This window comes from Megalobrama amblycephala, linkage group LG23, assembly GCF_018812025.1.
Source record: "Megalobrama amblycephala isolate DHTTF-2021 linkage group LG23, ASM1881202v1, whole genome shotgun sequence".
NCBI classification, from domain to species: Eukaryota; Metazoa; Chordata; class Actinopteri; order Cypriniformes; family Xenocyprididae; genus Megalobrama; species Megalobrama amblycephala.
Genome location: NC_063066.1, coordinates 14,636,792 through 14,780,970, shown reverse-complemented (window position 1 = coordinate 14,780,970; position 144,179 = coordinate 14,636,792). Strand labels below are relative to the sequence as shown.

The 144,179-nt window shown below is 38.3% G+C and overlaps 1 protein-coding gene across 4 annotated transcripts; it reads left to right on the top strand.

Moving 5' to 3' along the window:
* The first annotated feature begins 45,063 nt into the window (after positions 1 to 45,063).
* On the top strand, positions 45,064 to 102,966 carry pcdh19 (protocadherin 19). 4 transcript variants are annotated; one of them, XM_048175960.1, is made up of 5 exons: positions 45,064 to 48,273; positions 51,582 to 51,696; positions 75,553 to 75,611; positions 78,719 to 78,891; positions 100,342 to 102,966. In XM_048175960.1, the coding sequence occupies exons 1-5, from the start codon at positions 46,127 to 46,129 to the stop codon at positions 100,899 to 100,901; spliced, it is 3,054 nt and encodes a 1,017-aa protein (XP_048031917.1). In that variant the 5' UTR covers positions 45,064 to 46,126; the 3' UTR covers positions 100,902 to 102,966. The 4 variants fall into 4 exon arrangements, with proteins under 4 accessions (XP_048031917.1, XP_048031916.1, XP_048031915.1 ...); XM_048175959.1 differs by having other exon boundaries at positions 51,564 to 51,696; XM_048175958.1 differs by having other exon boundaries at positions 45,066 to 48,273; positions 51,582 to 51,909.
* Positions 102,967 to 144,179: the final 41,213 nt, after the last annotated feature.

Sequence of the window (144,179 nt, the reverse complement as noted above, 5' to 3'; positions counted from 1 at the left end):
CAGGCTTAACCAATGAGTTTGCTAATGTAATATAATATAAGATTCATATCCAGGTTATTTTAGTATTATTTATGTACTATTATAACATTTTGAATGAGCTGTTATTTTTAATTTCAGTTTTCATTTTAATTTTAGCAATTTTTGTTATTTTTCAATCCCCATAAATCATAAGCACTGTCTCAGAACAAGCCCGCCCATGACTGTTGACAGACACTGCCTTATTAGCATAGACCCTGCCCTGAGCGAGTTGTACACAGTCCGCCATTGTCTCGACGCCAGAGAAGCTGTAGCAACAAGAATGTCTCATAAGCGAATGAGGTGTTTTGTTGTTGGATGTAAGAAACAGTCTTCATTTACTCCCGACATCTGAGCCACTGAAGATGCAGTGGATTAGTTTTATTTTTGAAGGGAATGTGCCACAGATCTAATATACACATGCTATTTCTGTCCCTGCTGTTTATGTTCACAGACATAACCTACTGTTTATGTGAACTTTGTGTGCATTTGACAGTTTAAGCACAATAAAATGTGAAAGAGAAGTTAGTTTAACACTCACTAGACGTGCCGTCTGACAGCCAGTTTTCTGTGTGTGTGCATCAGATGTGTGTGCTCAGAAAACGGTGTGGGTAGCTGTGGCCTAATGGTTAGAGAGTCGAACTTGTAACCTGAAGATTGCAGGTTTGAGTCTCAGTATCGGCAGGGAATGTAGGTGGGGGAAGCGAATGAACAGAGCTCACTTCCACTCTCATTACCCACAACTGAGGTGCCCTTGAGCAAGGCACCTAACCCCTAACCCCCCAATCACTCCCCGGTTGCCACAACAAAAAAATGGCTGCCCACTACTCTGGGTTTGTGTTCACGGTGTGTGTGTTCAATACTCACTGCTGTGTGTTTGCACTTGGATGGGTAAAATGCTGAGCACAAATTCTGAGTATGGGACACCATTGGCCCTATCCCAATTGGCATTCTAAACACTCGCAGTCTTCCTACGACTGTCGGGAAGAAGTCACCAGTGTGGGCTCGGCAAAAGTGTGCTTTGAGGGCGCATATCGACCGCAAAGGGGGCGTTTGCGAGCACCCTTCTGAAACCTAAAATTGACAAATGGGTTAACCTACGGTCTCGTGGACTTAACGGACATGCGCGCACGGCAGCCACTGTAAGTCCAAAAGACCGAAAGTGCATATGAAGTGTACCATTTGAGACAGGGCCATACTTGGCCACACATTACGTCACTTTCACATAGCTTTAAAACGCATGCAGATAATAAACTTTCATGATGAAGAAGAACTGCACTGTCCCTTAGCATGGTCGTGATATGATGATAATCAAAACCAAGCAGATGTCTTGTTAGTATTTGGTAGAGTATCCGATGCATGCAGGAGCTGTGAATGAAGGAAGAGCTATTCTGAAGCGCTATTCTGAGCAGCAGCTCATTTGCATTTAAAGACACATGCAAGAAAAGAGCATGCTTTTTCTAGCACTCAAAAAAGGGTGTTTAAAATGGTCTGTAAGGTATTTTGAGCTGAAACTTCACAGGCACATACACTTAAATTACATCTTGTAAAAAGAGGCATAATATGTCCCCTTTATTATTTATTTTTTCATTATTTATTCAACCTCATGATGTCCCAAACCTGTTTGAGTTTCTTTCTTCGGCTGAACACAAAAGAAGATATTTTAAAGAATGTTGGTAACCAGATATTTGATGGTAGCCATTGACTTCCATAGTATTTTTTTTTTTTCATACCATGGAACTCAATGGCTACTGTCCATTGTTTGATTCTTTAAAATATCTTCTTTTGTGCTCAACAGAAGAAAGAAACTCATACAGGTTTGGAACAACTTGAGGGTGAGTAAATGATAACAAAATTTTCTTTTCTTTTTTTCTTTTTCTTTTTTCCCCTTTAATACCCTTTAATACTTAGGCAACATTTCTAATTTTAAGATTTTTTTTAAGAATCTTAAGTTTTTCGTCTAATTTTAATTTAACAAAAACTGAAAAAAAATTGAAAAATTGAAAATTCAAAAATTGAATTTACCTTGGCATAGTTACCTTGGCATAACAAGAGTTCAGTACATGGAAATGACATACAGTGAGTCTCAAACTCTCCATTGTTTCCTCCTTCTTATGTAAATCTCATTTGTTTAAAAGACCTCCGAAGAACAGGCGAATCTCAACATAACACAGACTGTTACGTAACAGTCGGGGTGTACGCCCCCAATATTTGCATATGCCAGCCCATGTTCAAGCCATTAGACAAGGGCAGAACGTCTGGATGTGCACAGCAGAATCATCAGACTAGGTAAGCAAGCAAGAACAATAGCAAAAAAATGGCAGATGGAGCAATAATAACTGACATGATCCATGATATCATGATATTTTTAGTGATATTTGTGAATTGTCTTTCTAAATGTTTCGTTAGCATGTTGCTAATGTACTGTTAAATGTGGTTAAAGTTACCATCGTTTCTTACTGTATTCACGGAGACAAGAGAGCCGTTGCTATTTTCATTTTTAAACACTTGCAGTCTGTATAATGCATAAACACAACTTCATTCTTTATAAATCTCTCCAACAGTGTGTAATGTTAGCTTTAGCCACAAAGCATAGCCTCAAACTCATTCAGAATCAAATTTAAACATCCAAAATAAATACTATACTCACATGATCCGACACATGCATGCAGTATGCATGACGAACATCTTGTAAAGATCCATTTGAGGGTTATATTAGCTGTGTGAACTTTGTAAATGCACTGTATTATAGTTGAGAGCTCGGGGGGCAGGGAGCGCAATTTACAGGGGCCGCAGCCTGAATCGCTGCATAGTTAATGATGCCCCAAAATAGGCAGTTAAAAAAATTAACTAAAAAAAATCTATGGGGTATTCTGAAACTTCACAGACACATTCAGGGGACACCTTAGACTTATATTACATCTTGTAAAAACTGGTTCTAGGGCACCTTTAATAGCTTTGGTTAACAATAACATTTATTCATGTTATATTTAGATTAATCTTCCAAAGAATACCATGGTGCTTTTTGTAGGTAAAGCAACATATATTTTACAGAAACTATAGCTTCCACTTAGAAGTACAGTCATACACGTTTACTAAGCTACCCCTATGGCTCCCTTACACACCATCATCATGCACATGTTCAATCTGAAGTTAGATGGCAGCATCACTGTAATTACAGTTGATGTTCTTGGACCATGTCCCACAAACCCCCCCCCCCCCCCCATCGTTCTTCTATCCCCTCTTGTTCTCCTCTCCTCATTTGTGTCGCTGACGTTGTTAATGCCTTGCCGCTAATGGGAATGGCGTCTATTCCGGCTGGCCTTAAAACTTCTGTCTGCCTCCTGTATCCTCTTACTTATCCAATAATGAGACCACATAAGGCGGTGTCTCTATTCATAATGGAGTCAGCGGAACTGTCTTGTGCTGTGTACACATCATAGGAGACAGTGGTAATATTAAGAGATAGATCTAATTGAGAGATGATTAAGGCCTTGTAGCTGACGGACTTCAGAAGCCATGGAGTTCTGTCTCTCTCTCAATAACATGGCAGTTAAGGAGTCTTCGAGGACATCTGAGGCTCCAGACAAGTTATGTATACTCCAAATGCACACCCAGATCCAGTTATTTAAAGCACTGGCTTTAGGGCAGTTAATAGTTTTGGTCTTCTGTTTTTTTTCTCTTTTTTTTTTTCTGAGTGCTTTGTCTCAGATAGTAGTTGGCTCCATCCTGCCATTATCTTTCTTTCAGAGTCAATCATGCAGCAGACATTTGAGTTGCTTATTTGAGAATGCCTCTAATTTCAGGAACAGATACATCAGCACTTTGAGCTTGTAATAATTGAGCTCATGCGATAATTGGTGATCATGCGGCCAAACATGCAAAAGGATCAGTGACATATAAGGGTGTCCATGATAACAAAACAACACATTTTTAAAAGGAAGAAAAAATTAAAACACATATGCTGAGTACTTAGAAATGTACTCATTGGAAAATGTTTGTTTCATGATTAGTTTACATGTTGGAAAATATTGGTTAAAATGGGTCATAAACTTGTGCAATGCACACACCTACCGACTTTGATCTACCTTTTAGGCTCTACCGACTGAGTTAAATCACTGAATATATTTCCTGTCACCTAGAGGCCCTGATTTGCATTATACTTGACAAACACTAGGCTCCAAATATCTGCTATATCTCTGCTATTAATCAAAAGGCACAAGAGGTTCCATGAAAGGTTTATTTGCATTCAACTAAAGCTCCCTCAGTACAGCCTGTGCACCAGGTCCTTCAGTGAATTAGTCCGTGATATCATATGAAGGAGGAAGGCAGGAGTTGTTAAGTGGACTGACTCATCTCTTTATAAAGGAGATGTTAAGGGTCTTTTTAAGAAGGTGGAGGAAGGCCAGTGCCTGGCCGTGGGGACACAAACCATCTCTCGGCTTTGGACCATTTGAAATTGACCTCCAGCCCACATCTGCGAGAGCAGAGCAGGCATTTAGCAAACAGGCGATCAATTACAGCTTTTTAATTGGGCAGTTTTTTTAATGAGGCTGCTGAATGCGGGAGCTACACCTCTGTCAACGCGGGTCTCACATAAGGGTGGACCCCATCAAAGCCATAGCGACTTACTGGACTTACATAACAAGACACAGTGGAGCTTAAAGAAGCCGTTGTCCTTAAGAATGCATCCTCTATCCTCTATAAAGCTATGTTCTCATCCCCTTAGGGATTTTAGATTGCTTCAGTACATTTATGGCAAAATCCCTATGATGGAGACTAGGTAAAATCCAAGGCCATAATTTTTACATTTATTGCTGCTCTGAACTTTGCAAAGTTTAAAAATTTAGCTTAAGGTGTCTTTCAAAAAATGTCCTCAGTGGTCGTGTCTTCATGATTATCCTTGTTCTGCTGTTAATGCTTTGAAAACTCACTAAAGTTAACCTGAGGACAATGCATCTCTTAAAGCAGTGGTTCTCAAACCTGCCCTGGAAAACCCCCAACCCTGCACATTTTGTATGTCTCCCTCATCTATCACACCTGATTCAACTCATGAGCTCATTAGTTGAGACAGCAAGACCTGAAATTGGGTGTGTTAGATAGGGAGACTTACAAAATGTGCAGGGCTGGGGGTCCTCCAGGACAGGTTTGAGAACCACTGTCTTAAAGGGTTAGTTCACCCAAAAATAAAAATTCTGTCATTAATTGCTCGCCCTCATGTCGCTCCACACCCGTAAGACCTTTGTTCATCTTCGGAACACAAATTAAGTGACTCTGGCCAATACTGAGCCGGCATTCTGATGTAAACATGAAAGACTGCTTAAGGATAATGACAGGGAAGAGATTGTTGACTAAAATTGTTGAATTGCCATCTATGGAGGAGTCATATACCTCTTGGATTTCATCAAAAATATCTTAATTTGTGTTCCAAAGATGAACGAAGGTCTTACAGGTAAGGAATGACATGAGGGTGAGTAATTAATGACAGAAATTTAATTTTTGGGTGAACTAACCTTCTAAAGGTTTTCAATGTAGGCTATGAAAGTATGAAGAGGACACAAAAATACTCACATTTTTGAATGTGTAGCATTCATTCATGATAATAGAATGTACAAAGGGAAAAAAAGAGGAAGCAGAAGAAAAACATTAAACATTTAGTACTGAATTATAATAATAATAATAAAAAAATAATAGTAAATAATAGTCACTTTGTCAGTAAAATATGCCTGTTAACTCAAATATCTAATAATTATAATAAATATAACTAAAAAAAACTGTACTATAAGACTGTCTTTATGAGTGTGTCAGTCAGTAGTGAAGACTTTAACATTGAAAAGACTGGATTGTTGTGAACACGGTACAAGACGCAACTGACAAATGCTTTGACTAGCGCTGTCAGTCAAGGGAAAACCTCTTAACTATTAAAAGGACAGGATAATACATCGGACATTCAAACATATTTTTTTATTATGAACATAGGACTGACCTGAAGGAACATGCTAAATCTGAATGCAGGTAATAAACTCGCTCACTCTTTTTATCACAGTACTCTTCTACATAATACAGTAAGCTTCAATGAACAATATCAATTGAGACTATACAGTTTACGTTGCTAAGAGTGGTTGCTAAGGGTGTTGTGTAGTGATACACAGAACCGTAGGGTGAAGCAGTCATAGCCGTGTTTTATTGTGAATAAAACACAGCTATTAACCAATCAGAATCAAGGACAGGAACTAACAGTCTTATAATATCTAATAATAATAATAATAATAATAATAAAGTTAACAGTCTTATGATAATAAAAACACAGTGTGCTAGTGATTTAACTGTCTAACATGACATCAGGAGATAACAAGGTGCATCTATGAGTCTCAGTTGTTTTACCAGATCTACAGATACAGACAGATCCTAGTTGGTTAGGCATAAAAAATTCCTGGGATGCACTGCAGATATGTCTTTCCAGGTCAACACACAACAAGATTTTAAAACTGAAATAACTCCATATACACCATTGTCCAAGTTCAGTCCAGCATTGGTTTTTCAATGAAAAATGAGGATAATTACATACAAGGCCATAAAAGTAGGCAATGTAATTAAAAGTCACTGGCCAGTGTCTGTCTCCTCATTCATTTGAACAAAGTATGCTGGTCTCCATCACACCAAACAGTAATGGATATGGACAGGCATATTTGCATAGTTTGACAAAGAGACTCAGACAAAGCAGATGAACAAAGAGAAAAAATGTAAATGTGCCACACTTAAACCAACTCTTCAGACCGCCAAAGTTAAAGCTCCGGCCTCATCTGCGCTTGACCAAAAGAGCTTGAGCATTTATTTATTTAAAATCAACCTGAATAAGTGGTGCTGTCGCTTCATGTCTACTGAGCCAAAAAGTTAAAACCATGGAATTTCTTTGAAACCGTCTACACACCGGATGTTTTATGGAAGGTTTAACAGTAAAATGTAAAAGGCTCATTAGGTGCTTCTTGGTGCCATTCTGCTCTTATGGGGCATATGCAATTCATATCTGAAGTGCCATGCGCCGTTCAAATAAGACAGAGGGAATTATGCCAGGGACTCAGTCAGCAGTGTTATTAAGCTGGTTCCAGAAAACTTTTTTTTAAGTAGCAGAAGAGTCGAATACTAAAGAAGTCTCGCTAGCTAGAGACGAAGGAGGCTCAGCTCGCTCTCATGCCTTCAGCCCCAGGGCATACTGGGATGCCGAGGGTGACTGCAGGTAAACTGATAGGGCACATCATTACTGTCCCCACACACACCCCTATGGAAACCGAACCAAAGCATGAGAAAAGGAGAGATTCAACATCCCATCTGCAATTCAGATGACCCTGCTGCTGCCTGGTTTGTGGGCACAGAGGGTTTGTGTTCAGCCCGTCATGTCTGTATCCCTCGCCCGTGTGCCGCGAAGGTGAGTGACAGCAGGTGGGGATGTGGACCAATTAAAAGCGGGCTGTTTGGTTTGATGAATGTCCCAGTCTGGTGGGCTTGGCGAGAAGCACAGGTGAGCAGAGGCAATGTGCTGCCCACAGCTGTCGCAGTGAATAAGAGCAAACATACTGAGGAGAGATCAGCCGTGCCGCAACACTCTGGAGAGGCGGTCTGCCTCTGTCCTGTCTTAAAAACTCTCCAGCTCCCTCACCTGTCTCTCCCTCTCTCCATTCCTTCAACAGCCTTATAAACATTGACAGTTATGCTCCAGTGTTAATGAGTACGGCGTAACCGACTGGCTGGGAGCTCCACGTTCCTTCCCTCGACTTTGCATGGCAACCGGGGGAAATGAAACCGCTGCCAAGCGTAAGAAAATAAACTCCTACTTTGATGCTTTTTCAACAAGTGTGAATTACATGCTAGTCACCGCCCTCTTTAGCCTGTGACTCAATGAGAAAAGGAGATGAACACACTAAATATGCAGTCATTAAAGGGATAGTTTACCCAAAAATAAATTATCCCATGATTTACTCACCCTCAGGTCATCCTATATGACTATCTTCTTTCAGACAAACACAAACTGAGATTTATTTTAAAAATATCCTGGATCTTCCAAGCTATATAATGGTAGTGAAGGGAGGGGGGCAGATTTTGAAGCCCAAAAAATGCATCCATCCATTATAAAAAAATAATCCATACGGCTCCAGGGGGTTAATAAATCCCGTTTGAAGCGAAGCGATGCGTTTTTGTGAGAAAAATATCCATATTTAATACTTTATAAATTCAAATAACTACCTTCTGGTGGACAACCATATGCATACTGCGCAAGTCGACTTGCGCCAAATGAGTAGCTCCCCGACGCAATGTATGACGTGCGATGTAGGAGTAGCATAAGCTTAGGCGCCTCTTGCGATTTACACAAATTTGGATGGGCAGCAAACTCAAGCTCCTCTTCCATTATATTGAAAAATTATTGTTTTAGACTTCTAATTCGTGACCACTGTTTTGTTTTACTCTCTGCGCTTCCATGTTCGTCATTATATCATGCATTGGGTCAGGGGTCAGGGGTTAGGGTTAGGGTTAGGGTTCTGCCACAGATCAATGCATACGGCTGTCTGCCGGAAGCTAGTTATTTTAGTTAATAAAATATAAAATAAAGTTTAAAATTTAAAGTCTAAAAGTTTTAAATTATAAAGGTTGAAGAAGCAAATATATTTTAAATATATCTCCGACTGTGTTTATCTGAAAGAAGATAGCCATATACAGCTAGGATGGCTTGAGGGTGAGTAAATCATGGGATCATTTTCATTTTCACTTTTATGGTGTCTATGGCACAGCGGAGATCAGATCATATAGTGTTTGCTCTGAAAACGGGTTCGCTTTTTTCAGTTTTGCCAAGCTCAACTGCTACGTATCTCAGCACTGCCTAAAATAAAATTTCAGAAAATCGATTTTCATGTAAATGCAAGACATTAAAGCAAGCAAACAAAGTACTCTGGGAGATCTACTGCCAAAAAAAATCTTGTCAAGGTAACAAAAAACTTTGTGACGCTTTTGTACTGAATTAATGTCAGATCTTGCAGTTAAAGATTCAGACATTGAAGTGCTATGAAAGCCTAAAAACCAGAGTCTTGACAACAGAGACTGAAATCTATAACAAATCTATCTATTAAACACAGAGAGATAGGCACTGTAGTTCAGTTTCATCACTGGATTTTCTGACACCATCAGTCACTTACTGTCTAGTTTTGTGCCATTACTTCAATTCACACTTGAGGAACCCCTCCCCCTCCCCCCTCCCAGTCATGTATCTGTTGCATTATAAATGAAATAATCTGGCTGCATTGACTGATGTTATTGACTTACCTCATGCACAATGAAGGCTTAATTATATCTACACCCCATACATGCATACTGAGGTGTTATATGCTTTTTAATGTAATGCAGCCATGTGCTGTGTAGATCACTAATCATTATGAGGTGAGAAGGTAAGAGTAACATGCTAATTTTGCACTTCCCACTAACAACAAATGTTGAAAATAACACCATGTGGTTGATTTGTGGTCATGTATCCCACACACGCTGATACGTTCTTTACAAACAAACCATTATTTTTAAGCTCTGCATTCTTGGAGCAAAAAAACTAAGCTTTCACATAGCATGCTACTGAATACTGTGCAGTATACTGTATATCAAGCATTTTAAAAAAAAAAAAAAAAAATAGTATGTTCAATAAAACGCAAACCTGAACCACCCCATTATACTATAAAATAAAAATAGAGTATGCACTACTTTACAGAATTTACAGAATAAAAAAATATTATTAACAAAAAAATCAGCCATGAAACGCATCGCTCATCAGACTATATATTTATGTAATTAAATCGCAGCCTTTTTGATTTGATAACTGAAGCAACTGGTGAAAATTACTGTTTCATATCCTACTCGCCGACGTAGATTGTTACTCGCATTTGGTGCTTGGCGAGTGTTCATTTTAGACCCTGGTTGAGTTTCTAGACACCACATTAGCTCTTGAGTGCATAAAAACAATGCAGAATTTTGCATTATTTGCAATTTTGCAAACACATCCCCCACTATGCACAGTATACATACTGCAGAAATAGCAAGTACATACAGTAGAATGCTATTCTGAATACAGGCAAGTGCTTATACCTAATGCAGTGAATCGAATTGGATTTCAGGGATGTACAGTGTTCTCCCTCACCTGCAACTCGACCCTGAGGTGAAGGTCGTTGGCCAGCCAGGGCTGACAAGCCAAATCCCCTTTTCTGAGTGTTTGTGTCTACACACTAATCAGCATCCATTAGCGAATGCAGGGAGCAAAGACCGGCTGGCCTAATTTATGTGAACAGCAACAACAAAGCTTAACACAATCCCAAGGTGTCATCAAAGTGATCCATCTCTCTGGCTAAACACCTGCTGTCTGAATGAAGTCTCTCAGGTCCCATGGCGCGGCTTTCGAAAGCAGGAAGCCGTGTCAGTGGGAGTGAAGGCACTCAATGCGCATCACCTACACCGCATCTGTCAGGAGTCTCTGTACCAGTCACAACCATCCCTCGCCAGGCTCTCAGAGCTCTAAACATTATTTAATAGAGGAGATATTGATGTAAGAGGAAAACAGCAGTTTCACCTTTCAAGGAAGGTAGTTTGTTTGCATGCAGCCAGGCGTGGGCAGGAACAAGAGTGTAGAATTTTAATATGAGGTCTAGTTTATCGGTTGTTTTACTCTCATTTGCTTTGACCTGAGTTTGCAGAACACAGTTGTGTTGGTAACAATCTGAGACACTGATTGCTAATTACAGTACTTGCTCGGTTTGTATGGTAACATGTAGAGGGGACTTTGCTGGCGTTGATTACCCTGGGGAAGTGTTACATGTATACTGCCCCCTGGTGGTTCAATTCAAAATCTATGGACACTGCATTTGTATTTAACTGCTGATTGTTGCAACAAGGGAGACAAACTGTTGACTTCAAAAACACTGATACTTGATTTCTTAACATGAGCTATAAAATGAGAAATGAGGTAAAAAGAGATAAAAGAAAAGATTGATTTCATCATGGCTTTTGTGAGATTACAGCTTGAACACCATGTGCCAGGTGACCGTAATAGCTGTCGAGAGGAGACGATAAAAGCTTTATTATGATATAGACAACAAACAAAATAAGATGTTAGGGTTTAAAATATATTCACCAGTCACAAAAAAAGCCCATATTTGTTTCAGATTTGTTTCAGCGCACACAGCATGGTATTTGTTGCTCTCTCCTGCTGCTCAAATGCTGTTGACAGCAACCACGCTTTAATCCAAAAGAGTAAATCTCCTTCTATTCCCCATTCATGCTCCTTCACACATGGGTGACTGGCAGCTGCTTTTGTAAATAATTATAAAGTTCCTGGCAGAAAGCGATCATGTGTTGGAGACATGTGTGTTCGGCCACGTATTAGACCCTCCCCTTTACCCAGCAGCCCCTTCAATAACAGGTCTCTAAGAGCACTGCAGCCTGCAATATGCAATTAATGCTTGTGAGACGGCTTTTGGATGGTCACAGAAAGGCTCATATCAAAGACTTCAAATGCAAAAGCCTCTAAGTGGCATCTGAAATTTTCTTCTAAAATCAGCATTTTTATCAGGCTCCTATGTGTTTAGGTTCAGTAATTTCACTTTAATGGCAATCAATAAGTCCTTTTCATTGCCATTAAAGTGAAATAACTGAAACAAACATAGGTGTCTGATAAAAATGATCATTTTAGAAGAAAATTTCAGATGGCACTAAGAGGTTTTTGCAATGGAACTCTTCAACTACACAGGAAAACATAAACTGACAAAGCACGAATATGCATGATGTTCTCAGTGAGGTCTGACTGTACGTGTCTAGCTAAAAACTAAATTATTTATAACAGTGATCTCTCGACACAGCACTAAACGATGCACAATGTTGACATGCACGCAGACAAAATGTCCTAAAAGCAACAGCTGATATGTCATAATTCTGCATCAGTGGGATAAATGGATTTAATAAATGATTAAATAAAGAATTAATGTTGAAAATGTAGCTGCATGACCTGCCTTGAATAATATATTAAAATGTGTGTGAGTACAGATGCCATTAACATGACTTTTTTTTGCTATTAACATGACTTTTTTCCACATGATGCATTGCAAGAAAAAAAATTGTGCATGGAGTCACAGATTAATGTTGTCACACCTGTTACGGTTGTGGTATGCTAGTCACAACAACTGTCACTCTCCCGTGAGACATCCACGGGTGTCAAAATATCATGACAAATACTTGTCAACAAAAAAAAACAAGTTTCCATCTCCCTTCCTCTCCATCTAGCATATATATATATATATATATATATATATATATATATATATATATATATATATATATATATATATATATATATATATATATATATAATATTTAAAGGCATAGTTCACCAAAAATTTAAAATGGTTGTCATTTACTCACTCTCATGTTCCAAACCTGTGAGAGTTTCTTCAGTATAATGCAAAATAGATGTTTAGCAGAACGTTCGTGCAGTTCTTTTCAATACATTGGAAGTGAATGGTAAGCAAGGGCTGTCAAGCTCCAAATATAATTAAAAGTAGTTGACTTCGGTAAAGTTGGTTTTATATTCGCACATTCGGACATCCGTATTCAATAGCCTTGTCAATCACACTACATTGGACATTCAGTGGACATTCACAAGTAAATATGCCATTAAAACAATACTTGCCTAATTTGATCGACTGTGAAAAATGTTGTAAGTTGACAATCGTTGGTTGTCAATATCATGTCGCTGCTTAAAATTCACAAACATTAATTTATTGCACATTTATTGGAAAGTCTGAATTTATCAGAAGTCCGAATGTGTGAATAACTTTACCGAAGTAAGTAGATACAACAAAAATCAAACCATTCAACAGCTATGAGAAACAAGCCCAAACATAAGTCATATTCACTCTGACAGCTCTGACACAGCTATCAACTCTCATTCAAGTGAATTCAAATATGACACATTTGTTTTTGTAATGCCAAGTTTGATGTCAGTGATGCAAAACATCATTGGTTCTTGTGTCTTGTAACTAATGTGATGTGCGCAATTTGAATATGCACATATTCAAATCAGACAAATGAGTTTCGAGAGCTATAACAAAGGCGGAGAGAGAATAATAATAACTTTGTGTCAGTCTGTTTGTCTGAATAGTCTCATTTCTGTTTGTTTAACAGAAGAAAGATCATATGGGTTTCTTAGGGTAAGTAAATACCCAGCAAACAAGGATTTGGACATTTAATGACCATTGAAAAGACGTCCCACTGACACTTCCTGTCATGATTGAAAAACAGTTTCAAAATGAAATTTGAACGGACGGTTTTTTTTAAGTAATTAATTATTATATATTGAACCACACGTTGCTAAAAGTCAAAGTAACAATTATACATGCAACCCTAAAGAATTGTAGACATGTACAAACGTATATGAATGCATTTTTTTGGAAATGTTTACATATTTTAACCGATTTATGCCGTCCTACCGTGACTATTTTTGGCCAGGGACACAACGTTGCCGTCGGACCAATGTTTGCTGGCTAATGACAACATTTTCATTTTTGGGTAAAGTATCCCTTTAAATCTCACTCCTAAAATGTATTTTTAAATATAGGCTGCATATTTCGGTTTAAACATTTCTCACCTCACCTTCTCTGCAAAGAACAAACTCTTCCAGCTTCCAGCAGCTACGCAGGAACCACATTCACATTCCGACGAGACGAAGCACATGCTTCCTCTCATCGGAACCGCAGCACACACCTGTGCGTCTCATTGTGTGCATCCACGAGAGAGAGAGAGAGAGAGAGAGAGAGCAGCTATCTTCAGGCAGTCTCAGTTCACCTGACGCCTCGCAGGAATTAAATTACCACTTGGCCAAGGAGCCGGAGCCATACAGTAATGAACTGTACTCGTGCCATATGTACCAGTTATGAAGTCAAGATTAGCCGGACGAAAACAGGGGCCGTGGTGATTCGCGGCAGAATTAATAAGCAGAGCTCTAATAGCCCAGCGGTAGCAACATCTGAGCCGTGACTGGCTCTGACAGGCCTCCCCGTGTCGCTTCATAGATGTGTAGCCCTGTTTCACAGCGGAGCAAGTCTCATTTAGAGCGCATTTCAATAAGCCAGCTTTAAAAAGACGTGACACCCCTGCTTTTTAATTCACATCTGTGGACAACGCTGTTTGGAATTTGGGTGCATTTCATTCTCACCCTTGGAAAACAAAGGCCCTGTTTCTGCAAATACAAGCAGAAGCATTTTCACATTGAAAATTGGGAATACATTACCGCAGAAATGTGTCAAAGCCAAATATGGTTAAACTGGAACATTTACATGTTCTCACCAAGAGCACAAGCAGATGGTCGATAATTTGATTGGGTAAAAATACACTGACCTTCAAGAATCGCCTTTTCTGACCACCACTGATTCTAATGATGTCAAAATGCTGTCTTTTGGTTTAGCACTGATCTTAAAGCAGCTGAATATTTTGTACTATTTTATTAGAGATTTATTTATGCACACAATCACTGGAGGAGACATTATAATAACTGGAATGTCGTAGCTGTTCTGTACAACAGATATATCATATCTGCCTGAGTCATGATGTGTTATTAAACTTTGAAGGAGACGAGGGTAACTTTTAGCACAAACACATAACTTGACATCTAGCATCCTACGGTTTACTCCATTGTGCCAAATCAACAGCATGCTGAGGGATTTCTGCTACACTCTGTGTGGTGTTCCTGTGTTACTTTAATAACTCTTTCATAAATCCACAGGGTCTATAGCTTTGTTTAACAGGAGTTGATCAAACAATGCCTTCCTTTGACTTTGTATCTCTGTTAGCTTCTTCTTAAAAGTATAAATTTAAGCATTTGTTACGTATCTGGGTTGTGCCTTCATGTTAAGTCACACAACGCAAAAACTGTGAGTGTGACAACCACATTTATTTGCAGTAGTAAATCCATATGTGCTATTTTATTTATAGCTATTATTCATCTATTTTAAATCAAACACTAGAGACCTTCTTGGCTAGATATTGCTAGTGATACAATTGGTGATAGAGGCACCATGTTTTTGAGAAAAAATGTGGAATAGCTTGTTTGCAATCAAGTGATTCTGATGACGCACAAAATTCAGATGGAAGGCATGAAGTGAAAATTAGAATGGATGAGAAGGAGGAAAGTCCGAACTGTGCTGGTTTGGAAAGGTATAAACAGAAAATCCCAACATATGTTGGATGTGATCCTTATGTTATGAAGGGGATCAATTTTTCTACTGAATTTAAAGACTTGCCTGACATTGAGGCGGTAGATATAGAGAATGTCAAGCTCCCATCACACCGTGTTGAGTTCTAGTCTGGTTTGTTTATATCGTGCTGCCTTTTTGCTAATGAGTTTAGGGCAGTATTTTGATTTTCTGTCGTGATTGTGAAAAATATTGCATGAACTTATATCTTTTTACACTGGTAAGTTGTCATGTGTCAACCCAAAACAGGTAATTTACCTTAGTGAATGCTTAAAATACCAAGAGGTGTCCGATTTAATTTGCCTAGGCTGTAATTTAGCCTTTGAATGTTTTCAGTTAAATACTAAAAAGACATATTCTGTTTAATGTCTGTAGTGGTGTAGGCTGTAGGGCATATGGCATGTGAAAGTAGTCTTCTCCCTTTTCTTATCACAAATCAGGAAATGCATTTATATTTAATAAAAATGAAGAAAATATTTGAAAAGTTGAAATAAAGTGCCTAACAAGTGTTTATAATAAAGTATTTATTGGGTTGTCAATAGATATGCTCCTCTCTGATTGGTTGCTGCCAACTGTCCGTTGCCCTGATTTGTGGTCCCATGTATCACCACCCTAAGGCAGGGGTGGGGAACGTTGATCCTGGAGGGCCATTGTCCTGCAGAGTTTAGCTCCAACCCTGAAAAAAACACTCACCTGCCTGTAACTTTAGTAATCCTGAAGACTGTAATGCTGAATGTAGGCTCAGAGATGCACTAGTCTTGAGAGACATACCAGTGAAAATAAGAAACAATTGATTTGTAAGATGAGAAATCAAGTTTATTTTCTAAAATCAAAATAAAACTGAACACCTCAATGTTGCATTAAATCAAGGTGGACACAACAACATTGTAAATGTCTACAAACTCTCAAGTCTCAGTTGAGCTCAAGTGCTCAGAAAGGCCATAACCAATATCCTTCAAAACGGTCTTGTAAATATAGTGGATAAATAAAACAATGTTAAAGCAGAACTAAGTAACGTTTTTTACCTTCATAAATAGTTTTCTAAGTCCTTACGATGGTTAATTGTCTTGTAGTGGTGTGTTTGAGGCGAGCACTAACCCCCTCTGGCACGTCTACGCCAAAAAACAGCACTTGAATGTTTAGCTTTGCCGACCCGACACAATCTCGCCTCATGTTCACGTTCACGCGAGAGTGACAAAATGCTTTACGGTAATTCAAAAACAATGTATATATTATGACTTTATAAGACCATTTCGAAAATTACCCACCTCCATCGAGATTTCTTGTACTGTATTTGCAAAACTGCTGCGCTGGTGAGCGTTGTAAGCGTTGGATTCCAGAGCTGCGCTTGGAGTCTTTACGACAGTGTGATTCACTGAAGGAACCTGTAGGGGGAGCTTCGCAAATCTTACTGAGCTCCGCTTTAAGTAAAATTAAATAGTCAAAGTCTACTGTATGTGCTGGTTTGAGCCTCATCACTAGATGCAGTCATTTCCTTAGCTAATAAATAAAACATCTGCGATCAGCAACTACCTGCTAATCCACTCACATTCACCTAAAGTATCCTTGTTGACAAGTTTTGGGTGAGTAAAGGCAAAATGCACAAGATATAGTACCTTCAGTGCCTTTAGATGGTGTTATCGCTTCTTTATAGCAGAAATAAACTGCTGCAGAAAAAGTTAGCTGCCACGAAAAATGTAATTTGTAATTGCGTTACTCATCACAAATGTAGTGGAGTAAAAAGTACATTTACTTGCTCAAAAATGTAGTCAAGTAGAGAGTAAAAGTTGCCAATATCTTTGATACTCAGTACAACTACAAAGTAGCCAAAAAGACACTTAAGTACAGTAACTAATTACATTTACTCAATAAAATAATCACATTGCTGAATGTTTTTGTATTTTGTTTGGTTTAATAATTAACATTACATTTGATTTGCGACTATGACTCTCACTCGACATGTGAATGAGCATAACTTGCACACAGCCACTTCAAAACTGTTCACAACCTTCTATGGGTTTGATTTTGGTTGTCATTTGTTGAAATAAATACAAAAAATACAGTGTGTCGGTGTCTGTCCACTGAATGTGACCCCCCAATTCTCCGTGGCCATGTGGAGAAAGTGAATATTTACAAAGACAACATTAAAACTAGTTACATTTACACCCTTCCAACAAAGAAATGGATCGAATTCTGTCAGCTTGGTGAATATTTTTTATTTGGACATTTTCGACCATATGATGGCTGAAGCAGCAGCATGTGACACTGTTTTCACGGGAACCAGATCAACATTGTGAACGGAATTCTACAAAACTGATCATGCAGTGGGATAAAATTGCTTCTCTTCCCTGCAAACGATACCATAAAGAATGTGAATATTTAACCAAGTCAAAAACAAAAAGGGTAAACAGGTATCCATATTAATTTCAGTATCATCAGATGCAAAATGCTATTAAATGCGACAACTTTTAAAGTAAAAAAACAATAAAAGTTACGTAAGCTATAAAAGCTACTTGTGGTTTCTTCGTTTGATCGATTTGAGAAACCATAAATGATGCAAAGCATTGGAATTTTGAGTTTGTGATAGTGATTCCTATATAGAAAAATCACTTCCCACCCTCCAGCTGCAGTTCACAACCTACAAGACAGACTGGCATCAAAATTTAGAATTAAAATAGACTCCATCTCTGATTTGCTAAATAACCTAGTCGTGTGTACAGAACAGGATTAAGCATTCAAAGGAGACGTGACAACCGTAATTAGCTGTTTGTGGCCTTGGAGGCCACATTGACCTTCTCATCCTTGGTAGAGGAAAAAGATTGGTTGCTTTCTCTTTCCAGTGACTATTAGGTAGACATTGAGACTACAAATGGACTCGGTGAATTAGGAAGACCAGAATTAACTGCATGCATCTACATCAATATGTTCTTCTGAGACAGTAATGAGTTGTATGCCATAGGTCTATTAAAAAAACTATTTATTGATTAGTGAGCTCATGGGGACAAGACATTAAGAGAAAATGCTTTGTAAACTGTCTCTGTAAGCTGACTTCCTTTATACCAGACATATATATTGGAATGACATTTAGTAAATCCACATATAAACAATGTGCATGGTATTTTCATCATTTCCAGTAAGAAGCTACCACAGCTGTCACAGAACTTGTGTTTACCTTCTGTTGTACTATTTTATTACACCACATTCATTATTTGATAGGTGTAAATTAGCCTGTTACGAGCACAAGCGAATTACCCAAAATGTTCAGCCAAATGTTATTTAAATTTAGTCTTTTAAACAACACATTGAGTCCTCTTGAGAGGGCATAAAATGCTTTCATGATTGTCATGTTTGTGTTCAACAAATTCATCAGCTAGAACTATTATACTGTCTGAAAACAAGAACATATTTGTCTAAATACAAGTTCCAGATGATACTAATGGTTTGCAATAGCATTTGTGTCTATTTGATGTTGAGCGTCTTTGTTTGCAACATCGCATGACATATTGCATCATTTAGCTATGCTCAAGTGCAAGTAATTTCTGTCAAATGCATAAAATGAAATGTTAATAACATTGCATAACATCCCTGCTCAAAAAAGAGCATTGCTGTTTTGGATACTGGTGCACTGGATCTCAACAAGACTTGTTTCTTATCTTAAGCATCTTCGTTATAAGGATTCCTTGTCAAAGTTTTCTGGCAACAACTTGTTCACAAGCCAGACCAAGCCATAATTCATACTAGACAATGAAATTGTATGATAGATAGATTTTTCCATTACAGTCATGAATAGGTTTAGGCTTGGGTTGTATGTTTTTCTGATTTCTTCATATCATACTGTACGAATTATTACAAATATACACTACTGTTCAAAAGTTTGAGGTAGGTCAGTTTTTTGTTTTTGAAAGAAGTATCTTGTGTTCACCATGGCTGCATATATAGTAAAAATTAATATTGTGAAATATTATCACAATTTAAAATAACCGTTTTATATTTAAATATACTTTAAAGGTACAATATGTAACTCTAGTGATTAAAAAAACATGTATGCATTTTGCAGAAGAAAAATGTTTTGGTTGTGCATCGACTGCATAACTGTGCAGATGAATATGGTTCTTTCTCAAAACTAAAAGAGAGAGGGAGATTATCCCACTCAGTGTTGCCAAGTCCACAGTTTTCCCGCGGTATTGGGCTACTTTAACACTGTTGCCGAGGGTTGTTTTTCATGTCCGTGGTTTGAAGCGAGTCAAGCGCCCCCAAATAACATGCTATTTAGCCCCTGGAATTTTACCAGGGTTACCCTGCCAAAAACACAGATTTTAACCCTCAGAATGGGATGTTTAAACCCCCCCTACCACCCAAAGAATTTGGGCTAGTTTTGGGCTAGTTTTAAGTTGCAGTTTTAGTGGGTTTAGTGGGTTTTGTTGTGAATACCTGGCAATCCCACCGCTCATAAAACATTCAGTAATCAATACTATGCTTTAGAGATATAACCAGCTTAGATGGAAAGGAGCTCAAGTTTTTTTAAATAGGTGATTCCCGAAGGTTCGTGATTTAGCATGACCCATGTCATTTCTTGCATGTTGTGACAACTAACCTGCTACCTTTATACCTATATAAAATTAAGCTGAATTTTGAGCAACCATTACTCCAGTTTTTCAGTGTCACATATCCTTAAGAAATTATTCTAATATACTGATTTAGGGCTCAAGAAACATTTCTTATTATCATCATTGAAAAATTATAATTTTTTACAAGAATTTTGGTGGCAATGGTTCTATGATCTAGGCTTACAATACTTTTAGGAAATGCAGCCCAGGAAATTTGTGATGACTTTTAGGAGGTATACTATAATACAAATACCTATACAAATATAACATTTGGATTTTGTAGTGCACATATGTGTAGGTGGAACAGGTGGTAGAAAACATTAGAAATGATGAAATAACAAAATATGCTTTCCAAAGAAAAAAAAAAAACCTCTAAAAAGGTCTGTGCCCTTCTTTTGAATGGTAATCAGATGTGCAAGTGTGACAGAAATGTTCAAGCCCCATGTAAAATCAGGGCAGGCTTAAATTATTCCACTTGAACATATTTAAGAATAAAAGCTTGTATTAGCTTAGATGTGAGCTGGAAAGACATGTTTAGAAACCAGCACACCACCTGATACCTACAACAAGGCTCCAAGCCAACACAGCTCATCCCCTCCGCATGAGGAATATAAAGACATCATTACAGAGTCAGAGAAATAGAGAGACAGATGCAGCCTTCATCCATTCCCTTTCGAATCAAAGCCAATTTCTATTCCTCCTTCACAGTGGCTTGTTGCAGAGTGGGCCATTACTCCAGGAAAAGATGTGCAACACCTCCATATCGCACTGTCACTCTCTCTCCCAGCATAAAAACTCCTAGGCCTGACAACCGCCTTTCTACTAAGTTACAGCAGCGTGTTTATACACTGTTTCGGGTTGCAGCTGTCACTTGAAATGCAATATTCAATTTGATTCAATCTATCCGAGTACTTGACAACTGTCTGCCTTCACTTTAACTTAAAGCTCTATTTAGGTATTGATTTATCGTCCTTTTAATGGGCCCCAGACGGGCCCTTAGCATTGATTAATGCTGCAAACACCGCAGGTGAAAATTTGAACTTTGTGCAGCGTAAAATAGGATCTTTGATGTACGCTTTGGGACAAATTAATTCTGTCAAACGAACAAAAATGTTATCCGCTGAAATATTTTAAGGTTGTAATTTACTCCGATGCGCCCCCACAGACGGAGGGAGAACAGTCCTCGCGCCATTCCAGACAGAACGCGAGTTTGACTGATGACCCTGTGTGATTTAGTGGAGGGGGAAAAAGTGACAGCAAGGCTTCACAGTAACTGGGTAAGAAGTAACAGGCCTTACCTGCAGATAATACATTATCGGAGACATCACAGCCCTGACTGGCAGAGAAAAGTCAGTCTTTTTCTCTCTCTCTCTGGTGGAAGATTCTGGAGGGGAAGGATGCAGTGATACGGCACTTCTAAGTGAGCTCTCTGAGGCAGGCCGTGATTGGATCTTTAAGTGACTCTGTGGTTGAGAGTCTGCTCGCAGTCAAACATTACGCGCTATCCTATTTGAAATGCCATGGAGGATATTGCGAGAGGGTGCGTGCCTGCCAAGATTTGAGAGAGAAAGGTGATGATGCTTAATTATCATTTTGTTCCCATGCAACGACGCTGACTAAAATACACACGTTTGCACATGCATTCACAGGCTTTTCAGCTAAACTGTGACAGTAATGCAACGCCAAATATTCTTAAGTATTTCGTGACTAATCATCACGGTAAATGAAATTGTACTCCTCTTTGATCATCTCAGAGCAAAATAAAACTTCCTACTTGAATTACTTTCCAGCCATGGAAATGAATCACAAGAAGGCTATATTTTGAATGAACATCATCTTGTTTTTTTTTAGCAGGAGGCAGCCGGCTTTGAGCTCATATTTTCAGTTTTGGATTTTGATGTGGGTGAGTGTGCTTTCGAACACAGTGAGGGAGAGGAAAGGAATACTCCATTACAAATGGGTTGATTAAGTGCCCTCTGCAGAGCGGCGTAAGTGGCCTTGTGCTAATACAGATCCTAAAGCTCCATCTCTCCCTCCGCCACCCATTCTCTGAATGCTCCCAAAGACATTTGTCTCTACTCTCATTTTCAGAGAAATGATTTCTTTCTCTCACTCCCTCCGTCCTTTATTCGTATCTTGGGCCGTTAAGTAGTGAATTTGCTGGAATTTAGCGAAGCCATTTTGTATTCACTCTGGCTGGCTTATGTTCGGCTGAATGCAGATCTCTGCCTTCACTTCTCAAAGTCGGATACATTCATATTCTTAATAGAAATGATTACGGATTCAGCGGGAATCGGGGCTGTTTGAATAGGCCGAGCTGTAGGCCGATTTTGCCGTCAAAGAGAACAGAGGAGATCAGGCTTCATTGTCAAGACTGACAAGATTAAGCCGTCTCAAAACGCTGATGAAGCCCAGACTGGCTCAGCGGGCTGCAGGCTGCATGGAGAATCAAAACCATAAACAAGAGGCTGATGTTGATGAGGACAGACTGGGGGGAAAGGTGGGTTATGATAAATGCATCAAAATAATCATTGTTGCAATAAAACATATAGGGAAGAACTATTCATTTAGTTCTAGGAGGTCTGGTTTGTACATTTCCTTGCCAGCAAAAAGCCCCCAAAAATTAAATAAATAAATAACATAAAATGAAAAAAATAAATAAAATGCATGTCTCTATTCAAAAAAATAAGGGGTGTGCAATTATGTATTTACAATTATGTAAATAACATAATATTTACTATAAAACAGTTAGTTCCTGTCCTTGATTCTGATTGGTTAATAGCTGTGTTTTATTCACGATAAACCCTACGGTTCTGTGTATCACTACACAACACCCTCAGCAACCACTCTTAGCAATGTAAACTGTTTGCTCTCAATTGATATTGTTCATTGAAGCTTACTGTATTATGTAGAAGAGTATTGTGAGAAAGAGATAGAGTGAGCGAGTTTATTACCTGCATTCAGATTCAGCATTTTCCTTCAGGTCAGTCCTATGTTCATAATAAAAGATATGTTTTAATGTCCGATGTATTATCTTGTCCTTTTAACAGTTAGGGGTTTTCCCGTTACTGACAGCACTAGTCAAAGCATTTGTCAGTTGCGTCTTGTACCGTGTTCGCAACAATTCAGTCTTTCAATATAAAAGTCTTTGCTACTGACTGACACACTCATAAAGACAGTCTTTGCCGCCATCTAATGGCGTAATAATGTAACTTCTGTTGCTGTTCACGGTCAGGGACTATTTTTTCCGGCAGAAGGAAGGCTTTTAGTGAAAGTTCGCTTCATGAAAGTTGCACTGATACATATTTTTGGCTTTAATATTTGTATTGTGTGGTAACCGTTTTATAAAAGCAATAAGGTACTCAAGGCTAGTGCTGTATCGTGAATAAGTCACGGCTGAAGGGGATGCAGGCACTCTGCTTCACCTCATGCCTAACAACGGCCTTCAGCTGTGACTTATTCACGATACAGCACAGCCTCAAGTACCTTTTTCTTTTATTTTATTCATGAATAAACTAATTCTCTTTGCATTTGGTAATTAAGTGTAAATCAAAATATGAAACAAACACTACTGTTCAAAACAATTTTAATAAATAAAGTTTTAGAGAAAAAAGTCTTTTATGCTCACCAAGGCTGCATTTATTGTCAGGTTTTTGTCACAGCAGTCTAATAGAGAAATAGGATGACCAGGGGAGTTAAATGTATTGACAAGACACAGCACAAGGGTGAGGGTAATGAATGAAGATGATCCAAACAGTAGAAAAGGGCACACAACAGGAGAACAGGGGAAGGCAGTCAAGATCGGATTGGGCAATAATAGGCAGGAGAACTGAGGAGATGGAGCAGCACTAGACAGAATAACACTGGAGATCAGACAGTGGCCTGAGGAACCCGAGGCTTGACACTTGGAGCTGCAACTGAAGCTGCACCAGTCTAACTGCCAGGTCAGGAGAATCAGCCACCAGGGATCACACTGGAAGCAGGGCAGGGCAGGAACCAACACAACACACACAAAACTCAAGACAAAACAATAGGACAGAGAACAAGAGCAAAATGAAAACTGACAAGAACTATGACTAGAGAAAACACAATAGAGTAACTAGAGCTACCAAAAACTAAAAGAAAAAAAAAGAAATAAATTCAGGAAATAACTGGAATAAAGGACTAGTTAGCAATAAAATGGAAATCAAAACCAAAAATACAAAACCAAAAATAAGGCTTGGCAGAACTAAAAAAAAAAATATATATATATATATATATATATATATATATATATATATATATATATATATATATATATATATATATATATTTACTAGAAATAGACAAGAGCAAAACTTGAGCAGAACTCAAAATTAATTAAATACAAAGCTAGAACTATCTAATAAGACCTATACAACAAATGCTCAACACAAAGATTGTATGCAATGAACCAGCAGAGACATGAGGGAAAGGAGCACAATATAAAGGGACACGATATAAAGAGTGGCCCATTTTATCTGAATTCACGCTACAGTCTTTGACAAGTGCTTGTTAAACAAGACCTTTTTTCCCAAATGTCATCAGGTCTCAATAATGAAACATGAGCAGAACGAATGTCTGAGTAAACGCTTCTTATAAAAAGAAAAAAAAGAAAGAAAAAAACTCCAAATGTCAAATTGTCAGAATGAGGTCCATTGCTTTTTTGACTGTTTTGAAATAGAAATCAGTCTATACATCTCTAAAATAAGTTATCAATGAAGTTGATGTCAGTGCTTATGTTAAATTATGATTGTGTGCCTATGCATTTAACAAAGTCTAAATTCTCTGCTTAAGTACAAACATTTTTATAAGTATTTGAGAGCGCAGATATTTACAGGCTGCAGTTGTTTCAGAACCCTCCACTTAATTTCAGCACATCATTGAGATTTCCAGCAAAAAGAAAAACTCTCATTTCAATCCAAGAGCTTAGTTGCTCTGTTAATAGCTGTCACTTTTAAATTAATGTGGATATTAGTGCAACAGCTGTGAGGCTGCAGCAGAATGGAAGTTGGAATTACAACAGAGCCAGACAATGACCTAATAAATACACAGCATCACCAAAAAGTCCCCAATAAAATCCCCTCCAATCCCAAAGTGTTTACATCTCCAGGCTTCAACGATCTCCCTCCCCCTTGTGTTTGTGCGTTCTTTCGATGAAAGCCAAGTCATAGATTATGACATTAGTCGAGAATCTCTTGTGCAGTCACATATATTACGTTTCAACGATGCAGTCATGAATCTTGTTCAACATTTTCATCTCCAATGCAAATACAGCCCTGTGATCGTTCATCAGGCGAGCGTCTCCAAATGCTTACTGCTTCCGTCCGCAAGCATTAATATTTCATCTCGTGAACAAGTCTCGCTTATGAGGCAACACATTTTCATTCTGCTGGTTATCTCACACTGTGCTGGAATCAGGACAAACGCTTCCTCCATCACATACACAGTTCTTTAAACTAGACCTGAATTGTGTTCTTTATTCATTTGGCGAGTCAAAGCTTTTTTGCAATAATCCACACTTCACTTTTTAATGGTGGTTGGATGTCTTCACTCGGCATGTCTTCATATTCCTGCAGGCATTTGCATTTAAAATGTTTCAAAAACTTTTTTTGAATCTGATAGAGACTGTAAATCCCAAGTCACCTTTATTTATATAGCGCTTTTTAAACTACAGATGATCTAATTCCTGTCTATGTCTGCATTAACGTATATCTGAACTTTCTTCTGCACTTGAAGCTCCTGTCACCAAGATAAATTCCTTGTGTGTGTAAACATACTTTGCAATAAAGCTCACTCTGATTCTGATCTATCTATCTATCTATCTATCTATCTATCTATCTATCTATCTATCTATCTATCTATCTATCTATCTATCTATCTATCTATCTATATAATGTTGTTGAGAATAGTAGGTGTATAAGGGGGCCAGTCCCCTTTGGCCAACAAACCAACACTGTAAGATTCAGGCGGCATCACAATTCAGAAGTCAGACTGGGATCGGAGTGTCTTGGAGCATTCAAAATATTTGATTCTGTTCCATCTGGATAAAGATCGGATTCATCACACCGGTGTGGAGACTGGTTTTGCTGAGGATCTGTGCCGATGGCTGTTGTGTCTATGAGGTCTTCACAGGGGTTAGTCTAGTTGACACAATCTCTGCTGACACTTCAGGGATGTGTTGTGCTTGTGTTCAGGCACAGGTCCTCCATCTGATCTGGATACGGCCTCTGATCTGCCTGACTACAGTAACCTTGGGATAAAATGAGAGACTAATATTAGTTTAGATATGATGTATAGTGCATCGGGCGTTATAGGAAGTGTTCCCAGTTCCGGTTGACCTAATTCATGCAGCCTAACATCATTTAACTGATTTGAAAATGGAAATTGATAATGTGTTAGAGAGATGTGCTTTAAAGGTCCCGTTTTTCGTGGTTTTTTGAAGCTTTGATTGTGTTTATAGTGTGCAATATAACATGTGCTCATGTTTCGCGTGTAAAAAAACACAGTATTTTTCACATAATTTACTTATCTGTATACCGCTGTTTCCACTGTCATAAAACGGGCTGATGACTTCCTTGTTCTATGAAGTCCCTCCTTCAGAAATACGTAACAAGTTCTGATTGTGCCAGCGGTTCCTGTGTTGTGATTCGACAGCAGCTCTGAGCGCACCGTGTCCGGAAAAGTCACGCCTCTTACCATAACGTGGAGATGCATGTGCTCAGTGTTATTGTAAACATGTCTTTAATTTTATCCTATCAATTTGAGCCGGAATCAGAACCGGTGATTGGACTGCGGGATGAAAATAACAGAGTTTCGACGACATGGCGACAAACACACTCTACAAACGCAACTCTTGTGTATTCCTGTGGGCGGAGGTTAGTCAAAAAACTGTTTTAGTGACGTCATTAAAGAAGGAAGTAGAGGGATGTAGAGTTCTAGTAAGAACTATAGCTGCTGTGTTTTGGACCAGCTGAAGTTTGTTTATTAAGCATTCACGGCAACCACCCAGTAGAGCATTACAGTAATCTAGCCTTGAGGTCATGAACGGTTGAACTAACTTTTCTGCATTTGTCATTGAGAGCATATGTCGTAGTTTTGACATATTTTAAGGTTGGAAGAATGCGGTTTTACAGATGCTAGAAATGTGGATTTCAAATGATACACCCACTGTTTATTGTCCAAAAACAAGATACCAGAATTTAATCCTTAAAATAAATAGAACATTTTAGAATTTTGATTTGTAAAGTCAGTCAGTTATTATCGCAATATAAACACCGGTGTGATCAAAACTCAGACCATAAATAAATAAAGATGTGGAAATACCAATTTGAGTTCAAATATTTTATAATGCTGCCTGTATGTTATCTTAAAGTTTCAGCTAAGAGTAAAATAGTCCACTAAAATGTACAAAATGCAACAAGATGTTTTTCAAAAAGTTCTCTGAGGTCAGTGTACTACAATCAAACTGAGAAGCTAGATGATGTTTGTATTAAATGAGAGAATGAGTCCGCAGTCAGATACTGAGACATGAAATTAGTGCCAGTTTCAATTACCAAATTTCAAATTTCAATATTTTAAAATATCTGACCTCTGAATGCTGCAGTTGACCAGAATCAGATCAGAATCAAGTATTCCAGAAAGCCATGTAATATAATGTTACTTAAAGTTGTCACATAAAGATCACTAACCAAATAAGCAAAATTTGTGACATTGATCAACTGCTGTACAAAAGGTCATATATTCTTGCTTCCACTGAAGTATACATGACCACGAATTAGAAAGTGAAAGTAAAAAGCAAGAATGCATTCCAAAGTGATTTCAATACCCTGCATTCCCTGATTCTCTGCAAATTATATACAATTACCCAACTATATAATTAAGAGAGAATGCAAAAGCATTGAAATATAATTCCACCTTGCCCCAAAAAAAAACAAAAAAACAAAAAAACACCAACCTGTACAACAAACATCAAAAGACATACTCACCTATTGCACATTTGCATTGTGCTGTCTCAGACAAACGCCTCAGTATAATAAATGAAATGTAATTAAATTCCTGCTCTTAATCTTGAAGTGCCAAACACTCTCTGGTGGTTTTAGCATCGCTTGTAAAGAACCTAGAGTAATTGAATGCACCTGCATTTATTGACAGACTACACTGTTACCATCTGATCATCTTAAAGTGACAGAGCTTTAGCTACAATAACACTCGCAACCTCTCAAGGCGTTTACATGAGTCCTGACCCGAGAGACGTCTTCTGTCTCTGAAGCAGGTGTTTGGTTGTTGAGTTATTTAGTGTGTTACATGCCGACACGGTTTTGGCTGGCTGTCATCGCACTGATCGGAGCGGCATTACTGGCCCTGCATTAACACGGGGTAGAAACTGCCAATGGCGCACTTTGTCGAGCCCCCCCTTAGGGCCCATAACTCACTTAGCAAGTTGGCTGACAATTCGCTAAGAAGCCGTGCACCATGGAGATGGGATAGCCTGTGAATGAAAGTGAATTAAAACATCAAAAGCCCACCTGATCAATGGAAAGGACTGGGTGTTTTGTATGAAATCCATGAAGGCTGAATTTTCACAGCACTTGAGTGCGTACAGTTTAATATTACTGCTTCTTTTTTCAATACATGGATTGCCAACCAAAAGCCAACAGTAGAAGTACAAGCTTTACAATACTTTTCTGTATATAGAGTAAAGAGAATCCGAAAATGAATGGTACTGCCTAACTCTCTTTCTAGGGAACCCAGAGTCAATGAGCTCACTTCAGAATGCAGACACCTGGCCCAGTAATGAACCGCAGCCCAGAAGGGATGAGCTTAACTGGAGCAGAGACTTACGGTGGAGCCGAGCGAGGAACTGTGTCATCCATTGTGTTACTATAGTGAGGAAGCACTGTTATATCTGTATCTGTGTCTGTATTTCAAGTGTTGCTCACTGGGAAGCCTTTTTCCATCACTTGATTATTCTACATCTATTCTCTGAGTGAATAATCACTAATCAGCCGGTAAAAATGGTCGATAGCGATATTGCATTTCAGCAATGCATGAAGTTTGAGGGTCAACTAAATATTCAAATGACATGTCTTTTAATTCTCCTCATCTAATCTGATAATGGAACTCCGATTGTGATTTCACAGCACCGCTGCATTACATCCTTTTGCCAGAGTCTATTAACGAAGCAGAATAAACCACATTATTTCACACATATCATGCATACAAATTCACAAAGATTTAAACTCATTACAATTCACTGCCACTTACGTATTATCTCACGTACGTATTCTGTACCGTCCGACAGAGGCTTGTTTAATGCACCGGAACCTTACGTTACACTCCCGCTAATTACGGAACAGTCCAAGGTGACACAGAGGATTTGATAGGAAGGGTGGGGGTGTCAATTCCTCATTCGAGCTGCAATTAATTAGGATGTCACATACTACAAGTGTCCTCAGTTTCATTTCTCTTAATTGATGATTGATAAGGAATTATGAAAGGAAGCAGATCCTGTTTAATGAAGACTGGCAGCTGTTATTTTAGGCCCGTAACTGATCCCCACGGCCTTCCTGAAGGTCACGCAGCTCTAATATGTGGTAATTAGGGGAGGTGACATAAGGTCAGTGCCTCAAGCCTGGAGCTTTAACTTCTGAAGAACGCCCTGCAGGGGTAAAACGACTATCACCTCTATGTAATTTTCAAGTCTTAAGCTTTACAGCCACTACTATAATGGCGGCTATGTCAAGCAACAGGCTTTGAACTGTGGGTTAAGCCAATGAGAGCAGCAGTGGCTTGTTTGAGAGCATCTGATCTCCAGTCATGGTGAAGACAAAGATTATGTGTGCTATGCAGTGCAAATGAGACTACTGAGCTCACACATGCACAAACCAGCATAAATACAAAGCACACACATGTTCGCTCCACTGCAAATATACCAGCAGCCAGACGTAAAACCCTACTAAACTCCTAATGACAGTCTCCAAGCAGATTAAAGCTCGTACACCCAAATGTGGCACAGCGCTGTCAGCAGACAGAGGGTGTTAATCAAGGCCAGGCTGGGGCTCGCTCTCATCAGCTTCTATTCCAGAGAGGGTGGTCGAGTCGGCATTGGCCTAAACCTAAAGCGGGATCAACTGAAGAAACAAAGAATAATTTGCTTGCGTTGGATTGGCTAGCTTGCAAGGGTTAAACATGACTGGATTAGACAGCCAGCACACATCCGTTTCCATACTGTAATCCTCTTAGTGCCCACTCCTAATGTGTTTTTATATCATTCCTATCTCTCACCGAGGTGAAATATCAGATTAGTTACCCAGCTTTGAGTATATCACATTACGTTCTTATCTAACAGCGAATGCACGTGAGGGAGACGAGCAAGAAGTAAAAGACCAACGAGACCACGCCGCCTTTGAGAAATACCTCCAAATGAGCCCCTTGCACTCCCATCTCCCTTTTTTTTAGATGGTTATGGGAGTTAATCTCTAAAATAGGTGATTTACTTATGATCCTCAGATTTAATGTTGGATTAGGCTCCCCTGCTCCTTTGTTTACCAGCGCTGGCAAAGATAACCCCTGCCTTCATTGGCGGTGTGCAACAGCCGTGGCTTGTTTGTGTATCTGTTTGTACGTGTGCATGTGCAGACATTTTTCTCTTATGTTCTCCATAGGCAAAGCTATGCAGAGGCAATTCAGCCCTCCTCCCTTGTCCTGGGAGCCCACCCCGAGGGCAGAGAAAATCAGCCAGCACTGAATATGCACATACAGCAAGAGGAGATTAGTTAAAGCATTTACTGCAGCTCAAAGCCAGATTTAAAATGCTACGGTATCTCTTTTTCAGTCACATCTATCACAAGCGCCACCGTTTCAGTAAACAATGGCGAACGATGTTGGCCTTTCGCACCCACAATTTATCTCTTGTGATGGGGAAACACTACTGTTCTGGCCTTTGTGATCAAAAACTCAAATTTCTTTGGTCTCAGTGAGGGAGTATGACTGAAAAGAAACAGCCGCTGTTGGTGTTAAAACAAAGACCCTGGCACATGCTACTCACTAAAATGATTTGTCCCTGAGCGCTCTTGTGTGACATTTTAGCTTCAAAAAAGGAACATGTATAAAGCGTGCGTAATTGTGTATGGCAATCTGTCGCCCTGAAATTCAAGGTTTCTAGAAACCGAATTCATCTTCCCTTTCCCGCTCCCCTTTCTTCTCAAACTATAAACTTTGATCTGTTGACTCATAAACTTACAAATAGGTAAATGCACAAATACACTAATAAATCTACTACTTATAGTGTGAACCCTGCTGAAAAACATAGCATAAACTAGCATGTTGGTCCAGGCTGGTTTATGCTGGTTAGTACTGATATAGTGCTGGTCTAGATGGAGAACCAGCATAGTCATCTGAAATTTGGCAAAATGTGAACGATTGTTTATTCAAGACACAAAATAATAATCACCAGTAGTATGTAACTACAATTTTTTACATATCTTCTGTATTATGTTGCTGATTTTATAAGGACTTTCATGCACATTTGGGAACTATCATGTGTCAAAATCCAGCTGACAGCTGGAATACGTTTAAAAAGCACATAGTAAAATGAATGTCATTGCAGTCAGGAGCATGACATATACAATAGTGATAGCATGCACTTTTAACAATTGCTGAAAGTGAAATAATTTAATCAAAGTCAAGGTCCAAGTGCCCATGAAGGGAACATTAGTTATCATGTGGGCGACAACAGACTTCAACTACTTTTGGATACACACCGTTTGTTCTGGTCTTGCTGGGACCAGAATCCAACTGACAAGATATGCTGAGGCCTGTTGCATGAAGCCAGAACTGGACCAATCAGCATGGGCAAAATGACATATCATATGCAATAAACGGCACTTCCCCGTATCTCTCGCTCCAATTTAAAGCAGTTTACAGTGAAACATTTTTAGACACAAATTGCCCATCTTTTGCTGCTAACTATTTATTATATAGTCAGATATTTCCTTTCAACTGCCTTCTCAACCTTTTGCTGCAGCAACAGTGTTTATTCCTGCCTTGCAAATGCATTTCATTCATGATATCTTTCATAATCTCTTAATCTTCAACAGAGAAGCGAATTGTGCAGCTCTCTCTCAAGAGGTCAGTCAAACTGATGCTCTCGATGTTCTGTGCGACTGGCTGTTCGCTGCACATGTGACACTTTCAGGTGCCCATGCTTCTGAGTTAAAAGATTAGTTTACCCAAAAATGATATTTCTGTCATTGAGTACTCACCCTCATGTCGTTCCAAACCCGTAAGACCTTCATTCATCTTCGGAACACAAATTAAGATATTTTTTGATGAAATCTGAGAGGTATCTGAACCACACACAGGCAGAAACCTCATTGCACTTTTCAAGGCTCAGAAAGTTAGCAAAGACATTGTTAAAATAGTTCAAGTGACTACAGTGGTTCAGTGGCACAGAAGTGACGAGAATACTTTTTGAGTGCAAAAATGCAAAAATAACTTTATTCAAAATTTTTGGTCTCTTCCCTGTCATTCTTCTGACATAGAACACAGAAGGGCTGCACTGTCTATACAACATAAACAGTGTAGGAGAATGACAAGGAAGAAACAAAATTGTTGAAAAAAAAGTCATTATTTTTGTTTTGATAAAAAGTAATCACATGCCTTGAAACAGAGAAGTTGCGATTCACTTCTCGCAAGAAAATCAGCGTAATTCTCTATTCTGCTGAAGATTAAGAGATTGAAGAATATGAAGTATATAAATGCATTTTCACTGTAAGGAGAAAATATCTTGCAATATCAGTGCAAGTGAAAATTGTAAAGTCAGTTTATATAGTTGATTATAGGGCTGGACGATATGGCCAAAATTTATATCACGATATAATTCTTAATTTCGGTCGATACGATATAATTCCAATATCGATATGAACTATATAATAGCCTCAGAAAAACTGCCAAGAACGGCCACAATGGATGTCTGTACCCACAAACGTCTGAAAAAGGAATTTGCCAAATCTATGAAATCTCTTCCTATAAAACTATAAAATATTTTAGAAATAAAAACAGTACAACTGTCAAATAAAAATAAAGAAAATAAGAACAAACAATCAAACTACAAGCAACATCACAAATAAGTACAATAAAGCAAATATTCAAATAAAATAAACAGTGCTTTTCAGGTTTTTCAGGTATCTAACAGTAGTTTTCAGGTACAGAAAATGGATAAAGTAATCAAATATAAAATAACACTGCATATTATCTTTACTGTATAAAATAAATAAAGATGAATCATTATTGAAGTTACAAAAACTATTCAGTCAAGAGCAGTGAGTAATTTCTTTGTTATTTCTTTGTTGTTTGATTTAACATTAAAAACAGGCAGCAGGAATAGTTTTTTTTTTCCCTTTAAGACATGCACGATCCATGATGACATAAATTTTGTATGAATTTGTCCGCTGAAGTGCAAGACTTGAAAGAGAACTCAGTATTTGCGCGCTGTCTGAAATAAGCGTGTGCGCGCTTCGGATGAAGCGCACACAAATCTTCTCACAGCGCGTGCGAGTTCTCTTTCGCGTCTTGTTCTTGAAAGTTTAAATCAGCAAGGCTTAAATGAGTTTAGTTTAAACACAGATAACAACGTGTGCTGTTCAGGTCTCACCTGCGCTCGCGCGCTATCAACACCCGGGTGATGACGGCGTAAATGACTGGACATTAGAGCATACGGCACTAGCTGTTAACAGTTTACAAAGAGTGACTGTTTTGTCCACGCTTTTTGATTATCGTTGTTGTAACGTTTTGCGCATCCAACGACTGAAACATACATTATCTGAACTCTGTCTGTCTGTTTTCCATGTTGCTATTTTAAACAAACCATATTAACCAATAGATACGCTGAGCACTGGCTGATGGCTGCGTGTCTCTGTGGTGTACGTCATCACGCAAATAACCAATCGCGTTCTGCTCTTTCTAACCGCTGCGCCTCAAGTCAGTGAGAAATGCATATATCGAAATACCGGAAATGTGTTTAAAAATCATATCACCGTTATCGAAAAAAAATATATCGCGATATATATTGATATTGAATTATTGTCCAGCCCTAGTTGATTAAAAAAAAAATACAGGTATACAAAGGCTCGAACACATAAGCTCACAATGAGTAATTTTTAAAACTTTATCTATTGATTCCAAATCTTATTTATATTAGACCTGCATATTATCAGTATATATTTATATTAATTTAAACAAAATGCTAATAATTACTAAACTAAAATTGCTCATGTGTACAATATTAGTGGTATAATCATTATATAATAAATAATATATAAATCATATAAAATAATTATTTTAAAAAATAATCATCGACAATTTTGCCAGAATCTTTTACTATGTAGTGACCTTTAATTTGGATCAAGAAAACGAAAGAAGAGTGACTTTATTTTGTCAGAGATGTGTCACTTTGCTCACAGCTAATTGGTCCAGTTTCAGCTTGAGATCTCTATTTCAGAACATAACATGCCTCAGAGCAGGTTAGCTATGGAACTTAAGTTACTATGACAATGAACACCGCTAAAAGCCGAGCCACTTTCATGGTGCCTAAAACCCAGGGTTGGTACAAACTAAACTGAAACACTTGGCTGAAACATTAACCGGCTTCATGGTATAGGCCCCAGCAAGCCAGCAACCAGTATCCCAAGCTGGTCCCAAACAGCAATGCTGTTTTTTTTCAGCAGGGAATGCATGCCATAAATTGACATTTTCTATGTGGACATAAAATCTGCCATAGCTAACAACAAACCTTCTCAACACTTCTGCTGTTTGAAAAATAGGCAGTTTTAACTGGCATTAATAATCGCTACTGATCTTCGAGGAAAGGGAGACAGCGCTTAGCTTGTTTTTAGCATCACATTATTTAAGAAAAGAATCAATATGTGTGTTACTGTTTTATAAGGAAAAAGCTTAAAAGGAGTTATCGGTGTGTCTGGGAGTTCTTAGAAAGTATTATGTAGCAGAATATCATACCGACACAGACATCAACCTTACAAAGTGTCACTACAATAATTATAACAAATCAAGGATTCCTGGGGTGTTCTGTCTCTAGAAGGATATAGAAACAGCAGGGGAATGTCTTTGTAACCTTGAGTGATTCCGAGTTTGACAAAATGTCTTGTATATTTCGAGTATATTCTAGGATGAAACAGATGACAAAAAAGACAACGAAACACATCAAAAATTTAGAGCTGTCTTTCTTACAGCATCCATTCACAATGGGCTGTAAATAATGTTTTTATTGGGTAGTATGTTCTGAACTATTCCGTTGCTGTCAAATAAGCAAGCTGTTGGAAAGACAGACAAAATTTCTCTCCTTTTTATACTGTGTCTGTGTACGTGTGCGTGTGTGTTCCGTTAGACTCTAGCTTTGGAAAAATTACAAGTGAACAAAACAAATGTTGACACTGAGGAATTCTATTCGTCTACACAGCCCACACGTTGGGACCCGAGGGTCTCGAAACCCTGTGATCCTCCCTTGTCCCTGAGGGATGAATAAACATTGGCTGCCACTGATAGTGAAGGAATTCCCATAACCCGAGGCCATCCCATCCTCCGTACGTGCTAATGCCTTTTACCTGCAAAGCCAGATAATGAAGCCAGCAGCCATCTCTGCCACAATTACCTTGCGAGAGCCAATGTTTACGAATGCACTTCGCCCCGAGGATATGCCTAGGTGGGGTGGACCACCTCAGATAAAAAAGCAGGGGATAAAAATAGACAGATCAATCTAGTAAAAGCCAACCCACAACCGCACTTTGACCCGTTCTCAGTGAATGCGAGCACAATGGGACTTCCTACCCTTTTAAGGAGCAAATATATTCATGCAAGCTGTTTCTGCTTGCATTATCAGGTTTAGCAATAAGCTAGTCTTGCTTGTATACCGCTACTACTGATCAAAGCTCAACAAAAATCTCATACAGAGAGTTTGCAGAGAGGAAAAGGAAGAAAAAGAGAGAGAAAATGGAAAATACGTACAAAAACCCCAATCTGCTCAGAACAGACTTTTTAATACTGGATGTGCAATTAGCGCACACTAAACAGCATGCTATGCCTCTCAGAAGCTATTTCCTTAATCCGTACAGCAGGGAGGAGAATGATCCTCCCAAGAAATGAAATCTCTATATCCCTCCGTTTGCAGTACAGCAGCTATCTGCAATGGAAACTGCCACCTTCTCATTGGCCCTTAAAGCACCTTAATCGTCTGAGGCATTATATGGGCTAATTTCCATATTAATTTCTTTCTTCTCTGCCTTCCCCTTTAATTCTTGCACCAACATAAGACTCATCCAATGGCAGAAGGGCAAATTGCATTGCAGGGTACATGTGTGGAATCTAAAAAGTCAGCCGAGACACCTATGAGAACAATGTACACGTAAACAACACGGAAGCCGTTTATAACTCTTCTTTGGGAGGAGGGAATTGGATTGACAGTAGTCCCGACAGACAGCTAACTTTATTGATATCACCATCCAGATTGAAAAAAAAATGGCAATTCCCTGTCACATCATCTGGACAGGGGAGTCCGGCGGGGTCTGGTTGGCAAAACCTCTCCGGTTACAGCACACTACACAAAGCTGCTTTCTGCCAATGTTTGTCTGAGCTCTCTCATGGGTTTGTTGTTAGCTATTGTAGAGAGCAAACATTATGAGATCTGGAACAAAAATATGAAAGAAAAAAAATTATATATGTGTCAGTGTGTGTAATACGCTTATATGACTTGTCCAATATTCTGCAGCATCAATATTTGCTGCTGTGATTGTTACATTTACTTTCCTGAAATGTAGGTTTAGGTATACACTAAATTCGCCAATGTTTGCTAGGTTAGTGGCAATAAATCCTTCAAAATATCCACAAAAAGTTGTGTTTGAAGCACTAAGTAACAAATAAACTAGATAAGCAGAACTGCATATTTCACTTCATTTATGTTTGCAGGCAAATTAACACCGTTATCAGTCTATTACATACTGTACTTATCATAGTTTATAATTGTGGTATATAATATTTCTGATTGCTCCTTAACCCTTTAAAGCCTGACATATGAAATAACAGTCAGAAAAAAAATCTATTTAAAAAAATTGAAGCGTTTCTTGGCATTTATATATATATATATATATATATATATATACACACACATATATATATATGTATATGTGTGTGTGTGTGTGTGTGTGTGTGTGAGAGAGAGAGAGAAATAATGAAAATATAGTGAACTATAGCTACACTCAATGAGGAAAATAGCTATTTAATGGCCTCGCAGTACATGACATGCACATGTTCTGCTTCAAGTCAAATGATAATTGGTTAGTGCAGCGCCACATGAAGTCAAACACACCTGAAATGTAGTGCTGCATGGTTAGGCAAAATATATTACTTGACAGAGATCGCTTGTTTCTTTACCATGCATCTGGTTTAGGCCAAGACATAAAGGGATTGTTCACCCCCTCAAGTTTTTCCAAATACATTTCTTTTTCTGCTGTACACAAAGGAAGATATTTGGAAGAATGTTTGTAACCAAGCAGATCTAGCCCTGCATTGACTACCATAAAAATTACCATGACAGTCAATAGGGGCGAGATCTGCTTGGTTACAAACATTCTTCCAAATATCTTCCTTTGTGTTCAGCAGAACAAATAAAAATTTAAACAGGTTTGCAACAACGTGAGGGGGAGTAAATTATGACATAATTTTCATTTTTGGGTGAACTATCCCTTTAAAATGCATGCAGGAAAGTGCTTTCAACATATTCAGATGGTCTTGTTTAAGTGGGTGGTTTTTGGCCAAAATGAATGGAAAAAAGGTCTTTATGATGATAGTAAGAGTAGGTTTATATAACATACTGTATTGACCCTGGTGTAAAGAACTTTAAGAAATCAAAGAAATCAACACGCACTCAAGAAGAATTTTATGTGATTAAATAGGCTGATTATATAAAGCACTCAAAACTAACACATCCCTGAGCATAGTGTTTTAATTTATCTAACTATTGATGAAAGCTGATTCCCCCTGACCTGTAAGAGCACATAAACACTCTTAGTTTCATTCAGAGCGATGACTTGCACTTTACTCAATACATTTTTTTTTTTTCTCTGTGGATTAAGCTAACAATTGACTGGAGAGACTGAAGGAGATTTGCAGTAATATGAGGGATAAAGCTGGCCCAGCTACTCAAAAATATATATATTTAGATATTAGATTAGACAGAGATTTAGAAGGAAAATAAACAACAGCAATATGTCATTCCCTGTTAAGCCCTTGTGAATAAATACACTTGATGTCACATATGTTCTCTTACCATACCGTCAAGCTGTGCCCGAGACCAATTCACGTCTATGCCCTGTTTTCGATTATGCTTTCACCACCCACTGGCTTTCATTTACCTGAAATGATCTGATCTGATCTGAACAGAACACAAAAACACATAGGCGCACAAACCTCCTTTGCGAACACGTAAGAAAGCATCTGAAGTGGCCTAATGGCTTATACTCTACTAATTTGTCTTGACTAGAGAACAGCTGTAAACACACACCCAGGGGGACAAGGGCTGATAAGCTCTCCATCCTGCTGATGCTATCAGACAAAGGGCTGCCCCGCCCAGGGCTGCACATTTCCAGGTGTTTTAGCCTACATGTTCTGACATCAATCAGACCCTGAGCTTAAAAATAAAGGGATGAAAAATAATCATAAAATCATACTAATTGACCATAGTACAGGTGATTCCGAAGGCAACAAGACTGGAGCACACCAGGCTACTGTATTTTTGAGTGGTTATGATTGTGCGAGGTGGTCTTTACTGACTACTAAACAAAGGGCACTGATTTCTGCATATAGTGGTAATCAAGACTGGAATTCCAGTCACTTATGGTGTATTGAATACATGATTATGCATATTGTCTGGGTAGTGTGAGGTGAGAAAAGAATGCTAAACATTGGCGTTCAAATGGAAAACTGGGGACTGTAAAAACTGGGCCTTTCAGAGTCTTTATCATCTGATGCTGAAAGCCAGTGAACTTGTAAATAAGGTGTGTCTATTATGGAGAAGAATCAACATTTGACATGAAAATGTGATGGCTATTATGCAAAGTTGGATGGTAGATATTCCTACCTGATATTTCTAAACATTGCCCAGAATGCTCAGAAGATAAGGGGTAAAAAATGACAATGCTAGTTTTGCAGGTGTTCAATTGTTTCCTAAGCAAAAGTTTAAAAGCAACCAAATTGTGAGGATACATTGCTATGCAAGGCTTTTATTTGTGTTACAGGTGTAAGATTATGACATACGTCATTTACACAGAGGTCTCTGCAAACACGTTTTAGCAGTATAGGCTTGTGTAATGTGGGAACTTCATGTACTGTATGCTGTTTATTAGCTAAAAAGTTAAAGTTTAACTGTTTTCATAAATGTTCATCTCTGTGAAATCTAAAAAGGAAAAAATAAAACTGCACTCAAATGATTTCATAGGCCCTTAAAGGGGTCAGCTAAAAATTAAAAAAAATCTGTTGTAATAAACCCTTTAATTCCGAACCAAAATGATCAAATGTATTGCCTTTCGTTGAATGGAAAAAGAAGAAGAAGAAAAAAACATTGAGTGTGTGTGTGTTTCACAAAAAAAATGAAATACATTTAGATTTAAATGATCATTTTTTTGGAACTATCCCTTTGAGATTAATCAATTGCTATTGTCTCCATTGCTATTGAATTATTTCAGCTCTTAAAATTCACCATCAAGAGGTATGTAGTAAAAGCCATTACAGCAATTAGAGAAACATGACACTTACAGGGATTACATTTGGCATAAAGATGGTGGAACTACATGTATTAATTGCTATCTAAATGCTGAAATATTCAAATTAATCTTGCATAAATAGAGCACAGTGCTCTTAAACACGTCATACTGAAGGCAAATGGGATGTTGGGTTACTAATTATTAGTCTCAATTGCAGCCGTCATAAGTTCCACAATGAAGTGTGAATACAGCTCAATCTTGTTTGGGCCTAGAGTGGAGTGAAATCTAATTGGTTGCAGCTGTGCCGAGTGCCAGTTATAGTGATGAATCCTACGACGTGACTGGCACCACTGTGTACATTTCATCCCTTGAGTATTCCCTCTCCAGCTCTTGCTGATAGCTAGTCTTTGACATTATGAGGCCGAGCTGGCCATATTATTTCAATAATTTAAACGGACTAATTGCTTATAATTTAGCGCTAATCTAATAGCATAGTACATGTTGTCAATTTAAATACAAGCAAACACATTTATGACTTTTCATTTTCAATAGTCATTCATTTTTGCACATGACTGCAATTTAATACACTATAAAAATTAAATATCTTCAAAGTAAAACATCTGTAAAAACATGACACAATATACACTGTTGAAAAATGATGACTGAGGCAAATGGTTTTCTGGTATTATGCCAGTCTTAACTCAGGCTGTGTAAACAGTTGCCAACAACCGTTAACAGCAGTTTCATTTCACACTATAAACATTCTTTTTCTTCCTAATGAAATCTTAAATACAGCCATCGCTAAAACCTCTCAGCGCCTTATAATAGCTTTTAAAGGTTCCAGTGGAAACAGTTGTTGTATTTAAAGCAACATGTTAATATCACGTATCAATTGTTAAACAGTTTTCCATCTGGCCAGCTATGGCAAAATGAGACAAGGCAAGGCTACGCTGGAGAATTATTCCTGTATACTTTCTACAGTCAATACAACTTTTAAAGATGCGCTTCAAGGTCCTCATCAGCAATGCAGGGTAGATCGGCTCAACAGACCAAATCTTTTATCATGATCTCGGCTTAATAGTTTGTGCCAGACAAAGTGTAATAGAAGCAAGCTAGTAGAGCTGTGCGAGTAGACCTCACTCCACTGGCCTCAAGAAGTACACTAGTGAGGCTGTGGCGTCCTTGTTAGCGTGCCTGCCTCCCATACCAGAGACGCCGGTTTGAGTCCCGCTCAGAGCAGTTACATTTGGTGCTGTGACCTGGGTGGGAGTGAGGTTTAGGGGGGTGAGTGTAACGGAAGCAACTAGTGACTGCCGCTAGAGGCAACGGCCTTTAGCGTCCTTGTGTGAGTGCCCACCTCCCCTACCAGAGACATCGGTTTGAGTCCTGCTCCAAGCGGGTTGAGTAGGAACAGAAAGCAAGCTAGTAAGCAAACCTCACTCCCCTGGCCTTAAAGGGTTAGTTCACCCAAAAATGAAAATTATGTCATTAATGACTCACCCTCATGTCGTTCCAAACCCGTAAGACCTCCGTTCATCTTCGGAACACAGTTTAAGATATTTTAGATTTAGTCCGAGAGTTTTCTGTCCCTCCAATTAAAATGTATGTATGGTATACCGTCCATTTTCCAGAAAGGTAATAAAAACATCATCAAAGTAGTCCATCAGTGGGTTAGTTAGAATTTTTTTGAAGCATCGAAAATACATTTTGGTCCAAAAATAACAAAAACTACGACTTAATTCAGCATTGTATTCTCTTCCGGAATCCTTTCCATTGAATTGATTCCATTGAATTGATTCCATGGTGAGTTATTAATGACATAATTTTCATTTTTGGGTGAACTGACCCTTTAATAAGCACACTAGTGACTAACTTTAGTGGCTGCGTCCTTGTTAGTGTGCCCGCCTCCCGTACCGGAGACTCCGGTTTGAGTCACGCTCGGAGCGGGTCGAGTACGACCAGATGGTAATAGTGCTCAGTGATTTGCTGGAAATGACACTCAATCTACTAATAAATACATGCATATGAAACCAAAGTAAAATATTTAGATGCAAACACAAACAATGTGCTAAAAATTAATCATTTATAATTCAAATCTCTTAAATAAAAGTAAATTAAAAAACTGCCCTTTGTCACTACACTTTACCAAGAGACAAACAACAAGCATTTTAATATTGAGAGCTCCATCACTGATGCAACAGTGCCCTCCCAGCTTCACAGGGGGGCTCAGATGGAGAGAGGATGTTTTAACACAATGTATCAAGGCACAGATAGCAGGACAAGGCTACACTGAAGATGGGCTTGTCAGTCATATTGCTGTCTGCTTCCAGCCACAATCATTAGAGGAAATCAAATGCCTGAAAAACCCTAAGATGAAGACCATAATGGAGTAGTCCTCTTTGTAGCCACATCCAGCCAAAGAAAGAGCCTCCATCTTGTCTAAAATCGAATAAATCATGCTCTTTCCTTCCTCTCTCTCTGTCTTCCAAAGAACACCTGTGGAACTGAGTCTCGGTGAGCACCCATGCTATTCAGTATAAGGTAGGCTGCTGCACACTAAGAGTAATAAGGCAGCAAAATATCAGCCGAGCTCAGATATTCTTTTCAAAGTGAGCAGAAGGGACTGGCTACAGAAGTATGCCATGCTTTAGCAGCAAAATATAGCATCAAATCAGTTATTCTCTATGTACTGTGGAAAGTGTTGGCTCAAGGCTTGGAGCAAAAAAAGTGTCTTAAAAAGTTCAAAACCACTGCATGATTGAGTGGCTCCCGCTGCACAAAGTAGCTTGGACTGCAGACTGTGTGCACCTTTGAGCTACTTTACTTAACAATTCACACAAAGGGTCCTAGCAGTTAGAGGGGTACTGGGCCGAAAACACTGCAGCAACAGTGCTAAGAAAGCATTACTTATACGAAAAGATATTTGGATAATGTTTTACTCCATTTCCAAGAACTGGAAAGCATTGGTTTGCCATGCAATGTTATTATTTATTCGAGAGCCATCGCTGCTTTTTTTGATGTAGGGTCCATTTTATTCTGTCTCTCACTGAAACTACTCCATCTTTGATGGTCATTTCTCTTTCATTACAATGAATAGAACACAGCAAGATTAAAACCCCCATCCATATGCATCACTTATTGCAGAATCAAAATCTCTACATGCTGTTGTCATATCAAAGAGAATTCTAAGAATGGAGGAAATCAGAAAGAAAGAAAATGCATTGGAGTACTAAAGAAATGTTGCACAACAATTATCAACAAATTTTTTTATTTGAGCATAATGGCAAGAAAACTCAGTTTCTATAGCATAATGCATTCTGGTGTTTGTTGACATTGACAAAACAGCTAAATCTATTAACCTTGATGTCAAAAGTGAAGGTGCATGTCAAAACATGTGAGCTTGTTTTGCGTGAGGAAAGTAAGATAACAAACAACTTGTCAATGCAGTCCATTGCACACATACAACCTTTCCTCCAGAGTTTTACTGAAGGAACACACTCATTTTAAAAGGCTAGAGGCAAAACAACAGTCACCCTTGATCTTTCTACACCAAGATGATAAACTAGCTGTGAAAATACACCTTAGTATCTTGCTTTTGATTTGGCCAGGTTTCATCCATCAGCAACAGGTTGACAGCTGCCCTTAAAGAATTTTAAGCTGGAAACAAACATGAACTGGAATATTTAAAGATGATGACATCTGTGCTTGCTCATGAATATGACTGCTTGAGAGCTTTCATGGCTGTATGGCAAATAAATAAGAGATATTTTTGGTCAGTCATACTCCTATATATAGCATTCAGGCATTAAGTTGAAAATTCATTCCCCAAAAAAAAAAAAAAAAAAAAAAAAAAAAAAAACCAACTATTTTCTTGGCGGCCGCAAGGTGTCAGCCTTGTGACTTTAAACCCGATTTACCCTCAACATGCTGTCATGTGTGCATGACTCTTTGTGCGTTCATGAGCTAGATACAGAGGAATTTAAAAATATAAAAAGGCCTATGTAATAACCGATATAATATTGACAAAGAATGTTGAGTAATGACAAAAATACGTGCATTAATAATAATAATGCAATATTAATTATAATAACTAATTCTACTAATACTAGTGAATATTATTTGTCCTTCAGTCTCATAGCATTTCATATCATGTTACGCCCGAGCGCGCCTCTATTTCTTTCGGTCTGTGTGTGTCAGAGAGAGAGAGAGGGAGACAGAGAGGGGGGGTCACTGACATGTTGTGGTCGTCATCAGTGATGGAAACGAAAGGCAGCTCCCTGAAAGATTCGTAATTAGCGCAAACGCTATAATTTCATGCCCGACTATTGTGTTGATTTGGTGCTCTTAAATTCATATGCATGTATGCCATTAATATAACACAGCTACTCTTAGCGCAACACGTGCATCACCTTTACATCTTATTGAATCTCGTAGAGACAAGTGAGTAAAAACGCGAGCTATTTGCTGAAAGTAAGTTAAACAGGCTCGTGTTGGGAGTCATGACGTGGATACGGACTGATCTAAAATTAGGCAAACAATTAAATTGATATTCTGAATGCTAAAGGTCCTTTCTGCCAGTGGATGAAATGGCCGCACGCCTTTTGTTTTGAAAATTTTAAATAGATTAATTTTGAATATTGATTAGGTAGGTATAAACCTATCCATTCAATTAGCCTACTTTTGCTTGAGAGTAATTATCGTCAACCTTTGGATGAATATACATAGTATTATTTATTAATTTATTTATTTGTATCGTTATTTTATTATCGTTTAACTTAAATCGCAAAACTAAGTTTAATCGAGAACGGAAATCGCGGGAAAAAATTGTGGAGGAAACCATAGCAACAACAGACCACTGGAGCGCCATCAGTAAGGATTATTATCGGACGAAACATTAGACAAAAATAAAATAATAAAAAATAATAATAATTAAATAATGCAAATATTATTAAAAACTACATATTGGAAACAAAAAGGTTCACAGGTCAAAAAGCTCAATATCTCAAAACTGCTCAGAATGCTGATAGAACTAGGTGTGTGTGTGTATATATATATATATATATATATATATATATATATATATATATATATATATATATATATATATAGCCTATACAAAACAAGAACTTTAGCGTTTAAAAAGACATTATCTACCTCAAACTGCTCCTCGAAAATTTCTCACGGTAACATATCTCATAAAAAGTTGACCCTTCTAAAAATCAATTGCTACATAACTGGCACGCGTAACATACACTGTGTGTTGCATGAACTAGAGCTAGTTGGCCGAGTTCATATCTGTAGTTTTGCCCCACCCACCAGCAAATCCAGCTCTCCAGTGTAACCTCTGATTGGCTGTGGGGATTGCGGGTCCTGAGACTGAGCGCGAGACACTGAGCTGTGCATTCGACAGTATGCGCTGAGGATGAGCGCCGTGCGTTTACCTCAGTGAGCCACATTTAAGAACTATATCAAGAACTACTTCGCTTCATCCAGAGGCTGGATATTTCAGACCGGACGCATTTATTACAACGAGACGATCCCAGCTGCACTTATAAATGCTTGATTTTTCTTCACTTATCTTTTATCAGTGTTTTATTCGGATTTAGTGTCATTCTTTCTGGACTAAAGCCAGATGAAATACCTCCATACAAGAAATTTACGCTTGTTGAGAGAAATCTTCTGTGGACAAGACACCCACCTCTTGCTCGACTGGGAATATCACTGAATTGTGGACTGGACTGATATTTTTTAATAATATTGGTTTTCTAGTTTCAGAGATTGTTTTCCTTCTGAAATTGGAATCACTGTGGTTTCAGCTGGATATGTGCATGGACGTAAATGCGGATCAAGGAGACATCCTAACTTCACATCATTATATGGATTGATTAGGCATGAGCGATGTTTTAACTCAATTTCAAGTGTTCATCGCGAATCATGATACCGAGAGCAAATATTTTTGAATTGGATCCTTCCTTTCGTTCATTCATAAGTTGAGGACCTTCCAGCGGACATTTAGCCTACATTTGTTTTGAATATTTCGTTCACTGGCTCAAAATGGTCGGTTTACATCTCGGTTACCCCGAACTACGCAAATGTTCATGTTGAAGCCATGTTTTTCGTTCACAATGTTTTCACATTCGTTATATGAAGAATTATTCACGAGTTTTCTTCATATGTTTTTCAAAAATAATACAAGACATGGGTGGCCTGATAAGGTTTCGATAAAGTAAATGGAAGTTATCAACTGCGTAATCATTAAGTCAGATGAATGATGAATCATCGCAGATATAAACATTTTGGTTCATTTTAAAGGATATCTACCAAACTGTGAATTTTTTATTTTTTTTTCGTTTGACTTATTGGAGCTTTTTTACGTCGCACCGAATGTAAATGTTAATAAGAGATCATGCAAATGAGCGTGTGAAGACAGACATCAACAGGTATAATGCATTCCAAGGACATGGATTTCGTACAAATGTTATTGTGCTTTCTCTTGTGCTGGACTGGAGTCAGTGCCGTTTTCAATTTGAAATACACCGTGGAAGAAGAGCTGCGTCCAGGCACAAAGATAGCCAATGTGACGGCGGACGCAAAAGTTGCGGGTTTTGCACTGGGAAACCGACAGCCTTATTTACGGGTTATCTCCAATTCCGAGCCGCGATGGGTTAATCTGAGCCCCGCCGGACTGCTCATCACAAAGCAAAAAATCGATCGGGACGCTGTTTGCCGACAGACACCGAAGTGTTTTATTTCGTTGGAGGTGATGTCGAACTCGATGGAGATCTGCGTGATTAAAATTGAGATTATCGACGTAAACGACAACGCGCCCCGCTTCCCCACCAACCACATTGACATAGAAATCTCGGAAAATGCCGCTCCCGGTACCAGATTTCCCCTAGAGGGGGCAAGCGATCCGGACTCGGGGAGCAACGGCATCCAGACGTACACAATTACCCCTAATGATATTTTCGGTCTTGAGATTAAGACGAGGGGAGACGGGTCCAAAATCGCAGAACTTGTGGTGGAAAAGACTTTAGACAGAGAGACGCAGTCTCGTTACACGTTTGAACTCACAGCGGAGGATGGTGGAGACCCCCCAAAGTCTGGGACTGTGCAACTTAACATCAAAGTCATTGACTCCAACGATAACAACCCCGTTTTCGATGAGCCAGTATACACTGTAAACGTGCTGGAGAATTCTCCCATTAACACGCTAGTCATAGACTTGAACGCCACGGACCCAGACGAGGGAACCAATGGCGAGGTGGTCTACTCGTTCATAAACTTCGTCTCCAACCTGACCAAACAAATGTTTAAAATCGACCCCAAAACAGGCGTAATCACCGTGAACGGCGTTTTGGACCACGAGGAATTGCACGTCCACGAAATTGATGTACAAGCCAAAGATCTGGGTCCAAATTCAATCCCTGCCCACTGCAAAGTGATTGTTAATGTAATCGACATAAACGACAACGCGCCAGAAATCAAACTGTTGTCAGAAAACAGCGAGATGGTAGAGGTGAGCGAAAACGCTCCTCTCGGATATGTAATAGCTCTGGTGAGAGTCTCAGATAACGATTCGGGAGCGAATGGAAAAGTGCAGTGCAGACTGCAAGGCAATGTGCCTTTTAGACTCAACGAGTTTGAGAGCTTTTCCACCTTACTTGTTGATGGCCGTCTGGATAGGGAGCAGAGAGACATGTACAATTTAACCATTCTAGCCGAGGACAGCGGATATCCCCCGCTGAGAAGCTCGAAATCTTTTGCAGTGAAAGTGACGGATGAAAACGACAATCCCCCGTACTTCACCAAGCCACATTATCAAGCCATGGTGCTAGAAAATAACGTCCCAGGTGCGTTTCTGCTGGCGGTGTCCGCCAGGGACCCTGACCTGGGCATGAACGGCACTGTGTCGTATGAAATCATCAAATCGGAGGTGCGGGGCATGTCTGTGGAATCTTACGTTACTGTGAACTCAAACGGCGAAATATACGGCGTTAGGGCTTTTAATCACGAAGATACGCGGACCTTTGAGTTTAAAGTCTCTGCGAAGGATGGGGGAGATCCGCCTTTGACCAGCAACGCCACCGTGCGCATTGTTGTACTGGATGTAAATGACAACACACCTGTAATGACCACCCCGCCCCTGGTGAATGGCACCGCGGAGGTGTCAATTCCTAAAAATGCTGGAGTTGGTTATTTGGTTACACAAATAAAAGCTGATGATTACGACGAGGGGGAAAATGGAAGGTTAACGTATTCGATTTCAGAAGGAGACATGGCATACTTTGAAATAGACCAGATAAACGGCGAGGTGCGAACCACAAAGACGTTTGGGGAGAACGCGAAACCATCCTATCAAATAACTGTGGTGGCGCACGACCACGGCCAAACTTCTCTATCTGCCTCTGCCTATATTGTCATTTATCTCTCCCCTGATCTCAATGCACAGGAGCAAATCGGACCCGTCAACCTCTCTCTCATTTTCATCATTGCCCTGGGTTCTATTGCAGTCATCCTGTTTGTCACAATGATCTTTGTGGCAGTCAAGTGCAAAAGGGATAACAAGGAAATCCGAACATACAACTGCAGGTACCCAAACAATTTTTGATACATCCTTTTAAGTTACACACAACCTAGTTCAGTGTGCGAATTATTCACTGACCTTATAGGGGAAATAAAAGGCCTAACCATAAAAGTTAGATTGCTCACCGACAGAAACTGCATTTACCTGAGGTGGTAACCATAGCAACAATACGTTGCTAGAAGTCTTCTCGTTAGGGCAGTTTGGAATATTGGACAAATATTAATATTAAATGCAGGCCTACTGTTTGTTTTATTACATTAACCGTTCATCACTTTAGCCATAGATTATTTTCAAAAGTAAATAACAAAAAAGGTTGTTTATTTCAAACATCTTTAAGTAGTTGACTGTTAGCTGTGCTAGGGGCGCCAAAGAACAATTTTGGTGCGCGAGACAGACAAACCTCCAATAATTGGCTTTGAAAATTACTGACAGAAATTCATAGTTGTTTTAAGAAGAAGAAAGAATTAAATACGGGGGATGTAATATATGTAGAGGCCTACACAAATAATTTACTTGTGGCCTTACTTGTGGCGTCAGACTTCATCAACCCTTCCATAATTCGCACTCTGGTCTAGTTGACTATCCTGCATATAATCATATTTGTACTGGAAAACAATCAGCATACAAGGATTAATGAATGACACAATGATTAAGGCATTGGAGAGCATGTTTGATGTGTATCTTGGCTGTGCACGCGCTGCGTCGTCAACTGTGCATGCGCTTCAGGCCTTGCTAGCTTGCTCTGCTGCTGCCAGAAAAAAAAAAAAAGCACAACACAAGATCATTTTAGTAATTACACCTGTTAATCCTGATTATTATTTTTACACTATCATAAACATTTCTTCTTACAAAGCTGAATCAATTTCTCTTTATTCCTCACTTATAAAGCTGTATATGAGAGCCTCACATGAGTTGAATAAATTACAAAACATTTAGTAAATAAATAGCAGATACAATAGCAATACCAAAACAAATATTTATGCTCAAACATGTCATAATTTTCATCTTTGTTTCCAACCATTCCAACTTATCACAATAAATTTCTATCATTTCAGTTAAACTGTGTTTTTCATAATTCAATTCAAAATGGTAGAAAAATGCTTATACTTAATGTAAGTAGCAATTTAACCAATGTTTAGTGGGTTGATTTTTTTTTTTTTTTTTTTTACAGTAATATTGTCACTAAGACATCTCTGAAATAAGTGAACAAGAGAAAAATAAAGCTAAATGATAGGGCGCAATCAACTTGTTATATATGTACCCTTTCTTACTTGGTAACTGATGCATTCTATGTAAGAAAGCACAGGCCTTTCCTCATACACACCATCTGTACTGAGGCTGGCGCCTGCATAAATTATTGGTGAAATTGTATGACCTTTAGGCCCTCTCTCAAATTTACTCTAATCAAAATATTGACTAGAAAACACATTTAGAGATTTTGTTTATGGGTTGACAACATATTATGATCATAGAGGTCACTATATCACAATACCAGAGCAAGGGCATAGTAACTAAATGTTGCTGTGGCAACAATCACACTTTGAAAAAAACAATTATGCTCATAAAAGGTAAATTATGCAACTGTATAGAACGGTAATACTCTTTGACACATAATGTGTAGGGCAGAATATTATTTTGTTAATCTACTGTAATATAAATACTTATCAATCTGTAACATTGGCCACTGTGTTGATTTCCCTCTGCTACATTACTACTCAACATTTCCATATAAATTGCTTTTGCAAATTTAACCTGAAACCATTACCATATTTTACCTCAAATTGTTGTTGATGTTTCTGTCTTGTAATGCAGCAGCATACAGTAAATGATCCATCTTAACAGAGATGTATGCAAGTGAACATTCTGAAGAAGGCTAGATCGTGATTTCGATGGTTAGGCGTGCAGAGTATGTATACCTTGCCGTGATCGCGAGATGGCCTGTGTTTAGATTGCTGTCGTTAACATTTATTTTCCTCTCCAGATAGAAACCTGATGGAAGTTTTCAGCTCTCCCAACAGGGGGTTAGTGAGAGTGCTTGATACGGTTTTCTTCTGCTGTGCTCACTGACTCTCCTTTCTGGCTCATCTGAGATTTTTTGGATTGTATTCACTGCGACGAGAGCCAAACACATACAGTATGACCAAACAGACCGTAGAGACATGTGTTTATTAACACAGTTAAATAAAATACCCTGATGCTGTTGCAGTTTCCAGAAGAAAAACAACACAGACAACTAAAAATATTCATAATAATATTAATAATTAACATCATCATAAATATAAAGAGCCACTTTAAATCTCTTCTCACATATTTGCAGTTTAATATCTTTTAACAAAAGAAACAAATTTACTAATCCATCGACAACATAATAGTAATTTTTTTTTCGACCAGTTATTAAACATGACTTGGACTGCCTAACTTTTTTTTTATGTGTGCTTTAACTCGCACTGAGGAAAAAATGCCTTTAGATGCCTCCTAAAAAGATAAGGTCCTGCACCGTTATCATTTTTTCAAGCCAGAAAAAAAGTAACAAGCAGGGAGACACAGGCTGAATCCAAATGAAAAGCACAGAAAGAGGAGCTTTGTGTTGTGCAGGCAGAGTCAGTGTACCATTAAGCTAAAGTCTTATGTTACGATGAATGTGTGCCCTTCAAATGACTCAAAAAGAAATAAGTGTAAGATTGTTTCAAGCTACAAAATGTAATGATCCTTATGGGAAAAAGAGAGAGGGGTCAGTGGGGAATTGCTCAGACAAAAACTACACTAACTCTCTTTATGAGCTCATAAGTTTATGTTTAGATTGCAACTTAAGCATCCTTCGGGGTAAGATCTCAAAGTTTCTCATTTACTGTGATTAGAATCAAAACCCTCAAATCAAGTTAGCAGTAGCCACAGAGCGTGGCTCAGAGAATTGAAATTCACAACCCACCTGCCAGTGGGCTTGTTTGTAACACAAGCGAAAAAAAAGCAGACAAATGTGGGCTAAATTTTGAATATTATTGCTTACACTTGCTATGATGCTTAGTATCATTTGTCGCTGTATGTGCTTCTGTGGTTTAGCATGTTTGCATTGTGTATGTGTTTGTGACAAGTCGAATCGCCGAGCATGGAAATGCAAACAAATGAGGGATGTCGGCTCCATTGGCGGCCGGAGGTCGCTCAAATGTGGCCGTCACTCTCTCTTGTGCCGCCAATGAATATGAATCTGGCACCTCAGCCCGAGCCAGGCGAGGACCTGGTGCCGGCTGTGTGTGCAGTGAGGAAGGCAGAGCACTGCTTTATTGAGTCTGTTCAGTTTCTTGTACCTGCGCAGGGTGGCGGAGTACTCCTACGGGAACCAGAAGAAGTCCAGCAAGAAGAAGAAGCTGAGCAAGAACGACATCCGGCTGGTGCCGCGGGACGTGGAGGAGACTGACAAGATGAATGTGGTGAGTTGTTCGTCTCTCACCTCTTCGCTCAACTACTTCGACTACCACCAGCAGACTCTGCCGCTGGGCTGCAGGCGCTCCGAGAGCACCTTCCTCAACGTGGAGAACCAGAACTCCAGGAATGCTGCACCCAACCATGGCTACCACCATACCTTCACAGGGCAGGGCCCTCAGCAGCCTGACCTCATCATCAACGGCATGCCGCTGCCTGAGGTGAGATTTGCTCCAGTCTGCTCCATCCTTCAGCCTGCCACGGCTACCAGCGGCAAGGGAGGGTGGGGTCGAGGGAAATCCGCCGTAGGGCTGCTAAGCCAACCTAGTCAAAAAGGCTAAATTTGCTTACTGATAGCTAGCGGTTTCTTTCACTCGGGTGCTTTGTTCTTGTTTGTTTTTCACTACAATACTGGAAAACTGAAATATGGTTTCTTTTAACTAAGCCTGCATACCCATCCATGTTTGCATTATTTGTCGGTGTTGGAAACCTAAGTATAATTATTATAAAAAAGTGAGCCAGCCAACGTTGGACAGTTGCCAAAGTGGATTATTTGGCCACCTCTGTTTCTGCTCTCTGTTTTTCGTGCTGAGCAAAAGAGCTGTAGCCTGAACATCTGCCAAATGCACTGACCTGGCTAATCGGCAGCGCTGCATGTAATTTCAGGTGCAACCATTTAGAACAATCATTGCCGAAACAACTATTCGCACCTAAGTTCTCGTTCTTAATGGGTGGCATGCAGTGCTTTGTGGTGGACATTTGAAATGAAAAGGCAAAGTTACATCTGTTTGCTGTAGAGTTAGGATTTATCGTGATGGCAGGGGTAGTCAGCAGTGACGTAATCAACCAATTGCTTTAGGACCTCAAAACTAGACACTATATAAACTTTTTATGATACATCATATTTTTCTAATGCTAAAAAATGTACAGATTCTGAGAAGAGAATAATTTATTATTTAGAAAAATAAGATAGATCATAAACATTTTAGTACTGTCCTGATAGATATTTTTTGACATCTATTTCACAAGAAAAAAATTCTGAATTAATAAAACTTAATGTACACAGATGATTCTTGGTTCTTATGATGGCGTGTAGCTTCCTCAACGATCAACAACTGTTTGCATGTTTGCGACAAGTGTGCATAAGTCCCTGATTTGTCCTGAGTAATGAAGCTGGCCACTGAAAAATTAAAAAACCTCCAGCTACTGCATGTTTTTTGACTTTCCAGAATCTTCTGCACATTTAAGATGAGGGACTCACACACAATTATTACAAAAGGTGCCAACATTCATTGACGCTCAGTAAGGCAAAATGATGCATTAAAAAATAAGGGGATGTACACTGTTGAGGATCACTTGTCATTTTGTCTTTGGTACTACTAAATAAAAAGACCTTATAGCCTATTTGTATACATTTTGCAAAGGGCATTCAACTCAACTGTATATTGTAATGTAAATTATAGTGGAATGGCTGTTTGAATTGTCAGATGTTACACAAACAGTAACACCTTTTTTGTTACACGTTTCACTGCTGGCAAAATGAGAGAAGATAAATTTGCACCAATTCATTGATTGGCTGATTCAACCCTTTTCATTGTTTGTAAAGCCTGAGAAGATCAATGGAATGCAGTTATAGCACTACTATATTGAAGCTGTCACCAGATGCTCGGCTAAAACATTGAGGATATTTTAAATCCAGCTTTTGAATGAAGGAATATACAGACAGAGCTCTACATACCATCATCTAGTACTTCACACTACACAGAGGTTAACGCAAGACTTAAAGCTGCACGCTGGCTGGACAAGGGAATTACGGAGTGTAACGGCAAATGTAGTAGCTAGGCATGGTAGCGTAATCCTTTAATAAAACTACCTAAGCAGCAGGATTAAAGAACATCTATTTTTCTCAACTGATGAAAAGACAAAGAATTAAGGAAGGGGGGTGGTGTGGGCTAAATAAGCCTGTAGATTGAGTGTGATAGTTCAATAAACTCTAAAGCAAATCTTTGTTGTTTCAAGTCATGTTAGAAGTCTGAGCATATAACACATTTTCCATTCTGTATAGGCCAATGATTGACCTGATAAAGGAGTGGGTTTATTTGTATGCTGGTTTCATCATGCGCGGCGCTCCACCTGACATTAACAAACATCTCTTTGACCACATTTCTGCATATTTCTCCACCAGACCCTGAGGATGAGCAGACTACAGAGTCGCCCATATCCATTTCCCCTTCTGTGTGACATTTACAAAATACAGTGACTCCCCATTCAACATGCTGTATATGAAAAATGTTGTCAGTGTAATTACGCATCCATTTATGTGGGGCACAATCAAACATTGCAGCTGTGAAATGACCGATAATAGCTCTGTCACGCATTACGAGCCTGGGCTTGGAAGCATTTGACTCTACAAGTCAGGGTTTCCCAGAGGTCCGCTGAGGACACACTGGTTGGTACACAGTTGTGATTAACCGTGCATTTCCTTGCCCTGAAATATCAAGGCCTGAGGGCTGTTTTCCAGCATTTTGTGATTCAGATAAGATTTTGAGATGTGGTTTGTTTGTTTACTTTACAGTCCCAGTTGGAGCTTATACTCTGAAAATGCATGTTTGGAAGAGTGCTATGCCAATTTTCTTTCTGCAAGGGGAGACATATTGCATAGTTTTAATTAAAATTACACACTGTCGGCTTATTGATAATGAAACTAATCTGATAATCTAGATAGTAGATGCATACTGATGCTATCGATAGTGTGCTTTTTTGTGAACATGCTGAGCACAACACAAACAGCAGTGGCAGATATACTTGTGGTACAGAATAAGGCCACCATTGAACAAGGCACATAATAACGCTGAAAACTGATTATCCAAAGTGACGTACAAACGAGGAATACAATGACTTCTAAGAAGGCAGTAACATGAGGGTAGAACATGATAGAGGATTATATATATATATATATATATATATATATATATATATATATATATATATATATATATATATATAGCGATAACAGCAATTTGTATCTCAGGGCTCCAGCAAAGCTCTGTGTTTATGATACTGACTCTCTGGAGATGGTTCTGTGGTCCCAGTCTCTGAGGAGTCACATTGTTTTTAGAAAGCCATGTGGTTAACCTGTCTGTGGTTGTCTCCAAAATAAGGTTCAGGCCACAGTAGAGATGTGGCTCAGTACAAGATCAGTAATGAATCTTGCAGCATAAGCGCACATGATAGTCTGCTCAAACTAAAATGAGGCTTCTCTCCACCCATGACACTGATAATAAGCTAAAAATCTACCAAGTATTGATCTGCTTTGCCTTAGTGCTTGGAGAACGTGTCCTGCTACTTCATGTGCTGTAGTTCCCTAAAAAGATGAATGTTTTAAGGAGAGTGTGAAAAAGAAAACTCAATATTTGTTTTATTTTACTAGTACCACTGTCGGAGTTTCTGTTGGAGAATGCCTGTCTCTGGTTTTGGAACAATAATTTAAGTACTGTTCATCCAGATGCTAGCATTCTGTTACCGAAGAAATTAGCTCATAAATCCCACTGCTAGCATATGGTACTCAGATACATTTTAATATTTGAGATAAGCCTGTCAATAAGGATCTTTACATTTGATTAGATTAATTACATAGATAGTGATGCAGACATATAATTATGAGATTTGTCTTTTCATTATAATGAAGCAAAGCTATGCATGCATTCACTTTGTGTTATGTTATGTTAGCCCTATTCTCCAGGGTGTCAAACTAATCAGTAGCATATCCAGCATGCACTTATAGCTTCACAATAAGGCTTCTCTGCGCAAGACTCGTTCTCGAGTATACTAAGCAATGTCATGCCATGTAAACATAATGCACATTCTTTCATAAACTGCCAGTCATTTCAGCCACTCAGGACTATGTCTCATGCTTAGACTCTATCTTCTGAAAGAGTGGTTGTTGAATACATTAGCCACTATTAGTGTAGTTAAACCTTTGTTGGAGAACTTTTTGTTTGCCAAACCCTCAAAATTATACCAGAGCTATCTGTTGTTTTTTATTGTTTGTCGGTTCACAATAGCCTCGCGTTCCTGAAAAGTCATGCAAGAATTTTAATTTCTTCTCCATCATTCGGTTGTTTTGTAAAACAAAATGGCTTTTTAAAAATAATTTGTTTCATCTTTCAGGTCAGGGTTTTGAAAATGTTTTGACATAACTGAACCGCTGGGGTTTTGTGTTTCTCTGACTTTCGTCAGACTAAGCCAATTAATCATTCTAAATCCCATACACGATAAGGTAAAGGCCACAGCATGCTGCCTCCCTGAAGGGCTTTCAGAAAGGCTTCACTGAACTGGGCTGCTCTGATGAAGAACTTGGATTTAGCCACTTTCAATTAGGTGGGGAATTAGTAAACAGAAAGAATGAAAGAAATGCTGAAAAACAACAAACTGTCAGCTACACAGACTGCCTAAACATGAAATATTTTTTTATCAACTTGAGTTCTCCTGTTATTTCTTTTTCTTTATGTGCCAAAGAGAAAAATAGACAGTACGAGAGACAGAGCAGGAAGAAAAGGGATAAGGAAGTGAGAGATGTGCCTTATCTCAAGTACCTTGCGATGCGTTCTGATTGCATTCTGGCAGATGAAGATGGCAGTTTTCAAAGGTTATATTTGTAAGCCACAGACTCTGCTGGCATTCTGCCTTCAAGAGTCGCCTACTAACAGGAACATTTCTGGATCTAATAAAAGGGCCACAGTTCCGTTATAGTACGAATGTTCAACCATTCGCTGAACTCTGATGTTCTAGTGAGACATTATTAGAGAAATATAGTCAAGCAAACGCATTCTCTTTAAACCGCCTTACTGTAGCCCGCAGATGAGGCATTCATAGCCTCATCTGGAATGAGAAAAACCCCTAATGCTATCTTTGTGACTCCAGTCATGAGCTGACATAAGCACTCTCATTTGATGTCCGCTCTCAAACATTTAGGACAAAAAGCTGACAATGTAATATCCTTAGTCAGTTTAAAAAAAAAAAAAAAGGAGAGAGTGAGAGAATGGAGAGCAAAAAAGCACCCTAATATGAGAGCATTTGCAAAGTGACACACGTTAAAAACAGAAATGGAAGACAAAACTTCTTGTACATTCAAACAAAATTTTTGATTATTTTTTGAAGTTTTGATCAGTTATCATGAAACAACCTGTAGATAGATCAGAGGATTCATGCGTTAAAATATTACTTTCAAAATATAGTAGCAATTTAAAATTATCCTTGTGATACATGCTTATGAGAACACAAAATTTACTAGAACTAGAATTGACTGTTACATAATCTACAGCGCTTTACTTGGATTCTTTGGAATGGTTATGACAGCATCTTTTATAGCCATTCATGTTTGGAATTTTGATATTCTCTTAGAAGGTTTACTTTGAAATCACTTTTCATAAAAAATAGAAAGAAAGAAAAACAGTTGAAGAAGAACAGAATTTTTTCACACTTTTGCGAAGTAACACTTAATGTGTGATATCGCTTAGATCAGGGCGACAAGATGGAACCTGTGAAAAAGGACTTCTGATGGAAAAGTAGCTGGCCAGATACAGATACAGTTGAGACCCACAAGAGAGGAAAATAACTTTATAAATGATTTTCTCTCTCTCTTAGCCTCATCTCTCATTAACACAGATTTAGCTGCCAGCACTGAAAATGCCTGTGGTTAAATTAATAGGATGGGAAAGGTCGGCCTACATTCTCTAACACAAGGCATTGCCACAGGGAATGACGAACAGACAACTTTCTACATGGTTTATCAGAATACTAGTGGATTCGTTAAATTATATGGACAAGGCACACCATTGTTTGCTTATTTTAACTTGCAGATTACATGCAATGTTCACAGTTACATGTGTAGTGCACTGACATGTGTTCATACGGAGAACACAAAAGAAAATACCAGAAAATCCTAGCGGGTGCAATTCAAACTGGTGGGTTGTATGTGTATCTGCAAACTATCAGATTTGTGAGAGCAGATGTCCTTCCAAATATTTTATACCTACTTGCCAATTAAACTACCAAGGGATCTGCACATGGATAGACCTTTTAGGGAAATTGAATATCTATTTAACTCTGTGTTTTTTCACGATCAGTAATTTGCATTACAGTATAAATGTTGTCTGAATCATCTGAAAGTGGGATGCTATAAATATGCCCAAGTACAGAGGTGGAAAGTGCTTTTACAGAACATGATCTTTTGTTAAGCAACATGTAGCTTATTCATTTGCAGTTCACAGTCAGTTGGTGGCCAGTTACTCTGGATGTTAACAGGATGTTCCCTATAACCCCAGTAGAAAAGGATTCAAAACACATTTGGAGGTATAGAAAGTTCCTTTGCCATTATAACAAAAAAAGAAAAGAATAGCCATTATAAATTTTGATTTCCCAGCTAAAATCTCATACAAACGCACCTTTTGAACTGAATTTGTTTCTGCACCTTTACTTTTCACTTTAAATTGTTCTCTCAGTGCCTGAAACTGCATTCATTATCATAAGTTGGATATATGAAAGATAGATAGAAAGAAAGTTTACCTTAACAGCACTTTTATCTCCAGTGTTCCGTGTTACAAAAGCCTTGTGCCGTTTGTTAGAATGTGTTATATTGCCTTTTTGGTTGGTTTTTGCGCATTTATTTTCACAGATTAATTTCAGAACGTAATTGTTTATGTATTGATCTGTGCTTGCCTCACTTTTCTGCGCCTAATACAAACTTCTGATGTATCGAGTCAATTACATATCAAGAACCCACCCTTATTCCTCGCCGCTATTATATTTATGAAAGGGACAAAAAGACTTTCTTGAGAGAATGTGTACACAATATTGCACCATATATTGGCTGAGATTAATTTCTGCATTCACTGGGTTTACAAGAGTAAGAATAACCAGCCCCTTTGTGGGTCTATTGGCAACCGGGTTATTTGTCTAGTAGGCAGGGTGTGCTGAGTGTGTGTTGAGGTGGTTTAATGAACAGCGAGATTGTTGGCAGGCAGGCTGCTGTATAGCTGCAGCGCTGAGAAAACAGCAGGCCAACATAATTGTGCATTGTTCAGCCATAGAACAGGAGGCAGAGCATGTAATGAGCTGTAGCACCCGCTCACGTCTTTCCTAATGGGCTATGACCAGGTTCATCCTTCCAGGGGCCTTAGCCACTCCAATCGTTGCTATCGCCCATTCCCCCTTGACTTTCTTTCAAAGACCTCAATATTCCCCTCTTCCTCCATACCACTTCTGGCTGTTCTTTGTGTTGTCTTAAAGGGATATTTCACTCGAAGAGGAAAATTGTGTCATCATTTACTCACCCTCATGTCGTTCCAGACCCGTACGACTTCTTTTCTTTGAAGGAAAGTCATGAGGGTGAGTAAATGAAAGCCTTGACACAGGCCAATGAGAATTTTGGAAACAAAGTTCAAGTTTACTGAGAAATATGTTGATGGTATTGGCAAGATGCTGTGAGAATTTTCCTCTGGCTTGTTTGTTTTTCGAGGGGTTGGAAAGGTTTGATCCTGTTTTGCATTTTGATTGCTCAAGCCTCCTGCATAAATGGGATTCCAGTAGGCCTACTTCACTGACACGATTTGCTGTTTCTAGGGTTTTTTTATATTATTTTACCTGAAAGCCTGAGACATGCAGAGTCAAAAGTGCTAGAAAACCCAACTTACCAAAATAAACATCTGCTAGTGAAAAGCTCCTGAAATTGAATGTCTATGATGCAACAGAAAAAGCAAAAACGATTTAAAGCTGCCTTTTTTGGGGGGGGAGACCACTCCACAAGACACAATGGAGGTTTGCTTTGACTCTCTTGTCACGTCCAGCGTTTGATGTCCTGCAGCCAGAGAGCCAAAGTTAATGAATGAGATCGGTGTGTTCTGATTTGCTGCTCTGTTTCTGGGCGCTGTGCTCTCAGCATGGGCTGCAGCCTCTCTAACCACATTCTGACAAGACAGCTGCTCTGAAAGAAAGAATGATGAAGAATGTGAGGAGACTGGAATTGCATAGGGTTGACGAGTCTTGCTTCTCTGCTGTAATGATAAGGGCTTAATTTGTCCTTGGGGGTTGCAGGTCACTTTAAAGACCTGTGTTCGGCGGCCCCAACTTTTGAGACGTCGTTAGCCTAAAGCGAACCGACAGAGCCCGTTATAGCGACAAAAGCCCACAAAGACGCCCCCGAACGCACGAGTTGATCTGTCATAAATATCGCCCGAGGGGGTGGTGTATGGTGCGCAGGGGTGTTTTTCTCTGTTGGTCTCTTGTTTATTATGTCTTGGGTGTTTCATATAACAAATGGAGAGAGACAGTTTTCTCTCAGGGGTTCTTAGCTTCTCCCCACAGAGCGTGATTAATTGTTATTGTGGTCTATTTTTATGTCGTGTCCTGAAATACGAAGGTGCAGGGAGGTAGCTTGACAATGTAGCTCTGGGCTCTTGCTGACAGTGTTTGCTTTATGGTATTTTCATATTTTATGGCCTCTGCTGATTTAGTTACTTCAAAACATCGCTCGCCATTAGATAGAACACAGGTACTAGCGAGCCCTTCCTGCCATGGATAGCCCTGCAGTCCTGGGCATGTTTTATAGGCGTGCTAATGCACCACAGACAAGCCTGGCTGACAGATTAGGGGACGTCGGAGAGACTCTCAGACTCTCTCGTGTCTTAATAATGATTACTCTACAGGCTTAAGACCAGATTGGTTGTGCCCGAGACAACTCACCCTAGTTCAGAGGAACGCCTGAGGTTTAGCCGCTAGAAAGACCGGGCTTCCAGGATGGACAAATTGAGACCATGGGCAGACAACTGCTCAGAGATAGTAAGGAGATGCTACCTGAGTGCTGCTTACTGGGCTGGATAGGAAAGAAAGAAAGAAAGAAAGAGAGACAGGGAGTGTTTCTAATTATAATGCTCCAGTCGCAGTGCTGTGGTGGGCTGTAGGTTGCATGAGCAACCACAGAAAGCTGACTTTTGGTTTAATTTGGACGACTAGCAATAATCCAGACTAAATCTCTTAAAGCTGCAGCTTCCCCTCTGTCGGATTAAGGGGCAGTCTTAAAAGGATAAGAGCTGCTTATCAGTGCTTCCCTCAACACTTCCCAGTGACTTCCAAAAAAAAGTGTATATATGAAACTGGTTACAGTCAGATAATGTGGCCATTTATTAGCGATCATGTGTCACCAGAATACACGTATAAGCAACTGAGATCATATGTTATTGGAGTAAATGAGTAAAACAAGCAGTAGTAAGCTATTCATTCCCAAGGCAGGAAAACAGCAATTTTCTATAAATCCATCTCCCAATGGTCACAGCCTATAGTCTAGCTTCTTGAAAATCAGTAGGACATGTTTTATATCTGTGTTACTAATTAGACATTCATATTTGACTCTATTTCTAATTCCTAAAGGTATAGTTCAGCTAAAAATAATTTCATCACCCTCATGTCGTTCCATCCTGTATGACTTTCTTTCTTCTGTGAAAAACAGATAATAATCAATAATGGTAATAATACTACACTAGCATAGTTTTAAATGTTACATGAAACAACTAAGTTTTAAGGAGTGATTTAAAAACTCCTAAAAAGATGATATTTTAAAGAATGTTTTAATGTTTTCATTTGTCCATACAAAAAGAAACCCCACATCCATTCTTTGGACTAAAAAACACAGACATTTTTGCAAACTATCCCTTTAACGAACTCTTAAGAAGGTCATTTTCATAAGAATTGATAAAATGAATGAAAAAAAAAAAAAGAAATATGAATGTGTTAATTTTGCTATAGACATTCATATATCTATTTTTTTTTTATTATTAATTAAACCTTTACATTCATTTGTAAATAGTAAGGCAACAAAATACAACCATAAAAGCTGCATTTAGGGGGGGAAAAAACATCCTTTTCATAATCCCAGACACAAGCTGTTTAGCTATGCCTATATTTATTTATTTATATACAGGAAGTGGATTGACAGGATTGCATATGTACAGCCTTTCAGTTTTCACTTGGATACAATTCTTATTCGGAATGATGGCAAGACAGCTGGAAGTTTATTTACTTGCTTGATACAACACCACAAAACAAGCATTTGTAAAGTAGATAACTCTTAGATCTGAAAGGAAGTTGGTGAACAAAGGCTGCGGTTGTCATTACTTGAATTATTTATCTACTTTTTCTTTTTTTTTTTTCTTTTTTTATTTTGCAGCAGCAAGGCACAGAGCAAAATGCGAATGTATCCAAATTGAGCTTGTGTGTTTAAAGCCCAATAAATTAAGTTCTGTTTTTTTTTTTTTGGGCTGTCTCACTGTCAGGGCTGCTAGGGCAACAAGCACTTATCCAGCACGTCATGATATGTGTTGTTTGAAATTGCATGAAAGCGAGAGGCTGCCGTGAGTCTCACGGGGGTGAAGAGTGAGAGAAATAGGACTCCACAGGGGCAAAGGCACAGAGAGCACAACCTTTTTTGGTCTAGAAAAGCGAGTATCCATTAGGGAGACAATCACTAAGGGAGCAATGCAAAAATAGAGGTGTGTGTGTGTGTAGATTCTTGTTTACAAGGTGACACCTTTTTAACCTCCTATTATCTGCATGCTCCTGAGAGCATCTGTTCTCCACCGGGAGAGGGACGTCACTTGGTTCTTTCTCTCTGAATTCACCTTAAAGTTACTTTCTGGGTGTTAATTAACAAAGTATCCAACCGCGCCGATCTGTACACGTTTTAATTAGCAAATCTAGCAATATACAAGAAATCCATTTCAAAAATCACTACATATTGGTTTTGTAAGAACAAAAGGAGAGATAAATGCTCTCTCTCTTCAAAACCGATACCCCATATTGTTTAGGCTGACCTCATCTGTAGTCTAACTAATGATCTCTATTAAAGCAGGCCTGTTAACCAGGACAGTAATTATGCCGCATTTATCTGAGGGGCTGTTTGCCAGTCTTGGCAGGTTTGTCAAACTACACTCTCAGTACGGACATCTATAAAAGGTAGACAGTTGATTGTGATAATTATAATGAGAATAATAGAGAGAATAACAAGGATTTGAGTCATTAAATGTAAAAATCAGCTTCACTTTCCATATTAGGACAGTTTGTTGGCATAAAACTGGGATGGATATGTGGAGTATTTTCAGACAACACAAGGATTTAGAAGACAAATTCAGTCCAAGAACAAAACAGCATATTTTGTGTCAATAATTACCTGAGGGAAAGCAACTAAAATCCCCATCAAATTCCCACTGTAGATGTTACAACCCCATTTTAAAGAATCATTTTCAAAAAATGTCTTAAATTGGTTATTAACCTAGAGCCCAGGACCCCAGGTGTCAGATCTTCTCTGTTTCTGCTAATCAGGGGAAGTGCTATTTTTCAAAGCTTGAACTGAACAAAATTGGAGCTGCTGGAGAACTCTTAGGTTGGCATTATTCTCGTGTAATGAGTGTAAGAGAGCCCAATTATTTCACTTGCCATCAAAACAGAGGAAGATTAACTCTTATCCACTTTGACACTCTCCAGCAGTACTATCTTTTTATAGATGTTCGCACTCTTGATCTGTCTATGCTGCACTGATGTTGTTTTTTTTTCTTCCCTAGCAGCCGCTGCATGTGTGCATGTGTGTGGCATTGCTTTGCTTTTTTAGTGCACGATAGCTTCAATCAACAAGCCTGCCACCTGAACAAAAACACAAAGAGAATCCCGTGGCTCCTCATGCAAAATGGCTACGACTTTCTCCGGAGAGTGGCATTAAAATGTTAAATTAGAGATGCAGCCACGCTGCGCATACGGAGGGGGAACCATTTTCGCCCAAGCTTAGCTTGAATCCCAGTTAAGTATTGGGTTTTGAAGCTTAAAACTGTAGAGGGATTTCACCACTTTGCTTTTGTAAAAACATCATGTATGTAGATTAAATAGAAAGGCCACAGTTGGAACCCTTCTGAATAAATAAAAAGAGTCCAACTCTATAGGATATCACATTTTTATCAGCCTGCAAGGAATGAAATTGGTTGCTAATCAGGAGGAGCCAAATAACAAGAGATGAATGAAATGGTTCGCCACTGCTCTGACACAAAGACAAACTAACACAATTTGAATCTGTACAGACACACACTGAGCCTCCGAAAACCGCTTCGCTCAAGCAAAAATACACAAGCACACCCACGTGTGCATGCACACGAATGCACCCTGATGTCTTTGATAAGAGACAATTACCACGTATTGTTTTCGGTGCAAGCCAAATGACTTCAGCTCTTTATTTCAGCTCGAAGAAGTCTTGGTGACAATAGTGTGACAAAAGGTGTGCTATTACTGTCGTTATACTGGCACAATGCCAAATACCAATCTGATCTTTAACAGCATGAATGCAGATGTTTGAAGCACTGTGTGGGTGATGTGCCATCCGTATGCTGTTGTTTTTTTTGTTGTTATTTTTGGTCCACAACCCCCTTTCCATGCTCTCCTCCCCCTAAACCTGTTTGGCCCTAAAGATGGTCTAATACAAATTAAATTAAAGAAAGTCAGTACAGATAATCCTGGTGTGTTTCAGCTGCTGTGGCGGCATGGGGTCAAGCCCGCAGCATCTGGCCCTCCTCGCCACAGCAAGCCCACAAGCTGCTCTGCTCTCTCTGGGAGCTGGAGCAGAGTAGCACCCCTACTGGCCAACTTACAGTAGGAAAGTGTGTGTGCGTACATATGCGGTCGGGCACCAGGATGTGGTAATGTAAAACAAGGGTGTGAGCCTGTCAGCACGCATGTAAAGTGTGTTGCTGCTTCTGTGGGTTTATTTGTTTGTACAGTGTTAAAGGAGTGTAGGGAAGGGTGTTAAATAAGTGTCGAAGTGTAGTTGAGAGAAGGTTTTGAAGCAAATTGCTAATTGAAAATCCAAAGAAATGTATGCTTGAATTAGGCCCATATCTGTCAGCAGTCCCTCATGTAATGCACAGCGCAATGGTGTGAAGGGACGTTGCTGTGGAGTGGTGATGGCAGACTGTCAGCACCCTGATTAACATCTGCTCATTGGTCTACAGATGAGCCACTGATGTGTGGCAAGGTAAAGCGTTGCTCTCGATCCCGATGCTGACAGCTGCTAAAAAAGGCCATTTCAAATATTAGGAGCAGATGTGTCCAGTGTGCCTAAATCTGAGTGCTAACTACTCTTATAGTATTGCATCATGAATTATGCTGATTGGGTCAAGCTTGTTATGATTACAGTGGAGTTTTTATCCACCCATCTGTCCATTAGGGCATTGCGGGAGTGCCCAGCCACTATTACGCCTGTCATCCAGCAGCACGTACAAAGTGGTAAAGTGCAAAAGGGGGAGCGCTTGGAGGAATGTTTTTTGCATCTTTGCAGTCTTTTATTACAGTGGTTCTGGGTTGTTTTTGTTGTTGGGGTTTTTTTTGCTAGAAAAACAGAGCAAAATATGTGACCCGTGCTGGCAAAATGAGTCACACTGTGCAATTTATCTCTCATTCTCAAATTTATTCTCACATTCCATTAAAAAAAAAAAAAAAAAACATTCAAAATTATGTATGATTTGTTGGAATCTGACAAAAAAATGACTGAGAAAAATCATCGATTTTCATCGATCATCTAGCAACCATACCTTAAAATCCCTGGCAATACCACCAAATTTGGTACAAACCAAGTCAAAACCCATATCTTATAAGAAAAATATATATATTCAACTTTCTCCGATTCCACAATTGTTTGATTAACATTAACGAAACAGATATCCTATTAAGACCTACTGTACCACATGGATCTAAAATAATGTTACACATCCGATTTTTTTCCCCAACAGTTAACCAAACGTTCACTTAAGACATAACAGATAATGTTTGTGTGAATACTCGCCAAGGCAGATTTTTTTGAAATATTGTAATTCTGTGTAAATGTGTATAACAGGATTGCACGCTGTCTGAGGCATCTTTGTGCGCTCGATTAGGATCTGTCACTCAGCGAGAATTTATTTGCTTTGAATATTCACAAAGTTGGAATGCTACGCTTTACAACTATACCAAACTTGTGCTGAGAGGAAGCGCCAATTGTCCAGAAACGAGCAGAGAAAAACTGAATTTTTCATGGTCAAATGAAAAGGTACTCCTTTCAGAAAACATACAAATAAAGATACTTTTAGATGTTTAATTGCTATTTGGAGCATTGGGATGGCTAGACGTGGGCTTAATGAACTAATTTTTGTGAAAACCTCAATTTCGACCAAAATTGACATTTTTTTCACTTGTTTTGCCTGTAGCTAGAAATCAGCCCGTGAGCATTCTCGTGACTCATTTTGCCAGAACGGGTCACAAACTGTTACAAAATCTAGCCACTTAATAATGAGTAATAATAAAAAATACAAATATATTATTTAGCAGATGATTTTGTCCAAAAATGAATTAAAAAAATCACAAAAAGTTAAAAAAATAAAAGTAAAAAATAAAATAAAGAAGTCAACAGTATTAGCAAGGCAGGTTAGTTTAAAGTCTTTTTTTTTTTAAACCAAATAAATATTAACAGCATTTTCACTTGTCACATTATCAGTAAGGCTTAAAAAATATATTTGAATCATTTAAATGATAAAAATGCATTTTAAAAAGAAAGCAAGAGAGCAAGAAAGAAAGAAAGAGATACTGCATTGCAAGAACCATATTAAAGGGTAAGTTCACCCAAAATGTCTGTCAATATTTACTCAATTTTATAATGTTCTAACACAAAAGATGGATGAGGGATAAGACATTCAACAACATAGAAGGAGAAACAAAACTATGCATGGTTTTTGTATCGTTAAAGCAGATTTTTAATAAAGATTTTTGAGAACCTCTTATGAGAACCACAGTTAAATTGTTACATATTGGAAAGAGAGAGAGGCTTAAATCTGTCATTCGTATTAGCATCACCTCAAAATGTCTAGACCATGTGGTAACTGCTGGAGCCTGGGAACCGAAGCCAAGTATTCAGTAAACACTGTTTGTTTGAATAAGTGGGGAAGGTTGGAGGGATTAGTGAAAGATGATGAAGTTCCACCTGCATTCTACCGCACTGCTTCCTGTTTGCACATTGCATCTCCACGCATCTCATCTGTTAGGGATGTCAGTAAGAAGATGTCAATAAGGAGGCTGGCTCAATCCATCTTAGAGAGGGGGAAAAGAGAGAGATGAAAAAACAGAGTGAGAAAGAGAAAGTGCACTTGAGGCAGAGACAGACAGGGAGTATATCCGGGGAGACTAAGAGTCTGTAATGAGTAGCTGCAAATTTCCATCCACAGGAAAAAGAAAAAAAAAATCCTGGAATGATGCTTTTGTGCCTTGTCATTGTGAAAAGGTGTCACGCTTTTGGCGAGGGAAGCAAATGGGCTGAAGGCATGGGGGGAGGGTGGCATGGTCTGTTAGACATCTCAGTACGTTGACAGATATTTGGGAGGATATACCCCTAGATACTATGTCATTATTTTGGATCAAAGTGTCAAGCGAGTATATGATTTACACTCATAACAAAAGCAGCATCCGGAATGGATGAGTCGGCACTCTCCCTGCTGGAGCCCAGTGCTGGATATTACATTGATGTAAAGGTGTTCACATCGCTCATCTCCACTCACGCCCGCCGAATGAGTCTCTGTGTGTATTAGCGAGTGTGTCAGTGAGGGAGAGAGAAACAGAAAGATGCATGACTATGGTGTAAAATGGCTCAATGGTGCTCATCCTGAGCTGTGAATATAACAGGCGAAGCACTCACTCTCTTCAATGTTCAACAGTGCAGCCAGAGTCATTTGGCACCTGCCTGCCTGTCTGTCGGTCTGTCTGTCTGTCTGTCTGTCTGTCTGTCTGTCTGTCTGTCTGTCTATCTATCTATCTATCTATCTATCTATCTATCTATCTATCTATCTATCTATCTATCTATCTATCTATCTATCTGTCTGTCTATATATCTATCTATCATGAGCAAACCTTTTTAAGAATAGGCAAATTAACAAGTACCATTAAATATGCTAGACATGTTACAAACAGTGCTGTTTAAGTATTTAGATCAAAAGAAAACTTTAAAAACCTATAAAATTGTTTGAAAATTAATTTATATGATTATGATATATTTATACTTTATAATATTTATGATTCATTTACACTACTGTTCAAAAATTGGGGGTCAGTAAGATTTTTTTAAAGACATTTATACTTTTATTGAGCAAGGATGCATTAAATTGATCAAAAGTGACATTAAAGAATATTTATTTTTTTTTTTTTTAAATGCTGTTCTGTTGAATTCTGTTGGATTCTAAGAATCCTGAAAGAAATATATCACAGTATTCACAAAAATATTAAGCAGCACAACTGTTTTCAACATATATAATATTAAGATCAATGTTTTGTCATATTCTGATCATTCTGGAGCACCACATCAGCATATTAGATAGATTTCTGAAGGATCATGTGACATTGAAAACTGGAGTAATGATGCTGAAAATTCAGCTTTGCCATCAAAGGAATAAATTGCATTCTAAAATATAATGAAACAGAAAACAGTTATTTTAAATTAATATTTCACTCAAATGATCAAATAAATGATAAGACACTTCTTTCAAAAACATAAAAAATTACTAACCACAATCTTTTGAACAGTAATGTATTCATTATAGATTTCCTAATAACACTAAGAGCCAGAATTGAAAGAAAATTCCCCTAATTCAGTAGGAAAACAAAGACTGTACCTCAATAACCTGTGCGTGTCACATCCTTTTATCTGAAGGCTAGTAAACCAACACAGGTTTGTACATTTTGCTATTATCTATCATCCCGTTGACTCTCCTTTTCCATCCCAGGTGACACCAGGTGGAGCCTTTTGAATGAAAGGAGTGAACCTGTTTTAGTCCAAGCATTTGAATTAGAATAAAATCCCATAGGACTGACTTCTGCTAGTTGCAACCATTTGAGTTTCATTAGTTTCTATGTCTAAACTGCCCTTTGAAAATGCAACATGATAGCCAAGGCCTCCCACCCACACACCACCACAATCACACACACACACACACACACACCTTCTCTTCTATTATGACCAGTCTGCTTCCTGTAAAACATCCAAGCAGATTCTGAATCTATGAAACACACAGAGACACGTTGCGGGTTGAAAAGGATATTGTAACGTCCAAAGAGCTATTTATAGTGGACAGAGTATCTGATCAATTCCCAAACACCACAGGCCAACAACAAACAACCCAAGTCTTCTTGTAAAAGAGAAATATCAAAGTTCACATGCTCACATATACAGTAGATCAGAAATGAGTGTCACAGTAGGAATGTGGGCCTAAAGTTAGCAAACAACATAACAGTATGATCCTCCTTGGAGGAATGCATATATGCATGATAGGAAAGGTTATTTAAATCTTTTTATCATGCTAAAAGGCAGAGAGTTCTGACATATGACGACCTTATGAATTATTAACATAGCTGCTATTAATGTATGCATAATTAATCACACACAAACTGAATGGAGCCTATAGCCCTTAGCAAATGTAGATTGAGTCTTTTACAGGATCAAACAGAAGGGCATTTTCTTTTAAAGGGTGATCTGGGAAAAACCCATTTCTCCTTTGGTTGTTTATGAGAGCTTTCTTAAAGGAAATATATCTACTACACTTCACAGGAAAAGCTATGTTGAATGAATGAGGTAGGGAAGCATATTGTGTTTACTCATTTGTAACACATTGTTTTGTCCCCATGGAGCACTGCTTTAGTTAGAGGAATAATGCAAAGCCGGTATGGTAAGGTTACCATAGGATACAGACGTTTTTTTTTTTTTTTTGTGGAATTGTTTTTTTGAAAGTACAAATCACTTTGACTGGGTGTTTTTTCCTTTTTAACAACAACATACAGCCAGTTTAAAGCTCCAAAAGCGCTTGTACTCGGAAATGGCTTCATAATAAGATGGATTTGCAACGAGCCAAACTGGGTTGAGTGTGAATTGACAGGTGATGAAGTGGAATGATCTCGAGGATATGGCAGCTTATTTGTCACATGGGCTCCCGTAGCGATTGATTCATTATAATTTGTGTTTGTAGGTAGCCGGCTTCTATTAAACGACAACAAGTCCTGATATTCATCACGGTTCCTTCCGAAGAGGCAGAAATAGAAAAACGTAATCTCATCCCGATGCCAGGGCGAGCCTGAGGCACTCCTTCACCTCGCTTTTTACTGTCGAGCCTCCCCTAGGGCTCACACGGTCTGGAAGAGAAGGGAGGGAAATCTATAATATAGCAGATGGCAGAGGATCTATGGGAAATTCTATAATCAGGGGTTGGCAACCTAACACCGGGCTGAGGAGTGCTGTCTTTCTCTGAGCTGGGGAAGGAAGGATAAATCCACTCCTACCAGGTGCGAAGATGAAGCCGCGGTGGTCCGTTCCTGTCTTCACGGGTGCTGTGTGGAACGAGACGAGCGGCTTAGAGATGCTGCAGACCCACCGAAAAGATGGCAGGGTGAAAAGAGAAGGCTTCAAGGGAGTAGGAGGCAAGAAAACAATGAAAATAAAAGTAAAGGAAGGCCTGCATGTCATAGAAGGAAAAAGGGAAAGTGTGTGATGTCTGTGCAGAGTGACTCCATGTTGAGATTGGCTTTCAATGTGCCGGCGGGTGTGAGACTCCCCTGCTCCATTCGCAGAGTCAAACAGCACACACGTAATTTCTCTGCAGCCTCACTGCAGCACTACATTTGTAGACATATAGACATCTCCTAAGCCTCCGTGGAAAATGCCACCCTTGCTACAGGCTCATTTCTGCTCCTATCACTAAGCCCTGCTCAACAAAGCCTGTCTCCAGTTTTTTTTAAACAAGAAAATAGCTATGCACTACCTGCCTTTGCTGCATGATAACCTCTCCTCAGTAAGCTCCTTGTGGATGGAGGTAAATAAACAACAGGACTCATTATGAGTACCGATTTCCTCCCAGCACTCTGGGGACTGTGTAAATAAGCCATAAGATGACTGAAGGGTCAGCTTCCAAATAACAGCGAACACCAAACTGCTATTAAAATGAGTTAATGGAACGGTTTTATTTTAATTGAGGTCCTTCATATTGCTTTTTTAGTTCATGTAATACATAATCCTTTTTTTAATAATTTTATTTAGCCGCAGCATTTGTATTCGTGGAAGTGCAGTGAGAATATGCTTTTCCACCTCTGACTGTGACATATTAGGAGCATTTGAACTTTAGTGGAGTTAGAAAGAAGAAAAAGGGACTCGCTTGATCTTCAAAACACGTTTTTTTTTGTCCCCAAACACTCCCTAAAATGAAATAGAAAATGCTTTGCACTTTAATTTAACTAGTTTTTTGTCCTGAAATGAATTAAAATCAGATTTAATAGGCATTTTATCTCCGGCGGTGAAAACAAGGGTACAGTCTGATAATTATTAATTGCCGTTCTAGCGTGCAGTTTGAATTAGTGCATAATTTGCATGTGTAAATGCAAGTACGGTCTGATGTATCAGTCTTAGTAGAGATAATACATAAATTGCAGCAGAGGTGTGACAAGTATGTTTTTTTCCCCCATTGCTTTACCACCTGAAGAACTCGCTCGTTGCATCTGGCCCCTCTACAATGAACGCTCTTGCATCCGGACTACGGAACCAATTGTCACGCTGGGAAGAAGGCAAATCAAATCTCACAGCGGCAACTAAGCGAGGAGATTGCTTTTCCTCTCCGCTGGCTGGAGTTGGAAGAGTTCGGTTGGGGTTAGAGGCTGCAGGTTAGAGAGAAAGAGAGAGAGAGAGAGAGAGAGAGAGAAAAAATGAGGTTAGGGTGTCGCCTAGCTCTCTGAAGGTCTCGTTTACCGCCCCCTTTCCATTACTTTCCTCTCCAGCCTTTCCGCCTTCACTCACAGAGCTCTTAGGGTGCGATTTGCCCCGCCGGACCCTTAAGTATGTGGGAAGAAACACAACAATAATTACGGGGATAAGGTGACACTGGCCGCCAAACTGGGGCCGCTCGGATCATAACAACACATTGTGGAACCTGATTAAGTAGCCATTTGTGGCAGCTCGTCTGTAGTTTAAGCAGCCCTCATCTCTGAGCCTGAAACCCAACCTCTGTGAAAGAAATATTGATAGTCCTTATGATTTGATGGCGGTCAGTGGTGTAGGCATACAGTACATTACTTTACAGGAAGATTGCCGCTAATGCATGGAAGCTCTCTGGCATAAAGACCTCTATGGGCCAAGGGCGCCTCTTAAATGCCCTCTGGCCATCAACCTGAATTAATGAAAAACACAAGAACGTTGTGCAATACAATTGATATCCCTTTTTGATGGAAGCTTACTAATTATCATGATCCATTAGCGAATCATCACCACACATCAATAGATGCTTTTGTTGTTGAATAATGGCACTTATCTATCACGTTCTTCAAAGAACGTGTTGATATCTGCTCGAATACAGTACTGAAGCATATTTCGTAATATCTATCAGTGAGACGTCTCTATGGAACAGCAGCTGCATTTGCATAACTGAAGCTATTACTCCAATTAGCCCACTCTGATATAAGCAGAGAGATCAAAATGTCAACAGAAGGAAATCTGCTGAGATGACGGAGCCTGCATCATCGATAGCGACTCTTCTCGTAAAAGGGTTAGTGATCCGTGCAGTGTAACTGCGTTTCAACAGTGCTCTCATTTGTTTTAAGTGCCGTGGCCGAGGAGAGTGAGAGCATAGCTTCATATGTGTAGATACACAAGGAGGACTCTCGCTCTCCCAGCAGAGGTCTGGATAAGGCTGCTCATAACCAATTATGGGCTGGCCACATAGAGACACATCATTTGGAAATTTGTATACTGTCTTTTTTTAATGAAGCCTTCCCCTTGTTATTCAGTGCATTGCTATTCATTAGTCTTTTTGTGGACGACTGTAGAGATGGAAAGGCTCTGTAATGAGTTCTCACAGGGACTAAAGTAGAGCACAGGTGGCATAAAAAGCCCAAACTCTTTGCATATATATATATATATATATATATATATATATATACACACACACACACACACACACACACACACACACACACACACACCTGCCTTGTTAGAGTTCTGATATAATTGCTCATGCCTATTACTTTGATATTAATCAAGTCAAGACGGACATGAACAAAGAGGCAAATAACTGCAACAAGAACAAACAAGAGTATGTTCCAAATTGAGGTCTGCTAATATAATGTTAATTAAAATGGCTTTTTACAAATGATCTCCTTGATTACAATGACTTAAGGTTTAATTACAGCCATAGCAAAAAACACACACAGGCAAAAAAACCCTCCCCCCCACACACACACACACACACACACACACACACACACACACACACACACACACACACAAAAGAGGACATTAACCTTCAATGGGTCCAGATTTCACCAGCCCAAACATCTCAATTAGGCGTCTGGTCAGCCGTCACTTGTAATTAAAATATTATCATGCGTGGAGGCAATTAAGAAGTGTGGAGGTGAAGTGGTAAGCTGCAGCTTATTTTGACTGAAGATGGAAGAAGGTCTGAGGTCAACAGTGATCAGCATTACTACACTACAAAAACAGTCAAAATTAGTAAAAAAAAAAAATTTAATATTATTTAATATTATAATATATTTAACATGCCTCTAAAGAGAGTTTCTTACATATAAAAAAAAATGTATATATATATATATATATATATATATATATATATATATATATATATATATATATATATATATATATATATATATATAGTTAAAATTAATTCAATCATGACAACTATCAAAATAATTTTGGCACGTTGATAATATGGCAACGTTAATGTAGTTGGTCTTAGTGGACATAACGATGTTTGCATAATATAATATAATATACAGTACTGTGCAAAAGTCTTAGGCCACCATTATATGTTGTTTTAATTATGTCTTTTTATTAGAATATAACCAGAAAATACAGGAAATTTGTTCTACAGGCTAAAGTGGCAAGTATTTAGTGACCTCCCCTTACACTTGAGCAATAACAGGAACCTGGCTCTCTTAAACCTAATGGAATGGAAAAAGGACTGGAAGGCCAAGAAAACTTTCAAAATCTGATAAGAAGTTTTCTATGAGAAACTGAAAGAAGTCCAAGAGGTCACACTAAAAAATATTTTTGCTTAAAGAAGCCATTTTGTTCTTTTTTTTTTTGTACAGATTTCCTGTATTTTCTGTTTGTAACTTAATAAACATACAGAGAAATAAATATATATGGTTATTAAAACGTTTATAAAACAACAAATCTGGTGGTGGCCTAAGAACTATAATATAACATAATAGTTAAAAAAAAAAAAAAAAAAAAAAAAAGTAAAAGTTCCAGAAGTACGATCTAATAAAACCATTGTGAAATAATTTCCACTAACATGTCACTTTTATGTATTTACAGTTGTAATTTTTTGTGCTGTAGGGATCTCCTAGTCACTGTTGATATATGGTGGGAATTGGAAAGGAAATGGGCACGTGTTTGGGATCATAGATTTATGCAGAGTTATTCTGTATGTGATTATGATAGCTTGTATCTGTCTCCCAGCAGCTAGTCTGGAGGTCCCTGGCTGGCGGCATAATCATTGGTCTTGTTGCACCGTCTGCATTAACCTTCTTATCGTCTGGGTGACTGCTGTTGTCAGAGGGGCTGATGGCTAGACATACCCCTGGAAGGAAGCCATTGAATTCTTTTCTATCTCGGTTTAGAATCAGCTGAAGTTGAATCTGAGAGGCAGGTTTCTCCCAATGGAGAACACATGCATGTGTAGTAGCCAGTTAGATTGAAAATGTTTAATCCAAAAAGAAAATTTTTCACTAAATGAAGATAATACTATTTCTTATCATTATATGCACTAACTGAGCAACAGTCATTTACAGTGAAATTAAACTGCATATATTTTATACTAATAATTTTAAATATGAAAAATGCAACGTGGAGACTTTTTGACCATGCAAATGAATCGTTGAATAAAGTTCCAATTCACTTTAAAGTTATTCATGGAAATTAATTGAACTTCCAACATGACTTGGGAACATATCTGTCTTCACAGTCTAATTCCTGCAAGTTACAAGTCAAAGAGGATTGTGAAATTAGTCGTGCTGTTTACAAAATTTAATGACCAAATATGAAGTGCATTAAAGTCTTTGCATTATTCATATTTATGTTGCTTGATTTCATAACACCAGCAATACCACCACAAATATACTGCAGATACTCGATACATATATTACCCAGCTCTACAGCACACTTCTAGTCTTTTATTCAGAAAGCAATGCCTTCCAGAAGACTCTGAAGTGTCTTTTTCAATGTGGGTCAAAGAGTCATCAAATGCAGATCGAGGCTTTTTCATCTGCAATTGCAAAGTTAAAAAATCCCCTGACATGCTCTTAATTTCCTCCCTCCGTTTATTTATTTCTTTGATATTTCCACATTAGCATCCTCAAAAGTGTTGTGAGGAAAAGCAGTACTCGAAGAGAGGAAACTTTCTTCTCTAACCCCCAAACCCCTTCTCTATTCCCCAGTCTGGCTTAATGACATTTTGAAGAGCGTGGTCTGACTAAGGATGGTTTTGTGGGTGGGGGAGGCTGGAGGAGTGACGACAGGAGCAGACTCACTGCAGCAGAACAGGCCACATGTGCTTAGAAAGAGAATGGGGGAGTTTGCCTTTGAAAGCCCAGGAAGCTAACTAGAGTCTTTGTGTAAAATAACATTTATATTGAAAGGCAATTACTGGTGACATTATTTTGGTTACTGCATAATTAAATTCATTTTTGTTCTCTCTCTCTCTTTCTTTCTTTCTCTCTCTCTCTCTCCCTCCCTCTTTAATTCTGTCTCTTTCCCCCAGACGGAGAATTATTCCATTGACTCCAGTTATGTAAACAGCAGAGCACACCTAATTAAAAGGTATGTCTTTATAAAGCAATCAGATTAACTTATCTCACTTATTTAGATGTGTTCTTAAAGCGGACAGATCATAGTTTCTTTTTTTTTTTTCCTTCATATTTTCTTTTGTAGTATGCTAAACACCCTATTTGCATGTGCAAAGAGCAATACAAGTAATTTAGTACATATTCTGCCTTTTCCACACTGTCTGGGTGTACCAAGTGTCAGATATTTCGCAATGAGATGTTTTTGCATATTAGTTTCAATGGATGAGCTCACAATTCAACTTCAGTGTCACCGTACAGCACTCTCTTTATCTTAAAAATATACGGCCCTTTTAAAATGCCATTTCTCATTATTGTGGGTAAGATATTAATGCTCAAAATGTTTATAAATGGCCAGTGTTAAGTTTTAATAATTCAGTATTATAAGTGATTTAGCACATCCTCATCAAGTATTTCTTCTTTTTTCCCTAATATGAATAATTCCATCAAATCCCTGCAAACGTGTATACATATTACATGTTAGAGAATATTAAAGCTGTAGCCCAGAGCGGAGGAGGCTTGGGTGGTTAAGCTACATCTGTGTAGATGTTAATCAGATAGCTAAATCTACATGAATTTTAATCCTGGAATTCCAGGGGATTCTTCCTCAGTGCATACAAGGAGGGCTTTGTAAGGCCACAGAGATAAGGAAAAGGTAACGTTATTAAGCATTTTTGAAGAAAGGAGCAAGGACAATAGATCCTTTGTACTGGCAGGACTTGGCCAGCATTCCTCAGTCCACCTAAAAGGAGGCTATTGACTGGCATGGACCATTGGCATGCAGATATGCTACGGATGTGCGCCGGGACTGTAATGCCTCTCTTACCTGAAGCAAAAGAACATTCCGGTTTACCTCGGTACCGCATTTTTCAAACCAATTACAGCAATTTTATCTTCTGAAGAAAGCACTGCCTATGTTTACATAAACGAAGAGTATTCAAGTGTCGGCTGTTTGGCTCTGCGACACTACAAAGAAATCCCCTCTGGAGCCTGTGGGCGCACAGACTGGGACAGGTGCAATTAGACTGATAAAATCAGAGGCTGCAGTACCACCATTGCAGTGACATTGCTAGAACCCCCCTTTCTCTCTCCCTCCTCTCTTTCTACTTAGAAGAGGCTACAGAGATGCTTTTGTCTATGTAAGTCAGTGTGTGTTTGTGTATGCATGCGTTTCTGATCCTCGCTGTTGCTTCAGAAGCTGAATGTGTTCCACTGGGCTAACTATCAAATTAAGGGAAATCAGGCTTGTGCACTGCAGCTGTCAATTTGCAGCTTCTTCTTCTTTTTTTTTTTTTTTTTTTTTTTTTTACCCCTCTCGCTCTTTCAAGTCATTGAATGTAGGTAAAGAGGGAAAGCATAGTTTGCCCAAATTATTACACCTCTTCTTTAAAACTTCCAGGGGTTTATGTGACCAACATAAGTTTTCCTCAATAAGTGGCCTGATTTAAGTCTTTCTCTTCCAGGAAAATAAAGCATAAATATTGATGGCTCATGCAGGGGTGTTATACAAGATATCTGTGCTGTTTTTTTTTTTTTTTTTTCATTTGTTTTTTTTTAACATTTTTTACATGAAAACAGTTGTACTTTTTTAAAGAGATTGGGCCTCATTTATCTAACGAATGTAGAAACCAGCGTACATCTGAATGAAAAAATCAGCTTACGACAACACTCACGTGTGATTCATTAAACTTTCGTACGCAGCTAATTCCGGCGTACGAATGAATGGGTGTTGATAAATGTGGCGGCTGAAAACAATCGTCATTTAAATATCACGCCCCAAATTTTAGAAGCCTCGCCCTATATTTTACGACACAGAAAAACGTAACCCGGCCATGAAGAGGAAGTTATCGCGTGAAAAATAAATTTATCTTACTCTAAAAACACCCCTGAACCTCATAATTGTAAACAATAAAATTAATTTAAATGAAAAAAACTGTAAATAAAACTAATAATTTGACAAATTAATTTGACATTTTAATCATGTCATTTAATGGTTAATGATTAGTGAGTGATTGTTGGTCAGGAAAATAATCTAAATGTTCTCATAACAATTCTCACCAGATTTACTATGCTTCACGCAAGTTCCCGCTGACTCAAAAACGTGCGTACACGAGCTGAGACCTGATGTGAGATTTGATCGTAGCCACCGCTCATGCTCATATTGATAAATGCCAAATTTTACGTACAGTTTTCTGGCATACGATCATTTGATAAATGAGGGCCATAGTTCTGTTATCATTTACTCACCCCCAGGCTCCATTAGTTAACACTGGTTAAAAAATAAAAATGAGCTATCAAAAATACCTAAGATTAAAAAATGCATTAGAAGCATTTTTTTATTATTATTATTGTTTTTTCCATTTTATTGTAAAGTGTTACAGTGAACCCTGCAGTGAATATCCTTTTGTCAATACCATGAAAGTGAAAGGCAATCAAGTTTTAAAAGACAAAAAAGAATCATAAAAGTATTTCAGACAAATCATATTCTGGAGAAATTAAAAATATTAACCTCTCATGACTTAATCATCACCATAATATGCCTTTATTTTGGTCTGTTCCTCAAACAAATCCATCATATGCATCGCTTTTATAATACTTTTTTTTTTTTTCTTTTCATTTTGGATTTTGACAACCCTAGGCCTCATTCACTTACATTAGAGAGCAGTCAAGATATGTTTCAATATCCACGTTTTGTGTTACATAGATAAAAGAAAACCAGAGCTTGAGAGTCTGACATAAGGGTGAGTAAATGATGACAGAGTTTTCATTTTTGGGTCAACTATCCTATAAATGCATCTGCAATCCACAGATATACAAGACGTATTTCTGAAAGCGTCTATAGAAAATGTAGGAACATAGAAAATCTCTGCACAGCCACAGTGAGTGCAGGCCATTGACCCCCGATCCTTTATCCCACCATATAAGAATCTTAGTAAAACCACCTCTTTCCAGCTACACCAAAGGTGTAGCTAGAAGATAAATAGAGGTAGCATGGGGTGAAGAGAGAGAGAATGATGAAACCAAAGTTGACAGACAAATAACACTATCCTTCTTTCTCGTCTTTTCTCCTTCACCTGGCTGTAGCACGTCAACATTCAAGGACATGGAAGGAAACAGTCTGAAGGACAGCGGGCATGAGGAGAGCGACCAAACCGACAGCGAACATGATGTTCAGAGAGGGCACTACGCTGACACGGCTGTCAACGATGTACTGAATATGACCGTACCCCCCAACAACTCGCAGCTACCTGACCAAGGTAAGACAGAAAGATCTTGACTAGCTGAAAGCATATAAGAAAAAAAAAAATCAAGACGTAGCTTCGCTGGCAGAGTTGGCCTTGAGGCGCCTAGCTAATGCACAGGCAGCACTTCTCTTCCTGGAGTGTCTTTGATTCGAAGCCCAGGAACATTATTGACGGATGTGAGCCGCGTCTGCAGTCGACTGCAACACTTCAGATCTAGACCTAAATGGCAGCAATTAGGCTGACAAAGGTTGAAGGTGGAAATCTACATATCACGCAGTCTCCTCATGCATAATTCACACGGATCATTTAGCAGGGAATTAATGTTGATGTTTCTTTTTCTTTTTTTTGACTGCCGTTAAAGACATCCGGTATGATGGCAGGAGTCAGTAGGAGGTCATGTTCACTCTCAGCTACTGTCACTCAACGCTACAAAGTTATAGAGAGACGAGTGGCAGCGCTACTGAGGATCAAAGCGCCGAGAAGACCAAAAGAGGGCTCTGAATGGTTTTATTGCACCGATTGTTTTGTGTTGTCATGCTCAATCAGCCTTTGATCTATGTAATTTAGGACAATTGAACACCTCCAGTGGCCGCTAATAGTCAATACCGAAAACTCTATTCTTGTGGGATGGAAATTAGTCAACCAATTTTCTGAATTACAATGAGAGCTTGACATTTGCTGAATAGAAAATAAAAAAATAATAATAATAAATAAAGAATAAAGAGCAGAATAAAGAATAAAAGTAGAATAAAGAGCATTTCTGAGGGAAATGAGGTCATTAAAATCAACAGAACGATCACTCAGATTGGAGTTTAAAGAACGTGACGCATTATGGCACGCCTGCGACGCGTTAAATCAAGCCTGGCTGCGTCTGACTCATGGTACTGCTGCTTACAGATCTCTGTGTCTTGCTTGGGGAAGAAAGCCTAATAAGAGAGCTAAGGATGAGAAAAGACCAAGTTAACGGCTATAAAATAATTTAGCTTGTTCATCCTCATTGTGTTTTTTCCCCTCTGTAAAGCAGGAGCCTGAATTATGTAGAATTGGCAGGTGAACCAATTAAGATCTCATTTGGTCCAGATCGTGTGCTCTATGGCTAATTCCAGCAGGCTAATTAACTGGCTTGTTCTCCAGATAAATCGCAAGACGTATGGCTACTTGGCAACCGGAGGGAGGAAATGTTCTCCCATTTAAATTTTATATGTAAACACGTCGGATGCATCAGCAGATTTGTTTGAACATTGCTAGGCTCACTGTGGCGTCCATGTGTTGTCTGCGCTTATGGAAAACGCTGAGAGGAATTACAAGCCTCTGGGTTTCCATGATGGAGATCTTTCTGCATTTCCTTCACCGCCAACTTCCTGTCAACGTGTAATGAACAATTAGTAAGTCTCCTGACTACAGTTTAAGCTGTTGTAGACGTCTCTCTGTAAGAGAAATGCATATATAGGACTCATAAAATGCATTCTGACATACCCTCCAGCTTGGCACTCACATACTGTAATTGGACACAATTAGAAAAATGTACACAGAGAATGTTACAAATAGATGAAGCTTTTCCAGGTCAGCCATTTTATCATTAGCAAAGCTCTTATCTGGCCATGAGCAAGCAAACATTGAAAATAAAGGATAGCAGATAAGCAAAATGAGCAAGCACTTCAACATCGCTGTCATCGGTTTTAACCAAAGCCATTAGATGGTGACAAGTATCAGATACTAATGTCATTTTGAGGCATGTCTTCTATCATATTATTCAGCAGAAGTTACAGGCCCATTTACCCCAGTGAAAAGCAATGCAGTGAACAGACAGCTCTCATTTAAGTCCTTTAAAAGTCTATAGCCGCGGATGTATCATAGCCTGTTGATAATTATGAAATGAACTGACCATGGACATTACATATGCAGAAACATAATGGAATTCTTCTGCCATTACAGTCTCTGCAGTCTTCTAGAGTGCAACTGTTGGGTGCCAGAAATAAAAATTCCTGTCATTTTCTGTTTTCGTTGAAACCATCAACTCATGTTATTTAAATGTATTTTTTAAAATAACCATGTTTAATAGCAAAATTCCTAGTAAAAAACTTCATTACCCATTATTCTGCAAAAAAAATCTCCAATCAGAGAATTAGGATGACTAGTTTTATATTTCTTTAGATGAATAATTGCACATTTCTCTGTTGTTTTTTAAAGGATCAGTTCACTTTAAAATGAAAATTACTCCATGATTTACTCACCCTCAAGCCATCTTAGGTGTATATGACTTTCTTCTTTCTGATGAATACAGTCGGAGTTATATTAATAATCACCCTGATGCTCCTAAGCTTTATAATGGCAGTGAATGGAAACCACCTGTTTGAAGCTCAAGAACGTGCATCCATCCATCATAAACATACTCCACACGGCCCTGGGGGTTAATAAAGGCCTTCTGAAGTGAAGCGATGCTTTGTGTAAGAAAAATATCCATATTTACCACATTACAAAGTAAGATAGCTAACTTCCACCAGACCGCCTTCCATATTCAACTCACGGAAAAAATAGAAAATGTTTCGTAAATTGAATATGGAAGGCGTAAGACATAGTGTGAGTGTTTTGATCTGCGTGAGGCATCACACTTTCTTCTTACACAAATGCATTGCTTCGCTTCAGAAGGCCTTTATTAACCCCCTGGAGCTGTATGTAGTACGTTTATGATGGATGAATGCACTTTCGTACGTTTCAAACAGGTGGTTTCCGTGCACTTCCATTAAAAATCTTAGGAGCATCAGAGTGATTATTAATATAACCCTGATTGTATTCGCCTGAAAGAAGAAAGTCATATACACCTAGGATGGCTTGAGGCTGAGTAAAGCTTGAGGTAATTTTCATTTTAAAGTGAACTAATCCTTTAAGTTAATTGTCATTCGCAGTGCTTCATGGCATTGTAGTTTTTTTCCCCCTCAAAGTTTGCCGCTTTGTGATTCACCTCATAGCTTATTGGTTTGGTTCATGGCTTATAACTCTTTTAATCCCTATGGGAAACTACATCTGGATCCAAGGCTACTGAGTGGGCGGAAACTGTTGCTCTTTATTATTTGCTGAAACCTCAGGTGGACTTTTTGCTGGAAGTTCTGAGATCCTCATGTTTAGCGGCTCTTGTACCTTATTTTATATCATAAAAGGTGCTACACTAGAGTTTGGTGTTAGTTTGGTTTCTTACAGATTCACCAAAAACCAACCAGAGGCTGAATTTCCAGCTAGGAAATAGACACACTCATTCACCAAGACACTAAAGCATATAGCGTTTCTAGTGGGAATACCTCTGATCTACCCTTTAACTGTTCTAGTACAGTGAAACAAGTTTAAACTGCAATTGCCAGAGGAGATAAACAGAGATTCTGGATATAAAAACTCTCCTTTGTTTCCCCTTTTTGCTTTTGTTTTCATGTCCCCCCCCCCCGACTCCCCACTCGTTCTTCCTGGAAACAGACAGAGGCAGGAAGTTGAGGGATAGTTAAGCTCCCTCCTGTCTCGTTCCCCAGGCTGCCAAGCAGTGTAAATGCTTATGATTCACGCAGCTCTTTGAAAAGGTAACGTTTTCACCAGGGACACAGTGTTACCTCCGATTTAAAAATGCTCCTCCCCAACTTCTCTTCCATTGTGAGATGTAGTGTGAGAACGGGGGAAAAAAGCCCTCTTAGGACTGTAGTCTCTTAATACACAATACACAAACTTCCTCAGGGGTGCTTCCTTCATAGCCTTTTTATTCTGTTACCATGATCTATGCCTATTTCCTGCAATTTGCACTCTTTATTTCAAGAATACGGCAATTTATGGAGGCTTCTATGGCGTGAAACGTTGCACTTATTTGGAGATGGCGTGTTCTTGACAGCATGGGAGACGATGCTTATGCTACTGTAGCAGGCTGAGGGCTGCGGTGGTCAAGAGTCAAGACTAATGATCGAATTAGGGCAGAATTACCTACAGTGCTCAGTGAAATGGTGATGAATGCATTATGGCGTGGACTTCGTTGACCGAACCCTTCCCTCTGTGTTTAAAGCCTTGCTGTGTTGAATTATACATCAGTTTAGTAGCAAAAGACTCTTGAGGATGATGGTACCTGATAGAAATAGCATATAAACATGAAAAATACTTATGCATTTACTTTCCACATCCCTTCAAGAGCATTTACGGCCCGTACGGGCCCAAACAAATCTGTGAATCTCGAGGATTGACTGCTGATTTTGTTTGTTCTAGGCCAGAGGTCTGGTTGAAGGCTATTTGTAGAGTTCCCAGTCCCACCAGACAAAATGACAGTCACCATTAAGCTCTTCTTCTCCTCTCTCTTTTTTCCCACCCCCAGAGGAGATTGAAGAGCTTTGGCAGCTCAATTTGCAGCTGCTGAGTTCCAGCATGTTCCACTCAGAGTGTCCCCGACCCCGGGAGTCTTTTATTCATCAATTCCTCTTTCCCCACGGGCTTGTATCTCCTCCCATGCCCCAGGATTTTACACTCCCTCCACCACCCAGTGCCCCATCAGTAGACTCTGGCTTCTAATTGATTTTGATGAAATTGATAAAAGAGTTTCCCTTTTTGTCTCCACCACCCCCCATGGACCCCCTCACCCATCACAAACTCCTCCTCTTCAGTCGCCCTCTCCTTCTCTTCAACCCGTCTGTATACACACCGTACTGCTCAACTTTCCTGCCAGTTTTTCTGATAATAAAATAATTGACAACTATAAATAACGGTTTTTGCACTCCAGTCTCGCCCCAAACTTTTAGGTGAACATTTTTTTCTTTTCTTTTTTTTTTTTGTGTGGGGGTCTCTGATCGCCTAATGCAAATGCTGACAGATGTCAGAATGAAGACGGGTACAGAGAAAGACAGAGAGAGGACTCTGAGTCAGGTAAGCAGGGTGCAGAGAGCAGGAGAAATGATGTCTTTGACAGTCTAGTGCGGTTTTCTCTTGACTCTGAACTGAACTGCAGCCTCAAGGGTGCATCATGACAGCTGACTGCTCTTAAAAACTAATATTAACATTTGACTGAATCAGACATTAAAGGCTCACTGAGTTTCTGCCTGATATGAAACACACAGGTATATAAATAAATGGTTGTATAATTTGGACTTATTGCATTTAATTACATTTCTATGATGTGTAATTAATGAAAATGATATGAAAAACATATTAATCAAAATGCCAAACATTTTTGCCTTTAATGGGCTAAGTGCAGTGTTAAATTAGTCAATGAAATTACTGATGAAAATGGATGTTAATGAAGGGTTTTGATTTTGTCAATGATAATGAAGATGACAAATGCACATCATGACAATAATTAAACTATTTCAAGGAAAACAAACTATAATAACAATAACATTTCAATAACAAAGATTTTGAAAAAAGAATCTAGAAAGAATACTATTGTTTAGATAATCCAATCAAACATTTAAATGTAAATTAATAAATTTTGCATTCGTTATTTTTGCTGACTAAAACTTCCAAGTGAAACTGACTAAAATGAATGAATATGCCATGATAAAATATTGACAAAATTTAAAGTATTCTGTATATTCATCAAAAGTAAAAGACTAAAAGACCAAGACTACAAAAAACAAACAAACAAAAACTTGTATGATGTATTCTTGTGTTAAAAACACAAGATAGGCGGAGCGCAATAGATTTGAACAGAACGTGATTATTGGCCAGGTCCATCTATGTGTAGAATAGACTAGAGTTTAAAAAATAGCCCAGATGGAGTGCCTGTGTGAACGTCCTCTTAAACGTGCTGTTTACTTTCCTGCATTAAAGCATTTTTCTCTCTATAAGGTGTCAGAGTATTACTGCAAGGCATTGAAGCTTAGCACTGCAGCAGTTACCTTCACAACACTGTGTAAAAATGGGGAAATTAATCGTGTTTTTATTCAGTGCTTTCACACCGTACTCTGGTTGGCAGGCCTTGAGGTCATTCTCTTTGAAGGCGTGCCTTCCTCTCAAAAACATGAAAACATCTCAGACAATCACATAACTCTGGATAGCACTGCTCTGTCTTGAGCCCCCAATCTCCAAAACCCTTCCTCTGAATACTGGGAATGGGGTTTAATCAGCTCAAGAGGGGGCTTCTTATCTTTCTGCACTTGTTATGGGTGGCTTATTGAACATATCAAAGGGGGAAAAAAGGAGCGGTTCATTATTTCTAGGGTTGGCAATGAGGCTGATATATCTCATTCTGAACCCTCAGTTGACAGCTCATTTTCTAGACAATCCTAGCTTTGATTCACAGAAAGTGAGAAAGAGAGTGGAATGGTTAGGAAAAGAAGGCTTAGGATTCTATTGCTTATTCAGGACCAACGCTCCTCGGCTGTTTGTTAATAATCTCCTCAGAAAACAAGCTGAATCCCAATTGTTTGTTGAACACGTATGTAACTGGGTGCAATACTGCACAGACAGGAATGCTGGGAGATTGGCCTTGTGCTCAACACAGAGGAGAAGATTAAGGCAGCAAGGTAATGTGCTGTTTAATAGTCACGGTGAGAAAGAACTGCTCCTCTTCAATCTCAAGTCAATTTGGGAGACTAAAAGGAGGGAGAAATGAAAAAGTGTGCATCGAAGGGTTAATGAGAGAGGGACTGTGCAAAAGGAAAAGCATTGAGTTAGGGTTTTATCCGGATAGACAGATAGGTCAGCTGAAACGCGGCGCCACTCTGTCTGCAGTGTGCCAAATTGTGCTATTCTGATTGATCTGTGTTTTTGGAGAGTTGTCTTTAACTACGCTGGATTTCTTGGCCACACAAGTTTCATCCTCGTGTCCATCTGCTCCGTACCCCCTGGCCCTTCCTGACTCATGGCCATCATCCAAACCTGCATTACTTTCTCTCACAGTCATGAAAATCCACAAGTAACAAAGCCCAGGAGCAAAGCATCCTCTAGGGTGCAGAAGGTAAAATGAAGCTAACCACATCGCATTCCCAGCTGTGCTCTAACTGGAACGTAACTAATAGCGAGGTGAGACAAAGTCCATCCCAGTGGAGGGCTCTGGGACTGTAATGGGCTCATTGTAACAACTGCTACTGGGGTGCCCAGGTCTCCAAGTAAGCATTTCTTACAACCTGCGCCATATTCTTCTACCCGGGTGGGAAAGAGCAGGGCTCAAAAATAAGGATGGCCCGCTAGTCAGCATCAGAGACTTTTGGGCTAGTTGACAGGATCATCACTTGTCCTTTCAGGCCTTTCACTGCCACTGAAAAGTTTACATTCAGTGATCTTCATTTTTTTTTGCATTGTGAACTTAGATGTTTGGATTTTCTCTGATTTATTTTAGACTGTTGTTGCAAATTCTGCCACTGAAACCATTTCCCATCATTTTCCAGAAAAAGTTCATTTATGGATATATTACATTGTACACAAGGAAAAAAGTTATATAAAAAATATATTTAAAAAAATAAAACAAATGTGTAAACATTGTTTACAAAAAAAAAAAAAAAAAAAAATGTGCAAATTTAAAAATACATTGCTAAAATTAAAAATCAATTCTTTTGTTTTGGGTTAGTGAAAATATGAGCAGAGCCAGAAGAAGAAGAAGAAAAAAAAAACCTTATTGTTGAATCCCATAGGGGTCACGTAAATTGCAGATCACACACCGAGTGCTAGGAAATTCATCCAATCAGCGGCATCCCATCAGCACTGATGCTGAGCTGAACCAGACCCTCATCCTCACAGCCGCTCTGTTTGACAGGGATTGGATTGGACTGTGTGGCAAGTGCTGCCAAAAAGTGAGCCTCGATTGGTAGGCAGTCGGTTTAATAGATGGCAGGATGAGATCCCTGCTGGCATGAAGCCCACAGCACCCACAGCAAGTCCAACTCCACAGTCAACTCCATTAACTCCCATTAAAATAGCTCAGCTCGCTTCACTAAAACTCGTAATTCCTGATTCGCGCTTACAGACGAAACTACACGCGTGTCCACCGAAATGCGCGCTGATTAAAAGAGCGTTCTGAACTCACAAAACACACCCACGCTTATACAAACATGATAATCTGTAGCACACATTATTTACTTTAGCAAATGTCAATTGCGTATTGCTTTTTTTTTTTTTTTTCCTAGGACAGCTGGGGTTCGCTCACTCAAGGAAAGATTACGAATAGGCAAAACTCTGTAGCGGTAAAGAAAAAAAAAAAAAAATCAGCTGTCTTCTGACAAGTACATTGTACCCGGCAGTTTTCTGTCCAGAATACAAAGAGACATTTATCACTGCAGCTGGGTAGAAAAGAGAGAGGGGGGTGTGAGTGAATGAGAGAGAGAAAAGAGAGAGGAGAAAAAGATACAAGGGAGAACTGGCTGCTCTGTCACTGCGGCAGTTCGAGAATTTCTCTTTTAACCCCCTTCCTATTAACGCAGCATGCATTTGAGTGAATAGAAGCTGTCCTCCATTCCCTTTCCATGTTATATTTCCTTGTTTTGTCTTTAATACACCCCATTATGGCATTGCATTTCTTCCATATTACGACTCATCCTGAATCGTAACACTAAAATGATGCCTCCTGCTCGTCTGAGGTAATAACAGCCATTACGAAAAGGTTAATACCCTGGGCAGTTGCCCTTTCTGTATCCTGTCACTCTGATGTATATTCATTTGCCCTGGTGTAAACATGAAATGATCGGCTGAAATGCATACGCAGACGTACCATCAAAGCAATGACTGTGCTGTGGGGAATGACTGACCGGGTTCACAGGGATGCCTTCATCTCGTCACTGCTTTATCCTTCTGTCCTCACTGCATCTTCACTCGCTCCATTGCAGATGATCTCAGTAGGTTAAAATTCAGTTCAGTTTCTTCCTGCATAAAAATGACCTCAGTCAGGCAGATTATCAGCTATTGATGAAAGATTAAAGACAGGGACTGGTGAGTGAGATCAGTTACGGCCACAAACCCTGGGAGTCTCCCCACTTTGCCCAAAGGCTTTATCTCTGTATAATGTCAGCTTCACAAAGCAGAAAACCTCAGCAAACCTTTTACGTGCAAATGCTCTCCTTTCTTTCTCTCAAAGCGGTCAGCTCTCCCCAGAGCTTAAACAGTCGTTTTCCTCAGAGGAAAAAAAGACAGTGTGGCATGCATTCTGAGCATGCCACTGCAACAGACTTTGTTTTCCTCTATGCCACCCCTACGGTCTGATTTCAAGGCTTTCAAAAAGAGGAGATTGAACTCAATCACTCCATCCTCTCTGGGTAGCCAATTAACCTTCATGGTTTTAGGGCCCTTGCCCCCAACCCCTTAAAAAGGAGTATAAAAACTAATGGGGGAGGTTGGCTGTTAAGTTTAATGGGAGACAGGGAGGCCTCAAAATGGGTTTTTTAATGATGCTCCCCTACTCTTGTGCACTATCCATTAAAGAGTAGGCTGGAATAGGCTGCTGCACTGCAAGACTGGAGATCAACACAATCAAATGGGCCAAACATCACAGCGGGGACTCAGACCCTTTGTTAAAGGATAATATGCAGTCTTGATCATCATTTCTGTCACATTAACATCACAAAAGTTCAGCCTAATATGTCTCCATCCAAATCTGAGCTGTCACTTACACAATTTCGCATTGGTGATAGATGTCTAATTTAATCTTTGCCCTTTATGGGATCATTAGCTCCCGTGTTGAGCTCCTCTCATGGGCTTTGCTTCTGAGCCTCAAGCAAGACCGCTTCCCTGTTGTGAAATACAGTAAATATATGGATATCTTTTCATTATACAACAAAATGTCAAAACAAGTGGCATTTATTTTAAAGAATATAAATAACGCAAGCACACCTTTCAATCACAACTTTTCACAAAAAGTTTTTACGTTTCAAAATATGAACCAATAGATACATTGTTCAGAATGAAGGCAAAACGTTTGGGGTCAGTAAGATTTTTAGTGTTTTTGGAATATGTATCTTATGCCAAAGACTAAATTATAAATGTCTTTACTGTCACTTTTGATCAATTTAATGCATCCCTGCTGGATTAAAAAAAAAAAAAAATTTATTAAAAAAAAGAAAAAAAATCTTACTGACCCCAAACTTCTGAACGGTAGCACACATCCATGAAAAGTAAATTTAGTTCTGCTAGCGTCATTGCAGATGTCATGTTTGCAGATGCCACTTGGACTAATATTCTTAAATGAAATTCATACCTTTCTGAGTGTGACTAAATTTCCTAATAGTTTCTTGGGCTACTTTATAGCATGCCAAACTCAAGCTGCCCACCCCTGCAGTCCAGTTCTGCCCCAGTTGAGCTGGAATTGTGAAAGAGCACATGAGGTGACTGGGGACTGTCAGTAAGGCTTCTTAAGACTAGTGGCTTTCTCTGTACTTGGTCTTATTCTTCTGTCATAGATAAGGGCATTTAATGTCACGGCCCCGCATGTGGCCAAGAGTGGGCACCAAGGAAATCCAATTAACTTCAGCCACAGCAACACTGCCCACATTGTGCCTTTCGCAATCCCACCCCGCCACTCTGGCACAACCGGGTGCCTTCCATCGCCAATGACCCACTAACTTCCTTTGACTCAACTCGAGTCTGACATTAGTCTGTGCTGTTTTTCTTCTTGTTTGTGATCTCAGGGTTTTCACTGAGGAATACGCCCCACTGCTGAGTCTCTGCTCGGTGCGTGACTCATGCTTTCTTTAAGGTAAGCTCTTGCAGCATATAGATGAGCAATCACATATGTCCCCTCCCTACCGTCTGGCTGCGATTCAAGGCAAGGTCTGCTGCCATTTCAGCTGCAGTGCCGCTCCGCCTGTCAATTTTACTCAGTATTACGCCGCGTTTTGCATTGGTTGGCCAGAGCTGCTGTTTTGGGCATGTGAGAAGTGAATACTATTGAAATACTAATAAAAAGGGAGTCTATAAGCGTCCATAGGGATGTGAAAACAAAACGGGGTGTGGCGTCCCTGGTGAGAGGCCAGACGGTTACCGACTTAGAGGTGGCACGGCTATACTGCACCTGGACCTGGATTTCAATGCTATCGACGGTACAATAAGCATCAGGTGAGCCAGCAGGGCTCCTCCTCTTGGCTGCCGACTCTTGTCATGCCGGGCTATGATAATATGATGGAAGGCGGTTCTTCTGTTACAGGTAGCACTTTCGCAACCGTCATTATATGCGTAGGAAAATCAACTCTGAAAAATAAAGACAAATGGAACGTTAACAAGCAGTCAAACAGTGTACAGTCTCCCTACGTTATCTGAAAAGATAGAATGTGAAAGAAGGAGAGAGTCAGAAGGGGCAATGCGGGAAATAATGAGGGAGTCGGTTAAAAGAAAGTAGGAGAAAGAGGCAGACGGGCATGAAGAAGAGAATGAGAGACAGAAGAAAAGAAAGACAAAAGAACGAAAGAAAGCGAATGAGATAGGCCAGCTTGAAAAAAAAGAAGAAAAAAAAAGAAATCAAGATGAAACAGAATATAAAACGCATAGCCAAGGCTGACACAGTGAACATGTCTGAATGAGAAGGCACACTGCATTAATTATGTAACACAGTCTATGCAAGCAGGCCGCTCACACACGTCTCACAGGGAACGACAGTCTGGAGATATTAGTATTCGGCTTATGCAGTTGGGCCCAGCTGTTGAAGAGAAGACACTGATTTTAGGCACTCAGGTTGCATTGTGTCCAGGTACATTTCTGTCAGTCTTAGCTTGACAGGAACAGGGCATCTGCTTTATTTCCACTGAATAAAAAATAACACAATAGGAGGAAAATGAAGCAACAGCATAGTTTGTGGGAAAGGATGTTAAGATTTTTTGGTTTTTTTGGATTTAAATACCCACTTCTGCTTTGGTCAGTCCATGAATCATTTGGCTTTTGATCATGTATAACATATATATTTATATACACTACCTTTTAAAAGTTCAAGGTCAGTAAGATTCACTTTAGTCCTTTATTCAGCGAGGATGCATTGAATTGATCAAAAGTGACAGTGAAGACGTTACAAAGGATTTCTATTTAAAGAAATGTTGTTCTTTTTAGTCAACAAAGAGTTTTAACAGAATGTTTTGTGGTTTTCACAAAAATATTAAAACAAATATTTCTTGAGCACAATGATTTCTGAAGGATTATGTGACACTGAAGTAATGACTGCTGAAAATTCGGCTTTGCCATCACAGGAATAAATTACATTTTAAAATGTATTCAAACAGAAAATAGTTATTTTAAACTGTAATAATTATAATATTAATAGTTTCAATATTATGTTTTTATGGTACTTTTGATCAATTTAATGCAACCTTGGTAAGCACAAGAGACTTAATCAAAAAAAAAACCTTCAGACCGCAAGCATTTGAAAAATATTATAATATATATATCGTAATGAATTATTCTTTTTATTTTTATCAGCTCAAATGCAAGCAGTATATAGTATAAATACAGTATTTATGCTTTTTCAGCATATAGATGAGCAATCACTTATGTCCCCTCCCTACCATATATATTGTAATGAATTATTCTTTTTATTTTTATCAGCTCAAATGCAAGCAGTAATTGAATTAAAAACTTAAAAGAATGAAGGTCAAGAGACACAGAATAAATAGAAGGAAAACTGTACATTCATCCACCCACAAATCTATTTTTGCCACCCCTGCCCTGAAGCCAGTTACATTTTCTAGGCTGGATGCTTTATGAATAGCAAATAAAGCCCTAATAGGAGAATATCTCTTAGGCTTGCTTCAAGAAAAGAGGCTGGCCTGCAGATTTCAGAGGGGTTCCCCGACTTCGGCAATGTGCTTCTCACAGATGATTTAATTTGCTGCAGCCAGTGAGTTTGCGTCCTCGGTTTCACTCCCCCCTCCCCACCCATCCAAACCCTCAACCCCCAAAGCCCAGTCCGTCCCCTCACAGATGTAATTTACTGTCTGCTTTGTCCCTCTCGCTCTTCTCAGACTCAAGGGTTTCTGAGTAAATTAGCTACATTGCTCGGTCAAGCTTAAACACAGAATACAGCATTTGTAACGGAGTATTTAAAGTTGTCCTCCACAAACCAATCCTTTTGGAAAAAAAGAGCCCGCTCTTGCGACTGGCTGCCTTAGAGTGCGTGCCTTTGTGGCTGCCAGATCTATGAGTCAGGATCATTTTGGGACCGCCATTATCAAGAAAACTCTGGGGTTGAGTACCACTATAATAGCCTTCTTTGTGCTTCTGTAATTTCCAAACCCAGAGACATAATATCCTGTTTTCTGTCAGATATTCTCCATGTTTTATATCAGTGGCCTCTAAGAGGTCACTTCACCCTAGGTTAGCATGCTATCTACTTTTTTCATGCCATGACACATCCACTGGAGAGCTTTAAGTGTGCAGTGGCACGGCAACAGGGAGATGACATAGGTCTCTGGTCATCCTCAAGGGATTCAACCCTTTAGCTAAGTTCAGCTCCTCATAGTGGCTATGAAGCTTTCTATACAATAAAGAGCAGAAAGACAGTAACTGCATCCTTCATTATCAACCTTTTCATTTCAATGATCAAATTAAATAAGTTCAGACACACTGTTGACAATCATGACTAAACTATTCTTAAGATGTCTTACCCACAAAATGGCTCCAAGTCATCACTTGCTGATACTTTCAGCTTAGGATTTAGTCACGAAATTCAGTAGCTTGCAAACTGTGGGCAAGCAGAATTTTTTTATTATTATTATTTTTGCTGGCAATGAGTGTGGGCAAGCAGAAAGGGCCACAAAAAAAAAAGAATACAAATAAATCAATAAAATAGCAATACATTAATAATAATTTACAAATATAGAGAATTTGACATTGACATTATTGTTGCATTCTGCTTTCAAAAGAATGGTTTAAGATCACACAATTAATTACAAATGATTTTTTGGTTTCTCATTTATTCATCTAAAAGTACTCTAATACCGAATAGAAAATTATACACTGCCAGCTAATTAAAAAGTATATATTTATATATTATTTTATTCTATTATATTTACAATCATTTAGTTTTCACCGTATTAATGGGTGTTTATACATGAAAATATATAGCTACCTTCATATTTTATGAAGGGGGTCTCTTGAAAGCAGGTCATCATATTTGGTGGTCCATGGCATTAAAAACCTTTAAAATCCCTGACCTAGTTAAAGGATTAGTTCACTTTAGAATTAAAGTTTCCTGATAATCTACCTCACCCCTATGTCATCCAAGATGTTTATGTCCAGGATTTGTCTCCATATAGTGAAGGTCCAAATTGTTGTTTAAATGAAGCTTCAAATGCCTCTACAGAGCCTTGTAGAATAAGAGTCTTATCTAGCGAAACAATCGGCCAAAAAAAAAAAAAAATCATGTTGGAAAAGTCACACATGACAGGCGGAAGTACCAAGCAAGTGTTTACAAAGCGAATGTGCAAAGACTAAGTCAAAAGGCCTTAACGTATAAAAGGTAAAACAACGATGTTGGATGATTTTGAAGTCTAAGGAGAAAATGAGATGGAGTTTTCCACCCTACCGGGGTACTTCTGCCTACATCACGCATGACCTTTCCAACTTGGTTATGTAATTGCAGAGCTAGTGCAAGACGAGCGTTTGTGGTTAAAAAGTATATAAATTTTATTTTTATTTAGAAAATGACCAATTGTTTCACTAGATAAGACCCTTATTCCTCATCTGCATTGAAACTGCAATTTGGACCTTTAACCCAGTGAAGTCCACTATATGGACAAAAATCCTGGAATGTTTTCCCTCAAAAACCATAATTTCTTTTCGACTGAAGAAAGTAAGTCATAAACATCTTGGATGACATGGGGGTGAGTAAATTATCAGGAATTTTAAATTCTGAAGTCAACTAATCCTTTAATAGTAAATGTTAGCAAGCAATGGATCACAACAGAAGAATATAGCCTTATATAAACTGGATTTGTAACAACAATTATATCGTAATACTATTGCAAAGAAATAATGCTACTAAACTAGCCTGACTTCGTCATACTCATATTCTAGGCAGAATGTGAGTCTGATACTGCTCCATTGCACTTGAATTATGGGCCGTGTCTTAACCGAACCAGTAAAAAAAAAAAAAAAACTCTGCACTCAATTGGATAGACCTACAACCAATCAGAGCAACGCAGTAAGTGACGTATGTTGAACTTGTACTTAAACTTTTGCCGAATCCCGTTGGAAGGACGGCAAACACATCTTTCCCATCGACAAATGCCTTGATTGCGGTTCTTTGTTCGTCTTTTAAAATTAATGCGCTGTCGATTTCTTTTATTACAAACGTGATAGCGGAATCTAAACATCTTACTTCTCCAGCTGCAGTCATCGTTGGTGAAAACCAATTCAACCCAAGCGCTCTTTGATGACGTGGGTGGTTACGTAACCGCAGATAGCCTGTCCATCATCGATTAAAGCCCGCCCTGGCAATTTGATTGGCTCGGCCTTCTGGGAGCCGAGCATAATTACTCCACAATGGATCGAGTCCAGACCGAACTTCCCGTCCAAAAAATGTTGTGGGCGGGGTTCGGGCTGGCACCCAGGCTACTACTAAACAGTCTCTCGCTATAAAGAAATATATTCTACCTGTGTGAGGCACATGCTCAGCTCATTACCAAAACATCAAGCAGTCCATTTGCTAGCCTCCATCCTCCTCTTCTCCAACATAAAGCAGCTCATTTTTGCTTCAAAGTGATTCATAATACAGCATCACTGTGTCATTTTTCCTCATGTACTTACACAGCTGTTAAGCAGATACTGTTTGTACCAATCTATGGCTACTGCATTGTTTGTCAGCACCGGTTTAGAAATTCATTCTTTAACTAGGACCAGCCACAGAGGGTCTGATGGGGCGGGAGGAGAGGCGGAGAGACATATTTTGGAGCCGTGCTACTAATTCACACAAAGGCTACAGTCGGAAAAGAACGACGCAGTGGTAAACCACAGATATAAGTTAAGCTGTCAGTGTGGGTTTGAGATTAAAGAAGTGCAGATGGCTTCACTGAGGAGACTGGCTGTCAGACACACTTACCAGAGCGGGATAGACCAGACCCTGATTTACTTCCTGATAAATTGACTGGTACTAATCTTAAGACACAGACTCAGGCACAGGGAACCCTTGATTTGCCATCCGTGTGACAGTCCTTAACAAGGCTAAGGAGCAAGTATTAGATCCTCAATAATTAATATCCGAGCCAAAGGAAGACAGAGGATGTCAAGGTCACTTTCCTGAAGGAGTCACAGAAACTGAGGGGAGAAGACAGAGGAAGGCAGATGTACAGGTGTAATACCGAAACAGACTAATTTTCCAAATGGTGTGAAAGAGGGAAGGAGAAAAAAGAGAAAGACAAGGAGCGAGCAGATGGAGTGAGAATGCTAGAGAGCTGCTCTAGATGGCAAGGTCTCTGCACCGAGTGCCGTCTTCGTGGCTCGGTGATGCATCCTCCTCCACTGTTTGTAAAAACAAGACCATCACACTCCATCTTGTGGTCCCGCAGGGCTGAGGGCTCGCGGCTGATTTATGGTGCACAGACTGAATTGCCTGGCTGGGATGACAGCAGCACTTGGACTCTCCCTCGTGGGAAGCCCCCAGCGTCTGCCTGGCTTGTCGTAGCCTGTGCATGGCAGCTTGCGATAGTGTTAGAGTGGAGACAAGGTTCCCAACATGACCCTCATCCTGGACGGACGCGCTGCAAAGTCACCCAGGACCTCCTGGCCACTTCCTGTGCCTCCAACGAATGACGTGAATGAGATGAACAATATTTGCATGACATTTATTTAAGTCTCACGTATAGCCAAATTAACATGGCACACGGTTTAATGTGCCACCTATTGCAAAGTGTTGGTAAGCAGAAAGGTCCAGTGATAATAAATATGAAAAAAAATAATAAATAATAGAGGGGTAATAAATAAAAGTAAAATAACAAAATTCAATAATAATAATAATAATAATAATGTACAAAATTTGACATTATTACTGTTTAATTCTGCTTTCTAAAGACTGACAGGAAATCATTAATAATATCTTGTAATATTTAATTTATCATTTAATTAAAAAATAATACAAATGTTATTATTTATTATTATTAAATAATAAATAATGTGCCACCTATTTTCTTTCAAGCCATTGCCAAGTGCACAATAAATAAGAATAAATAATAAATTAAAAAAAACATGTATTATTATTAGTAGTAGTAGTAGTAGCAGCCTATTAAATAGTAATAATAAATAAGATACAACATTTGACATTACAGTTTCATTTAGCTTTCTAAACACTGGTGGGAAATCATGAAATTAAACAGAAAAGTACTATTTATTATTATAAGAATAATAAAAAAATAGAGTGAAAAAGTGAGCGCCACAACCGATGTCTGCCCTCTCACTCAGTACATTATTTCTCACAGGAGTCGGCTGCAGCTGAATTGTTTCATCAGTCTACACTGAACAACAATAGAGAGAGACTAACAAGAAGAAAAATATGCTTTTTGAGGCAGAATGCGTCTAAATATGATTTATACGATCTTTATGCTCAAAACCGCATCAAAACAAGCTCAGGTTTAATTTAGTTAATCTTTAAACCGATGCATCATGTAGCTCAGAACAGTTTGATTTATTAGGAACGTCTTGCTTGTTTCTTTGGCTGTTTCACCTTGTTCCTCAAAGAAATGACATTCTTTCCCCAAGCCCGTAAATTCAAAGTGACTGAATAGTGTCACAGTGAAAACTGCAGGGCCCCGTGGTTGCAATTACTTCCACAGTCGCAGAGTATGTTTGAGAGCGAGTGAGTATGCCCACTTTCCCTCATATACTCTCTGAGCCCGGGTCTATTTAAACAGGTACATTAGTTGCATTTTCTCTAGCCCTCTCTCGCATTACATCAACAATGCATACCTCGAGCACTCGTGCCCAAATTTTTGGAGAGAAAAGAAAGTGCGTTTTCCAAGATGGATCATAATAGCTTCCAAACAAGATAAAAGTCTGGCAGTGACACAAAAGATGTTCATTTTTTCCAAATTAAAAGCCAATGTGAAACTCAGCCCACCCACAAATTTAGCTCATTTAGCCATGTTTATGACAACAGACATTTTAATGGATCAAAAAAGTAGCAGTGCTGTGCGAAATTTTGATTTCAGGCAGTTGAATTAGAATTGGAGTGACAGGAAGAGGAATTTACAGATTTATTACAGTTCAAATATCTATCCATCCATCCATCGTTCATTCTAACCTCATTAGAGGACAGATCTGATTGGTCCGAGTTCCTCTCTCATGAAGTAAACGGATGTTGTTCTCCTACAAGCTGACAGCAGTGGTGGGTTATTATCAAGTGAGCCTTTGCATTACAAGTGGCACTATTTATTATTCTTCAGCCTTGCAGAATGCAGATCGCGGTACACATATTTAAAACATTTCCAAACACCTTGTGCATTCTTTCATCCTCTCAGTGCAAAAATTAAATCCCAATATTTCCAATACTCAGCACTGCTGCGGGACTTTCATCCCTGTGACATTTTTTTATAAACCGTGTGCTTTACTTACAAATGTGGGAGAGTGAGAAAACATAGACGCTTCCGCCTCCAACTAGAGCCAAGACCATAATTAGTAGGCTTTAAATCCTAGACAGCAAATGTTCCTTCTGACATAGTGCTCCGGACTGTATTTTAAGTCTTTTCCCGGAACTGATTGGCAAGTGTATTTTCCTGATGACTTTCAATAGACATTCTCTGTAGGAGGGCTGTCTGCCTTTCACTGCTCTCTTCTGCAAAACTCAAAGATCAGCTGCATTGAAGCTTTAATTGCTTCATTTGTTGGCATTATATTTATATCTCTCGTATGGCAAAAAAAGATTCTTGTTTTGTCACGGGTCGACAGGCTGTCATGTCTTACTGCAATTTGTTATGTGGTTAGCACAGATCTTTGAGAGAAACATCTGTGAGTTTTGTGGATAAACCACTGACAGGATGCGAGAGAGCTGCTAATGGCGTTCTGCATTCACAGCGATGTAATTTACAAGAGAATCGCTCCGCGGGAGTCCCCTTAAAGGACAGAGGCTGAAAAAGACGACAACATTCAATGTATGTATGTGTCCCTCCCGTCGTAAGGAAGGGGAATTGGAAAATTCACTCTATTTTTGTGTGTTGCCCATTCAAGAGGTGAAAACGATTTGAATCTTGTTAAAGTGGCTCCTATTGATCCACAGGATGCAGATAAATCCATGCTTCTGTAGAAAAGCCGATTCTTATGAAATGAAAGGAGGAATTCTGGGTAGGCAGATTGCACCGTGGCAGGTGTGGTGTCCTCGGCAGTCGCTCGCTGTATATGTGGATAATGGTGAGACTCACCCTTGTTGCTATGGTGATAACATTGACTTTTGGTGATGAAAAGCACTTTCAAGATGTGGACTTGTGTGTGTGTGTTCACGGGGCTTGGTAATTATGGGCTAAATTTGAGCCACTTGAGATACCGTAGTCAATCCGGAGCTTTACTTTTCAATTTATTTTTTACTTTTTCAATTTAATTTCTCCATTCTCCCTGCTGCTCGCCTGAGTTTTAGTATGAGGAAGTATGCATGTGAGTGACGGTCTGGGTGTGAATGTTGCCGTCTATATATTTGGGTCAAATCTCTCGTATAGACACAAATACACAAACACACAGGAGCTCTCATCTTCTCACATGTGCCGCAGGAGATGCGAAGTGTCTCCAGACTTCAGTTAGTAATCTGTCAATCTCATTAGATCACATTTTAAGGGTGACAGTTTTGGCAGTGGAGATCTTGGAAAGCAACGCTCCAATCTTTAAATATTGATTCAGGCCCCAAAGCTGTGTTGTCCCTCAGAGTCCTGAAAGAGCAGGAAAAGCAGATAATTAGTGATTTTAATTGGATGATCCGTCAAGCTCGGAGTGCCAGATGTAAATGTGTGAATCCTTCCCACAATCTCTCACTGTCACCGAGGGCTACAAGCATGTAGCAAGGTCTCAACCTTTGGGCTGATTCACCAATAGGGAAGCTGACCAGATGTGTCAACAAACATCTGTGTGGCAGATTATCTGTCTATTTTGGGTGATAGCATGTGAACTTGTCATGCAGTGAATCATTTGGTGACAATCGACAATAACAGGTGCTCTCTGGCTTTAAAATGACTGCAAACACTATATCAGCAATCATCAAAGTGACTTTGGAACATCACACTTTAGGAATACACATATGCTGGCACTATGTCAGTTATTTATTTGTTTTTACACATGCACTTTTTTTTTTTTTTTTTAATTATAATGCTATTATATATTTTATATGTATAAATGTTGTGAAACTGTAAAACTAGTTTTAATATAAGTAATTTATTGGTTATCAGCGATCTAAAAATAATTCATATTATTGCTATTGGCCAGAATTAATAGTGCATCCCTAATTACGCTCTTATTTATTATATGTTAGTGGTGCATGTGGAAACAGCAATCTGAGGAAGCGATTTTGTTATGCAAATGCCATTTGTGTATATTAGCAAACATTTAAGCAGAGAGAGTGCCCTTGTTGTGCTTGTCTATCCAGATGGCCAATAATGAAATATGTATGGAGTCAAAAGGACTCACGCAGAAAGCTGTTTTGGGCTGACTGCTAATAAAAAGAGAGCTGCCTTGATTATTACAGATGCATCTCTTTTAAATAAAAGGGAAGGGAAAGAGGCAGACAGCTCCTCAACTTGAGGAGAGAGAGAGCTTGGCTTTTTTTGTTGTTATAATGATACAAAAAACAGCTTGAAAGCTCTTCCCTCCAACACAACAAAGGACAGATCTGTAGTAATACTGGCTCACACAAATCTTTTTTTTTTTTTTAACAGCTTTAAAACATCATTACATATTTATAACTGCCAGCTAGATGACAGAGACAGAGCACAATGTTCAGCATTTAACAATGAGGCTACTTTGCCAGTGTCCCTCACTGTGAAATCTCTGATTGCACTGTCTAAACCCTCCTTTCATCAAGCCTGGCAACAGAGTGAAACAATTACTCACAAGATGGTGATCCACTTTTGATTTAACAATGCACCCTTTAATTGGTTTATTAAAAGGCCCTCGAAAGTTCTAGCATTAAAACTTGTTGAAGCAGTGGTGCCAGCTTACATTAAAATGGAGCGGAGCTCTTCAGCATGACGGAGTCTTTTTTCCCATTTCCAGCTCTGACATGTGCTGGAAAGATGAAAGCACCAAAACAAACTACATCTGAAATCCATGAAAGAAACCACAAATAAGCAAAAGCTGTGCAAACGGCACAGTTTAGACCAGCGGTTCCCAAAGTTTTCCATTTCAGGACCCACCTAGACACGTATAATCTCAAGATTTTCAAGTGAAGTATGGGGAAGGGGGAAAGTTCTGTTTACGTAAAATAATCCATCGTTCATGATAAGACATATTTATTTTAAAGAGGCATGATTAAATATGTGCGTGTACACTGCGCTGGTTCACATTTGGAGCATTAGAGTAGATAAAAGACAACAAAACTAACACATTCTCTCTCTCTCTCTCTCTGTGCAGATCAGTCAGAGGGTTTCCACTGCCAAGACGAATGTCGTATCCTGGGCCACTCTGATCGCTGCTGGATGCCCCGGGTGCCGATGCCAGCGAAAGCGAAGTCTCCTGAACACGGCCGCAATGTCATCGCTCTGTCCATCGAGGCCACAACCGTGGACGTACCTCATTATGAGGACTGTGGCACCACCAAAAGGACTTTTGCCACCTTTGGCAAAGACGGGCCGGACGAAGAGCGGGCTGAACAGAGGGGCAGGCGACAAACGGCAGAGCCGGCCGTCTGCAGCCCCAAGACCAACGGCACAGTTCGCGAGGCGGGAAACGGCCGGGAGGCAGTTAGCCCCATCACCTCCCCTGTGCACCTGAAGAGCCCCCAGTCCAAGCCACCCTCCGCTTACAACACGCTGAAATGCCGGGACGTAGAGCGCATAGCCAACCACAGCCTGCTGCGACAGCCGGAGGGGAAAGACAGTGAGCCGGCTATGCGGGAGATCAACACGCTCTTGCAGGACGGCCGTGAGAAGGAATCCCCCGGCAGCAAGCGGCTGAAGGACATCGTGCTTTAACCGGCTCCCACGTGTACACAGAAAGCATACACTACTACGAGTGTGTGCCGACGTGTGCGTTTGTGTGTATTTGTGTGCTTTTGTGAGCGTTGAGCCGAACGGGCCTGGGGAAAGAAGGGGGAGACACGTGCAGCACAATGTATTCTCCAGAGACCGAACAAACTAAGCTGAAAATGTGTCTGCGAGCTCAGACTGTCATCGTGGCTTGGTAGTAACAACAACGCTTGTACGTTCGTCGCAATCGTCTATCTGCAGTGGACAGGCTGGTTACTGTGTGCTGCGTGACACGCACCACCCTGCTCTCACGTCTTACCCTTAGAGGAGAAAGACCTTCCAGGGCACCACCGGTGACACCTGAGTACAGTCATGCCTTGTAGACTCAAAAGAGACTTCTAACTTTCTTCTAATGCCTTCTTTGGTATGCAGTTTTTGCTTCAGCTGCCAAACCGCTCACTGTTCCCGAAGAGGACGTGGGTCTCTCTGACGCTACAGATTAGCGAGACTCTTCCCGTCTGACGCAAGCCGTCCGATTGCGGGAGAGCGCACAGGAACACTCCCGCAGATTTCATTTCATTTCAGTGGCTTCTCACTGGTCTGATAAGACAACCCTTCTCTGTTTCCCTCAAGACATTCCAATGTCAGCAAACCATGAGGTCGTTACAGTGCTTATTTTTTATCACAGATGGAGCTAAATGAAGTTGCGCTATCAGCTCAAGCTCACCGAAAAACTGGAATAGGGAGAGACCGATCCCCCAGACTTACCAGCCCAGATATAAATATATATATATACAGATAAAAAGAAGAAAAAAAATAACCACATAAGACTTGTTGCTTTTGAAATCTCCTGTGCCCTTTCCTGATTGTAGCCAGTGGAGCGCAGTTTACTAGAACTTTGTGCTCTGGTCTTGTACTTTTTTGGATTTTGACTATGGGGCTAGGATAGAAGGGGTCGTCACTTACGTCTTGCTATGTGAAACTCTGTTTAGGGTTTACTACTATCATTTTTAATAATCTGTTGTTATGTGACAATCCCTTTAATGTTTTGTTGCGAAAGTAAAAAAAAAAAAAATAAACATTGGTGTTCAACTAAAGCTACAGTAGCGTTTGTACACAAACACAAAAAGGAAAAAAAAAACATATATGCCAAAATATATTTTATAAATAATTTAAAATGTATAATGAGAATATTTAATGCTGTGTAGTTATTTTATCAGTAAGTTATACTTGAAATTAACTGGCTTTTTTCTTTATTTGTCCCCTTTTTATTGACTATGTTATTCCTTTTTTTTTTTTTTTTTTTTTTTACATTTTCAATTGATCTTGAATTTTTGTTCACTGTGTTACCCCTGGCAACTGTTGATTGCAGTCTACCTTGTTGTAAAAGAGTTTCTTATTGGTCAGTTCTTGTGCCATCAAGTTTCTGTGTGGGCAAAAAAAAAGAGAAAAAGACAAAAAAAATAACAAAAAAAAACTTAACACCAACAGTAGTGTGTCAGTACAATGAGCTTAGAGTGAGATAGCAAAAGAAACCAAAAAAATTGCGACAAACATTAAACTTTCAAGATAACAGGTTGTTGTTTAATCTTAATACTCAAGTAAGGGTAAGAGTAACACTACCATTTTGAGTCACTCAAAGTGGTTCCACTCATTTCTGAAGTGTTTGAGAGGCGCTAAATGGTTCCATGTAAAGTAAACCCAGATGCTCTGAAACAGACTTGCTTTGCTATCTATCATCAAGTACAGCCCTCCATTTTTCCAGATCATTTAAGAATGCTGTACCAAGCCCAACCAAACAAGTTTGTTTTACTGCAGGAGAAAAAAAAAAAAAAAATGATTTGGTGGAATTGCAATAGCGGGTGATGGAGAGAAATTGCAAAATCAGTTTCTTTGCAATACTCATTTTTATAATGTGGGAAGTACAAACAGCAGCAATGTGTGAAAAAGATATAGATCTAGTAGCTGAATGTTTTTGCTGGTCTCACCAAACAGCTTCTGGCAACATGAAAAACGGAATTATCACTGAATGTATACTGCAGCTTATTATTAAACTATTAAATGTTCTCCACTTTGTCTCCTTGTCTAAATTCATCAGTTCTGCATGTTTCCATCACACTCTTTTTAATTTGCCATCAAATGGTTCATAATGGAATAGATCCGTCTCGATTGGAGAGGAAGAGAGCGAGACGGCATTGTTGAAAAGTAATGAGCGCAACCCGAGTTCAGCATACAGCAATTATCCTTTCTTAAGCGATCTTTTGTCTTGCCATAATTCATTAAAATCTTTAATGTGATATGAATATCTACTGTTAATTTTCCTTGAAAGTAATATGCTAATGTGTGTGGCAATGGCGGCTGCTGTGATGACAATCAAATGAAAATTAGTTTTCGCTGAGGTCCAATCTGAATCAAAATCATTCTGCAACATAATTTTTACATATCCTGATTCTGACTAATTGCAAAAATTAAAAACGACAGCAGAAAATACACCTAATGCTGCCAAATAAAGCAGCCGTTTGGGAATCGTCCAACTGAGGAGTGTCAATTTCAAATGGCTGGTCGTTCTAATTTGCTGAAGTGGATGATGCACACAACTGGCCAAGTACATCATTACTTGGATGCATACCCAGTGCAATGCGATGCTACTTATCTGTCAAAACAACATCTGACGAAAGACTGAAAATGACAGAGAAAGGGGCGCATCGTTACAACTTCCAAGCAGGACCTGGACCGCAAAATTCAAACACACACTGGACTGCCTATAGTGACTGCACTGCACTATATTATGTTGTTTTAATGAATCAGGGTCACTAATAGGACACTACACTTAACCCCAGGCTTTAAAGTCAAGCATCTAATTTAAAAAGGCTTGTAGGCCTCATCATTAGTACCGCAAACAAACTCGGTGTAATGACCAACAAATGCGTTCTTCCTCCGACTACTAAATCTGTTCCAATGGCAGCGCACACTGCTCTGAGCTACAAATGAATTATAAGACGTGCCCAAATGAGCCTCGTCACCTCATGTTTAATTACTCTAGATTCCTGTTGGTCAGGGTGAATTCATCCCATTATAGAGAGATTTATCTCAAAGGTTACCGGGACACACATCCTATTAACGACCTATTAATGTTTCAATTATCATTTTGCCAAATGGTAGAAGAGGGAATCAGAGAGCACTTTAAATGATTTATTCTAGACGCCGACATGCAAAGAAATAAAAGTGGGAGGAGGGAAAGGGGGGAGGGTGCCACTTTTTTTTTTCCACCAATACAAAATAGTTTGTACCTTATTTCTTTGAATAGGCCCCTCAATCAGTTCCAGCCATCTCCATTCTTGAATTGACCTCATTCTATCAAAAGGAGTGCAGCTGCTCCAGCAGTGGGGAAAGGGCTCATTGTGACCCACTGTTCATTCAGGCCAACCTCTGGGACCAGTTCTGTATCCCATGCCCGCCAAGCAATAGCTGGAGGGCAAACTGAAATTTATGTAGAAAAAGAAAAAATCATCTTTAACAATTAAATTTACAAGACTAAAAGTTATTTTTCAATATTTATTAAGTGTAAAAAAAGTATGTCAAAACCAACTGCTGTGCTTAATAATTTAGACATACCCTTTACTGTGGTAAAAGCGCTTGGAATGTCAGTACTGGGCTATAACCCAGTCACCCTGCTGTGCCCTTTGTGGGAGAGCATTTTGGGACAAGGCAGTAAATCTCAGGGCCAATGTTCTTTCTTTATACTCTTAATTTGGATGCTAATTGTGGAACACATCATGGCATAGAACTGCAAATAATGACTGGGCCACAGCGGGTGTACTAGCAGCACAGTAAAGGATGTCTTAAAGGAACATTAACCCAAAAATAAAAATTCTGTCATCATTTACCCTCACGTTATTCCAAATATACCATTCTTTTGTGAAATAAGAAGAGAATAAAAAAAAAAAAATGTTGATGCTCTTTTCCATGCATTGATAAAAAAAAAAAAATAAAAAAAAAAAATAAATTATTCAAAATGTTACCAGTTAACATCATTGATTTAACCTTAAAGGGTTAGTTCACCCAAAAATGAAAATAATGTTATTTATTACTCACCCTCATATTGTTCCACACCCGTAATACCTTCGTTCAACTTTGGAACACAAATGAAGATATTGTTGATGAAATCCAATGGCTCAGTGAGGCCTCTATAGAGAGCAAAGCCATTCAAACTCTCAAGGTCCATAAAGGTAATAAAAACATATTTGAAACAGTTCATGTGAGTTCAGTGGTTCTATCATAATATTATAAAGAGACACGAAAACTTTTTGTGCGCCGAAAAAACTAAATAAAGACCTTTCAACAATATCTATATGGGCCGATTTCAAAACACTGCTTCAGAGCTTTACGAATCGAATCAGTGAATCGGAGCACCAAAGTCATGTGATTTCAGCAGTTTAGCCGTTTGATAGGAGATCCGAATCACTAATTTGAAACAAAAGATTCATAAAGTGATTTGAAATCGGCCCATACAGGTATTGGTGAAAAGTCATTACTTTGTGTTTTTGGTGCACTTTATAATATTAAAATAGAACCACTGAACTCACATGAACTGTTTCAAATATGTTTTTAGTACCTTTATGGACTTTGAGTGTTTGAATGGATTTGCTCTCTATAGAGTCCTCACTGAGCCATCAACAATATCTTAATTTGTGTTCCGAAAATGAACGAAGGTCTTACGGGTGTGGAACGACATGAGAGTGAGTAATTAATGACATTATTTTCATTTTTGGGTGAACTAACCCTTTAATAAGGTTAGACCAACAAAACTTAAATTTAACAGATTAATTCACTTTCAAATGAAAACTACCACAAGCTTCACTCACCCTCATCCTAGGTGTATATGACTTTCTTCTTTCTGATGAACACAATCGGAGAAATATTAATAAATATCCTGACGCATCCAAGATTTATAATGGCAGTAAGCGTTACCAAACGATTATGAGCTGAAGAAAGTGTCTCCATCCACATCCATCCATCATAAACATATTCCACGCAGCTCCGGGGGGTTAATAAAGGCCTTCTGAAGCGAAGCAATGCGTTTGTGTAAAAAAAAAAAAAAAAAATCCATATTTAAAAAGTTATGAAGTAAAATATCTAGCTTCCACCAGACCGCCTCAGTTACACTTTTTCCGTAAGTTGAATGGGGAAGGCGTAGAACGTAGCGTAAGCTTTTTGAACTGCGAGAGTTTTACACTTTCTTCGCAAGTAGAATACAGAAAGCGGTCTGGTGGAAGCTAGATATTTTACTTAATAACTTGTTATTTTTCCGATTGTGTTCATCAGAAAGAAGAAAGTCATATACCTATCTTTGAAGCTCAGTCCCTAATTACTTGCATTGTATAGGCAAGAACAGCCTTGTGTGTTCCACCAAAGAAAAAATACTATATTACATTCAATGGCTGGCTGTCTCTCTGCAACACTCTGTGCTCCATAAAAAAATGCAAAGGTGCATTATTTACCATCAGCATTCTAGGATATTGTCATTTTATCAAGTGCATGTGGTGTACTGATGTGCAACTGCGACTGGTACCTTTCTGGTCTAGACACTATCGCCTTGTGCAGAAGACCAAGGAGGACATGTTGGGCAGATAATGGCCTCTCCTAAAGATCCACACCTTCAGGCAAGGCCATTATCCTCACCACAGGAGAGTAATCGGATCGACCTGAAGCCAGCACAGAGCCTACCTGCATGCAGCCATACAGCCCATCTGCATGAGGTGCAGGGATGCCTGGGGTGCACAGTAGGCTGGAGGAGGAGTGCCTCTGTGCTGGAAGGTCAGACTCATTTGAAAGTGAAGAACACTGGGAATTGTGGTATTAACAAAGAACTGAAAAGCCCATGTGTGATGTCAATGAGGATACAAATCAAAGGCCTAAAGAAGCAGAGGTGACCCTTTGTGTGATCAATTGTCTGACTCACAGAGCTATATACTGGCCTAGCCTTGCAGAGCGTCTCAGTGAGGAAAGATCCTGCACCTGCACAAAGCGGGAACCTAAACTTAGTTGCAATATGGATCAGATTTCTTGGCTCTGAAGACTCTTCATGTTAAGTGCCTCCTATTCTCTTCCCTGTAGTCATCTTATAACTCCGACATTCTTCAAATGAAGGATCCGGGAGTGTGAATTGCAGGAAGTCAGAGTTCATTACAATAGAGAATAGGTTTATGGATTTACAAGTTGCAAAACAATGGGTTCAAAGTGTATGGAAGGAAGGAAAAGATGGTCTTCCAGGAGATGTAGCCATATAATGTGGCCAATACTAATTCAATCAATTGAGAAAATATAGCCAGGCTTGAAATCCAGTGCCAAAAAAAGATCTGTACACTGTACTGAGACACTGCATTTATAACTTGTCTTACCACAAGCATGACAGAATTTTGCAAAACAGTGTCCGAGGACCTCTGGAGATCCATCTCAAATGGCCCACTGGAAATTCTTACATTTTGTAAATAAAATCAAACATAAAAAAGAGCCATAGAGCCAAATAGAGCCAACTCAGCACATTCATACAAAAACTGACTTTTTTGAAAATTCAGAACTGAAGAACTAGCTCACTTTTAATTAATGAATTGAATAAGCCACACCCCACTGGAATGACAGGAAGATGAATTCAACACTTTCTGGGAAATTAAGCATACTTCTACTTTGGTCTAAAAATGTTTAATTAATAAATATGATGAAATACATAAACTAAATTAAACCAAAGATAGTCACATTTCTGTAGGTAGTATTTCAAACATAAATCCATAATTCCATCTTTCAAACTTTCAGGCTTTGGATTTTTTTTTTTTTTTTTTTTTTTTTCCTTTTCAAACTTTCAAACAAGGCTTTGGCAATTGAAAATTCATTATAATTCATGATCATTCTACAAAGAGCAAATTTTGAGTTTTTTTTAAGCTGTCTCACAAATTTTAAACAAAACCAAACTACAGGGCTGGATTCAACTACTACAATAAAGACATTCTTCAAAGTACCAGGCAAACCAGTTATAGGGATAGAGCCGGCGTCAGGGCACATACATCGAGGGGCATGTATATTTCTAGGGGGTGTCAGCGACTGGCGAAATCGCAACACAGACTCATTGGAAAAACGTACCTGTGTCAAAATTTTTGCAAAACGTCAAATACATACCAATACGTACATATCACTGCAGTTTCTAGCAAAAATGAACACTAGATTACGGATTAATAAAGACTTGTTTTCATGCGACACCTTGCACAATAATGTTTTGACCTCAAAACACTTTTTACCATAGTGCATGATTTGTAAACAAATATATTTTGGAGTTTTATCACCCACCCAGCTCCAGGGGTTCAGTTTTACTGATGTAACATGCATGCTCGGGTGCTCAGCTGGTACAGAATTGTACTTGCGATGCGAAAAGCTCGGGTATGAATCCCGTGAAAGACGATCGAGTCATGGTAAAATAGCTCAAAAACAAGAGTTCAAAAACAAGCTAAAATTCCATGGTTGCGTATTCATGTCACATTTACTTTTGTTAACACTCTCGGTAGGTTTAAGGTTTAGTGTAGGTGTACGTTATTAAACGTGAAAGAGCATTAAGCTTTTAGCGCAACTCACTGGACATTATCAATTTAGAACTGCGGTGATACATACAAACTCCAACGTAATAAAACGTTGCCATATTCACCGTCATCTGATCCAGAAAAAAAAAACTAAACACGCTTTTAGTGCCACTTACTGGACATTTCACTTTGAAACTGTCGCAAAACGTGCACGATCCAACGTATTTTGCGTGTGGCAAAAATGTTGACACAGGTACGTTTTTCTAATGAGCCTGGGCTGCGAAATCATGTTCAGCCGGGGAGATGGAGGGGGGTTTGATGGGTTAATTTCACGAATTTGTAATCGCTTTTGAATGCATGCTCACTTTTCGCTTTCACTTTTCTCAATTGGCGTCGGCCCTGAATAGGGATATGTACTTATTTGTAGCAATGCAAAGAAGTGAGAAGTTATTCTAGCGAGGCTAAATGCTCAGGCACATCATTAAGAGAAGCATCACAGGAGAATTTGCTCTTTGTTTATACACGAACAGGACCTGAGGTCGATCATTACCGTCAGTCACAAGGATGATTAGCCTTTCCATTTCTCATCCACCATTACAAATCTGACAAACACTGCCTCATCTGTATGTAGTCCCCACAATATAACCCTAATCAGCCCTGCAAATGAGAAATGACACAGTGTTTTGTGTTTACTGCAGGCTGCCCAGATTCATTGTGGCACCGGGAGGAAGCCACCACACAGTAATTGGGCTAAAGGCAGACAGATGATATCATAACCACGCCTGATTCCCTGATAGCTGCGACTCCCTCAGCCTTGACTGTCTGAGGAAAGTGGCCTTTAGAGAAGCCAGTCTTGAGCTGACATACTCACTGTCTGACCCAAGCCACCTCTCTCAGTCCAGGGCATGTCTGACATGGGCCAAAGATCCAAGGAAACAGCTGTCAATGCCCCCTCTTGAGAGGACAAAAGAGCCAATAGAAAAGTTGAAAATTAAAGTCTGGCCGTTCACAGTTTGCATTATCCACCACGCCAATCGGAGTAAAGGATCTCTCATGCTAGCCCGGCAGAAGTACAGTATGGAGAGATTGATTAGTTGACCTAAGCTTTCTGCATGTCAGTGAAATAGTCTGGCAACATATGTCAGACCCTTGGTATAATCTGAAAGGAAGAGGAAAGAAAAGAAAGAATGAGAGGTGACTACATCCTCCCTGTAGCAAAAGACTAGATGGCAGATATGCCAGACTGCCTTATACACAGAAGAAGAATCACACACTAAAAGAACAAGAGCACCTGAGGCTTTTGTATTGACAGGGATCGAATGATCCTTTGAGGTCTTTCCATCTTCCCTGTTTGAATCAAAGCTCTTATGTTCATTTCTTTCTTGGCCAACAGCCTTTTATACAAACCCAAAAGTGACAATGGAGTGGGCTGAAAACTGATTTGGACTATTCTTCCAACATTACAGTAATTCGACAAGATGGACTGCACTCTCATGCAAGATCAGAAATGTGCAAGGGCTAGCTAAAAATCACTAGGCATGTCATTTAACTCGTCCCCATACATATAAGGCTGCTGTATGCTAACAGAGAGGAGAGATTTTGCTTTTATTCTTTAGCTGTTTCTTATTTCTAAAATATCCTATTATTTGTTACATCTTGTACCCCTCAGACATTTTCAAAATTCTTCAGATCTCAAATCAATTCTCTAATATAATATAATATAATATATATATATATATATATATATAATATAATATAATATAATATAATATAATATAATATAATATAATATAATATAATATAATATAATATAATATAATAATTACATTTTTCTGTATATTTCAGGTTAGTCTTAGAAACCCTGTTGCAAGTCTATTTATCCCATCTATTCTTAAAAATGTGTTATCTTGGGAGATTTATTTGAAATACTTTAATTTTGGATAAATATAAGCAATCAAATGATTAGTTTATCATCTTTACAACCATTTACTTGTAAAATTCTAAAATTTGAGTTGTCATGGGGACCATTCGGACCATTCCCCCCAAAAATGTGATGCATTAAGCGCATACTCGCCAGCACCAAGTTCATTGTCAGCTTCAACATTAAATGTGTTCAGATTACCATTCTTCTTCCTTTGTGCAAATGAGTCATTACAGTCGTGATGACTTGTATTAATAGCTTTTTATTCTAGGTCTTATTTTAGGCAAGGTTTATTACACATCTGTGTGCCATAGTACTGGTAACAAAGCCAACATAATTCACACTGCTTGGTTATAGTTCTCATTAATTATCATGTTCATTACAAGGGGACTGGGGTCTTGAGTTGGCCCAAGGTTAGAACGAGCCTGGGGTGTACGTGATACAATACGGAGGTGAACAGCACTGGGTTGGGGAGATTTGGATGGCAGGCAAGGTTTTTTTGGCAGGGTTTTGGACCATGTGTTAATGGCTGAACCCCAGGGATATCTTATGTAAGGAATGATTAGTATTCACTCATTCTGAGACTAGATCAAAGCATCATCATCATACCTGCATCTAAAAAACAACACTTATTTTGCATTGCAACACTGCAAGCTCGCTTTGATTAAATAAACAATAGGCATAACAGATTATTCATACAAATTAAGCTGTCATGTTTATGTTCCTAAATTATGGAGTCATATAAAACCTTGCCATTCCATATGAAAGCAGGAGATCAATCAAGTTTTAAGAAGACCAATCAAATTTGAAGTTAGCCTGTTGCTACGCTAACAATGTGATTCTCTAATTAGCATAAACAAATAAAACAAATACTGGGTAGTCAATTTTAGTTAAACTGAAATACGTTCACAAAGAATATTTTTTCACAAAATAAATATTTTTATGTAACTCATTGCAATGCATTTGGGGCAGCCAAATTCAAAGGATAAAAAGAGACATCTTATGAATACTTCTCATTACTGAATGAAATATAAGAATATTTATAATTAACATTTCTCTTAACCTGTCCACCATCCTGAATGTATTTTTAATGGAGCTCATTACATTGCACTCAGGAATTGCATAATTCACAAAGTATAAATGTTTACCAAAACAACACTTGTTGGGGTCCTCTTAAAACATTTCCGTTATGTATTTGGATGCATTGTGAGTATTTGCAGCGTGCTTCTGTATTTGGTTGCGTTGTGAGTATTTGTAGCACATTTTTGTATTTGGTTACGATGTAAGTATTTACAACGTGTTTCTGTATTTGGTTGCGTTGTGAGTATTTGCAGCACGTTTCTGTATTTGGTTGCATTGTGAGTATTTGCAGCACGTTTCTGTATTTGGTTGTGTTGTGAGTATTTGCAGCACGTTTCTGTATTTGGTTGCGTTGTGAGTATTTGCAGCACGTTTCTGTATTTGGTTGCGTTGTGAGTATTTGCAGCACGTTTCTGTATTTGGTTGCGTTGTGAGTATTTGCAGCACGTTTCTGTATTTGGTTGCGTTGTGAGTATTTGCAGCACGTTTCTGTATTTGGTTGCGTTGTGAGTATTTGCAGCACGTTTCAGTATTTGGTTGCGTTGTGAGTATCTGCAGTACATTTCTGTATTTTGCTGTGTTGTATCTGCAGCGCATTTCTGTATTTTGCTGTGTTGTGAGTATTTGCGACACATTTCTATATTTGGTTTGCGTTGTAAGTATTTGCAGCATGTTTCTGTATTTGGTTGCATTGTGAGTATTTGCAGCACGTTTCTGTATTTAGTTTGCGTTGTGAGTATTTGCAGCACGTTTCTGTATTTAGTTGTGTTGTGAGTATCTGCAGCGCATTTCTGTATTTTGCTGTGTTGTGAGTATTTGAGGCACATTTCTGTATTTAGTTGTGTTGTGAGTATCTGCAACGCATTTCTGTATTTTGCTGTGTTGTGAGTATTTGCGGCACATTTCTGTATTTGGTTGCGTTGTGAGTATTTGCAGAGTGTTTCTGTATTTTGCTGCATTGTGAGTATTTGCAGCACATTTCTGTATGTGGTAGCATTGTAAGTATTTGCAGCAGATGTGTTGTCAGACTGATGAAAATGTTTTAATTTGCTTGTGGTTTTTCTATCTGCATGTGTTTTCGTCAGTTGCAGCGTGTTGAACTCTCTCGGCCACCGTAGAAATGTGCCTATGATGCCTTCAAATGCAGTCTAAGTAGGCAGCTCACTAGGTCTTAGAACACAGACATTTTTTGCATTTATTCAATAAAACAGACAATGCTGTGAATTTTCTCTCCACACTACAATGACTTTTAAAAAACTCATGATGAGAGAGCTCAAAGCACTCATCTGGTCATTTTGATAAAGATTACAATGGTTATGCATGATATAATGAAATAATGATTTTCTCCCAGGGCAATCATTGTGTAGAAGGCAAAAAAATCACAACTTACTGTGCGATATTTCAGCATTTTAGAAAAATCTCCCTTTGGTGACCCTGTTGCCCTGAGGAAAGTAAACTCACTGTGTTCTTCCTCAACATCTTGGAGTCTCACACCAGTGGAAAAAGCTTTCTGCTGTGTGCAGCCAAAGTTTCTATCATAATTTTGAACTGTTGCAGATAAACCAGGACGCTCAAAGAGAGAAATCCATCTGTAGGAGAGCTGAATGAAGCTACAGGGATACAGAATATTTCGACACTGCCAAACAAACAGCTTCTCTGATTTAAACAGTAAACAGATGAAACACTGGCTTGCCCACTAAGATTTTTATGTTCTGTCCAGTTTGTTTTCTAATTAATTTTCTGGATCCATCCTCAAATGTGGGAATTTTTCCCCCTTTTAGCTGTGCTTAAGCTTTGTTTCACATCCAAAGAAAATGTTCAGTATCAATAGGAAACAGTTTACTTTGAAGCTTAGCTCACATTGGCATGTTGATTTTGGACAAACTAAAACAAATGCAGATTATGTTGCTAAATAAAGTGATGTGACACTGCCGTGTGCTGATCATGGTACAGCAAACAAACAAACAAACAAACAAACAAACAAACAAGTAAAGCTACATAGTGGGAAACTTTTGGCCAATTTGTAAAGACAAGAAACATTTAATTATATGGGAATGCAGTGTTTGACATCTAATCTTTACCTACAAGACAGCTCACCAAACTCATTCATGTTACTGAGCAAAACGACTGAAAACAAAATCTAGAATGAAAGGAAATTTGTCATCTCATCTCAGATTCCATGTTTTCCCCATCCTCACAATATCCATGTCTCTCTGTCATAAAGGAGACTGAACAATATTATACATGGGTGCAAATCTATAGCAAGATTACTCAGATGTCTTTGACTCCTACAGATTAAGGCTTTTTAAATGAAATGCTCCCTAAATCACAAGCCCTTCATCACAAACTAAAACTTTCCACTCTCTGTGGCATCTAAACACCTTTCATGTGGATGTGGAGAACTCATTCACTAATCAACTCCCAATCAGACGTTCCTCAAGTGCGAAAACCAAGTATGCAATTAGAGGACAAGAACTGTGGATGCCAGAGTGCACGAGACAATAACATGCACCTGTTAACAGGCACTTATTGGCTCCCATTGTGGTTTTTATTTGTCTAACTATTTGTAACAAACTCTATTTCCTTTTTTTTTCCTTTTTTTTTTTTTGCTTACTCCATTTTCTTTATAAATATGTTTTGTTGCTTTTTTGGTAACACTTTGCAGTGAGGTTAGAATCAATGCATTAGTTGAAAAACATTTTTACAGCATTTATTAGTTAGGGTAATGCTTATATGTAAAAATATGTATATTTATAAATATACTGTTATTCATAATACATACAACTGTATTAGTATATTTATAAATATACTAATTAAATGTATTGTTCATTGTTAGTTCATGATACCGGATGCATTAACTAATTTTAACTTATTGTAAAATCATATCCCTTATTTAATATCAACAAGCATGTGTTGAGGAAATTATTATAGCCTATATATGTATATATATATATATATATATATATATATATATATATATATATATATATATATATATATATATATATATATATATACACTCTAAACAAAAATGGCGCTATATAGCACCAAAAATGGTTCTTTGGCTCGTAATCATAGGGGAACCTTTTTAAGTGCTATTTAGCACCTTTGTCATATGGTGCTATGTAGAACCACTAGAGGTGCCATATAGCACCAGCAGTGGTTCTCATTTAAGGAACTATATAGAGGCTTAACGGGTTCTTTGCATGGCAGTGGTGCTATCCCCGCTAGAAATTTTACATTCCCAGAACAGAGTCACGATGTGGAGTTCTTTTAAGGTTTGGGGGACGTTATTTGGTGGACCTTCACAGAACATTCAAGACGTTCTCTGAACGTTTAGGGAACCACTTTATTTGGAAATGTTCTCAGAATGTCCCTGCTGTCCTTGTCAAAAAATTTAATTGAAAGTTAGAGCTAAATTGACTAACAAAAGTGGCTGTTCAAACAAAAACTGTTTTTTCTTAAAAGTCTTTTAACTGAGAACAGCACATGCATGAACTAATGTAACTGCTGTATCACTGCATCAGCAACTACACAGTTAATGTAAAAAAGCAATATGCAGCAGAACATCAGTGTTTCTGGATCATCACTGACTGAAGCACGGGCGCTACTCTTCAGCACAATGGTGACCTCACAAAACTCGGATCTCAGCACCTTTAAAAAAAATTTAAAATTTAAAATGTCACCATTACGGAGGTAAGCGCTTGCTTTAGTTGGGCTCCTGAACCTTGACATTTTGACTTTATTTTTTCTCCAATTGTTGTAACTGTGTTTCTAATGCACATTTGTTACAAAAGAAAAATTATAACAAAAAAAATTTGATCATATTGATTTGTTTGCTCATTGTTGATGAGTATATCATCATACATTGGTCTTACTCACTGATCAGTAAATGTTGTATTTTCTCTTGTGCTGTTGTAGCCCTATGATAATGCATATTATTGACATTTTGAAAGCTTTTATTATGTAGGAATTATTCAGACAGCATTATGAAGATTCATACAGACATCAAGATTCTGCATATGATCCTCAACAATGGTGACAAAATTTTCGGAATAACATTAACTCTGAGTATCACAAAACAAGCTACTAAAGTCACAAAAAAAGATTTTTGTTTATTGTCACCATTGTTGAGGATCATACGCTGATTCATGATGTCTGTATGAATCTATTAGACCTTGCTCAAAACTCTGTATAATGAACTTTAAAAAAAAAAACATTAAAAAAAATAAACCATTAGTTAATGCAAAACTAACACACTCATAGTTTAGACTCTGGTAATGATTGTTGAATCAGAACACTTCATGATGATTGTATCACCATCATCTAATTCAACTGATCATACTTTGACTTACTTTTTTTTTTTTTTTTGCTATAACAAACATGTTTTGAAAACATAGTTAAAGCAGTCAGAGAAAATCTGATGTTAAAATAGTAAGAATCTAAAGAGCCCATCTAAAGCAAATGCTCACCTCTATAACGGTGACTTCAAACTTTATTATTTTCTATAAAACACACCAGTAGAAGGCGACGTTATCGTGACCTTGTGCAACTTTGCCTAAAGGTTCTCTAAAAGTGATGAAAATTCTGAAATTTTACAGAACATTTGGGACATAAAACGTCCTCTTTTGGTAATGAAAGTGCTGCAGTTCAAGGTTCCTTATATTACTTTAGGGGGACATTCCAATTTGGTTATTTTATGGTCACATAAGAATGTTACAATGAGGATATTTGGGACATTAACTTAACGTTGCCACATGGTCCTCGGTTGGTCATTTAATAACGTTCCCAATATGAGTTTAGGGGGACGTTCTATTTTGGTTATTTTATGGTTGCGCGAGAACGTTACAAAGAGGACATTTGGGAAGTTAACAGAACGTCCTATAGACAAATCCGGCGAAACAAGGAAGTAAAGCAGCGCTGCCATTACTGCGTGCCTTGCTGCTAAGGAAGTAGCAGAAGTAGCGTGTTGGTCCCGTAGGCTGTAGCAGATGTTAACTATATAGTTTTTTTAGTACCTATGCTGTCCAGTGATGCCGGGCAGAGCGTGTTGTGTGGTTGGTTGTTTTAACAACAGCACAAAACTACAGGCCTGGAATAAAACCGTTTGTGTAATCCACGAAGCTTTGTTGCACATTGACTGCCCATGTTTACGGCCATACGGATTGCACAGAGTTCCTGGTCGAGCGGAGGACCAAGATGTGCGTCAAAAGTGGATGAAACACATAACCGAGATGGCTCATCGCATGCCAGATGATTAATAAAATAATCTTGAATACCTATAAGAACATGTATTTTATTGCTACAACTGGTCGTGGCTAAGGCCATCCTTAAAAAAATTTTGGTTTGCCGTAACAGCCAAAAAAATAAAAAATGGTCGGTAGGTCGTAAAAAATGTAAAAAAAAAAAAAAAAAAAAAAAATTTATTGCATCACATTAAGTGTATTGTGATTGTCAAAACATTTTAGTAACTAAGCTGAATTTTATTAGGTTTAGTGACATGTTACAATGTTTAGCTACATGGTAGGCTACAATTTCTGGTAAGCTACACTTTTTTATTATTTTTATTCAATTATTATTATTTAATTATTATTGTGATTTGATTTAATATTGACTCATTTGGATAAATATTAGCTAGGCTACACAAGGTAGGCATTAATTTTTCTCAAGAAAAAAACAACTCACCTAACTTAATGCTGTAAACATACAGAGAGCCCTATCAGCTGGCAGTATTATTTAAAAATAACAATTTAAATATAATGCATTTTTTATTATAATAACAACTTTATTTAATGATATAAGTAAAAATATAATAAAGATGTAATACAGTACACATATCAGCCAAAACAGGTTCTGTGTGAGGGGCTGCTAGCTGACAGCGTTCGGTCATTTCTGAGAGATTTACCTCAGACGAAGGTAAGTGTGAATACATAAATCCATTTTGAAAAACATGTTTACAAGAACATAACATTATACGTCGTTTGATGTTGTAATATTTTTTAATCTGTATTTCTAGCATGTCACATTTACAAGCACCAAAACGGTATTTATTGTTTGAATTTCGTAATAAAATTGACAGAATCTGAGAGCTGAGATTTTTTTCTATCATAAGTAACCTGCTCTGTCTAGTCTGTCGGTCTCTGTGTCCTCTTTACTTAGCGATTTTTCTGTGCATGAGAAAATGGATGTGTGGCGTGAGAGCGTGTAAAAAGCATCAATTGCGTGTGTCTCACATTTTATTGCATTTGTATTAGCTGTTTGAAGAGTAAAAAAAAAAAAAATCCGTGGGTCTTAACGCAATTACAATCGGCAAGTCGGTCGGACTAAAAGGGGAAAAAAATAATTAATTGGGTCGGTCCTAAATTGACAGGGTCGGTCGGGTTATGGCAAACAAGAATATTTTTAAGGATGGCCTAATAATTATTTGAAACTTAAGCTTGTGAACATATTAGCAACACAGCTAGTAATGACAGCGTTCGGTTTTATTGTTGTCATCAATTAATACACTTCTTAATTACATTACATTACATTTTTACATTATTACATTATGTTGTCAATAAATTACCTTTATCGGTAAGTTTTGGCCACTGCCTGACATCATCTACCCATGTTCCCTTTCACCAGACATTTTCTTTAATGAGCAGGATGAACTTTAAAGGTCCCGTTCTTCGTGATCCCATGTTTCAAACTTTAGTTAGTGTGTAATGTTGTTGTTAGAGTATAAATAAAATCTGTAAAATTTTAAAGCTCAAAGTTCAATGCCAAGCGAGATATTTTATTTAACAGAAGTCGCCTACATCGAACGGCCAGTTTGGACTACATCCCTCTACTTCCTTCTTTAATGACGTCACTAAAACAGTTTTTTGACTAACCTCCGCCCACAGGAATACACAAAAAAGGGGGCGTGGTCTTGTTGCGCTCCCACGGAGAAGAGCAAGAGTTGCGTTTGTAGAGTGTGTTTGTCGCCATGTCGTCGAAACGCTGTTATTTTCATCCCGCAGTCCAATCACCTTTGTTTGGCCTTCCCAGGGACACTGTACTTAGAGCTCAATGGTTAAAATTTATGTTTAACTCGGTTCCCGAAAATTATAATTGTGGTATCCTTACTGCAATAGTTAATGTTGGACTGCAGTGCACATAATGACCACAAGAGGGGACTATGCTTATGTATATGGCTGTTTTCCGTATGAGGTACTCTTCTGAGTGAGTGCTAACGTTGTACATTTTCTGTCACTGCTTGTGGAGATTAAAGAGTTCAGTCTCTCGGGAATTATTGTCTTTTGTGTTCATTCGGCACAACACCACAATAATCCACATGTAAAACTATGTGCAGCACACGTTATGGTAAGAGGCGTGACCTTTCTGGGCAAGATGCGCTCTCTCTATGGCTCTGGGTTCGCTAAGCTGCTGTCGAATCACAACACAGGAACCGCTGGCACAATCAGAACTCGTTACGTATTTCTGAAGGAGGGACTTCATAGAACAAGGAAGTCATCAGCCCATTTTTATGACAGTGGAAACAGCGGTATACAGATAAGTAAATTATGTGAAAAATACTGTGTTTTTTTACACGCGAAACATGAACACATGTTATATTGCACACCACAAACACAAACAAAGCTTCAAAAAACCACGAAAAACGGGACCTTTAATTGAAATGTCATTAGAGGGCACCGGCAAGTGTCACACCGTCACACTTCGCAGGCACGCAGTAATGGCGGCAGGCAAGATGGCGGCGCCCATAGAGTTCGCGGCGGATTTGTGTATAATAATAGTCCCCTAAACATTCCCAGAACGTCCTGAATGTTCCCTGAAGGTCCACCTTTTGAGAACTTTTAGGGAACGTTGCGTAAGGTCCTGAGAACGTTGCCTTCTACGTGGGATATAACACCTTAACCACAGCAAAGAACCGCTGAAGAACCGTACAGGGGCTTTACAGGTTCTTTATACAGTAGCGGTGTTATATAGCACCTTAACCACAGCAAAGAACCTCTGAAGAACCATACAGGGGCTTTACAGGTTCTTTATGTGGTAGCGGTGCTATATAGCACCTTAACCACAGCAAAGAACCACTGAAGAACCGCTGAAGAACCAATTTTTTTTTAGAGTGTACAGTGCCCTCCACAATTATTGGCACCCTTAGTAAATATGAGCAAAGGCGGCTGTGAAAATAAATCTGCATTGTTTATCCTTTTGATCTTTCATTCAAAAAATTCACAAAATTCTAACCTTTCATTGAAGGAAACAGTTGAAAGTGGGGGGAAACTCACATTATGAAATAAATGTTTTTCTCCAATACATGTTGGCCACAATTATTGGCACCCCTAGAAATTCTTATGAGTAAAACATCTCTGAAGTATATTTCCAGTCATATTTACATTTTTTTAGCACACCAGGGTGACTAGGAGCATGAAATTGTTCAGCCATGACTTCCTGTTCCACAGGAATATAAACATGAGGAAACACAAAGGCCAAATTCCCGTAATCATTCATCACAATGAGAAAAACCAAAGAATATAGTTCTGATGTGCAGCAAAAGATTGTTGAGCTTCACAAAATAGAAAGTGGCTGTAAGAAAATAGCTAAAAATCCCTATTTCCACCATCAGGGCAATAATTAAGAAGTTCCAATCAACTAAAGATGATATAAATCTGCCTGGAAGAGGACGTGTGTCTAAATCGTCCTAATTTGTGGTGAGGAGGAAAGTTTGAGTGGCAAAAGACTCTCTAAGGATCACAGCTGGAGAACTGCAGAGATTAGTTGAGTCTTAAGTCTCAGAAAGCCTAAAAAATGATCAAACAGCACCTACATCACCACAAGATGTTCGGGAGGGTTTCAAGAAAAATCCTCTGCTCTCATCCAGAATCAGTCTCCAGCATATTCAGTTGAAGAGTCAAGACTGGAACTTCAAAAGGGACCGGCTTCTATGGTCAGATGAAACTAAAAAAAGAGCTTTTTGGCAGCAAACCCACCAGATGGGTTTGGTGCACACATGGATAAAAAGTACCCCATGCCCACGGTTAAATATACTGCTGGATCTTTAATGTTGTGGGCCTATTTTTCTGCTGGAGGTCCTGGATATCTTGTTCAGATACATGGTATCATGGATTCTATCAAATACCAACAGATCAAAAAATCAAAACCTGACCGCTTCTGCTAGAAATCCAATAATGGTCAGTGGTTGGATCAACCATCAGGACAATGATCCAAAACAAACATCAAATCCAACATAAAAATGGGTCACTGAGCACAAAATGAAGCTTCTGCCATGGCCATTTCAGTCTCCTGACCTGAACCTTAAAGAAAATGAGTGGAGTGAACTGAAGAGAAGCACCAACATGGAGCTGGGAATCTGAAGGATCTGGAGAGATTCTGCATGAAGGAATGATCTCTGATCTCTTGTCAGGTGTTCTCCAAACTCATCAGGCATTATAGGTGAAAACTCAGCTGTTATCTTGGCAAAAGGAGGTTGCAAAAGTTTTGAATAAAAGGGTGTCAAAATTTGTGGCCAACGTGTTTTGGAGAAAAACATTTATTTCATAATGTGAGTTTCCCCCCATTTTCAATTATTTTCCTTAAATGAAAGGTTCGAATTTTGTGAATTTTTTGAATGAAAGATCAAAAGGATAAACAATGCAGATTTATTTTCACAGCTGCTTTTGCTCACAATTACTAAGGGTGCCAATAATTGTGGAGGGCACTGTATATATATATTGACATTGACACTTGCATATATCAATTTTTTAAAATATATATATATATATATATATATATATATATATATATATATACACACAACAGTTCTGTCTGGTTCTCGAATCTGATTGGCTGATAGCCGTGCGATATTTCAGTGATAACAGCACTCCTCCTACCTTTTCACCATTTGTATCACTCCGCTTGAAGTGACCGTCATGGCGGACGAGCAAATCCACCGTTATTTTTGAGAATACTACTTGTTGTACCACTAACTGTAGTTTTAATAGTTTTTAGACGAGAATGTAGTTGTTTAGACCTGAAATATGTGATTCATATTTAATAATAGTGCCTATTTTACAATTTGTTTTGATGTTTTCGGAGATGTGACCTCCAGGCCGTCAGCCCCGTTCAGGGGTCATGTACGCGCCGAGAACTGCTACATCTCGGCCAGTGCTTCGGGGATTTACCGCTGGCACTTATAGTGGTTAAACATGAGACATAATTCAATTTGAGTACATAAAATGGCAATCTTTGGTCTTATTAATCTATTATTTGTTCCAGAGCAAGTCGAATTGTGCTATGTTAAATTTGATAATAATTAACTTACATCCTTTATATATAGCATATTGGCGACAACTACTTAGATGGGAAATATCAGAAAAAATACTCTTCTCCGCTCTTCAAATACGTAAAACTTAAACTTAACGTATTAAAATTAAACTTTATAGACCATGTTTTTTGAATAAAGAAAACGCTTTACATTTTTTTTTTTCAAACATCATATCTTTATTTACATTTGCATTGCATAGACGAGATGACCAAACTGAGTGCGCACTTCATTCACGAGGTGAGGCGGATTAATGAGGTTTGACTGACAGTTTGAGGATCCAATGGAGTTAGGAGGTTTTGTCACAAGCTCTTTAAAATTCTCTTCATTCGTTAAATATTTGTAAAAACCCACATACAAGCGTAAATGGTGACCTATAGTATTTTTTTTTTTTAAATAACTAGTGCTTTACGTTTGACTGAACTGTACAATTGTGTTTATTTGTTGTTCAATAAATATTATTTTATATAAATATGTCCATTAGTGCGTAATATGGATTGAGTGAAAGTTACATTAATACGCCATTAGATGGCGGCAACACTTTACAGGAGAATGAGTCTGTCAGTCACTAGAGACTTTTAAATTGAAAGGAACTTTTGCAAAGGAAGTTGTTTTTGCGCTGTGGTGTTGAGGATGTTTTGGAAAATTCCGATAGCTGTAAAAAAAAGGACAAATACAAGATGGATTTCCTCAGCGGTCATTCAAACTGACTTTTATAATTGATATAATATTATGGAGATCGACTTGAAGAATGAATGTAATGCAATATATCAGACAGGTAACGTTAATACTCTCTCAGGCGATCTCTCTCTCTCTGTCTCTCATACTGTACAAAATTCAATGAGTTTCAATAAAGCGACTCAACGTTCCTTCATTACTAGTTCTAAAGTGAAGTTTTAGAATTAGTAACGGAGGCTTGGTCCAACTGTCAACTTGCGATTTGTATCCGTGGCAGAAGGAAGTAGTGCTGCACGAAAGAGGGTTTTAAAGACACTCCATTGTTGTTTTTATTTATTTACACACTCGTGCCTTCGAACTGTTGTATAAATGCAATATCACCCTCGTAGCCGTGCGATATGGCTGTATATCAGCACGCTGTGATTACCTGCGGCCTCGTGCCTACGGACGAATCACAGCTGTGCTGATATACAGCCATATCGCACGGCTACGAGTGTGATATTGCTCATATATATATATATATATATATATATATATATATATATATATATATATATATATATATATATACAGTACAGTCCAAAAGTTTGGAACCACTAAGATTTTTAATGTTTTTAAAAGAAGTTTCGTCTGCTCACCAAGGCTACATTTATTTAATTAAAAATACAGTAAAAAACAGTAATATTGTGAAATATTATTACAATTTAAAATAACTGTTTTCTATTTGAATATATTTCACAAAGTAATTTATTCCTGTGATGGCAAAGCTGAATTTTCAGCATCATTACTCCAGTCTTCAGTGTCACATGATCCTTCAGAAATCATTCTAATATGCTGATCTGCTGCTCAAGAAACATTTCATGTGTACAATTGTACAAAATATTTGTGTACAATCTTTTTTTTCAGGATTATTTGATGAATAGAAAGTTCAAAAGAACAGTGTTTATCTGAAATCTAATCTTTTGTAACATTATACATGTCTTTACTGCCACTTTTGATTGATTTAATGCATCCTTGCTGAATAAAAGTATTCATTTCTTTAATTTCTTTTCAAAAAAATAAAAATAAAAATTCTTACTGACCCCAAACTTTTGAACGGTAGGGTATAATGCTACAGAAGCTTTGTATTTCAGATAAATGCTGTTCTTTTGAACTTTCTATTCATCAAGGAATCCTGAAAAAAAGTACACAACTGTTTCAACATTGAAAATAATCATAAATGTTTATTGAGCAGCAAATCAGCATATTAGAATGATTTCTGAAGGATCATGTGACACTGAAGACTGGAGTAACAATGCTGAAAATTCAGCTTTGCATCACAGGAATAAATTACTTTGTCAAATATATTTAAATAGTACACAATTATTTTAAATTGTAATAATATTTCACAATATTACTGTTTTTACTGTATTTTTAATTAAATAAATGTAGCCTTGGTGAGCAGACGAAACTTCTTTTAAAAACATTAAAAATCTTAGTGGTTCCAAACTTTTGGACTGTACTATATATATATATATATATATATATATATATATATATATATATATATATTTTTTTTTTTTTTTTTTTTTTTTTTTTACTTTTTTTTTACTTTTTTTACTTCTATTGCTGCTATGTAAATACCCTGTACAACCTGTTTGCAAATTCTGTTTTTGTACATTCCTGCTCATCATAATATTTATTAAGTCTATAGTATACTGTCCTGCACATTTTTTTTTTTTTTTATAAGCTCATTATTTTATTCTTTTTTTTTGTTACTTTTCCCACATTCTATTATTTTGTATAATTTTCTTGTGTTTGTATTCTTTAATATTTGCATTGTCCATGGAGCGGCCCTGATTTACATTTCACTGCTGGTCATATGCTCTCCATATAACCATCTATGTGACAAATAAAAGTCTTGAATCTTAATGAAAAAACAGTTTAAATGTCCGATGTATTATCTTCTCCTTTTAACAGTTAAGGGGTTTCAAAGCATTTGTCAGTTGCGTCTTGTTCCATGTTCACAACAATTCAGTCTTTTCAATGTAAAAGTCTTCGCTACTGACTGACACACTCATAAAGACAGTCTTTGCCACCATCTAATGGTGTAATAATGTAACTTCTGTTGCTGTTCACGGACAGGAACTATTTTTTTCCAGTGGAAAATTTTTTTTAGTAAGAGTTGACTTTATGAAAGTTGCATTGTTACATATTTTTGGCTTTAATATTTTTATTGTGTGGTAACCGTTTTATAAAAGCAATAAGGTACTCGAGGCTAGTGCTGTATCGTGAATAAGTAACGGCTGAAACGGCTGAAGGGGTTGCAGGCATACCGCTTCGTGGAGTATATATATATATATATATATATATATATATATATATATATATATATATATATAGACATTAGACAATATACAAATTTGTCTAATTTGTGATATACTGTATATAACATCATGACCCAAGCAACAAGCTCAAGCATCAAGGAATCCAAATTTGTTTTTACCTAGTAACAGAGAATTATACATATGAAGAACCAATCATATGATTGGAGAAGAATGATGTAATGAATCATTACATCATGAAAACTGTTGTATGCTTTTTGTCTATGGGGATTCTATTTGCTTGATATGAGATCCTCTCGGCAGTGATTAAAGCATATTCAAAGGCATTGTCTGCAGTCTGTTTGGTTATTGGAGCACTAGAGACCTTATTCCAAAGTGACAGTGTTCATAAGGGGCGAGACGTCGCCCAACTCGAAGCAGTCGTTGAAGTTTAGACACTAGTAGAGTACACATTTGTAGGTGTCAAAGTGGAGACGCCCCATTTAGCTTAAGTCAGGTGCGTAGGGGAATTTCTACCATACATGACATGAGTGATACTAAAGAAATATAATCTAAATGTGCATGTATATAATTGCATTTATTTGTGTGTAGTATGGCTTATGTTAATAACATTGCGCTATTTAAGTAATATGTTATGCCTTTTGTTGGCACAAAATATCTGCTGTTGAAATCAAAATGCATTAAAAGCAACGGTAAACACAAAATCACTGACAATTAACAAAAGGAATATATTTCCATGGTAACCCACATGAATGAATGAATAATATAGCACAGTGTATTAGTGTATTTTGCAAGCCACTGTGCCAGAATGGGATTAATTCCATTTGAGAGTAATTTTGTGGTCGATGGAAGTCTCAGCTGAACTGTGTGACATTGCACTATTTAGCTGTGCATGTTACCTTTGTTTTCTCAGTTGTTAATTAAAGGTGGAAACAAAAAGCTGAAAATGAGCCCAGAGCTCAGAGGACAGGTGTACAGAGTACAGCGGGAGGACTAAATTGGATTTTGTGTCTCTTGAGCCGGACTTGGGAAGATCATCAGAGGTAGAGCTGCATTAAAAAGAGAGGAGATAGTTGCAAATTATTCAATACATTACATTTATAGCTGTACTGTTGTTGACTAGCACACACAAAACAATGTAGTCTCCCATTAGACTGATGTTTATTTGTGCTACGTCTAATATTTCAGCACCGGCTGCCTTGCAGAAGAACCACAAAAGTCTATAATCCATAAACAACTTCACCACCAGGACATTTCCATAACCTTGTAGGGTATGGAGTCTGCCATCAGTTCACAATGACTGAGAGCCCGCTCTACGATGTTTATTTAATCACGGTGGCCAAATCATATGCTAAATTCAAAACATCTCAACCGCCAACACAAAGGTCGCAGGTTCAATCTACGGTTTGTGGGAAGCAGGAACTGTAGAGCTACAGAAATCACAATAATGCTCTGCTGCTATCGAGCCTTTATTTACATCACTTAACTTGGAGTTATATAAGGTCCCTACAATTGCTTTCATCTTGATGGTAAATAACTGTGGAGTTAAAAAAGTGGAGAGGCTCGAGAAGAGGTTGTCGTATGCCTGCTGAATGTCCTGAATGTTCCAAACTTTATCCAACTCATTTGAAATGAACAGGAAGACATACCTATATTCAGATGATGCAACCAATGAGTGAGTGAGTTTCAGTGCAACGCTGCAGTGCCATTACAGTGGAGCCTGAGGGGATTATGTGATCTACAGGCACTGGGTTTCAGTTTGCTCATACAGAGAAGCACTGGGCTACTACAGCAACCGATTGAGAGGAGCAATTTCCTTGCTTGGCTGAAAGAGAAAAGATAAGTGGAGGGAAAGGAAACCAAAAAGGCATGAAGTCACAGGGATCTAAATGCAAAAGCATTGGATTCAGCTCAGCCATAGGCAACAGTTTATTTCATCTTCCTGCACTCTGAAATCTAGATTTAAGATGCTGTCATGTCTAAGAAAATGGAACACTGGCATGAGCAAAAGCTTTGTGTAAGTGAACACGTACGCAGCGCTGGCAAACATAATCATGATTTAACAGACAGAAGGTGCCATAAATTCGCCGCCAAACGTCTTGCACAATAACCTAATCAAACATAATTATAATGTGGTCATATCAACAGAAAAAGATATAAAGTAACAAAGCTAGCCAGATGCAGTTGTTCTTTTGGAAAAGTGCTACCTTAATTACTCTGATATGCTTTTTTAAAATGAGGTCAAGCATTTTCATTTAGACAACTGCTGGTTATAAATTTCATTCAGCAGGAATGCATTAAATTGATCAGAAGTGACAATAAGGACTGAATGCTGTTACAAACAAGTTCTATTTCAAATAAACGTGACCCGTCTTGGCTAAATGAGTCTGCGCATGTGCTAATTATGACAAAACAAGTCAAAAATTTGTTGAATTTGATGTTTTCACAAAAATGAGTTCATTAAGCCCTAATCTAGCAATCCAAATGCTTCAAATAGCAATTAAACATCTAAAAGTATCTTTATTTGTATGTTTTCTGAGAGGAGAACCTTTCCTTTGTCCATGAAAAACATTTTTCTTTGCTTGCTTTACCACTCGTACTTCCTCAAAGCAACTTCCTCATTAGTTCAAGTTTGGTATCATTTTAAAGCGCAGCATTCCAACTTTGTGGATATCATAGCAAGTTTTTGATGGCATGAGTCACATGAAATGTGATTTTCAAACGCATGCTGATGTAAACAAATCAATCTTACTCGTGCTGACAGATCCGAAGCGCGCACACCTCAACGCATGATCTACACATATAAACAGAATTACAGTATTGCAGTCAAAATATTGAAGTAAAATATTGAAAAAAAAAAAACGTTGAATATATGTGTTTTCCTATAGATATTTGGTTTTGACGAGCTGTGTGCCAAATTAGGTGTTATTAACCTGTTAGCCAGCACCCCCGCTTTTGGAAAATCCCAAAAAATGACATACCCAAACTAAAACAGATACAGTTCATGAACCCTTTGCACTAAAAGCATAAGTAAGGTCTCATTTGAAAGCAGACACTTTGCAGTTTATGGTAAAATCATAATTAATTATTGTCACAATGAGGAAAATAGTTAAAAATAGCTTTGAAATTTTGAAAAGTTATTAGAAATTTATTTTTATGAAATATATTTATGAAAATAAAAGTGAAGTTGGCCTTGTGGCAATCTAGAAATGCACTGCAGCTAAAGCCACATGTCTGACCATGTTATATTTCAAATCTGAAGATGATAGGTTTAAAACTCTGAGTTTTATTACATGTTTTTCAAGACCATGTCATGAGACTTTATTTAGAAAGGACTCTAAAATGTTAACTGATGTTTATTGTCATCTATTCAAGGGTATTGTCTATATTGTGTTTGTGGTGCTAACAGCCCCATTCAGTTTCAGTCTCCCCTGAACACATTCACACCTCTCCAGCCAGCTTATGGCTCTTATTATTCTTTTCTTTTGTCTCTATTATAATTACTGATGTTCTATTCAAGATGATTTAATCCCTCATTTCATTCACCAAACTTCTCACTTCACCTTCTTTCAAACTGTATCTAATGCCCTTCTTGGAAAAAAGAGAGAAAAAAAGTGAGCTTTACGATTAAAAATTATTTATTTACATTATAGCTCAGAACAGGTGCATCTCTGGGCTTGTTAGCATGTTAGCTTAGCACACCATCAAAACACGACAATTTATAAGATTAAAACCATGTTTTTTCTCCAAACTTACTAGTCGATTGTTTTAAATAACCTTCTTTGATGTGATGTGGCTTTGGATCAAAAATCAGACAGAAAATATATCATTTTAGGCTATTCTGCACAATGAGAAAAGCTATCTCGATTAGCATTGCATTATAAATATAATCTACTATTATGAATACCTGACATGGCGTGAAGAACACAGATAAACCACATATCGTCACAATCGTGTATTTATTACTTTCAAAAGTGACGTTCTGTATGTTTATATCAATGATTATAGCGATGTCTGGTAGCCTCTGTTAGTTCCGTGTATGTCACATGACTGCCTCTTGTTCATGATGTATTATTTGTGAACTAAAGGTGCACAGAGCGCCCTCCGGCTACTGGTATGGTTTGAACACACAGTAGTCAGTTTATTCAGCGCTCATATAATGACAACAGCGTGTTTTGGGTAAAAATTTAATAAATATTAATCCTCTGTATAGCAAATTGACATAAATGTATGACAGTCCATCAATATTTCTCCAAATGTGCATGTTTTTAAGCTAAAAGCCCCGAGGGATGTTATTTTGTGGAGTTTTTTCATGATGATAGTACAGAGTTTTTTTCTCAATGACTGAAGCTGACGCTCATATTTCAATGAAAAGGTAACGACTCGTTTCTCATATTCATAACTCCCGACGCATATTAACAAATAACGGTCACTATACGATGTTGAGTCTATTGACTTCAAACAGGTGTAGCTCAGTCATTTTTTGTCAGATTCCAACAAATCATACATCATTTTGAGAGACTGTGAAAATAACAATAACTCATTTTTGAAAATGTGCTCATTGCGGCTCATTTTGCCAGCACGGGTAACAAATGCTTCTATTCATCATATAATCTTGAAAAAATGTATCTCATTTTCCTCAAAAATATTAAACAGTTTTCAAAATGGATAAATATTCAGAATGTTCTGAAGGATCATGTAACGCTAAAGCCCGAAGTAACGGCTCCTGAAAATGTAACTTTTGTTTAGTTATCGCACTAAAAATCTCACTTTTGTTTTGAATGTAAGCATACTCAGTGATTTATGGCCTGTATTTAGTCAAACTATTCCTATAGGAACCCAATAAAGAGGTAATGGAAGAGCGCACTAGCACAAAACTAGCAAACTTGTAAATAAAAATAAGAACATACAGTAAATACAGTGAGAGTACTAACACAATGAACTATTCAGGCCTCAGACACAATGAACTATTCAGGCCTCCTTAGATCAAGGACAAAAGCCTAACACAAGCAGAAACACCGATCCGAGTATATGCTCTCAGAAGCCAAACCCATTCCATCTGTTTTTATGTGCCACCAACCACAGGCCAGCAACAGGGAATGAGGTGTCCTGCTGACGTTGCCATGGCAATCCAATCTTTCCACCATTCTAAGACCAGAGTTAGAACATACTGTACTTGGGCACTGGCTCCAGCATTATAATCTCCTCTGACACACATTCAGGTATAATGTGGTAGGCTACGGCATCTCAGAACAAGTCTAAATGCCTCCACTGCCGTGTTTTCAGCCACGGTGGCATTCAAACATAATTGCATTCGCCCCGAAAGAAGCAGAGCAAAATTTGTCATGAGGATAATACCTACAATAATAATGATTATTATGGAGACATCAATCTACAAAATTATACCACAGTCTTTCCTTGGAGCAGCACACTTTGTTTTGGAAACAAAGGGTGCCGTGCGAGGCTGATGAAGGCCTTCATTATAATTGGTATTTGGAATGATTAATGTATACCTCAATTAGGAAAGTGTATGGGTCCCACTATAGAAAGCTGTACACGGAGAGTGCTGGAAGGAACGGCTCTCTGTATAAAACTCATTCTGTCACATCCCATTGTGCAGCGCGAGAGCGGCTTGCCGCCTGCTCTCTCTGATTAGTTATTTATTTCGTTTGTGCAAGACTGCATTTATTTTTTTATTTTAGTCGGATCATTATTTTCCCATTCTGCAACCATTTCATCAAAAAGATAATTTATCTCTACCCGCTTTAATGAAGTGATAATTTGGCGATAATTAACATAATCTTGCACCAAAGCAAATTTGCCTAATGACTGTTGTTTTGATAGAGTCAGAGAAGGAGGGTCCAAAGCAGTGATGCAGCATGCCAGATTTGGGGGAAAAGAACCAGGAGAATCAGAGTGTGACAAACCTAGAAGCATCAGGGACATCTAGCTTTGTGACCTTAACTCTCTGGAGTGGCTTGCAGACATCAGGCAATTGATTGGACCTGTGTGAGCGATGAAGGATTTATAGGTCACCCAAATGCCCATTTTCTCTTCCACAAAGTTTGAAATAGCTGAAGTAAGAACTTGGAAGGGGGGTGGGGTTGGGGGTAGAAAGCATACGCTTGACAAGTGACGGTTTGATGGATCATCAGGTGAGGACACGTAAATGAAGCACTGTCTGTGACATTTCATTTGTGAGAGATATAATCTTGGTCTTTCTATTGGGTGATATTTGGCCATTTCATTTCCCTTTCTATTCTATCAGGTCAGATTAATTTTCTTCGAATCTGCATCTAAAGCTCTCTCATTACCTCTGTGCCTATCATAGAGCTTATATCATCCACTGCAAGAGCTTTATTGACCTGATCAAGGTTGAGGGGACAGGCAAACGCATGCTCCTTTTTTTTTTTTCTAAATGCCTTCAAATTTACAAGCAAAGCTCAACCACCAAATGCAGTGTCCATTTTCCACAAAGTGGGCATTATGAGGGGCATTAATAATGATGCCATTCAGAGATGTAGTTTCATCAGAGAGGCATGAGGAAGGGGTTAGAACAGATCATAGCCTTGGATAACTGGAAAACATCTAGCCAATCAAAACCTCCAGTGTGTGCAAGCAGTCTTTTAGTCTTTGTGTGGAATGAATTATTGGTGAATAGCCCTCTTGTTTGTTTGTTTATAGTATGGATAAGGGTGCTGTCTTGAGACAAGTGGAATAGTGCAGAATACATAGTATTAAAATTCCTCTTTTTTGTGTGATATTAAGTTTAAAATAAAGTCACACTGTGAGACAAAAAGTTGCAATTGTGAGAAAAAATGCAAAATTTAAAGTCACATTGCAAGTTATTGGAGATATAAAGTTGCGCTTGTGAGAAAAGTAACCTGCAATTATGAAAAACAAAATTGCAATTTGTGAAATGTAGTCATTGTGAGATTACAAAGTTAGAATTGGAGATATAAAATCACAACTGGAAGATAAAAAGATGATTTTAAAAGGATAGTTCACCCAAAAATGAAAATTGTCATCATTTACTCACCCTTTGAAACATTGCAAAATGCATTTAAAATCACATTGTGAGATGTAAAATGTAATTGTGAGAATTTCCTTCTATGTTTTTGTTATAAGAAAAGAAAAACTTTAGCACAGCATTCTTTCTTCATTTCACCAATTCATCATGCCAATTTGGTCAGTGTGGTTAAATTCTCATTGAAACACTGGCAAAATGCTGACCTGCCTACGGAACATTTGTTAAAAATGATTTTCAGACATTTTGCCTGTCTATTTACCCGCAAATCTTATCACCCTCCCCATCTCCTCTGACTCTCTCCATCTTTATTTGCTTCCATTCCTTTTCACAATGCAGGTACATACAGCTGGCTGAGCAGGGGAATGTGTCTACTGTCCTTGCAATGCTACCCACTCACATTTCATTATCAACAGTGCTTCCATCATCTACTCATATTGACCTTCCTAGTGAGACTAATACATTCTGTATGGCAGCAATAAACTTCTCATGGAAAAACTTGACAGCACCAACTACAATGAAACAAAGTAAGCAATAATTGAGAAGAAAGAAGACAGTAAGATTGAGGGTTAGGGACAGAAAAAAAAAGAAAAGGGAAAGAGGAGGGTGGGCTTGGGGGCAGGGGCAGGGGCAGGAGACAAAGCACCCAAAAGAGAAAAAAAAAAAGAGGGGGGTGGGGGTTAGGGGGGGTTGGGGTGTGAATGGGAAAACCTGGATCCAAAGGCAATAAAACAGACAAAGCAAATAAAACCTTATGTTTGGGAACATTGTTGACCAAGGGGCTTTAAACACATTACGGCCTGTTTCACTGTTTCCTTGAACCATCTTTAGGGTGGCGTAATCCAGCATGTTGCTAATTGTACTAGAGACAATGGTATAAGACAAGGTGGTCCTCATTAAAGACCACCAATTTGTAAAGAGAACAATGGCATTCCAGTCCATAACACCTTGCGGTGCCAGGCAGCCATACTGCTTTCAAAAAGTCTTAGTATCAATTAAGAAGCTTGGAAAGTTTCCGGGGTAAAACAGACTGCATATTTAAACAGCTGGGGATCAGCTCCTATTAAACAGGCTGCCATCACCGCAGTCCCATTGTGCTGGTGTTTAGAAGATTTCCAGCCGGTTGGATAAACAGAGAGGAGGGGATTTAGAGGAGGAAAGTAGCCGTGCTGTAAAATGGCGCACACACACAATAAACTGGTGGAGAATTTCGTTGCTTCTTATTCAGGTCAATCCTAAAAAACAGTCCAAATGAAAAAGACGACTCAATCAGACATCAAACATGCAGTAGAATGGAAGCCTTGGCTTTGTTATTAAAGTATATCGTACAGTAATATGCTTTATTAACAAGGAGAAAGAACCTCAGAGGATTTCAAACTGCCTTGAAAACTGAAAGGAAATGGGATGAGGCATAACTTGAAACCTTAGTTAATTGAAGCTTTATGAACTTTGTTCAAAGGTAGTGGAGGAATGTTTTTCCTCAGGGAATATGGTCCCTTACAATTTTATGAATATATTCTTCTCTATCTTTAAATAGTCCAAAAGAAAACTGTTTTAATTTGACCTCTGATTTTCCTCTGTGATTTAGCTCCTTTGGGAGTAGTAAGTGCCTTTTTTATATATATAATGTAATAACTAATGGTGAATTGATAGGAGGTCTGATGTAATCTTGAGTCAGACTAGCTGGGTTTCCACATCCAAACGTGAAGCAATTCTTTTCAAAGTTCGCAAAAAAAGAAAAAAGGACAAATGCGAATTAGATGCGTTCAATCAAGTTGTTCAAGCGGATGATGGTGGTACTGGTAAGGTAAAAAATAACTATATCGGTTTCTAATAGGTCACAATAAAAGATAAAAACATTTGGATACATTCTACAGGCAACACACACTCATATACTCATGTTAACTCATGTCACTTAATCATACTCATATACTCAGGTTAATATATAAAATATACTCATATAATCAGGTTAATAGATTAAAAAAACAAACTATAAGACAATAGATGTGATGGTGAATTAGTCGATTGTTTTAGTGTAATATTTTTATAAAATCAAATTATATTTTTATATTCTTGATGTGCAGCAGGCAAAGATTACACCAAGTGAACGTTTGATCAACTTCTACTTTATAATAACACAATCATACATTTTCCTTGCTGTAATAATTTCACTCATCAATTCTTCAACATGACTAATTTCAGCATTGCCTTTTACCATTAAAACATTGATTATTTCATCCACCCCTCTGTAACCCCTACAGCAAGACAAACAGCTCATTCATATTTAAAGGCTTTTCAAAAGCGATTACTTAGCCAAGGGGATTTCCAAGTTAAACTGGTTAGATAATGGGATCAGAGACTCATCTATATTCACACAGTACTGCTCTAACACCAGCACACTGTTACCAGATTCACAAAGGCAAAGCGACAAACGTTTTTACAGATCTGTGCCTCTTTAATGGATCAGTTAATAGACAAGTTGCTCCTTCAGAATCACAGTCTTGATGTCAATCAGTTTCATTTGAGGCCTACACTGAGGCTCACAGAGACTGTTAAGTAATAGTGGGAGGTGAAAAAATTGTCTGGGGAGTGGGGTAAGCTGTGTCACCGCTTGATCTAAATACTGTGCACAATTTCTGTCATGTAATCATACTTAGAAAGTATCCATATACAAATGAAATACCTGTGGTTAATGACATGACATAGCTTCCCACTAACATGGTGATGAAAGTCGAATGACCTCAGTCTACATTTTTCTTGGCTAGAGCGCAATTTCAGTAAAACATAGCTTATTTCGAGCTGAGAAGTGAGCACAAGTATTATATCTGCCATTTGCACCCCCCTCTGTTAGGACATAATACATTCTCTGTGACATTAATATTAATTTTTGTTATTTTACTGAAGCAGGCACCAGCCGTGCGGTGCCCAATGTGAGCTGCATATAGCATCAATGAAGACCAAGTCACACTGTCAAACACTGGGGAAGAAGTTGGCTATTTTCTTCTCAAGGGCTCCGTTTTAATGACATGACGCACACCAATGGCAATTACAATGAGCCTCAAACAGATGCTTTCAGTTTCTAGCTATAATTCACTAAACCATATATCTGCTTTCGCTCCACCATCACAATATCAATAGTGAGCGCTGTATCCCTGCTACCCCAAAAGGACTAAACGCATCACCGATTATCGGCATGGGGCTGGGGGTGGGGGTGGGGGTGGTGAAAAATATAAATATTTAATATATACTGTTGAATACGGAAGCCCTAAACGGCCATGGATTATTATTTTTTTTCTATCTTGTTTTCTCGTGATCATGACTTATTTTCTCGTGATCTCGAGATAACAAAAGTTGTTTTCTCGTGATCACGACTTATTTTTCTCGTGATCTCGAGATAACAAAAGTTATTTTCTCGTGATCACGACTTTATTTTCATGTGATCTCGAGATAACAAAAGTTGTTTTCTCGTGATCACGACATAAATGTTCTTTTTACAATGATTGCCCCTCAGCAGCCCCTCACAGACAACTGCTGCATAAAAACAACAATATAAGTAGTCCAGGCCTGGTCCTCTCTCGCCCTTTTACTGTCATCATGCCTCATTTTTTCATGCCTGTGTGGAGCGCAGGTGACACTCATTAGCAATAACGCCACTGGTCCCGCCCTGCTTGTCACAATTTCTTATTATTATCAATGTTGAAAAGAGTTGTGTTTTTTTTTTTTTTTACAAAAGCTCTATTTCAGATAAATACTGTTATTTTGAACTTTCAGTTCATCAAAGAATCCTAAAAAAAAAAAAAAAAAAAAAAAAAAAAACATTTAAAATGTTCAAAATTTATAATAATAAGAAATATTTATTTTTTTGAGCAGGAAATCAGCATTTTAGGATGCTGTGGAATTTCATGTGACACTGAAAATTTGAGTAATTATGCTGAAAATTCAGCTTTGCATCACAGGAATAAATAGTATTTTAAAATATATCAAAAAACTGTTATTTTAAATTGTAAAAATATTATTTCACAAAATTTCTGTTTTTGCTGTAATTTGGATCGACCAAATAAATGCAGCCTTGGTGAGCAGAAGAGACTTTTAAAAACAAAGAAACAAACAAAAAATCTTACCGATCTTAAAATTGTGAATGGTATTAAGCCGGGCACACATTTAACGACTAGCTAAAACATTCTGACTGTGCTCAACATACAGCGATTGTTTCCTGCGACTGAAGCAGATTTATATACTCACACATGGAATTTGAACACCGATTGTAATCGCAGACTGAACGCAACTGGCTCTGACTGGACACGTTTGAGCACGATCAGTCATAAGTATCAATCGGTCTTACAATCATTAAGTGTGTGCACGGCTTTACATGTTTATTACATGCATACAGTAAATTTAAAAAATAGCGTTGTGCAAGAACATTTCTGTTCAACACTGACAAAATTTTACACATCTCTTTCATATGAACTCTTTTGAATTGTAACAAAAGAAACGTGTTTATTGTGTTGGACTGAGCTGAAAAGCCAGCAGCACATAGCAAGCAGGGGTCACAACTGCTTTTAAAGGGAACTGTGAGTGTGTCCTGCTCTAAACACTGCACGATGAAGTCAAAGCGAGAGCACTAATGCATCAGCAATCAGCCTAGAGGGGCTTGGCACATCATGACTAAAGGTTACAAAACACGCCTGGTCCGTGCTATAAACCCTATAACCTTTCAAAATAACAACAGAGAGTGGTGACAGGCAAGCTGCTTCAAATCAGCTCTAATTCACAAATTTGTACTGCATTATAATATACTCTACTCTTAACTCTCGCTCGCCTACAAATGATGGTCTTCAAGGTGAATGGGCTCTGGTACATTAACAGTTAGAGTGAAAGCAACCATGATGTTTCAAACGAAACTATTCATTTGTCATCTATATATGAAAAGAATTTTGTCAATTGCCAATCTGGACTCTTTGTAGAGCTCAGAAACCCAGGACTTTGGGTAGACTGGCACATAAACAACTGGAATTAAAGTGTTTATGAAGAATTGAGCGCATTCTACATATATGTGACCTTGAAGATAATGCAGTATGTATTTAAAAAAAAGAAAAGAAATAAAAGCTTGTACTACAAGATCTTGTACTAAAAGCCAAAGCATTAAGTAATCTGCTGTGGAAATGCATAAAACACAAACAACATGGCGAAGCCTGAGCACTAAAACATGTATGGCTGATGTAGCCTTGAAAATAATTTAAATAGTCAGCCATTTTCATCTTTCATCTCACAGTGTCTCAAGCCACACGCATCTCAATATGGAGACGCACAGGCCTTTTAATCCTAAGATCAGACATGTATTCAAAATGCCTGGCCACCATGCGATGGCTCATTAGTTGTCCATTAGGCCTACCTACCTGACATCAAAGCTGCCATTTTATTGGAGGAGCTGAAATCAAGGGCCTGAATAAGCCGAGCGTCCCTTAGTGCATTGGCTATATTCAGCTTATTCTGAGCAGACCAGCTTTGTTGTCCTGTAGTGACCTGAATAGGTAATGAGGTTCTCAGACTAAGGCCCACGAGCTCTGCAAAGGATGTGGGCCTAATTTGTAATCTGCAAGCTGCTCACAGAAGCACAAGTCTGCCCATTTTCATGCAAACATATACAAACATACACACATGCCCAAGTCTTCTTACACCCTATTGCCATGAGACGCAAATAAAACGAGCACTCTTACAGACAGCTTACAAAAGATTGACTTGTGAATAAAAAAGCTTTTTTTCTATAGGGAAAAGACACACAGGGTAAATTAAAAGGGAAGTTAAAAGGTCCTTGGTCTGACAGCTGAGATTGGGTCCAGACCAAGGACTTGCCCAGTTTGGTAGTGGTGTCAGGCAGGCGCCAATAGGAGCCAGGGGAGTGAAGAATCATTTCTTCCTGGCTGGTATTCAAGCTGCATCAGCGCTGGGTACTCTGCTGCATGGACCAATAAGATGAAACTGTGACCTGAATTAATTGGCCCATAAGAGCCGATCACCAAGGTTACTGCAGGAAATCAAATAGAGGAATGCCACAGGAAGTGCTTTGTTCAGAACACATTCCCACAGGTCAGTCTTGATGCCATAGCGATATTAATGACGGCATTCTGAACCAGCATGTGAAATATTTATCTTTCTTTCACATCAAAAAGCACAGCCAATGCCATTATGGGGGCAATTATTCAAAAATCTGCTCTAGGTAGTCTCAACAGTATCTACCATTACTGAATAATGTATTTCAAATAGTTCATCTTGTCTCTCTGCTTTGATCTTTGCATTACTTTTTTATATTGACAGTGTTAAATGAAAACAAAGTCTTAAAGGAACGGTTCGCCCCAAAATTTTGTCATCATTTCCAACCCTGTATTTTTTCCCTTTCTTCTGTGAAACACAAAAGGTATGGCTTTTGGGTTTTAGTTTTGTGTTAAACTTAAAAAAAAGAAGAGAGATTTAAAGAAAAGCTGTAATGTTTAAGAATAAATTCATAATAGGCATTTACAAGAATAAAGCCACCAAGTTTTTATAAGACTGTCAAGTCAAGTCAAGTCAAATTTTATTTATATAGCACAAATTTAACACAACTGTAGTTGATCCAAAGTGCTTTACAGTAAATCGGAAATTAAAATAGAAAAGGATGGAAAAAATGGAGATAAAAGTCAAATATCAAAGTCAATCAAACAAATTGTACATACATACATAACATGGAACACCAACTATATAAAAAATTATATATACACAGCATCACTTGAATGCTAAAGAGTAAAAATAAGTCTTTAAACTGGTTTTAAAAACATCCAGTGATGGAGAGGCCCTGATAAACAAAGGTAGACTGTTCCAGAGCTTTGAGGCGGCTACAGAGAAAGCTCGATCACCTTTTGATTTGCACCAAGAAAGAGGGACAGATAAAAGTATCTGATCACAAGACCTTAATGACCTAACAGCTATGTATGGCTTAACCCATTTCATCCCAAATTTTTCCCAAAGATGACAATTATGTCAAAAAAATATTGAAAAGTCCATGAAAAATTGGGTTTTATGTCCGGTCACAAAAGACCATGTATTAATATAATTTCAATATGTATGTATAGATAACCCTTTCATGATGATGTGTGCAAAAAATTTATGAGCTATTCAAAAATTTACTTATTAAACTTGACTGTCATTTCTGAGCTTTAACATCATCTTTGTATTAAGATGGCAGTACCAGGAAATAAATGTGTGTGATCACATGACCAAACTACACAATAATGTTAGACCTGCCCAGAACTCATGCAGACATCTTAAATTTGGGTAACGCTTTAGATTACAGCCCGGAAAGTACTGCGTAATTACAACGAATTTACAGCATAACTTTCAATAATTATAGTGTAACTATACAGTAAGTATGTGTAAGTATAGGGGAACAATATGTAAAGTATTGGGAATAAAGGGGTAACAACCAGGAAAATAACAAATTATTTATACTGTAAATATTTTATAACTAAGGGGTACTTATGACATAACTAAGGGGTAAATATGACATTACGGAGCTTGTTACCCTCTTATTTCATGTAGTTACAGGGTAAGTATGACATTACGGGCCAAAAATTAAAGTGGAGCTTGTTACCCTCTTATTTCATGTAGTTACAGGGTAAGTAATTAATAATAAATAAATAAATAAATAAATAAACGCAAACGCAAAAAACAACTTATTTCAAAACAGATTTAAAGTTACAACACTTCTTATTTGTTTCTCTTGCTTGGCTTCCTCCTCCTCTTGTTCCTCTTTTTCTTTCTTTCCACTGATGAATCTTAAGAGGGAATCCCATTTGCTATTCTGTATTAAAAGAAAATACAGTACACCCGGAAATGTGCTCGTTTACTCATCTTTTACCCTCATGCCATTTGACATGTATACGACTTTCCTTTTTAAGATGAACACGAAAAGGTTTTTAGGAAAAAAATAAATCATCTGGGAACGCTTTATAATGCAAGCTCACGTGTTCCTAAAAGTCGAAGCATCAAACAGTAATAACTACAGTAATCCATACGACCCCAATGGATGAATCAATGTCTTCTGAAGAGAAACGATACGTATTTGTAAGAAAAATACCAAATATTTGAATATTTTTAAAACTTTCGACCAGCTGTCTTCTGCGCGTGCATGCGAGGGTTTAGAGTTCATGCTTGACGTAACTTGAAGCGTGACGTAAGCGTGCCGAGAAACTCACGCAGATGTTGGATGCCGTCAGTTTTTTTTTTTGTTTGTTTTTTTTTTATTAATGCTCACAACAAAATACACAGAATAACAGATAATGAGAATGAGAAACAAACAAGACAGAATAACAGAGATGGCAGTTCTCGCGCGAGTTTCACACGAATCTCCCGTGAGAACGTCATGAAAGCTTAACGTTGCTCATTTCAATGTTCTTCGTCGAACGCGAAGTCGATTCTCGTGCAGGCGCTGGTGACAGTTGGTCAGAAACATGAAGATGAATAGCCTAAACCATGAGAAAATTTCGGGGTGTACTGTATTTTCTTATAATACAGAACAGCAATGGGATTCCTTCTTAAGATTCATCAGCTGAGAAACAAGAGCAGGAGGAAGCCAAGCGAGAAACAACAACAACCAAAAAACGGACAAACTTGTTACTTTCTGTCAGGACTTTAGAATTTTGAAATGAAAAGTTGATTTAAAAAAATGAATAATAAGTGTTGTAGACCTGTTTTTAATAAAGTTGTTTTTTCAAATAAAGGTTTCGGAGTCAGTGATATCAGATTGTTTGCATTTTATTAATTACTTACCCTGTAACTACATGAAATAAGAGGGTAACAAGCTCCACTTTAATTTACGGCCCGTAATGTCATATTTACCCTGTAACTACATGAAATAAGAGTGTAACAAGCACCACTTTAATTTACGGCCCGTAATGTCATACTTACCCCTTAGTTATAAAATATTTACAGTATAAATAATTTGTTATTTTCCTGGTTGTTACCCCTTTATTCCCAATACTTTACATATTGTTCCCCTATACTTACACATACTTACTGTATAGTTACACTATAATTATTGAAAGTTATGCTGTAAATTCGTTGTAATTACGCAGTACTTTCCGGGCTGTAAACTAAAGCGTTACCGAAAAATTTGTGGTCACAATAGTGACCTGTGGGATTAAATGGGTTAATAAAATCAGAAATAGAATCCGGGGATCAAGTTGTGCAATGCTTTGTATGCGAAAAGAAGGATCTTAAATTTACTCTAATTTAGTCTACTCTAAATTTAGTAACATTAAAATAGTGATTTAAAGTAGACAATAAATTCAATACATTAAGTAATATTACGACTAAAACTGTAACATTAAAAGTAGTGATTGAAGTAATAGTGTAGAGGACAACTTAAAAATTAAGGGAGTAAAAGGTCATAACATTAAGTTATCTCAATGTTTTGAGGATAATCTTTCATTAGGCTTTTTATGGGAATAAAAGTCAAAGGTTTAAAGATAAAATTCTAACCTTACATGATTAAAGTCATAACATTGAAAATGAAGTCGTTATTTTTTAAATTGTTTTTAAAAGGTTTTTTTTTTAAGTAAAATAAAAGGTTTTAGATATTTTACTATACAAAAAAACAAAAAAAAAAACAACAAAAAAAAAACAACAACAACAACATAGAAATGCAAAAAGCTTCACATGAAAAAAAAAAAAAAAAAACATTGATTACAACATAATCAGTTATTAATATTTCGTTGGTTCTCCCATTGTTGCATGTGTTCATAATTTCTTTTTATGACAGCCTGGCCAAAAATGATGTCCACACAATTTGGCATATTTTATTGTGTTATCAAAAATAAAACAATTGACTCCAAACGCAACTACACAGTTTGCTTACAAAATCTTTAACATAACATATTATTAAAATGTTATTTAAATATTAATATATTTTAAATAATAAATTAAAATTGTGAAGATATCAATTTTCCTAGGCCGGACATCACTTTTGGCCACTACTGTACATACGGCAGAAGTAAAGAAATAAGAAATGCCAATCAGAGAACAATGGCTTAAATTTCAATCTGTTCCTTACACAAAGCTACTGTATGGATTTGGAAGACTTGGAATATACAATGTGCATTTAACAATGACTATTTTTATGATTCTTCAATATTGCTTTTTTTGTCCTTTAGCAGTTTAAGGGTTTTGTTATTCACTCATATTTGAAATATTTATTATATATATGTAACTGGTCTGTTCTCTGCGTTGTGTTGTGTGTTGCTAGGAAGAACAGGACAGCATTCGCAGTTTCGCTGATCTTTTATTCCTGATAAACAAATAAAAACAGCCTCTTAATACAATGAGAGTCACCCTCGATTCCTCTCCAATGCATCACCAATGCAAAGAGGAAATAAAATAAATCATGTTTAACAAGAAAATAAATGTAACTGAAAACATACCTGATAAACAAATAAAAACAGCCTCTTAATACAATGAGAGTCACCCTCGATTCCTAAAATGAATATGATGTACACCTGTCACCATGTGCTTCATTTCCACATACAAGACAAATTTAACTCAAAAAGAATCAAATGACAAAAATAACCACACAGATGAGTAAAATAAGAATATATACATAAATTGGAGCAAAAATATAAGTATAAAATCAACAATTAAAATAAGGATTAAAAAAAGATTAACAAGAGCCCAAAATAACCTCACCTCTCCAATGCATCACCAATGCAAAGAGGAAGAGGAGGGGCCAGAACAGGAAATTACATGCCTCGTGATGTCATCACAATTAAAGGGGAAAGCACTCACATTTCAATTAGTCAGTTATATATCTCAGGTATATGTATATAAACAATTTTTGGGTGAATTCTAATAACAGCATATATAATTAACAGGAAACTTTCTGTACCTGTTACATTCACCCCCCAGAATTTACACAAAATTTCAAACAGTATAACAAACACACTGGTCACTAGAATTACATGGTCAACACTTTAAAAACAGTGAAGACACAGCATTGAAAGCCACCCAAAGAGGGATACAAATATGCAACAAGTTGGCCAAACTTCTACACATTTTGTAGGCATACACAAAGTGCCCATTACACTTTGAACAATCTCAGACCATTTGTTTAAACAGGATATACATGAGAAAATACAGGAAATTACAGTATTATCAGAGACTGTTCAATACAATACACCAATTTAAACATGAATAACAGGAGATAAAGACTCCACACCAAGTAACGTTTCGAGTTGAACCATTGACTCAATCAGCCTACGAACTGGTTTGATAACTCTCCCAAACCTGGTATAACGATCACCTGTATTTAAATCAGCTACAGGATCTTGCCCACTGGGTTCACTTGCAGAGACATGCGTTAGGGGTGAATCAGCACCAGCACCAGCCACAGTATTGTCATCAGTCACTGACACAGCAACTTGTGCATTAGGCTCCTCTTGATTGGACAATTGAGAATGCACCCATGAAGAAGTGCGGTCATCCCCACAAGTAGCAACATCGGAGATGTTTGACATGGATTCTGCATGTGAGAGTTCCTCAGCCTCATTCTGCCTATCATCGTCATGCCCAGCAGACTCAAACTCGGCAACGTAGGAGGTCTCACCACTGTGTGTTTCACCGGTTAGACCACCACAGCATTCTGCATCAGACATATGTGAAGGTGCACTGCAGGAAAGCATTTCTGCATCCTCATGACCAGAACTAACAGTTTCTGTTTCAGGCAGAGGGAGGAAGTTCACTTGAAGAAGAAGATTTCGATGCACTATTTTCTCATTCCCAGCCCTGTCACGGATCTTATAGACGTGTATGGCAGGCTTTGAGGCAACAACAGTGTACATGACTGGCTCCCATTTGTCAGCAAGTTTTCGTTTTCCTCTACAACCCTTGTTAGCCACAAGCACTTGGTCACCGATGGCTAGAGGTAGGCCTTTAGCTCTTTTGTTGTACTGGTTGGACTGGTGTTTTTGTTCTACAACAGCGTTCTTCTGCGCTAACGCCATGGCAGACTGAAGGTCGCTGACAAGAGATTTGACATACTTGTCATAGTCACAGATCGACTTGTCCTGCAGAACACTTTGGAACATGAGGTCAACTGGCAACCTTGGTACCCTACCGAACATTAGGTAAAAAGGGGCAAAGCCTGTTGTCTCGTGCGCTGTGCAGTTGTACACAAATGTCATGGTCTGTACCAACTGCGGCCACTTCTGCTTAGGCCTTGGAGGAAGTGTCCTCAGCATATTTCCCAATGTTCTGTTGAAACGTTCAGTACCACCATTCCCCATCGGGTGGTAAGGGGTGGTTCTCGACTTGTCAACTCCAGCCAGCTCGAGAAGCTCGGCAATTAACTCACTCTCAAA

Coding starts and splice junctions, on each gene's coding strand:
- pcdh19 (XM_048175957.1), top strand. CDS start 46,127: ATGCATTCCAAGGACATGGATTTCGTACAAATGTTATTGTGCTTTCTC. Junction 48,274..51,563: donor ATCCGAACATACAACTGCAG/GTACCCAAACAA, acceptor GAGTCTGTTCAG/TTTCTTGTACCTGCGCAGGG. Junction 75,612..78,718: donor AGAGCACACCTAATTAAAAG/GTATGTCTTTAT, acceptor ACCTGGCTGTAG/CACGTCAACATTCAAGGACA.